We start from the raw sequence: 116937 nt of genomic DNA on the forward strand, positions 1-116937 counted from the left end.
CTCTCGAGTTGGTGCTTTTTTATAATGTGGAATGTAGCAGTTTTCCGAAATTTCAGCGAGACAGTACAAAGTACTGAATCTCACCAAAATTTCGGTTGAGATATTCGAGTTAGTGCATATTTTGTGTCTCGTATGTACACTCGTCTCGAGCAGCTCGAGTTCGGCTAGTTTTAGAACTATGGGTGTGACTTCTATTTTGAAAATGCCAGTAGCATAGCTTACGCTCCATGTCAAGAATTTTCAGCCCATTGGAATATCTAGAAATATACGATGGTTGATGATTAATTCTCAAGGCCAGAAGACAACAATGATTATCAACTGTTGCAACTATGACTTTATTACTTCCTCCAGTCAGTTTGTACTTGAATATCATCTTTGTTCCGTCTTCATTTCATATGAACATTCAAAAATATTTGCACAATTTCTTGTAGATTGCAGTAACTTAAAGTTCATTGTGGATTCCCATCCAGTGAGGGTTTTTTCTTTCCATCAATGTGCAAGTTCTCAAGAAGCAGTGTGCAATCTTAGATGCAAACGGTCTGTGGATCCTCTTCACAACCTCTTTGACTCCACTCGGAGATGCTTCTCTCTCTTGAAGGGATAGATTTACAGCTTTATTCTGAGAAATTGCATTGTCATGGTGGGTTAGACCTTCTCACTTCTGGTTTTCCTTTATGAAACCTTTTGTTGCTCGTTGGTGGTCGGATATTGATGATGTTCTTCAATTGCAGATTGAGGTTTTATCCAGGAATTCTCGTATTAAGTTCTCTGCAGGAGGGCATTGTTCAACTATGATGGATCCTATAAATATTACTTCTTCAGATAGTGAAGATGAAGTTACTGTAGAAAAGAAAACCTCACTTGCTGTGGGACCTCCTGCTTCACAAACTCTACGGAAGCTTCCTTCATGGGCTTCAACCTCCAGCCCGAATTCAACAAGTATTAATATAATATAGATAATATTTCATAACTGCGAAGTTTTGTTTTTTTTATTCGCTGAATGGTTCCTTAAATTTGCAGGTTATAATGGTTCACATCAAATGCCTTTGTTGCCTGGAAGAACATCACTTTCTAACAAAAGGTCTGCAAACCATGATTCCTATTCACAGTCTGAACTCCAAATGAATCCAAATGGTGTTAAGGGCAAAGCTTTGAATCAGGAGAGTGCGCTGACAGATTATTCTAAATACTCCAGAGAAAATGGATATACAGATGAGCCAATGAATTTTGTTGACGTTGAAAATCTGGGAATGGAAATTGATTCTAGAATTAATGAGATGCTTGGTACGGCTTCTGGAAAGGTTTTATACCAACAAGATGCAAAGAGGATCCTTCCAACATCTCTTCATCCGTGTTCATCAAGTACTAAATCGAAAACTTTTGTGGAAAATGGGGCTAGCAGTAGCATTCCAGATACTAATGGCAAATCCTATCATTTTAGTGGTGCAAATGCAACCGATCATAAGTTTTATATGAAAGACCATTTAGTCAAAGGGAATGATAACGATGTTATTATGTATGAAAATAGAGGAAGTAGGCTCCTACCACCATCTTTGACACAAGCTAAGTCTACCAGTTTGCAGTACGGTAGTTCAAGTGATCCTGCATTTCATCCTCATCTGGGAGAAGAAAGGTCTGCAGAGAATGATGAGAGAGTAATTTTTCAAGCCGCTCTGCAGGTATTTTTTTCATGACCTTTGTTAATTTATCATTTCCATGACTAGGGTAACATTACTATGGGATGTTCAATTGTGGATCTTCCCCACGCTCTAGTTATGTGTGTATTATGTGCATATTTAACATTAAACCTGTTGAATTTAATTATTTTGTTTGTTTTTATTGTTTCTGAACAAAGGGTGACTGCTTCGGATCTATTCGTTATTTCGTTTTCCATTTTACTGAAAATGAAAAGAAAAGAAAATTATTTCATTGAGACAATTAGAAAGAATCCTAGTGGAATGCAAATGAGTCTAGTTCACCATAACTGGTGGGTTCAATTGTCAAGAAGGTACTTGTGAGTAACCTTCTAATTAACCTCTTAATTTATAGGGCAATCTCCACAATTCTTGTTGGCATGTGGGAATGGGGAATTGGGGATCCATACAGATGTTTCTTTGTTTTTTTGTTCCATAAAGAAGTTAATGAGTTAATCACAAGATTGATAAACAATGCACTGGCATAATGAATGGTCATTCTGCTTAGGCAGTCATATGGGTGGCGTACTGAGGAATCTATTGGTTTGACAAGTCAAGTAGCTAAACCATGTGAGCAAGCCTCCAAATTAATACTTCCTAGACAAATAATATTTTTTTTGTGTGTCTGAGTATGATAATTAGTACTGCCTAGACAGGTTGGAAAGGTGGAGTTGGGGTAAATCTGTTTCCAGGCTTGAATTTGCTGCAGTGGACTTGGTGCCTAACTCAGATCCATAGATGTGGATCCAAATCTGACATCTGATCCAAAATCCACAAGGATATACTGAATATGGACTTATTCATTTTTAAAATAAATTTATATTGTGCACATTATCCACAACTTTTGCATGATCTGAATAAGATCTGGCATGCCCAACCTAGAAAATCGGTACTGCTTTTAAGGTCTATATTCTATATATATATACCCAGTTAAATAGATGCAGTTGGACTGGATCTTGAATCCAGTAATGCCATGCAAACTCCCCCCTCCCCTTTTGAAGCTTGATCATAAGAAGCAAGCATTGACCTTGAGAAAGTTCACAAGATAGTATGATCTTTCTTCCTATCTCTCTATTTCTTCTTCTTCCTGCTTCTCCTGTACAAGTACTAATCCCACCTTGTGATACTGTCACATGGTATCAGAGCAGGTTTGATCAGTACCTGTGCAATCTTTTTTTCTGTTTTATGAGGTCTTTCAATTTTTTTCTCTTCCTTGGTTCGCAGCATCCTATGCTGCACTTTTATTCTTAAACCCTAGTGAAGAATCATGAAGAAATAGGGTTAATATGCTGTGGTTACTCTCTTCTCTCCTGCTGGTTGGTTGAAGCTTCTCTCTACTGGTTTACTGCTATTGGATGCTGTCGGATTATCTCTAGCCATTGATTGCATATAAAATTCTGGGGTTACAATCCAGTTGTTGAACCTATCCATCAACCAGAATTTGGCCCTAATCAGATCTATGATTTGGCTGTTCTTGATAGTTCTTCAAATTCTGGAATTTTTAGGTTATATTTCTGAAGTTAATCCCGCAATACCCTATCCAACCAGTGGATTAGTATCAGATTTTGGGGATTCCATGTGATCAAATCCTACATTTGACCTGAAATTTAGCCAGATCTGAAGAGTGGATTTGCTGCTATACTATTTCTCTCAATTCTGGCCATATTGTAGCCTGTGGCACCCCTGTTTTGTGGCTATTTTTGTACACCTGGATATTGGAGTTATCTTGTAATCCAACCGTTGGATCAGCAAGATCTTTTGGGGTTTATCTCACCTCCGTAGCTGCAGTTGTATAACACTATTTGGTCTCCTCCTTATTACTATTCAATGTTGTGCTGGTACCTAAATTTATCTGCTGTGATGGGTGATTCTAAACCTCCTGTGGACAATGTTAATGTCCAAATTACTTCCATTAAGCTCAGTGGAGCTTCTAATTTCTTGTTATGGGCCCAGGCTATTAAGGTCTATATTAATGCTAAAGGCAATCTCAAATATCATTTATCTGCACCTCCACCTTCTGTTCAAAAGAGTGTGATGAATGAATGCATGAAAATGACACTTTCTTAGTATGGTTGTGGAATAGTATGGAGCCTTTAGTTGAAGCAAATGTTATATTTCACACCACTGATAAGGGGATGTGGAATGATTTGAAGGAGAGCTTTTCTCAAGACAAGAATATGTCTCGGCTGATATTATCTATATGAAAGTATTTTTAACTTTCAGTAGGGAGAAAAATCTGTTGGTGAATATTAAAGTGACCTTAAAGGGATGTGGGAGGAACTCAATGTCTATCAATCTCTCACTAGTCACCTCTGATCTAGAATTATCAAAGACATAGAGGGCTTAGTTTCAGGTGCTAAATTCCAAGGTTTGCATAGATGGGTGTCTGTATACCAAGATTTCCCACTGAGATCTCGAGATCTGGCACTCATATAAAAGAGTTTGGGTCGAGATCTAGATCGAGATCTCGACGAGATATTGCATTTTCTCGTTTCGTATGCCATCTCGTCTGGGAAAAACCGAGATCTTGCGAGTTTTAGTACTATGCTAAATTCTTGTCTGGGTTAAACTCTGATCTACAATCTGTTAAAGGTCTGTTTCTTGTTGGGGAAAATTTGCCTTTTATGAATGAGGCCTTTTTCCATCTCCAATGTGTTTTCTTCCTCTCTCATACCAAAGTATCTGTTAGCAGAACAGATTAAGGCTGTAATGCTTGAATGATCTATGTGACCAGCCAAGCTCTTTATTTATAATAAAATCACGGAAGGACCCAAAGGGTTGCTCCTTTCTTTGCCAGAGCATCCACATCAGAGTTTCCTCCTCTAAAGCAATGAGAAATCTTCCAAGCAATTGTTGACAAAAAAGGCTTGAAGAAGAGCTATTGCTGCATGAACTTCCTGATGGACTGATTTTCAATACTCATTACCACTGCCTTCGAGTCAAATCTATCCATAAGTTATGAACTCCTTTTTCTTTAGCAAATTTTAACCCAATGAAGAAAGCGCTAAATTCAGCAAAATAATTAGTTTGAACGCCCAAGTACTTAGCAAAACATCCTTCAGGGGTACCATCAGTATTCCTGAAAATTCCCTCCAATTGAAGCATGCCCTGGGTTCCCCAAACTGCTATTTCTTCCTTTTATTCTTTTATAATGAAATAAAAACTTAATTTGATGCTTCTATTAAAATTCTCCGTTCTAGTAATGCTTTGGAATTTATTCAAACTGCTATTTCTTCCTTTTGTTATGAGCATGGTATGATACATCAAACTAGTTGCATCTATACCCCACAGCAGAATGGTGTTGCTGAACGAAAGAATAGACACTTATTAGAAGATGCTCGTTCTTCATTATTTCAAATGAATGTTCCAAAGAATTTTTTATTTTTTTTTGGGGTGGGGGGGATGCCATTTATTTTTTGGTGAATAAAAAATTCATTATTAAAACCTCAAAGGCAGGGAGAGAAGAACAAGGGGGGGGGAATACACAGAGGAAAAGGAGGGGGGAGGTAATGTAGTCCTAGATAGGTAGGAGACCTACTAGGAGCCAGATAACAGAATAAATAGCAAAAGGGGCTGCTGGTTCACATGGACAGCCTAGGTTTTAGGTTAATTCTAGGGTTTAGGATGGGAATTTGGGAATGCGTCTTATATGGTTTTAATATGCAGGTTTAGGGGATTATTTTGGTATAAAGAAAATAGGATTTGGTTAGGTTTTAAAATTCTGCAGATTTAGGGTTAGCGTTTCGGGTTTTAGGGTTAAGGGAAACTACCAAAACTAGGGTTTCAAGTGGGCTGGGCTTGGGATTGAATGTAGGGGACTGTGAGAGGAGGATTCGACCAGGATATGGTCCAATTCTGATGGTCAGAATGGGCTGTGGGAAAATTAGGGCTTATGGGGCTGTTATGGAGAAGAAGGATTTAGGGTTTTGGGTGATGGATATGGGCAGCAGTTGGGATCGAGTGTAAACCATGGTGAGGGGAGGCTATGGCTTAAGTTTGAGAGGATTCCAATGGAGAACAGATCTGGACAGAATTGAGATCCTCCTAGGGTTTATGAAAATAAAACAGAAAATTAAAATTCAAACTCACACTGGAATCCACCAGTAGTAGCTTGAATGTTTGAAGGATGAAACCACCTTCGAAGAGAGATCCTCCCAGCCGTTGCGGCGTAAAGAGTCGCAGGAATCCACCCACCCTTCCACCTTGAAGTTCACAAGGATGCACACTCACACAGGGGAGCAAGGAACAGCAGCAATGGCAGCCACGAAATCTGTTTTTTTAAATTCAAATAATCTGTGGGGGAGCCCTCCACGATCTACTTTATTTATAATAAAGGCCTAAGCCAAGTCCTAGTACAACTTAATGTCTCTTCCTTCTAAAATCGTGGAAGGGAGAGTTCTAATCTAACTTAATTAAATTAAAACAGTAAATGTCCTAACTTCCCCTACTAACTTAAAATAAAAGAATCTAACTTAAAAACAACTAATTTAAAGTAGATTCCATATTAGCCAATAGGATATAAGAACCTATTAACCAATAGGAACACTTCACTTAAATTAGACCCATTGAACCAATTGGATGCAACCAATTCTAAATCGGTTCAATCTAAAAACAAGAAAATAAACTAAGTATGGAAAATAATAAATCCTAATCTATGGCTCCCTATTCAAACCCTAAGTTCAGGGGCTCTTCTTCTTCTTCTTCCTTCTTGGAGCTGCATCAGGAGGACTATACAAAACGAAAGCCACAGACTAGGGGGCCTGTCTAGGAGAGCAAAAGAGAGAAGAATTTAAATCGCAGATAACAACAATGTGCTTGTTCCTTGGGGAGTCTAAAAGAGATTTATGGGGAAGCACATGAAGCCTAGAGCTGACATAAAAAAAGATGGCTTTCCAAATCATGTCAATAGACCAGGAGTTGGAAGTCCATCTATGAAGATTCTGCTCCATCTAGATGTGAGAGATAGCAGCCCCGAACACAAACTTGCCAACAGTGTCACAAATAGAGCTACCAAAAAAGGACATATCGAGCTAAAGCCACTCCCGAGCGTGGCTGCATGTTATTTGATTAACCACATGCCTTCATCTATTTTAAATAATAAATCTCCTGTTGGTGTTGGTTTTCCTAACCCACCCTTATTTTTCTTACCACTTTGTAGTTTTGGGTGTATTTGTTTTGTTCATGTTTTATGAGTGGGTGCTGATAAATTATCTCCTCGTGCATTAAAATATATTTTCAAAATGGTTATCATTGTTTTAACCCTGCTACCCACCAACAATTTGAGTGTTTATGTTACTTTCTTTGAAAACACACCATAACATATTTCTGAGGGTAAAGATTTTGCAACGGACATTTTTCAGTCCCTTCCTATTCCTATATTAATTCCTCTCGTTGACACTCCGACTACTTCTCAGCAAACACCACTATAATTGTATCAGCTCCGACAGAAACCTTGATTGCTAGCTGCAGGCGGCAGCTCCTTCTCTTCCATCCTCTACGTGGTATAAGGGTCTCAATTTGGAACCGAAACTGAAACCGACTGTTTAAAACTGTATTCTCTTCCATCCTCTACATGGTATAAGGGTCTCAATTTGGAACCGAAACTGAAACCGACTGTTTAAAACTGTACCAAACCATACCAAAGAAGATTTGTATGAAAAAATGATATCTTTCTCGGTTCGGTATGGTATTGGTTTCTAAGATAAAACCATACTGAATTACAGATACCGTACCGTATTATGTGTTTTTGTACCGAACCGAGGCTATATGTGTTTTTGTGTTTACATTTATATGATATATGTATATAATGTTAAGTGTAAAGACAAAGTGTATAACCCGTAAAAGTCAAAACCCTAAACCGACTAACCATTCTGAATTTTCTAATCCAAATTTCTCTATAACTCAGGTTTTGGCTTTGTGCAGTGATGTGCTTCTGTTTCTCTACTTTCTCTAATCTCCTCCTCAAGGCTCAAGACCTCAGCAAGCCTTGAACCTCCTGCTTCACTGCTTCTCCTCCTCAACAAACCTTGGACCTCCTGCTTCAATGCTTCCTTGCTGCCTTGATACTGAATAAGATACCATATTTTATATTGAATCGGAAACCGTTTTTTGATACCGAATAAAAATTGAATAAAAACCGTACTGAGTTAGTATGATGTCGGTATTGAAAAATGCAGTTTATATTCGGTACAGTACGGTTTTGGTATCTACTTTCTGCCTTCTGTACCGAACCAAAACCATACCGATTGACACCCTTAACATGGTATGATTCTGTGCTTGATGCTGCTCGTTCCTCATCCTCCCCTCTGAACTTACACTGTCACTTTGCAAAGGTATTAGCTCTTGTACTCAAAAGTCTATGGTGGCATATCCCATTGACAAATTTGTCTCCATTTGTCACTTTCCATCTTCTTTACATAGTTTGCCATATCTTTGTCAACTCATACCACTCCTAACACTTATCATGAGGCATTGTCTCATCCTGGGTGGTAGTCAACTATGGATGTGGAGATGGATGCCTTAATTTTTCGCTACTCGCCAGACATGGTCCCTGGTAGATTTACCTCTAGGTAAGGATCAACTGAAGTGTCATTAAGTGTATACTATTAAGTATAACATTGATGGCGCTGTTGAAAGGCTCAAGGCCCGTTTGGTTCTTAAAGGGTATGCTCAGACCTATGGTGTTGCTAGTTGCTCATTTGGATTCTACTCGGGTGCTCATTTCTTTTGCAGTTAATTTTGATTGGTTGTTATATCAGTTAGATATTAAAAATGCCTTTTTATATGGTCATTTGCATGAGGAGGTGTGCATGGAGCAACCTCCTAGGTATGTTGCTCAGGGTGAGAATGCTGGGAAAGTCTACAAGTTATGTAAAACGATTTATTGGTTGAAACAATCTCCCAGAGCCTAGTTTGATTTGTTCAGTTCTATTGTTACCTGATGTGAATTCATACTGTGTTATTTTGACCATTCAGTTTTGTTCGTTGTTGGGACTCGAAGGTTGTTGTGTTAATTGTGTACGTTGTTGATATTATTATATTTGATAATGACTTATTTGGATCTGGTATTGCGGAGCATTTTCAAATGAAAGTCTTAGGTGCCCTTAGACACTTTCTTGAGATTGAAGCATGGTACTAAATCTCGTTTCGTTTCGGTGTTTCGGTCTGACCGAAATTTCCGAGATACCGAAATTTCGTCGAAATCTCGGTCGAAATATGGTATTTTTCTGTGGGTGTAAAATGCCAAAAATGTCCGAGATTTCCGAAATTTTCGAAACGAGATGACTGAAATTACCGAGATTTTCGAAAATTTTGAAATATTCGAAATATTGCATTTTTTCATTTCGGACTTGCATTTCGTTTTGGACAGGTCGAGATACTCGAAATATTCGATATCTCGACCGAAATTTCGCGAGTTTTAGTACTATGGATTGAAGTGCTTCAGAGTAGGAAGGGTATTAGCTTTCTCAGAGGAAAATTGTGTTGGATCTTTTGTCTGAGACTGATATGTCACATCCAAGCCTATTGATACGCCTATGGACCCACATTAAAAGTTTGGGGCAGATGGTGAGGAACTTGCAAATAAGTATCAATACAGTTTACTTGTGGTTAAACTCATTTATCTTACTGTTATCCGACCTGTCACATCTTTTGTTGTTGGCCTCATAAGTCAGTTCATAGAATCACCTAAGAGGGTTCACTGGAAGGCTGCTGTTCGGATTTTGAGTTACCTTACGGATGCTCCAAGGAAGGGTCTTATTTATAGAGCTAATAATCATGCTGATTTGGTTGGATACTCTAATGCAGATTAGGCTGGTGCTGAATAGAAGATCTACCACAGGTTATTGTACATTTATTAGTGGTAACACGTACATGAAGAAATAAAAAACAAATTACTGTAGTGAAGTCCAGTGTCGAGGCTAAGTATAGAGCCATGGCGCATACAACTAATGTGGTTGAAATCACTTCTTCAGGAGCTTGGGTTTCCAGTTACTAAACCCATAAATATGTTTTGTGATAATCAAGAGAGCATCTACATTGCTAGCAATCCAGTATTTGATGAGAGGACTAAGCATATTGAGGTCAACTATCACTTTGTTTTGGATGCAATAATGAGGAAACTGATTTCTACTCCATTTGTGTCTCATGTGAATCAGCTTGGTGATATGTTTACTAAAGCATTGTGTCGCCCAATTTTTCTTGCAAGTTGTTCCAAGTAGGGCATGTGTGATATCTATGCTCCAGCTTGAGCGGAGTGTGATGACATTAATTATGTGTGTGGTGACATTTAGTACATATGGTGACACTTCACAATATTTGATGCAAATTCATCACAAAAATAGGTCTAGGGCTGGGTTATATACATGTTGGGCCTTTGATCCTATGGGTTTTCTATGTAATAGGTCACTTTTATGGACCTAAAGTATTGGCAGCAAGGTTGCATATGGGATTAACTAGTTTATACTTAGTTTAAATTGAACCGGATCCAAACTGGTTGAACTAGTGGTTCAATTTAAATGACTTAAGTCACCTTTCTTTTATTTGTTTTTTATTATAATTTTGGGTCCACACCACTCCACGAATTTGAGAGGGGCTATGATTTGTAATCGAGTCGGCTAGGGGCTTCTTAGTCTCCAATAGGAATTTGGCTTTAGGCCTTTAATAAAAGCCATTCGTGAGGCTCCTCTTTTCCCCCATTGAATGTTTAAAAAAAATTAACTCTTGAAGTTGCTCTGCAACTTTGTCATCTTCCTTTGAAGATTGTCTCGTGTTTGATCAAGGCTGGTGGGATTGGTGTTTAATCCAATCGACACCTCGTGGTGTGAAGCCCAGGTGGTTCTTTTAAAGCTTTATTTTGGTGTTCATCGTGCGAGATTCAATTTTTATTCAAGTTTCTCCATTCAAACAAGCAGCTGCCAAGGATTTTCTGCAACAACAGTTAGTTGAAGCATTCCCCTCCCCTACAATTCTTCTTCTAATCCTCTCACGGCCGAACCCTAATTTCCCCCTTTTTGTTTTCAATTCCCCACAACCCTACTTTTCTGCGCAGCCCATTCTAGCCATTAGAAACCCACCAAAATCTGACCGAATGCTTCATACCCCTTAGGAGAACTCGATCATGGATTGGTCCCATTCTGACCATCTAAGCCCTAGAAATCCCACTCACTCCATTCAAAAAATCCAAACCCTAAGCTACATATGGTGATACTTTACAATATTTGGTGAAGTTTAGTATCCTTGGTGAAGTGTAAGGAGTAAATATTAATAGTCTTGTAGTCATATTCTGTTATGACCCAAAGAGTCATAACTAATAACCTTATTAATAAAGTGTCTGCCCTACCCAAGATAGAACATACAAGCAAGTCGTGGGCTGGGTTTGTGTTTCCTACAGCTCTATCTCTTCTTATTCTTCTTCTCTTATTCTCTTCCTTCTTCATCCTTCTTCTCCTGTACCGGTATTGATCTCACCATGTTTGTTACCATCACAATTATCATATTAGTTTGTTAGAGGACCTATTTCATCTGAGGGCAAAAGCATTGCATAACTGATTCGTGCTAACTCTAGCCCAATTCCCCTTGGTTTTAGGCCTCTGGAGGGATGACATGGTGAATCTGACCTGTAAGTATTCCCTAGATTTCCAAATTCGACCATACAGCCCACCTTGTATAGGGCTTTCCAGTGTATTTGCTATTTTCAACCATTAGTACTGTCTTGTCCCGTTTCAGACTTTTCAACTATTTTTGGAAAATTCTTCTGTGACATAGCAAGCGCTATTTGGCTTGAAATGATAGTGAATAAAGAATGGTGGCGCCTACCTGTGCACCAAAGTTTTGGTGACTGGCAAGATGTCACAAATTTTTTTTTTGTGAGTAAAAAATTTACTAGTCAAGAAAAGAGAGATACCATACAAGAAGAGGGGTCAAAGCTCACAGCTAAACAGCCATTATCAACATAATAATACAACAAGGACCAACAACCTAAACCAACAACTTCCGTGACAACAGATCATCATCCCCAACCACAATATGAGGCCCCTTACAACCCCTCGTCTAGCCAACTCATCTGCCATGGAGCTAACTGATCCAAGTTTCGGTTGGAAAGACACTTGAGCTGAACAGTTAAGGAGGCAAATGTGTCTTAACAAGATGAGAAATCTTCTAGGGGGATCAATGCCATTTCTATACCACTCTATGACAGCAGCAGAATCACCTCCAACCACAACGTTACTATAGCCATACCTGATAGAAGTGTTTAAGGTGGTGGGTAAAGAAAGAAGCTCAGCTCTGACAGTTATCCTCCCCTGTGGGAACCGAGTACACTAAGGTGATAGCACCTGGTAGTTATAGGTGGGTTTGTGTGCTAGCTAGCACAATGGGCATTGCACCATCACTTTCCCTTGTTTGAATATTGAAAGGGAATGAATTTTGGACCTATATGTTGCATCTTTTAAATGAAAATGATATTTGAATAGAGTTTTGGTGATCGTCAGTTCTTCAATAATGAACTGTTTGATCCTTTTGCTCATTGTTTGTTGCAGGATCTTTCACAGCCAAAAGTAGAAGCTACTTTACCTGATGGCCTTTTGGCGGTGCCTCTATTAAGGCACCAGGTGTGTTAGTTTATCTGTCTGTAGTCTCTAGCTCCACGATAATTAATTGCTCCATTCTTTGTTGAATTTGATGATGTTAAGTTATCCCATCTTACAGAAAATTGCGCTGGCATGGATGCTGCAGAAGGAGACACTTAGTACACATTGTTTAGGTGGAATTCTGGCTGATGATCAGGTTATTTGTCCATAGTTCAGCTGATCTCTCAGATGTAGTCTATTTATGATAGATTTCTTGGGTCTTCGTTAAACATTTTTCCCAGGCTCATTCTGCTGTTATCTCACAGGGCCTTGGTAAGACTGTATCGATGATTGCCCTTGTACAAATGCAGATGCCTTTGCAGTCAAGGTACACTTCAGATGATCAATGCAGGTTGAAACCTGAACCCTTGAGTTTGGATGATGATGATGATGGTGGTGGTGGTGATTCTGATTCTGTAAAGTTAAAGCATGATGGAGAATCGAGCGATGGTAAAAGGATTTCAAAGTTAGCTACAGCTATTCCTACATTCTATAAGGGTAAGCCAGCGGCAGGTACTTTGGTTGTCTGCCCAGCAAGTGTACTTCGTCAGTGGGCCGGGGAACTGAATGACAAAGTAACAGAAAGCGCTAAACTGAAAGTTTTGGTCTATCATGGAGGCACTAGGACAAAGGATCCTGCTGAACTGGCAAAATATGATGTGGTTCTCACAACATATTCTATTGTAACTAATGAAGTTCCAAAGCAACCTTTAGTTGATGAGGATGATGGTGATCAAAGAAATGGGGAAAAATATGGATTATCTTCAGAATTTTCAACCAGTACGAAAAAGAAAAAGACATCCAATGCCAATAAGAAAGGAAAGAAGAAGAGTAGAAAGGGAACTGATGGTTCATCTATCGATTTTGGTTGTGGTGCACTTGCTAGAGTTGTTTGGTTTAGGGTGGTATTGGATGAAGCTCAAACCATAAAAAACCACAGAACTCAAGTGGCTAGAGCTTGCTGTGGTCTTCGAGCAAAAAAAAGGTGGTGCTTATCTGGGACTCCTATACAAAATACAATTGATGATCTGTACAGTTACTTCAGATTTCTGAAGTACGATCCATATGCTGTCTATAAAAATTTCTGTCTACAGATAAAATACCTAATAACCAGAAATGCATCCAGTGGGTACAAGAAACTTCAAGCAGTTCTGAAGACTATAATGCTGCGCCGTACAAAAGGTGACCTTTCTTAGTTCCTTTCTTCGATGAATAAATTATTTTTCATGAAGAAAATTACTGGTGCCCCAGAAGATCTTGGGTATTTTCTAATCTAGGAGTCCAGTATAATTTTTTTTTCAGGAACCACTAGGTCTATTTACTTGAGTGTTGCCAAAAGATACCAACAAAATAACTTGAAAATTGTCAAACCTTTCAAGCAGCATTCTTGCTTAAAACCTCGATTGCAAAATCCTAGATGAGATAAATAAAGTCCATTTTATCATCCCTAAAGATTGCTCTGTCCAGATCAAACTTAGATTGTAAAAGGAATTTACATTGAAGCTAAGTTGCTTTTCCCTTGTCCGGCTTCTTCAAAGATATTTGTACCACACATCTTAACTTTCCATGTCCTACAATCACTTTGTCATTATTTGTAGAACTTACTGGTATGGTATAAACCATCTCAAATGGGACTTTTGACTTGAAATTGGATGACAATGGCTCCTATAAATTGAAGGAGAGGCCACATAATGAAATAATGAATGTATCAGATAGAAATAGGAGATTTGAGATTGAGTTTCACTAGGGAAAAACTATCAAATGAAGCTTTAACTGACTGAAATAATAAAGGAATACAATGGGACAAGTTCGGAGAAATCAGATTGCTCTCTCAATTTGAAGGGCCGATGTGTGTGTCTCTGTGAGATGGTTTTCTTAATGAATACTCAGTTCCTGATGACACAAACTGATTGGAAAGAAAGAGAAGGGAGAGACAGAAATTAATTGATGGTAAATTTCCGAATAAATAGGAACTCAAATAAGGTATTGGTGATGGGTGTCATTTAAAAAAAGGTCTTTGTAAATTTTCGAAAATGATAATAGAGATTTAATAATTGAACCAAAAATACTAGCGAAGGATTTAATAAAAATAACCAAACAGATTTTTTATGACACCCTGATACTTTTGGGTTCTATTTTCCATTAGTAAGACTTCATTAAAGCAGATCAGAAATAAAGCACAGTTACGTGGGTACAACCACATTGGGCATACTAATACAACGACAAGAACAATGGAGTGAAGATATACCCAAAAGTGAACAAACTACGTAATTGAGTATGGCCTTATCCCTTGAGGCACCCTCCCTTGCCAGCTCATTTGCTATGAAATTGCCAGATCTAGACTTCCACCAGAAAGAAACATTCTTTTCTTGGGGAGATAAAATTTGATTTATTAGATGTGAATATCTTTAAGATATTAACTAATCAAGTGTAAATAGTATGGCTGCTGGTTGTAAATTGTAATATTAGTAAACACATCAAGAACCTGATGATCTAGATGTAAGCAACCTGGATCTATACCCAAGGATCGAGGTCTCGGTTTTGGACCTGGTTCCGGTCGGGCCCCAAACCGAGACATGCCGGATCTCGTTTCAAGGTTTCAACATTGGGTTTTGATCCTGGGCCTCCCTGGGCGAAACCTAGGGTCGAAACATGGGTTTCGACCAGGTCCAAAACCAAGACATCTCGGAGATTTCAGTCAGTTTCGACCGAGATTTAGTTCCATGTCTATACCCAGCTTCGCAATTCAACCAACCAAAAAAAAGAAAGGGGCGTACCCAGTGCATGAGGCTCCCACCACTGTGGGGTCTGGGAGGGTCATAATTTACGCAGCCTTACCCCTGCTTTCGCAGAGAGGCTTTTTCCAGACTCGAATCCATGACCCCTTGGTCACAATGGAGCAACCTTTACCATTGCACCAAAGCCTGCATTGGGTATAAGACTAGTTACAGCTAGTACCGTAGGTATCTGACCATCAGATACCGACAGTCGTCTTCTAACAATACCGACCTTAAAATGTCGGGTTTTCATAAATTTCACATAACATAAAAAGCTCTTTTCATCATCAGAAACAACCTGATATCTGACTAGAAAGCTTCTCCAGGAACTTATATGCACTTTTTATTTGGTATTTTAATTCCTATTTCTGTTTAGCATGTACTTTTGGGTCATGCTCATGGCTTGTTGTACTGACTAGTGATTGTTGACCACCTTGGTATAGGCACACTAATCGATGGGGATCCTATTATTAGATTACCACCTAAATCAGTATACTTGAAGAAGGTGGAATTCTCTGCTGAGGAGCGGGCCTTCTATTTAAACCTAGAAGCAGATTCACGTTCGCAGTTCAAGGTATTGATCATACTCACTATTTGTTTTCTATTTCATTATCCACATCTGACTAAGCTGTATTATAGTCTTCATGGCTGGTATAGCATGTGCTGCTGTGTATTTAGCAAATTGTGTTGTTTGTATTGGCCACTTAATTATTAAGTATTGATTTTCGGGGACTACTTACCTCAAAAGCTTAATGCCTACTGAATTGAGCACACATTTGGGCTGGTTCTTGATATCTTGACCTGCAACCACTTGAGAGTATGATGTTTTTATGCTGACCCATTTATTATTGGCCTTCTTGAGAACTTAGAAACTGGTGGCATAGGATCACATAACAATGCGATATGCATACCAGATATTCGTATCTATTTGATGATTAAGTACGTATTTAAATTTCAAGGATGGAATTTTTATGAGGAGGGGTTGTAATGCCTTGCATTTCCATTTTAATGTTTTAATATTGATTTAAAATAATTGTTATTATTTTAATGTCTTTTGATTTATTTTATTTGCTTATGATGAATAGTGCAAGCACGAGGTGGCATGCTTATATTAATCTTAGTGATTAAATATTAATTAGTAAAAAGGCGTACCCAGTGCACGAGGCTCCCGCTACTGCGGGGTCTGGGAAGGGTCATAATGTACGAGCCTTACCCCCGCTTTGCAGAGAGGCTGTTTCCAGACTCGAACCTGTGACCACTTGGTCACAATGGAGCAACCTTACCGTTGCACCAAGGTCCACCCTCATTAAATATTGATTATTATGATTAATTAAGTTAATCCTATTTATTAGGGGATTAATGAGGGATTAAAGGTGGCTTAGCATGATTGGACCATGTGTCCTACTTAAGGGGCTGCAACCATGTTTATGGCCAAGGTGATGGTTGCAATGAACCCAGCCACATAGCAAAGCAAGGAGGAGATGGCTATGAGGTAGCATTAAGTTGGTAATTGGTGGTTAATTAAGCTGAGTTTGTCCATGTTAATGATGGTTAGTTAATTTAGTAATTAGCAATTAAGTTAGTTATTATTTTCATTTGAGCAAGACTATCATACAATTAGATCACTGCTGGTTTTGCTCTGCTGAGTTAGAGAAAAGAAAGGATGTGAGGGGAATATGGTTATGAATTGATGTATAATTACTATGTGAATGATTTGAATGAATGCAAGGAATGAACATGAATAAGTGAAATGATAAGAATGTAACACGATATGTCTGTATGAAATGAAATAAGAATGACAAAGAAATGAGGATCGTATAGTAGTACTATGAAGTATGATGTATTGATTATGTGAGGGAATATATACTGTAATGTATAGGCTGGTTGATTGTATGTTGATATGTGTTAACTGTACAGTGGCATAAGTATAACTGTTATGTGTTTAGCGATAGAAATGATTCAAGTTCAGATAATCTGATTCATATATTATGTAATAGGACATGATGCTTTCGTATGGAAATGAATATGTATATGAATGAAATGGGAAATGATTAAATGGATGCAAAGTATGGACATGTACAAAGGAAATGAATGTGATGTGAAAGAAATGAAAGTAATAAAGAGATGAACGTAGAACCCTTTGTGAATGCCATCCTTTTCTAGTAGGGGAATAGGTAATGGATGAGGGAAGATGAATACATAATACGTGATACGACTGGTTATAATCCTCCCTAGTGCTTCAGTGACTGGAATAAGGAGTAGACCAATAACCATAGACAAAAACAATAACTTATACAGGTGATTTATTAGTGAATGGTCCGCCCTAGTGCTTCAGTGACTGGAACAAGGGAGTAGGTCGTGTATCTGGGGGAATCATCAATCACATTCACATCGTTCCTCCCCACTGCTTTGGCAACTGGAATCAGGAGTAGAATAGATGATTTTGGATGGCCGGCAAAACCTCAGATTATTGTGCACATTGGCAGGACACCAAGATGACCAGACTTAGGTTTTACTTCAGAAATGATGTTTATAACTGTTGAAGTATATAGAATATCCTTATAAGCATGATTCTCCTCACTGGGCTTTTAGCTCACCCCATTTTATATGTTGATTTTATAGATGAGAAGGTAGGAGAGTGTGTATATACTGAATCAGATACAAATGGATGTTTGTGGATCATGTGTATAAACTTGAGAGATAGGACTGAGTAGCCGATGAGGGTTGCTAATATACTTTTGTGTTTGTAAGAATGTATAGGATATTTTCAAGAAATAAAAGAAATGTAATAACTTTTGGATACTGAATGCAATTATCTGCCACCAGTGTTACTATTTGTTTGTAAATACTCTTTAGAACTATGAAGTATATTTAACTCCAATTAGTAAGTCTTCCGCGCTGTATGTTATGTTATATGGGAGTTGTGATAATAAATCGAGGTATATAGAAGATAACTTGATCAGTGCCCGTGAGGGCTGTACCTGTTACCCTGTCTGGGGTCGGGTTGTTACACATATTGCAGTCAAAGGAAGGCCATGTATGATGGAACATCACTTCAAAAACTCACCATGATCTGATGCTGGATAAAACAATAACAGTACCTTCACTACTGCAGGCCAGAAAACTCAGAAATAGAAACCACCAACATTCTGTTAGCAGGAATCTCAGATGTAAGAACAGCATGCAACCAACAGTTTAAATCATCGATGACCTTCTAAAACAGCAACACAACCAAGTCACGACAAATGCCACTGCAAAGGTTGTTCGGAACTGAAGGTTAGAAGAGAAAAGAACAGGATAACATACTGCAAGAGCTTCCCACCTGGGCCATGCTAGCATACCAGCACCACTAACACCACACTAGGGTGGTTCTGTTGCTCACAGATTTCATGCATCACACATGAAAGAATTTCAGAAAAGCCAGAGTTTTTTGGTCTAAAAAATCATAGGTTGAGTGTGGCAGCCTCCTCATTTATTGATAAGCAGCATTAGATTTCTCCCCTTGCATGGTGTAGATCCTGCAAAATTAGTAGCCAATTAAAATGGACACTAGTCCTAGAATAAGATCTAACTTCTAGAGACGTCACAAAATAGAAACAACTACTAATAAGCAACCACTACTATATAAAAGGGGATCTAAGCAAAATAGAAACTATTAAAGAATCCCCCACGCATGGACTACATAATATGTATTGTTGGGCCAAAGTCTGGTGTGGGTGGTTCTCGGCGCAACGGTAAGGTTGCTCCATTGCGACCTAGTGGTTGCGGGTTCAAGTTGGGAAACAGCCTCTCCGTGTAGCGGGGGTAAGGCATCATACATTATGAACCTCCCTAGAGCCCGTAGTGGCGGGAGCCTCGTGCACTGGGTATTCCCTTTTTGTTGGGCTTATGCTGGCTGGCCAGAATGGCTGCTTGCCTCGTTGAGCTGGCTGTATGCTGGCTGATAGTCCTCCTCTTGCTCAGATAGTGCTTAACAAACCTTAGATCTACATCATCAACCTAAAGAAGGAATAGGAACGAATACCCAGCCCCTTTGTCGATAGCTGTATAATAGCTTTACATTCCCTTCATTGCTAGCTGTAGTTTGCAGTTGAGTATGATGGAGCCATTTGGGTGATAGGGAAAATTCGTCTTTTCTAGGCATAATTTGTGTCCATGCGCTTCATATTCGCCTGGAGTTTATTACCAGAAATATAGCCATCCCTGCCCCTCACACCAATCCCGCGAGCCTCTGATACAAATAGTATGTATTGTGATAAGTATGGTATAACAAGGTAGTATGTGTCAAAAATATAATTCAATTACAATTTCAATGACTGAAAAAGTGATATGAGTTTGTTTAATATTGTTTGGAAACTGTAGTTGAGTTAAATTTCTGTAGTACTTTTCACTTAAAACCCCAGATTAAGTTCCTGCTTTGTGTTCTCTTCATTCTATGACTTCTGTCTAGAGTAGTCATAAATCTGCATACATGAGTCAACTATAATTTTGCCAAGTTTCGTGCCTTATGCCTTTATGTTTCTTGTGGGTGAACTGTTGATAATTGATACATTCACATGAAAATTTTATAGTCATCATATGGCATCTCAATTTCAAATTTATATTATATGTTCTGGCTAGTATCTTATGAATCTTAAATTCTTGGCAAACTTCACTTATCAAAGGTTGGTTTCAATGAGAAATGAACATGTATTTGATGAGCATTTATCAGTTTTATGCTCACATTCTTTCTAGTCAGTTTATGAATTTGAAAATATAATTTTGCAGAAATATGCTGCCGCTGGCACGGTGAATCAAAACTACGCAAACATTCTATTAATGCTTTTGCGTCTCCGCCAAGCTTGTGACCATCCTCTTCTTGTGAAAGAATATCGTTCAGATCCTGTTGGAAAAGCTTCCCTAGAGATGGCAAGGAAACTCCCTAGGGATATGCTGTTCAATTTATTAAGTCACTTGGAAGCTTCTTTGGCAATTTGTGGTGTGTGCAGTGTAAGTTCTATTTATTTGTTTAAAATCTTTATTTAAAATGTTGAATTATCTCTGGAGTTTAATGCTTATGAGTGCTGATATGGCCATTTGCCTCTGCTATATGTGCATATGCAAGATGTGAAAGTGGGTACCCTCTGTTGCTCTGGAAATTTTTAGTGCATGTACATGTTGACTAGTTTTCAAGGGAAGAACTTCTGACCTCCTCCATGGAGATTTTGTCTCGAGTTTTTGTGCTTTATGTAAATAAGTGTTAACGGATGAATTTCTGACCTGCTCGCAACAGATTTTTGAATAATTTGGACTGTTATTGGAACCAAGGTTCAAGAACTTGGTTTCGGTACAGGTTTTGCCCTGGCCAAAAACCGAGTTTGGGTAATTTTTTTTTTTTTGGAACTCGATGGCTGGTTTCGGTGGGTTTTAGACCTATTTTGGGCCTGAAACTTGGTACTCAGCCTATTTTAGGCCATTTAAACACAATGACACTATCAGATTTTGCAAAAACAAAGTCCAAGTAGGAGTTTCACTTCGGACCCTAGGTTGGATCTGTTTTCCTTTCAAAATCAAACATGCCTGCATTAGTATTTACTATTTAGTATTTAGTACACAGTACAATAAATTAATTAATTACATTCTTTTACTTACTACCAAGTCCCATACTCTCAGCTCATCATTTGCCTCAGCTTGTATCGATGCATTTGGTTCCAACTTCTCAATAACATTTTGAACTGCCTCCAACAATTCTGTGTTTAGCCCAATATTATGTTGGTAGTGATACTTTGGATTGAGATAGTATGCTTGTAAAGTGGTAATGACAAATATAACTTGTTAGTGACTTAATGCTTTTAATTATGTAAATGTAAAAACTCATGTAAAGTGTAAAGTATGTTGAACTCACCAACTTTATGCAATGGATAACTGATGTGCTTCTCCCATCGATCATCAATGATCTTAGTGTATGCCTTTGCACTCTGGGGTATCGCAACTCTGACCAAAGTACTAAAACTCGGGTCTCGGTACCAACTCGGACCTTGGAAAAACCGAGTCGAGTCGAGATTTCGCCAAGTTGGTGCATTTTTTTTTTCGACTCGAAGCCTCAACTTGGTGGGTTTTAGACTTAGTCTGGGTCTGAAACTTGGTATTCCGCCTGTTTGGCCATGTAAACACAATGTCACTATCAGATTTTGCAAAAACAAAGTCCAAATATGAGTTTCAATTCAGACCATAGGTCGGTAGGCGATGACGTACTAAAATACCCTACGCTACACATAATTTAGTAATAGAAAGCAAGTAAAACATTCAATTAATAACTAAACAACTTAAATAAGAATTAGAAATGTTAAAGTGATACATCAAACTGTTTAATAGTGTTACAACTATCATCACATAAAATGACTTTGAATCAAGTATTCAGTCCCTGCTAGTGTCACATAGTCTTCCCATGACATAGTGTTGCTGTAATGTTGCATATAATGCTCCACAACAAGCATATAGGAGTTCTGTCGAGGTAGGTAAGTAAATACATAGTAGATGAGTCATTTCCATGGGTCAACCCGAGATCTTGTCGAGATATGTCGAGTTCTATCGAGTTAGGTAAGTAAATATATAGTAGAAGGGTAATTTCCATGGGTCAACCCCAAGTATGAGGAATGGCCGAAAGCGCCCTGTGCCCTATTGGCTCTCTAGTAGAGCAAGACCACAGCTAGGAAGATGGCACATCTACACTTCGTACCGAGGGAAGACCCCCTATAGGCCTGTTCGTGCCTTGGAACGAAGATAAAATCCCTGAGATCTCGGTGAAATATTGCACTTTTATGTATCGTATGCCATCTCGTCTCGGTTTCTTGAGAAACCGAGATCTCGCCGAGTCGAGACGAGTTTTAGAACTATGACTCTGACCATTTCCCTAATCTTCTGAAGGCCAGCGTAAATGTGGGTCAAGGTAGGCTTCTTCTCTGTATCCACCATACTTAGTACTACTACCACTGGCTCTAATAGAGCAAGAACTTTATTCAAGTCACGCCAGAATAAGTCACTTGCAATGGTCTTTTGTGCTGCCCTCCCTTCTTCTGAAATCGACCCCTACCAACCAAATTACTGTTCACTGGCAAACATAGATCTCAGATCGACCACCTTCGTCTGAAAGCTCTTCAATGCAATGTAATTGGTGGCAAATCGAGTGACACCAAGCCTCACTAAATCACCATTTCATCTGTCCCTCAACATGGCTAATGCATAACTGTTAAGAGATCAGAATTAGGCTGAATGCTTGGATGATTAATTATCATCCCAAGCACATCTATTTATATTCATAATGAGGTATGGAAAATAATTACATAAGCAATGTGGGACTAAACCACAGATACAAGACATAATAAAAAGGAGAAAAAGTCCAGAATACCCCCACGGTATTCTGGCCCATATAATCTAACACTCCCCCCAAGTTGGAGCACAGATATCATGCATGCCCAACTTGACTAAGATAGGAAGAAACAGCTTACCACTTAGTCCCTTAGTGAACACATCAGCCAGTTGGTCAGTAGACTTCACAAAGGGAACACAAATAAGTCCGGCTTCAAGCTTCTCCTTGATGAAATGTCGGTCAACCTCCACGTGCTTAGTACAATCATGCTGGACAGGGTTATGAGCAATGCTAATGGCGGCTTTATTGTGACGCTTTATTGTGACAATAAAGCAACATAGGAAGATGGACAACAACACCGATATCCTGCAATAATCCTCTAAGCCATAGAAGTTCACAAATTCCTTGGGCCATAGCACGAAACTCGGCTTCAGCACTGGACCTAGCCACAACATTCTGCTTTTTGCTACGCCATGTGACAAGGTTCCCACCCACAAAGGAACAATAGCTAGAGATAGATTTTCTGTCAGTAGAACCAGCCCAATCAGCATCAACATAAGCTTCAATCTTCAGGTGACCATTAGGAGAGAGAAGAATTCCCTTTCCTGGAGCAGACTTCAAATACTGCAAAATACGATGGACTGCATCCATATGTGAGGAATAGGGGTCATGCATAAACTGGCTCACCAAACTTACAGCAACAGCTATGTCAGGTCGTGTGTGAGAGAGGTAGATTAGTTTGCCCACTAATCGCTGATAACAACCCTTGTCAACAGGTTCACCCTCTTTCTCCTTAAGTTTTGTAGTAGCTTCCATAGGAGTATCTGAAGGATGACAACCTAGCAGCCCAGTCTCAGTCAATAGATCAAGGATATATTTTCTTTGAGAAAGAAAGATGCCCTTCGAAGATCGAGCAACTTCTATCCCTAGAAAATATTTTAGAGGGCCAAGATCTTTGACTTTAAACTCACGGCCAAGGAAGAGCTTTAAATTCTTGATAGCATCACCATCATTACCAGTGATCACAATATCATCCACATAGACTTTGAGAAGAGTTACCTTGTCACCAACTCGTCTGATAAACAAAGTGTGATCATCATTGCTCTGCTTATAACCTGCTGAAATCATAGCCTTGTGAAATTTGCCAAACCAGGCCCTAGGTGACTGCTTCAACCCATATAGTACACGCTTCAATTTACAGACCCTGCCCTTGGTCTTGTCATTAGAGAAGCCTGGTGGAATGTCCATATATACCTCCTCCTCAAGCTCCCCATGGAGGAAGGCATTTTTTACATCTAACTGCTGAAGATCCCACCCAAGATTTACAGCACAAGATAATAACACCCTGACAGTGTTGAGCTTTGCCACCGGTGCAAAGGTCTCCTGATAATCAACTCCATAAGTTTGAGTGAACCCCTTTGCAACCAAACGTGTCTTATATCGATCCACAGAACCATCAGCCTTCTGTTTGACTACAAAGACCCATTTACATCCAACTAGTTTTTCCCCTGGAGGAAGAGCCACAAGATCCGATGTATTATTTTTATGTAGTGCTCTCATTTCTTCCAACATTGTTGCCTTCCACTTTCCATCTGTAGATGCTTCCTGCCAATTTTTAGGAATCGAAACAGAAGAAAGAGAAGATACAAAAGCACGAAAAGAGGGAGAAAGAGAACTATAAGAAACAACACGAGATATGGGATGTAAAGTGCAAGTCCTAGTACCTTTGTGATGAGCAATAGGTAGGTCGAAAGAAGAGGGATTACCAGGAGATAGAGAATCTGGATCTGGATCCGGCAATTGGATGGGTATTGGTGCTAAAGTGGATTGCAGCTGTCCTCTGTTGGTTCTGCCCCTTGTATGGGTGAGTATGTTGGAGTTGTCAATTCTCTTCTGAAATTCACCAATAGTTCTCTGGACTGGAGTCAGCTCCCCCTGAATAGGGACATTAACAACACTATTTTCTATGGTCTCTCCCTGTAAAGGATTCCCGTTAGGTGAGGGAGGAACAGCCAGAGGAGGTTGGGCATTGATTAAAGTAGGATGGGCAGCAGTCAAAGGAGGCTGGGCAGCAGCCGTGGGTGATGGTAAAAGAGGCTGGGCAGTAGCCAGAGAAACTTACATCTTCACTATAACTCTCCCCCTGAAGAAGTGGTGAAGAATAATAAGAAAGGGTCTCATGGAAAACAACATCCATACTAACCAAGGTACGGCGGGAAGGGGGATGGTAACACTTATAACCTTTCTGGGTTGGAGAATAACCCAAGAAAATACAGCGGAGCCCCCTAGGTTCAAGTTTGCCTGGAGATGTGGTATCTCTAGCATAACACACACACCCAAATATTTTGGGAGGCACAATAAAGGAGGAATGACCCAGTAAAACATCATAGGGGCTACGGGAGTTAAGAACCCGAGAAGGTAACCTATTGATGAGATAGGCTGCAGTTAGAACCGCATCCCCCCAATATTGAGATGGGACATTCTGTGCAAACATCAAAGCCCTGGCCATTTTCAATAAGTGGTGATTTTTCCTTTCTGCCACACCATTCTGGGCAGGGGTATCAACACAACTAGTTTGGTGAATAATTCCATGATCAGCCAAATATTTTTTAAATTAGGATTCAGTATACTCGGTTCCATTATCACTTCTCAATATTTTGAGAGTAGCTTGGAACATAGTTTGGATCATTTTATGAAAATGCTAAAAACATGAAAAAACCTGATTTTTTGTGTGCAAAAGATACACCCAGGTGTTCCTAGAATGACAATCAATGAAAGATACAAACCAACGATGACCAGAAAGAGAAGTTCTACGACTAGGACCCCAAACATCAGAATGCACCAATTGAAAACAAGAAGAACTCCTTTTATTTGAAAGTGGATAAGTTGAACGTGTCTGTTTGGCCAGAACACAAGCCTCACAAAAAAAGTCATCCTTAGTACGTAGGGTGACCAAACTAGGAAATAAATGAGCTAAAATTCCTAAAGGGGGGTGACCTAACTGAGAATGCCACTGATAGAGTTCAGAAGAGACTAAAGAGTTTTGGTGTAGCGGAGAAGGTAATGGTGGTGGAGAGAAGCGACCGTCATCAAGCAGGTACAACCCACCGTGCACTTTACCCAATCCAATCGTCTTCCCAGATTCCAGATCCTGAAACACACAATGAGAAGGAAAAAAAGTGACTTTGCAGTTAAGATCACGAGTGATACTACTAATGGAAAAAAGATTAGTAGTAAAATTAGGAATATGCAAAACAGAAGACAAGGGAAGAGATGAAGTGCAGTTGATGATTCCTTTTCTAGATATGGAAGAAAGGGAACCATCAGCCACTCTGACCTTGTCTTTCCCAGAAGTGGGAGACTATCTATGAAATAGACCAGAGGAACAGGTCATGTGATCTGTAGCTCCAAAATCTATGATCCAAGGATGGGAAGCTACAGAAGCACAATGACCTCCAAAAGGGATACCTGACCAGGCAAAGTGTGAACCTGAAGGAGCAGAAGAATTGGCAGTAGCTAATGTAGTAGAGGCAGTAGCAATGGAAGACCTCAGCATACGTAGGAGTGCCTGTAGTCTGTAGATCATCCTGGGATAGACCAGTGTCAGTAGCAGGGGCTGCAGTAACAGTCTCAGTCTGATGGGCCTTGGTCTTTGTCTTTATCTTTGTCTTGGCAGCCCTTTTAGCTTCAAAATCAGCCGGTTTCCCATCAAGTTTCCAGCACTTCTCTTTGATGTGGTAGGGTTTGTGACGGTGCTCACAAACAACAGTCCCTGTAGTAGAATCACCAAGAGAAGCAGTGCCACTAGGTGCAAGAGGGGCCGGGGCAGCAGCCTTGAGAGCTGATCTGTCAGTAATAGAAGGGTGCAACATGGCAGCCCTACGGTTTTCTTCAGAGGAGACCAGGGCATAGGACTATTCAAGTGTGGGAAAAGGCTTGTGTCCCAACACTTGAACCCGAATCTGATCATACTCCACTTTCAACCCAGCCAAAAAATCATAAACCCTGATCTTGTCCACATGTTTCTTGTATGAGGTAATATCAGCAGCTGTACTTGGGTGAAAGTCAGAAAAGTGATCCTTTGCTGCCAAAGGCTACGCAAAGTAGCATAATATTTGGAGACTGTCAAATCTCCTTGAGTAATGTGAAGGACCTTCTTCCTGAGTTCATATACCTAGGCATCATTGCCAAGCTGCCCGTAGGTCTCCTTGCAAGCAACCCAAATCTCCAAGGCTGTGTCAAGGAGAAGAAAATTAAGCTGCAGATCGGAAGTCATAGAGCCAATGAGGTAGGACATGAGAGCTCCATTGTTGGCCAGCCACCTGTCATGAGCAGCCCCAATCTCAGTTGGCATAACACTGGTGCCAGTAACATGACCAGTAAGGCCACGACCAGCAATGGCAAAGGAAGCAGACCTAGACCAAAGCAAGTAATTAGTGCCATCCAACTTGATTGGATTAGGAGGAAAGGTATGATAATCTGTTTTACTGTGTCCATCACCAACAGAAGTAGCAGTCAAATCCACTGAGTCACCCATTAGAACGGTAGAGAAGCCCAAATCACAGAGAGGGGCTGTTGTGAAGAGAAACCTAAGAAATCCTTCAAGTTAAGGGCTGAAAATTGGATGAGAGCCCTCTGGTAATGGTAGAATAATGGTCTCCAAAAATCAGCAACAACAGCCAAGGAAATCCCTGAGATCGATTTTTACAGGGTTTTGAAAAAAACCTGAAATTGCTGAAATCGATGTAGGGAAGAAGGAGAGCAAAAGCATTGCAGATGGAGCTGAAAATAGGATCGAATGGTCCTCTAGTAATGCTGAATCACCCTGCCAAATATCAGCCGCAACAGAAACATGCAACCCCTAGATCGATATTGATCAGGGTTTTGAAGAAAACCCTGAATTGCTGAAATCGATGAAGGATAGAGGATGCCCAAAAACTGAAGTGTTGCAGCCCCAATCAAGGTCGAGTGTCCCTTTATAAGTAGAGAGCTAGCCTTCAAAAAATCAGAACCAATAGAAGTCACCAGCCCCTAGATCGATAGGTGTCAGGGTTTTGAAAAAAAACCTGTTTTTGGTGAAAAATCGATCTTAGGGGGTCTTGAACAGAACTGAAGATAGGAACAGATGTAAAGAAGATGGCCTACTGCAGTTCTTGGTCTTCAAATAGGAGGAGTGGTCCCTTGTAGCAGAGATGGAAGCAGCCCCCAAAAAACTGAAGATTCCAAATATCGCAGACAGGTAGTGGTGTCCCTATCGAGCAGAAAATTGCACCATGGAAAAGAGGTAATGGAGGGCAGCAACTAGATCTTGTAGATCACCTCATTAGTGCTGCCCTAGTGGGAGAATGAAGAGCAAGAGAAGAGAAGGAAGAAACCGAGAATGAAAAAAAGGAAAGAAGGAACTGAAATCGAGAATGGAAGAGAGGGGGGTCCCTAATTTGAGATCTGCTCTGATACCATGTTAAGAGATCAGAATTAGGCTGAATACTTGGATGATTAATTATCATCCCAAGCACATCTATTTATATTCATAATGAGGTATGGAAAATAATTACATAAGCAATGTGGGACTAAACCACACATACAAGACATAATTAAAAGGAGAAAAAGTCTAGAATACCCCCACGGTATTTTGGCCCATATAATCTAACACCATGGTTATATACAAATGTGGTTACTTGTCTTGCCCTTCTGACCAGACTTGCCACCAAAGTTTTTTTGAGTCCAAAAGAGGTGGATCCTCTTGCTTTTCTTATTCATCAACTTCTTTCCAGTCTTTTTAAAGTTAGGTCCATTATTCGTCACAATTTAGATAACGTTCTTTGGTCCTACTTCCTCCACCACTTTCTTCAGTTCCTTATACAAATATGATGCATCCAAAGACTTCAAGAATATTGTCTTTTCATTACAACTCACCATGAAATTGATAATGGATTGTCTAGTAGGTCCAATCCAACTATCAGCCATAATGATACTCCATACGTCTCCCACCTTGGCTTCAGAGTCTCAATTTAGTCTTCCAACTCCTTCTCCTTAGGCAAGTAGACATTCATCAACTCATATGGTGTGGGTCCCTTCAATCCTGGGCTAGCCCTCCCTACGACGTCAAGGAATGCATGATAGTATGTTCCCTGTGCTACATTAGTTGAGATTCTATTATAGAACATGAACTTGCTAAAGGCATCCCGTGCTTCATCGTGTTTACTACCATACATTTATGGGATGGTTGGCTGGTAGGCATCTTGTGGCCTGAATATGGTGGGATCCTGTTGAAGAACGGGATCTGGGGAATGTACTCATGTTCGGGTTGGGGGCCGTAGGGGTTCCCTCACATTCTATCTTTTCCTTCTCTCCTCTCATCTTGTAGCACTGCCTCTGGTGTAGCTGAGCCTGATCCACCAGCTCCTCTTGCCTACTCATTTGCTCTCATATTCTCAAAATGCAAACTTTGTTTACTAGCTGCCAAAGTCTATTGGTAGATTCTCCACTCACCCTCTGATTGGAAATCATCTGGAGGAGGCCTATATTCAGTATCATCTACAATGACCTCTACATCAGGCCTCTCTAACGCTGCCTCATCAAACTCTCTTTATTACCTTTCCCTTTCAGTTTTCCTTTTTCTTCCTCCTTTTAAGTGCTTTGCTATAGCCTGCTGCACCTCATAAGGAACATTGGTGCATTTCCCTTTCAGTTTTCCTTTCTCTTCATCCTCTTAAGTGCTTTGCTATGGACTGCTAGTTGCTGCACCCCATAAGGAACATTGGTGCCTATATTCAGTATCATCTTCAATGACCTCTACACTAGACCTCTCTAGTACTGCCTCATCAAACTCTCTTTGTTGTCTTTCCCTTTTAGCTTTCCTTTCTCTTCCTCCTCTTAAGTGCTTTGCTATGGCCTGTTGCACCTCATAAGGAACATTGGTGCATTTCTCTTTGTTGCCTTTCCTTTTCAGCTTTCCTTTCTCTTCCTCCTCTTAAGTGTTTTGCTATCGCCTACATTCTTGGTGGGACAAATGTTGGGGACTATGACAACTCATTTGCACAACGGCTGCGTTGGAGCAAGATTTGTGTAAGATTCAAACATAGAGGTATATCTTTTTACTCAAAGGTTTCAAGCCTTCCCAGAACTTTGATAGAATAGAATGGCCAAGGTGTCTTCCATTATTTGTGATAGTTCTTGGCTTCTTGGTTCTAGTAATTCTCATAACTCATTGAGGTTTGAAGTAAACTTCCTAGCATTAGGTTGAGACCTAGAGGTAGTGGGGATATTGTTCATTGGCTTGCTTATTCTTCCAAGAACTTCTCTTCTTTTGCTTGGAATTTGGTGAGATCTAAAGCCCCTAGAGTTCTCTGGTGTAGGATGGTTTTGTTTAGCTCCAATATCCCTAGACATTGTTTTACTGTTTGGCTAGCTACGACCAATTCGCTTCTTACACAAGAGTTCTTTCTCCAGAGAAATTTAACAATCCCTAACTGTTGTCTGTGTTGGAATTCCTTGAAAAGTGTGGATCACCTATTCTTCTCCTATCCTTTCTCCAATTTTATTTGGAAGGGTATTCTTAGAAAGTGTTGGCTTCATTCTAGAGTTATCCTTCCTTTCGGTAGAAAATGGAGGTGGATCTTGAAAAAATTGATTGGTCATATCTACAAACTTAATAGAAAAGCAATAAAATAGAATAGATAAGAGGCTTGTGGGATTGACGTGGGGGGGGGGGGGGCAGGGATGGCTATATTGCTGGGAGCGAACTCCAGAGAAATGCTAACACAATACCCCAATTAGATCGTAGATAAAGATCCTAAGAACTTGGAAATCTGGATCCACAAGCTACCAATGGGCCCCACAAGACTGCTATTTATATTAATACTATCCTATGCTATTAGGACCATATTATTTCATTTCTTCACCTAATAAAATTCAGATCTAAGACCCAACTTGAAGGATCATGCCATAGTTGCCATGATATCTAGGGTGATCCAAGGCGTTGGATGGGGCTTTGGACGCAAGGCGGCCAAGGCGACACCTTGACAACTATGGATCAAGCCATCTCAAAGTGTTGTGATCATCCTTCTGCATTAATAAGATTTTAAGATGCATATCAGATAATCAGAATGGGCATTAAGGTTTTGGGCTTAGATGGGGAATGGGAAATTTGCTTATAACTCTTTTCTTTTTGAGTTGTATTCCTCCCCTAAGGGAGGAAAGAGAGCATTGATCACATCCTCCTTTTCCTTTTCCACCTATTATTTTTGTAAAGTTCAGGCTTCACCAAAGTATAAGATCTTGTTGTTGGCGGTGGATACCAATGATAGGTTGCAAAGAAGACAATAAATAACTCCCTATTACCTCAGATGTATCAATTGCGCTCTAAAGACGAGGAGTATGTGAGTTATTTTTTTTTCTTCATTTTGACTTTTTAAAGGAATCAAGGCATCACATCCTGGGGCTGTTTGATGTTTGCTGCATAGTTGTCACGGCGTCTAGGGGACCTAAGGCGTTAGAGGGGGCCTAATTGTAAGGCGGCGCTTAGGCGACCAAGGTGCTTGTACACCTAGGCATCGCCTTGACAAATATGGTTTGCTGGACTTTTCCTTTAGATATTTCAGTTTTGGCTGATTTCTGGAGTTCTATACCTTTTGGTTCTAGAGGAAAGATCCTATGAAGTTATACCTTGTTGGAAATCCTTTAGAGTAAGTGGTAGGAGAAATAACAAAATTTTCGAGTTTAGAGGAGATCTACAAGCAAGATCTTTTGTAGGACTGTATAGGCAACCCAAGAGGGGGGGTGAATTGGGAAGTGCGGAATAAAATCCTAACTTCTAACTTTCTTTTGAAACCCTCTGTAGTAAGCTATCTCAAATCTCCAAATTTTTGTTTTCAGTTAAACACGATAAAATAAACAAAGGAGATGAAAAGGCAAAGAGACAACACACACAAGATTTATATTGGTTTGGTACGGCCTCAATATCGTCCTACGCCCACTCCCAAAGACCTCTTATGCTTGGAATTCCACTAGCACAATCTCCTTGCAGGACAGGAGAAACATCCGCACACAAATCTCCCCGAGATCAATCTCCTCATAAAAGTGGGAGCATCACCTAAACACTCTCCTAGCAGAGTAGGAGAAACACTCAATACACTCTTCTTATAGAGTAGGAGAAACACTCAAACAAGGATCAGGGCCTCAATACCCTTAACCAACACAATCACTCAAAAGTAATTCACAATGGCTCAAAGTCCAAAACACAAGTTACCTGTTTACAGGCATATTCGCAGGTTTTAGCACATGTGTTGATCAGTTGATCCCCTTTGCTTAGTTGCTCATGTCAATGGCTGATTAGATTTGCAAGTTGAAGCACTTAGGCGGTGGAATATTTCATGATGTTGGCCCGACACTATTTATAGACCATATTCCAACAATTAAAAACTAGCTGTTATGATTTCAAACACATCTATGTTTTTTTTTTTTGACTCCGGTCGACCGCTTCTAGAGCCGGGCGGCCGCCACCATGTATACTGCGAAGAATACCTCTTGGACATTGTCCAGACGATATGTTATTCAATCGACCTTGCATCCGTCTGCATAACGGTGCTCTCGGTAACCAACGGATCATGTATCAGTCTTCAGTTCTGAAGCACATTGATCGCCCGCTCTACTCAAAGTCGGTCGGCCACCAGTGCAGTAAATGACCTACGTTTTAAAGTACATCACTTGGACATATTTCCCATTCCCAGTAAGTTATCACTCCTTGCCAAGTTTACCAAAATAAGGTCCATTCAAGTTACCATAGGGCTAAGTCCAGATTCATGATAGATGTTAATTATTTAGGTCTAATTTGACTTAGTCAGTCTACAATATGGGCCACATATCTTAGGTTTTCTAGATACTTGAGATCATTACATCCTAGGATCATCTAGATATTATAAGGTGAAATAAAATACCTAGGATGCATTCAAGCAAACAAAAATAAGTCTTCCATTTCTGGCTCGAGTTGCTTGAATGCTCATGGATGGCTTGACTTAATCTTCCAATTTGAAGTCTACCAATCCATGACACAATCTCTTGAGCATCTTGAAACCTTCCAGTTTAATGCTTGGGCTCAAGGACATGCTTCTCAATGCTTGTAACCTGTATACTCATTAAAGTACTAGGAAGGGCATTATAGATTTTTCGTACACAAATAGAATGTAATCACTAAAACATGAAAACCAATAATGTCCAAAGATTGTACATATGACATCCTTTGCCTCAACAATCTCTCCCTTTTTGGTGATGACAACACAAGATATGTACCATTTAATCATGTAGCTCTCCCTCAAATAATGCACAACTATCCAAGCATGGAAGAAATAATGTATGCCAACATGTATTCAATTATATATACCAATTAAGCACATTTCCCATTCTTTGATCTTGACAAAGGCAATCATAGCGTACATATATATGAGACACATTCAATTTAAATACTTGGAGGTTTGGACATTTGATTTGGAGAGCCAGATCACACTGCAACAAAGAGAACATTTCATTCTCTTGGAGACCCAGAGATGCAAACTCCTTAGCAAATGCCCTAGCTCGTGAAGGGGTTGGGCAAGAGTTTTTATATATCAGGTTGTATCCAATTCTGCAGTGATGGTTTTTGGGTTTTTGGAACTATGGGGCAGTATCTTTGTAAGATGTACAGATTTGTAAAATCTTTGTATATCCCATTACTAGAGTACAGATTTTCATTGGCTATATGCCCAATAAATTTGTTTGTTATTTCATTAAAACAAAGTGCACACCACAATCATGAGAATAAAACTATAGAACCATGTTTTGCACATACCATCTGAAGAAATTTTTAGTTATTATTATCTGTAGATAATAAATACTCACTTAAAAATTAAAAAATAAAATGGGTAAAATAGAATAGTTACTGTATTTTATTATAGCGCCATATTATTTATTTCTTGCAATCTAATGAGAAAAATACTGTTGTTTCAAAAAAAAAAAAAGGGTGGGGGGGAATGATACATTATCCAACTACAATGTTATTCTATCTTTTTAATACTTAAATTTCATTCCTTACTTCTTCCAGGGAGCAAAAGCCCCAAACTCTCTTCATTTGGATGTTTCAGCAGAAATCTTACTAATTTTTCAACTGAAATATTTTTTCAATTTCAGTCAAAACATTGTACTACTTTCATTTGACTTGTATTTCAATTTCTACCTTTTCTCTCGTTGGACATCATTTGGATGCCTACCTTTAGGCAAAGAGACATATGTCGCCTAATTTCCCCTATTTTGGTGGAAATTTAGAACACTGCTTGATAGTTGAAATCCTATGGTTGCCTGAACACTTAATGATGAGCCTCATCCATTTCACACCTGCTTTTGACACTTTGTTTAAGCCAATAAGAATGGCAGAAATGGAATGTTTGCCGGATCCAAGTTGTATACTTGTATATCCTTTGCGGTTTCTGGGTAACATAGCTGAAATCTTGGGTGTAAACTGAACATGGTGCCCCTCTTCAAAAAAAAATATTAATAATAAAAAAGAAAGAAAGAATAGAAAAGAAAAAGTTTCTGGTTCTACCGCTGCATGCTTCTGAGATACCTTAAATAAGCCTGCAGCTGAGGCCACCCAATTATAAATACAAAAATCATATCTATAACTTATAAACTCATTAAAGAAAAACGCAGCTCATCAGATTCTGTGAACATGGTTAATAAAAAAAGAAGGTTTTAACAGAAACACTTGGATAAAGGAGAGAACTTGACAGTATTGTCTTTGACACTAATGGACTAGATCTGACCATGCAAAACTATACATAGACGACTGCCTCAAAGCTTAACAGCTTCTAATCATTATCTGTTATCCAAAATAATCCTCAGAACCATGGTGTATTATAGCTATATATAGAGATATAAACCTAGACATAGTGAATCCCAATCTTGATAGGACTAGTACGAAGAATAAATTAAAACACACCTTTTAAAGAACATAGAAATAAAAACGAGTAGGACTCTTATCCTTTCGCATGACTAAACAAGAACTTGACTACTTAAAACAAGTCCTCCTGAGCTAGCGACTTATTCTGATCCACTAAGCTACTGGTAGACCTCACACGGTGATGCAGGAGCAATTACTTGAACCGGCCCAAACCTGTTGTGGGATCCATATGAAGATGAATCGGGTCCAATTGGGTTTTTGGGTTCAGTAGGAAATTTAATTAATTTATGTGATAAAGAACGCTAGCTGGCCGTGCGCAAAGTGTGGCGACCACGCCCAGACACAAAAAGTGCCTTGGGTGCCTGGAAATTTGTGACCTTTTCTCTCTCTTACTCTCTCTCCTTCCAGCGATACTTCTCTCTTCTCCTTCCTTCCCTTGTTCCAGTTATTCCTTTCACTGCTCTGTTTGGGCCAACTTAACAGCTTCACTCAGAGTGATTTATCTCCTTCAAGGTCAACCCAATCAATCTGAAAATTTGGGCGAAGGGTATACTCACTTAGAAAATTAAAAACCCTAGAACAATGGGTGCTGAATTCCTTCCTATTGAGAAGACCAAGCTTCTAATCATGGCTGGACCTGCAACTACCACCTGGTAGTTCTTGCAGAGCATGGTTTGATCTTCTTGCCATCGTCTTTGAATGATTATTATTGTGTGCAGTCGGTAGGCCTCCTCCCTAGTTACCTTCCTCTATAGTTTCAAGTCAGTTGGAGTCCCCTCTAGATAGATCCATCACCTGCAAGTTTTCTCTTCTACCGCTGGGTTTCTGGTTTTGTATGTGGCTGAAGGTTGAAGACGACGATTTCCCTTTCCTTCCCCATGAGATGGTTGCCTTGTTTGGAGTTAATTTACCTTAATACTCGCTTAGTTCCCGTCGTATCTAGCCTTCCACTCTTGGCCATAATTACTTATATCTTTGTTATCGAATTTACCCCTCCTTCTCTCCATTATTACCCCTAGGCTTTACCTTATATTTGCTTCCAAGTATGTCCTTACAAAAACAAAATTTAATCCCTATTAGGTCCTCTCATTCTTTCCCTACCAATTAAAACCTTAGAAAATTCTGGTTATTACAAGATTGCCATTGCCCTTCTAGTGCTTAGACTTTTGTTCAATCAGGTGGGCCCATAAGCAATCCGAGTCGGGTTTTGGAACCTCGGATCCACGTCACAGTCTTTATATAAAATGACTCCTTACAATTAGACTGTCTTTAAAATTTTGAAAGTAATCCTATGCTACTGGCCATGGTATTTGCCATGATTTAAAATCAAGATACACCCACTGCTTATGATGATGCTGCATCAAACATTCTGTTAGAAGAGAAAATTTTGGGTCTGGGTAACCAGACCATTCTACTTGTCTGGGGTGCTCCTGACATGCCATGTGTTCAATTTTGAGAGTATCAGGACCCACTTGATGGTAGTTCCCATCTAAGAGATTAGATGGAAAACAGAAAAAATTTAGCATGATAAATGATTTAAATTTGTGTATTTTTTGTTATTCAGTTGGAAGGTTAAGAAATATTTAAATATGATTCCAAAATGATCATAATAGTAGTTCTTAGATCAGATGATTACTAATCATCTGATCACACTATTTTTTTATCCACATAATCTCCAAGGTGGGACCTACTCAAATGTAAGTCCTGATCATTTCAAAGTTTGACATCTAGCACATTATGGCTCCACAGTGCTAAGACCTTCCCCTGTTAGAGAAGACTCATTGTCAATTCTTAAATTGGGGCATTATCAACACCATATAACCAACTTGAGCCTCCCATTTGAATAATTCTTGAAAATTTTAAGGAAGAGGGCCCACAATCTAAGATTCCTTCTGAGAAATTATGCATCATTTTGACTGTTGATGTTCCATTCTGTTGGAATATGTAATCCAGAATACCGTGGGGGTATTCTGGTCCTTTTGGGATAGATTTATTCTTATGTTATTAAGATTAAGTTGCTACTCTTATAGTCAGCTAGTTAGGGGCAATTCTGTCTATTTCAGTCCCTTTGTAACTTTCCCCTCTATTATAAATAGAGGGGCTTACCGATCAATGAATCTAACACATTCTATTCTCTAATTCTCTCTTTCTAACCCATGGTTCTGCTAACACATTCTTTTTCTTATTATTACTGGTTGCAAGCACCTGTAGCGAGTGTAGCATTAGAAATTTCCGAATGAGAACAATGATTGGCTGATTCCATCACATGATGACCCACAAAAGTTTCTGTTCACGAACTGCTTTTTTTTTTGGATGGGTTTGTGCAGGAAATCCTGTTAGGTGTGTTGACCTTAGTTTCTCTTCTTGTTTTGGAGATTGATAATGTCATGTCTCTGGAAGTGAATCTGTTGTGTTGTTGCCATCTCTGTGGACTGTTCTGGGGACTTTTTTGCTGAATAGTTCACATTATGCAAAATGGAAGTAGTAGATCATATTACTTGCTCTCTGATTCTTCTAGCATTTGATACTTTACAGGACCCACCTGAAGATGCTGTTGTGACAATGTGTGGCCATGTCTTCTGCCATCAGTGTGTATCTGAATATTTAACTGGTGATGACAATCAGTGTCCTGCACCTGAATGCACAGAATCACTAGGTTCTGATATTGTATTTTCTGGGGCTACTCTAAGAAGTTGTATTGTAGATGAGCTTGATGGTTCTACCAATTCTTATGAGGTTGCTGAGAGATCTGTAGCTCCATTGAATGTGTACAGTTCTTCCAAAATTAGAGCTGCAATTGAAATTCTGCAGTCTCTTGGTAAGCCATACAATCCAAGTTCAGAACTTGGTTCTCAGGGCTATGGTGCAATTTCTTCAACTTCGGCTGCTGCAGGCTCAGATGGGCCATGTGTTCATTCAAGCACTCAAACAGAAGGACCTGTAAAGGCTATTGTTTTCTCCCAGTGGACTAGTATGCTGGACTTAGTTGAGAGTGCACTGAATGACTCTTTTCTACAGTATAGGAGACTTGATGGTACAATGTCCCTGGCTTTAAGAGACAAGGCTGTCAAAGATTTCAACAGTGATCCAGAGGTTTGAGTCCTACCTAACAGAATTGTCAAAAAGTTATAGTTGATCTTGTTTCTATTTGTTTAATTCTTTTCAGGTTTAAACCTTGGGTTTTGGATGGTTGTTTAAGCGAAGGGGAAAAGGAAAGAGAGAAATATTTCTCAAAAGTTCTATGTTGTTTTATTGTCCTAGTAGAGGAAAAGAACTAACAAGTTGCTTCCTTGCACTTTTTTGTTCCCTTGTTCTAGTTTTTACCCTCCATTTACATTGTCCCTTTTGTCATCCAATGGGTGCAACAAAGTTGGCATAACTTTGTTTATTGTTTGAAGATCTTCCTACTTTTCTCTTATTCTTCAACCAAATTTGTGGATGGTCCTTTTCTCAAACTTTTTTTCTTGTTGCCTGAGGGGATGTAACCAACATAGGTTCACGTGGGCAATATGGGATTTGACCAACATGAGTTTTTATTTTTTTAAGTAAATTCTAAAATATGTAACTGGGCCACTGGGGAATCAAAGCCCATTTAGTCCAATCGAGTGACATCATGACTCCTTTCAATAAGTGCTTGCTTAATCTAGTGCAATGACTCCATTAGTTGTCAATGTCCTGCTGTCCTTGGAATGCATGTTGGACGGGATGACAGGTTCAGGAAATGATGAAGGAAAACAGAAACTGCTAGTGAACACAAAATGTGGGATGTGAACTGTATTTAAAACTGTAAGGGACTGGACATGCCTGGGTAGACTGAGGGGACAAGAGAGCATTGTGTTAGTAGGCATTTCCTTGGTAATTCTAGACTTTTTTGCTTTATGTATTCTTCCTGTGTTTAGTGTGCACATTTCATTTCTGGCCTACTGCAGTGTTTGGTAAATTACTATGAAGGTTTTGTATATTTAACAATACTGATCTAGTTGCAGATTTAAAATTGTTAAACTTTATTATTTTATTACAGGTGACTGTTATGCTGATGTCACTAAAAGCAGGAAATCTTGGTCTTAACATGGTTGCTGCTTGTCATGTTATTCTACTTGATCTCTGGTGGAATCCAACAAGCGAAGATCAGGCTATTGATAGAGCACATAGAATTGGGCAGACTCGTCCTGTAACTGTTTCTCGTATGACTGTCAAAGATACAGTGGAAGATCGGATTTTAGCTCTCCAGGTTTATTCAATTTTCTTTCCCCTTTTTTTTCTTGCTCACAGGCTTCCAGTTATGTTTTTTCAGTTTCTGAGGAGGCTTCAAATGTGTCCAACTTTTAGATCATTTAAGATGCAAAGGAAAAAAAAAGGTGCACCAACTCGCCGGGGCGAGATCTAGGTCCAACTCGGTTTTAGGCCTGAGCAAAACGAGGTCTGAAACCGAGTTCTCAAACCATGGACGTGGTCCATGCGTCCCACGCTGGGAACTTTTCTCCATATATATATATAATTTTCTAGTTTCAAAAAATGGATTTTCTTAAAACAAAAAATGTGAAAATTTTAGGGTTACTATCAACTGGATGGGAGTATTGTGTTCTTTAAATCTTATCTTATCTTATCTTACCCTAGAACACATCAGGTGGTCCTTCAAGGGCTAGCAAGTTCAACAACTGAGCTATTGGGGAAAAGGACTTTCCTGCTGGATGGATGTCCTCAAGCTCATTGGGAAAAGCTCCGCCTGCCGATGTCTACTTGTTAGGACTTTGGAATTGCATATTTGTTCTGTTGCCCATTATCCTTAACGATGAATGTTTGCTATCCTATTTACATAATGCTTCAGATTGTTATATTTTGACCAAAAAAAAAAAATTCCATTGTTATTGTGACATTTACAAATCCTCTTTGGCATTCAGGTGTTTTTGATTTGTGCATTGATTTGCCACATTGATTTGCAGGAGGAGAAGAGGAAGATGGTTGCATCTGCTTTTGGAGAAGATCAAGCAGGAGGTTCGGCAACTCGGCTTACAGTGGAAGATCTGAGATATCTGTTCATGGTCTGAAATACTATTCTTCTTTGTTCTCAGAGTTGCCAGGTACTCCTTGTATACTGTTTTTGAAGGAAAGCCCAAGGACCCAAACCTGAATTTGATTGGTTGAGATGGAAGAGAAGCTGTGGCTGTGCCTTGTGCTGCTCAGCTATCACTCAAGCTTGAGTGATGTATAACTTACTATTTTGGTCTAACATAACTATGCTTAAGAGTCAGTTTTGTTTATTTACAATGCAGATGTAGTAAAGTGAACAGAATGTAAATATCTAATTATACATGCACAATTTTACATAAATGAGAATGGCTTCGTACAGTTTAATAATAGACTTGCCTGGAGAGATTGTACAACAACAACAACTCAGCTTTATCCCAACTAAATGGGGTCGACTACATGGATCCTTGCCCTCCAACAAGCTTTATTCGAGGCATGGTTCTAAATCACTGTTTCGAACCGGTTTCGGTCAGGCCCGAAACCGAGACAATTCAATCTCATTTCGACCTTTCAACACTGGTTTTTGACCCTTGGCCTCCCTGGGTTTCGTTTTGGCCAGGCCCGAAACCGATCAGTTTCAACCGGATTTAGTTCCATGATTCGAGGTCATACTTGATAGAAGGCCTAAACTATGCATTTTGTTCCTCACCACTTCTCCTAGGTGTGCATCTAGCTCTTTTAGTTCCTTCAATCTGAATCAAATCACTCCTCCGTACTGGAGAATCCAAAGGCCCCCGTTTAACATGTCCATGCCACCTCAAACGACTTTCTCATAGCTTATCATGTACCTGAAGAGATTGTACTGATATTATTTAAAAAAAAAAAAAAAAAACTTAAACTCCTTAGTCTATACTTACACTTAAATATTCAAAAAAGTTAACATTTACACTTCAAATATTCAAAAAAGTTAACAAGAACGATTAGAAGAGAAATCAAAACATACCTGTGGTATAAAATATGGTTGTAGCGACTTAGGTGTCACTTGTACCTGATTACATGACAGATCTAACCCAATTAGTAGAGTGAGCCCTTTTTTGAACCAGACCAATACATTGATATCTGTTTATCCCTCCTTAACACACTACTCAGTACCAGACAAGTATGGATAGATGCATTTTGATTAACATGTATATTTAGGGAAACAACTATGTTAATCTTTTCATGTCATTTAAGGAAAAAAAGAAAGAACCACACACAAGTTTGTAGCTTCTCTATGGGCAGTGAAACCAATGAGGTATCACTTTGCTGGTCCAGTTCTGAACCATTTGTTGGACACTCAGACCTGGACCCAATTAATATAGAAGGGTAGAAGCCTTTGATACCACTGGGAAACAGCTGCAGTGCTGGACTGGGCAACTATTTCAAAGGGCAGTCATTTATATGAGCCTAATTTAATGTTAACTCTTTATCCTTAAACAGCATAACTCATAAGAATTATATGGTAATGTGCCATACTACTGAGTGAAAATGTTGTTCTTCCCTCATATAATCATGGTTGTGGTTGACAATGTGTTTCCAAGGCGATAAGGCATGCATTGATTGCCCAGATGACTAGTTACCTGAAGACTGATGACTGATTTTATATCAAATATTTTATACAGATAGGGCCTTATAATAGACTAAATTGGTGGAGCAAAATTTGTGCCACACCCTCGTAAAAAAGAGGGAGGAGGGGGGGGGGGAGATTCATGTCAGGTTCTGCTTTTCTTACTTTTCTTCCTCAAGTGAAAAGTATGAAACATCTTTTTTTTTTTTTGGGTCAGAAAAAGTATGAAACATCATACCATATGATATGTGATAAAGCAAAAGTGTAAAGATGCAGAGAGGCCTAGCATTGTGATGCAAACTGAGACTTGAAGTTACTCAATGATGAAATTCAGGTGAAGTTTTTATATTTTTGAGTCAACATAGTGTTTAGTCCTTATTTTCTTGGTTCTGTTTGAGTTCCTGGACCTGGGCTTGTTTTGGAAATGAGAAATGACTCACATTGTTTTTAAGATAATATTGATATTAGAAAATTTTCAAGAGAAAATATTAAGCTATGGAGCTTTGGCAAAATTCAGTTTTCAATGGAGAATAGAGTTTTGGTTGGTTTTAAGTCCTTGTTAGGACTATTTTCCTAGTGGGAATATGATAGTTTAGCTGTTGGGTCTGAGATGAATTAATTGATACTATATTTGATTTGAAATCAATTAAACTAGAGTTGTTGCTCTTCCTGTTTGTATTGTTGAAAACCTAGGCTCTAATTTTAATTAGTTTTTGAAAGAAAGATTATTTGATAGAAAGTACTTCTGTCCTCTTCTTTACTTACTTTCTTCTGCAAGATCATAAGAAGGATATTTATCTGTTTGTCTCTTGGAAAGTTGTTTGTGATTTTCTGCAGAAGGCGACAATTGGATCATTCTTAGACTGTCATTGTTTTTTCCATTTCAGTTACTTAACCTTATAATTATCAGCAGCATTACCAACCATCTTGACAGGATTCTTATTTCTGTTTGATATTTTTCGGGTTGCTTAGATATCTAAGAGTGTTAATGTCTCATAAATTTTAGAGCAGGTTGATTCTCCTTTTCTAAGTTCTTAAAGAGGGGAGGTCTGTTTTCAGGACAATTTTGAAGGAACAGCCTGTTTGAGTTGAGAAGTTGGTTCTTTTATTGTTTCTCCTCTAAACCTGTATAGATCTCTGTACATTGAAGTCTATTACTTTCCCATCAAGTACCATTAAGAAACCTTGACTTATTGAAGTCTCTGGACTGGGTAAATTTTAGACTTTGTCTACTGGAGGTTACTTAGTTACTTTGGAATTGATCTGTTGAGCAGGGCCCTGCTTGTCCCATTTCAAACCATATATAGTAGCTGATTAGTTAGCCTTTATACTTAGTATAACCTTTTAATTTGATCATGTAGCATAGTTATGATACAAGCAAGACATGATTAACATGAGTATGAATAATTACTTTTTGGCCCCTTAATTCGTCATAAAGTTTTGAGTGTTGTTTGCATCCCTTTCCAAACAGCTAGATAAATTTCATATTTGGCAATGAATGGAACGATATAATAATAATATATCTATGTTGACCTCTGATTTAATGTGGATTTCTAAATCAACTCTTGGAGGTGGAGAGTTATATAATATATATACTCATTTTTAAATTTCACCATAAAAACTGAGGTATCTTTATAAAAAAGGATGTATCTTAAAATTTCTCTGGTTTAATTGTGATTTATTTTTTGGCTTCTTATAAAAGGTCAATTTAATATTCCTTTATTCTCTCCTTTTCACCCTCTTATTACATTATTAAAACTATCAATTTTTGTATCTTTTCAAATTTTAAAGGTGATTTACATTGTTCTCTAGTGTAATTGAAAAGAAAAGCATGTGTCCTCGATCTTATGTGATTCTGTGTGTTTCTCAATTATGGTAATTTTTCTTTCACATGTTTGGGCATATTTATATAACAGAAAAGAGTGACAATATAGCAGAAATGAAGGAATAGTTTTGATGCAGGGACCATTATCACCACCAATGGATGTAGTTTGATTTTTTTTTTTTTTTTTTGTTTTTTTTGTTTTGTTTTAGGCCTTTGATTTGTACTTAGTATCTTGCTTGAATTGTAATAATGTAGGCTTATATTGGATAGCTTTTAAATTTGTTGAGTCTTTTCTTTATAAGCGGTGTTAGAGTATTTTATTTAGCTGGGGCCAATTGATGATGAGAGAATGAGGTGTGGATCAGCCTTAGGGACGATGGGAGGAGGTTGGGATCAGCCTGCCCAAGAATGGGAGAAGGGGTTTGAATGCAGAATGGGATGATAGATAGCTAAGGTCCATTTTCTGTCCATTTTCTGTTTGCCTTTAGATAAAGAGTTTACAAATTCATTAAAAGATCTTATGAGAAAGAGTTTATTCTAATAGGGCATTAAAGATGGATTGGTAAGAAGATTGAGAGGAAGGTAGAGGACATACGGGAAGAGAAGCTTGTGAGTTAAGAAACTCACCAATGAGATCCAGATGGGACTGGGCTTCCAATAGAATTTTTTAGAATAAACTCTTAACTTCATTTTGTTATCTATTGTTTTTTTTTTGTTTTTTAAATTATTTAAATCAAACAACATTCCCAAAGTGATAAAACCCTATTTCTCTCTGTGGTATCAATTACCTCTTATTCCCTTTGATTTGCTAGAAATAAATTGATTTTTCTATACCATTTTACTGACCCATAAGATATTTTGAAGCTCATCACCTCTTGGGAGCATGATCTTTCCATTTAAACACTGATTTTCTAATGTAGGAATTGAGTTTTCATCAGTGACCCTCATCTAGTTATCTGAGAGGAAGTCAAACATTCATTGAGACTGATCTTAAAGTTGAAATGCATCCCCATTCCTTTCAAGAGGACCCTGTAGACGATGAGAAGAAGCATAAAATATAGGGAATTTGGTGTAGAAAAACGTAAATCTAAAACAATGCACGAAAGAATGGCAATCGCTAACAAACAATCACACAATCAAACACAAGGATTTACGTGGTTTGGCAAGATTGCGTACGTCTACAGTGAGATGAGATCTAATTCATTATCACTATCAATGAATAATACGGTTATAGTTGTTTGTCCTCACATTTTTCTCAGATTGATTACATAGAAAGAACCCACTCTACAAATTTATAGCAAAACTCTATATAAGAAATTAATTGAAATACCGACATGGAAACGTTAGTTTGTTAAGGTCCCACCAATAACATAAATTAGCTTGCAAAGTGGACTGATTCCTCCGGGCCTTGAGGCTTCTAGCCTCTTAACGGTCCTTGTAATCAGCCCACTTGTGCAAGCGTTAGAATCCAAGACATCGTACCCACAACATTCTAGAAGTACATAAAGGCTGTTTTATTATGAATCAGTGCCTTTGTGGTCAGGGACCTTAGGGTAGACTTGCACACACCTCTTCAATGCATGGGAGAATATAGTGGCATGGAGAATCTATGCCGCACATCTCATTGCATGGTGCACAAATGGTCTCAAGCAGTTTGATGGTGTTGCGTGTGGAAATCTCCGACGCTGGGTTCGCCCACGGATGAGCCTGCAAGGACCAAGTGATGAGCACAAGAGGGCCGGTGTGGTTCTGGCCTAGGACTCTCCGATGCTCAAGTTAGATCACCAGTGCAACAGCGTAATAGCTAGTAAAAAGCGAGATGAGCAATAGAGCTCCATACCTTAGTATTTATAGAGGGAGATGAGGCGGTTGGAGGAGTCCTAGTATGGTAAGAGTCCTTGTTTGGTAAGGCTCTTCCGGCGGAGCAGAGTGGAGTGGAGAATTTCCTTTGGGGTCGGACTCTTGTTCAGGTAAGAGTCCTAATGGGAGTGTCATTCGGTATCGCGATGAGATCGTGACTCGATTCTTATCCAGTGATTCTCGGGTGGTGCTTATGTGGCGCCGTGATCTCCAGTGGGGTGCCATGGTAGCCTTCGTGGAGAGCTCGGTGTTGGAGCTCGGCCACAGAGGTCGGCCTCGACCCGTATGATCTGAGGGTCACCATTAGTTGTGTGGGCTTTGTCGCGCTGTGGTGCTCCAATCGAGGCCGAGCTGCGTAGGCCCGAACCACGGGGTAGGCGGGCTTGCAGCTCAGCCGTGATGGGGATCTTTGGGTGAGTACTGATCTGTCGGGCCGTGTGGCAAGAGATCGGTAGAAGAGCTCGACCTACTAGGTCGGCCTCGTCGGACCCGTACCAGTTCGGCTCAGCATCCGGTTGACTTGGATGTCTGACGACCTCGGCCAAGCAGTAGGGTTTATCCAGATTGGGTCGGCCTGGTCTTCCGCTTAGCTCGATTTGGTTCTTGGCATGATCTCGACTCGGCCATGTGGCCGCTTCTGATTGGTGGGGTGTTTTATGCCTCATCACAGGCCCCCCCACTCATTAGGGGTCAACTCGGCACTTAATGAGTGAAGTTTCCAGATCTGCTTGTCTGAAAGATTTTTGCAGTCGAGCCGAGCTTATTTTGCCGGGGATTTGACGTTGTACGGTCTGACGGTTGGGCGTCAATGCCACGTCAGCAGAGTCATTATGGTAGGCTCGGGAATTCGAAACGTCTTTTGATCTGGACCGTTGAATTATGCTGAGCTCTCCTCAGCCGTTGGATCAATTCATCCCAAAAGTTATAAATAGGCAACTCCTAACTGTTCATTCTTCACTGTTCCAAGTTATTGACTTCTCGGCAAGCTCAGATTTCTCAGTTCTGCAGCGCTCGGTGCTTTCCGGTTCGTGATCAGCTCGGCTTTTGCTTCGTTCGTGTTCGGCTCGTCTTCAGCTCTTCTTCAACCAGTAAGTCCTCTCCGCTCCATATATCAGTTGGTAGTAGTTACATGGGTGAGCTGCTCGCCGGGGTGGCAGAGGGCGCGAGTCCGAGCCGAGAGCTCCCCGCTCGTTCTCCCACCGTAGACTTGTTGGGCTCGACTTTCGACGAGCCTGATGTAGTGGAGCCTCGTCAGGCCGAGGTTACCGAGCCTCCTTTGCCCCTGGAGTCCGACCTCGTGGCCCAACCAATTGTCGGGGACCGAGCCGAGAACTCTGGATCGTCCTCGTCCAATGATAAGGAGTCAAGTGAGGGCGACTCTTCAGACGTGGGGGTTGGTTCGGTCAGCTCGTCTGCTGACGCCCTTGAGCTCGAAGAAGGGAGTGTCGGCACCGTCCCGAGCACGATCACAGATGCCGACCTCGACTATCTGAGGAGGACCTATGCCATCCCCGAGAACATCCAGCTCCGAGCTCCCAACCCTGGGGAGATGGCCTGCTTTATCACGCCCAGCAAGGTGGCTTTGTACGAGCTGCCTTTCAAGTACGCGTTCCGGCTCCCCGTCCTCGGCCTGGTGGACCAGATTTTGGACCACTTCCACCTGTCCCCAGGTCAGCTGGTGTCGAACTCTTGGCTGGCTGTGTACGGCTTCTTCGCCCTGTTCTGCGAGATGGGCCGAGGTGCAAGCGTGGCGCTTTTCTCTCGGCTTTTTTTCTTGAAGAAGTCTCCTAAGAAGGGGTGGTACTATTTCAGCCGTCGATCTGGGAAGAGTGCGGCCCTGGGCGGCCACAAGTTTTTGGTCGGTACGCCGAGCTTCAATAAGTATTGGAAGCCCCATTTTTTCTTTGCTTCCATTCCAAACAGCCCTCTCCGAACCGAGTGGAAGGAGATCAACTTGAACTACGTTAACAGGGTATTGCCCCTGACCGAGAACGAGCTGACCTTGCTTGACTTGATCCTCCAGCGTCCGCCCTTCGATGTCCTTCAGCTTCAGGACGAGGGGTTTCTTCAAAGGTGGCATATGACCCCTGCTAGGAGCCCGAGCTGAGCCCGTTTCTGTCGCCCGAGCTGACCCCTCCACTTAGTCTTCTTTTTTTTTTTAATTTGTTTATGACGTTTGGTTTCTCTTGTAGTGGTCGGCCATATTCCCCCTATGGATACAGCTCGGCTAAGGGCTGAGACCTTTACGGATCGGAGGAAGAAAAATGCTGAGAAGAAGTCTCGGGGCAAGTCCTCCAAGGCCCCCAAGGGCAAGGCCGTGTTGCCGAGCCCGCCAGACGCTGTGGTCGGCCTTGAGGCCGAGAAGAGTACGGGCCTAGTGGGGTCTTCGAGGAAAGGGAAGGGCCGGAAAGGCGAGAGGAGCCCGCCAAAAGATACCAAGCGTCAAAAGCTCTCGAAAAATCTGACGAGTGGTGGTCTTCCGCCCGTGGCTTCACCCCCCAACATCTCCTGATATGTCTTGGGGAGGGCCTCGGCCAGCAACGGTCCGGTGAGGCCGACCTGGCACCTCTTCCCAGGGGACTCGGCATTGACGTCGGCCGTACATGCTAAGGAATGGCTGGATGCAGGTCGGCTCCCGACTGACAGGGAGAAGCTCGAGGCGCTGTCTGACCCCGAGCTCCTCCCCACCCTGTTTCAGGATTTCAACATGGTGAATTTCCTGTTCGGCTCTTGTGATTAGGTCCGACCTGTGTAACCTGACCTGACTTTTATTCTAATGCTTTCTTGCAGGGCTTCGCCAAGGTAGTGGAGACCATGCTTCATTTTGAGCGGCTCTTGATCGAGAACCACTCCTTGGGCGTCCAGTGCAAAAAAGCCTACCAGGATGCCTAGGATGCCGTTCAGAGGCGTCGGGAGACTCAAGAGAAGCTTACTGCCGTCGAGGCCGAAGTGGAGAGCTCTAAGGCCGAGGTGATCAGGCAGAAGGAGAAGGTCCGGGCTCTACAGGCTCAGCTCATCGAGGTGAGGGAGAAGGCCAAGGAGGATCTGGCCCTGGCTCGGGACGAGGCGATCAGCGACTACCTCCAATCGAAGGAGTACGCTGATGTGTGCCATGAGATCAGGAAGCCTCCTTACGCCGAGGGTTTTGAGGCAGGCTGGGCTGATCTCTTGGCCGAGATCAAGGCGGCCTACCCCGATCTCAATCTCTCACATTTTGACGACGATGCGACTACTTTTGCCGAGGAGTTGGGAGATGAGGAGGGAGCTGAGGTCACCCAGGCTCTGCCCATTGAGGAACCTATGCAGGCCGAACTCTTCGCCCTTGACGCTGAGCCCCAAGACCTCCTTGCCGAGCATACCGTCGTGGATGTTACCGAGGTCGCCTCCAAGTCTACTGCCGAGGAGATTCAGATGTAAAATTATTTTTTTTTATTTTTTATTTTTTATTTTTGGGGGCCGAACTGCCCACCTTGTAACCATGCCGAGCAGTCGGCCTATACTGAATGAAAAATCTATTTTTGTCAGAATTTGTCCAAGTGTTTTAGCTCGGCATTCTTAGCCTCCTTTTTCTTGTGTATGTTGTTCCATTTGAGGTTGTGGCCGAACTGACGACCCGTTCCGCTAGCCGAGCTTAGGGACTTGGCTGTTTTTTACGCATGCTTCACGGGGTCGTCGGTTCGGCCATGCTATATCTGAGGTCAGGATGATTTTCGCCTTAGTTAATTAATTCGCCGTTCCCATCGGTCAGATCAGACCGGCTACCATATAAGAGGATGCGTGGCCGAGCGTAATGCCTTAGCTTAGTTTCAAACTTTGTTATGCTCGGCCAAGGGGTGAGTTTGCTCTTATTGGTTCAGACGTTGTCCAGTCTTTGTGGCCTGGTCTTGTGACTTGATTGCCGACCTATGAGGGTCGGTCCTTGAGGTCGGCCAGGTCTATAAGGACCGATCTTACGCCTTGGTTGTCGACCTATGAGGGTCAGTCTTTGAGGTCGGTTAGGTCTATGAGGATCGATCTTACGACTTGGTTGCCGACCTATGAGGGTCGGTCTTTGAGGTCGGCCAGGTCAATGAGGACTGGTCTTACGACTTGGTTGCCGACCTATGAGGGTCGGTCTTCGAGGTCGGCCAGGTCAATGAGGACCGGTCTTACGACTTGATTTTGGAGCTTGAAAATACGACAAGTGGTGGAGAAGGACTTTGTTTTATTGAATCAAATGTCGGGGTCGAAACCAAATACAAATATGCTCGTCATAGACCGTGCCGAGCAGAATACTTAAGGAAATTATTGAAAAAAACTCTTCAAATTTTTCGAGTTCCAAGGTCTCGGTACCTTCCTGCCCCCCGGAGTCTGCAAGCGATACGTCCCTGGGCGAATCTGCTTGGAGACTATGTACGGGCCTTCCCAATTTGGTGCTAACTTTCCTTGCTGTCTTGGCTGGGACGCGCTGAGCTTTCTAAGGACGAGGTCCCCTTGGCGGAAGTGTCGCTCCTTTACTCTTGAGTCGTAGTACTTTGCCGTCCTCTGTTGGTATGTCGTGTTCCGGAGTAGGGCATTTTCTCGAACTTCGTCGAGGAAGCCAATGTTGGCTCTCAGCCCATCTTCGTAGGTCTTCTCATCGAAGTTGAGCACTCGGTACGACGATGCCATAATTTCGACCGGGGCGAGGACTTTGATCCCATAAGCGAGGCAAAAAGGGCTCTCCTCGGTTAGTGTTCTTACCGTCGTCCTAGACGCCCATAGGACACTTGGGAGCTCTTCCACCCATCTTCCCTTGGCCTCATCTAACCTTCTCTTAATCCCGGCGAGTAATGTTCGGTTGGATACTTCTACTTATCCATTTGCTTGTGGATGAGCTACTGAGATGGGTCGAAAGTCAATGTAGAAGTGTTCGCATAACTCTCGGAAGGCCGGGTTATTGAATTACATGCCATTATCTGTGATGAGCACTTTCGGTAGTTTGAACCGGTAGATGACCTTATCTCGAAAGAATTTCTCCATGTTCTTCTTGGTGATGGTTGCAAGGGGCTCGGCCTCGACCCATTTAGTGAAGTAATCGATCGCCACTACCACGTACTTCCTGTTTCCCGATGCCGGGGTGAAATCTCTGAGAATATCCACTCCCTACATAGCGAAAGGGATTGGGCTCAGCATTGAGGTCAGCTTTGTTGCTGGTCGGCTGGGGATTGGTGCAAACAGCTGGCACTTCTCGCACGTCTTCACATACCTCATGGCCTTTTCTTGCATTCTTGGCCAATAGAATCCTTGCCGAAGTATCTTGTATGCAAGAGCTCGGCCACCCATGTGACTCCTGCATATTCCCTCATGCACCTCGGCCAAGGCGTACTCGGCTCCCTTCGGTCCAAGGCATCGGAGAAGAGGGGCCCAGATTGCTCTTTTGTAGAGCACTCCGCCGATCATGGTGTACTTGGCAGCTCGGATCTTGACCTTTCTTGCTTCGTCTCGGTTCTCCGGGAGCAGGTCATTCTCCAAGTAGTTGACAATGGGGTCCAACCAGGTCGGCCCGTCCTCTTCAATGTGCTTTACGCTTTCTTCTTGTAAGGATGGCTTCTCCAATATCTCTATGTATACTGATCGGCTCAGATATTGGAGGTCGGTCTCGGCCAACTTTGATAAGGAGTCAGTCACGGCGTTCTCTTTTCTCGGTATTCGAGTCATCTCAAAGTGCTCGAGTTGGGAAATCAGATCTCGTGCTCGGCTCAGGTAAGCTATCATCCTTTCGTCTTTCGCCTCATAGTCTCCATTGACCTGGTTGACCACGAGTTGGGAGTCTCCTCGCACCTTCAACCGCTTTATGCCCATTGCCTTGCTGACTTGAAGTCCGGCTAGGAGAGCTTCATACTCGGCCTCATTGTTCGAGGAGGGGAACTTGAACCTCAGGGCATATTGGATCAGAAACCCCTCGGGGCTCACCAGGATCAGGCCGGCCCCGTTTCCTTCGGAGTTGCTTGAGTAGTCGACATTCATGGTCCAGGTCGGGTTGGCCGTAGCCCCAGCCTCTTCTGCTGTCTTTTGTTCCCCGACTTCGAGGTTGGGCCCTGTGCATTCGGCGATGAAGTCGGCAAGGGCTTGTCCTTTTATTGTCGTCCTTGGACGGTAGCTTATATCGTACTCACTCAGCTCAACTGCCCAGGTGATCAGCCATCCCGAAACATCGGGTTTGTGTAATATCTTCTTGAGTGGCTGGTCGGTCAGTACCGCGATCAGATGAGCTTGGAAGTACGGCCTTAGTTTCCTTGCGGCCGTAACAAGAGCGAATGCTACTTTCTCGAACCCGGAGTATCTTGTCTTGGCGTCGACAAGAACGTGGCTGATGTAGTATATGGGTTTTTGAGTTCGACTTTCTTCCCTAACCAATACCGCGCTGACCGCTACCGGGGTAGCGGCTAAGTAAACTTGAAGCTCCTCTTTTGGCTCGGGTCGGTTGAGAAGAGGCGGGTTCTCCAAGTATTTCTTCAGTTCTTCAAAAGCTTGCTGGCATTCGTCCGACCAGACAAAGTCCTTCGGGTTCCGGATGTTCTTGAGGGCCTTAAAGAACGACAGACACTTGTCGCCCGACCTTGACATGAATCGTGCCAACGCCGCCACTCGCCTGTTCAGCCTTTGTACTTCTCGGATCGTCCTTGGAGGGCTCATCTCATGGATGGCCCTGATTTTTTCCGGATTGGCTTCGATGCCTTTGACAGAGACCATGAAGCCGAGGAACGTTCCCGAGGTCATGCCGAATGCACACTTGGCAGGGTTCAGCTTCATTTGGTTCTTCCTCAATACACCAAAGGCTTCTTCTAGGTCGGCCAAGTGGTGTTCGGCCTTCAAGCTCTTCACTAACATGTCGTCCACATAGACTTCCATGTTTCTTCGGATCTGCTCGCAGAATATATAGTTCACGAGGCTCTGGTATGTCGCTCCGGCGTTTTTCAATCCGAACGGCATGACCTTGTAGCAAAAATTTTCTTGGTCAGTTCGGAATGTCGTGTATGGCTCGTCCTCCTCATGCATCATGATTTGGTTGTAGCCGGAATATGCGTCCATGAAACTCAGCATCTCGTGACCTACTGTGGCGTCGATCAAAAGGTCGAGCCGAGGTAGCGGGTACTCATCTTTTGGACAAGCCTTATTGAGGTTGGTGTAGTCGACACACATTGTTCACTTCCCGTTTGGCTTGGGGACCATTACCACGTTAGCCAGCCAGGTCGGGAATTTTTCTTCTCGGATGAACCCTGATCGGCGGAGCTTCTCCACCTCTTCTTTGATCGCGGTTTGCCGATCAAGAGCGTAGTTCCTTCTCTTTTGTCGGATTGGTTTTCGAGTCGGATCTATGTGGAGTCGGTGCTCAGCTATATGCCTTGGTATGCCCGACATGTCGGCAGTCGACCAGGCAAAGACATCGGCGTTCGCCCTTAAGAAAGTTCCAAGCTGATTCCTTTGATTTTCATTCAGCAATGATCCGAGCTGGACCACCTTTGCTGGGTCCTCTTCGCTGAGGGGGAATGGGGTCAGGTCCTCCACAGGTCGTCCTCTCCTTTTGATGAGCTCATCCCGCTGATCCTCGGGGAGGTGCTTGACGTACATCGCCATTCCTCGGACATTGCCTTTGTTTTGCTTGATAAAAGTAGCATAGCACTCCCGTGCCTTCTTTTGGTAGCCTCGGACTTCGCCGATACCATTCTCGGTGGAGAACTTCATCTTCAAGTGTGTCGGGGAGATGATGGCTTGGAGAGCGGTCAATGATGGGCGGCCGAGTATGGCGTTGAAAGCCACTACCGATCGTACTACCATGAATTTGACCTGGATCGTCGCCTGGCATCGAGCTTGCCCGATCGTGACCAGTAGGTCGATTAAGCCCTTGATGGTTGTGGCAGCTCCCGAGAACCCATGAAGTGAGGTGCCTTCCGGCTTGAGCGCTTCGTCACCAAAGCCAAATTGTCGGTACGCGTCTAGCGACATAAGGTCCACGGATGCGCCAGTATCGACCAATACTCGATGGACGGGTCTCTTTGCAATTTCTACCTGTACCACTAAAGCATCATCATGAAGCAAACTTATACCTTCGAGGTCGGCCTTGGTGAAGGAGATCGTTGTCGCTGGCTTGAGCTTCTTAGTGGGCATCTCGGCGACTCCGACGAACCGTGCGTTTGCATTGGCCTTTCGAGTAGTCTCTTGTCCGGGCCCTCCGAGGATAGTGTATATGGGAGCTCCCTTGTCACTGCTCGGCCCAGACCCGTCCTCTTTCTTCTTAGCTCGGGCTTTATCTTCGTCTCGCTCGATTCGCCTATTTTCAGGCCTCGACTCGGCTCTTCTTTAATCGCGATCCTCAAGTCACCCACCCCCACGCTCTTCACGGCCTCCTTTGACGTATCGCTTCAAGTGGCCCGCTTTTATCAGCTCTTCGATTTCTCTTTTCAGCTGATAACAATCCTCGGTGTCGTGATCGGTGTCCTTGTGGAATTGACAATACTTGTTGGGATTCTGAGATGACCCCGCTTGCATCGGTCGGGGCTGGCGGATGTACCCACCGTCTTGTATTTGCATCAAAATTTCCTTGCGCAAGGTATTCAGCGGGGTGTAATCGGGGCTCCGAGCTCCGAGCTCGATCCGTCCTGGGCCGTTTGTCTTCCCTGCGGTCATCGATTGTCAGCCTTTTCTTATCGGCTCGGCCTTCGTTTCCCTTCCGGGCCTGGAGAACCTCGACCATATTTGCAAATTCATTACACCTCTCCAAGAGCTCGGCAAGGTTTCTGGTCGGCTTCTGGGCCAAGTCCTTGATGAGGTCCATGTCGGCGAGCCCGTTGCTCATAGCCGTATGGGCCGTGGCCTCATCCAAATCCTTGATGTCTAAGAATTCCTTGTTGAAGCGGGAGACGAATGCTCGGATCGACTCGTCGGACCTTTGCTTCACGCTGAGGAGGTTGACCGTTGTCTTCTTGTGTTTCATACTACTCTGAAAGCGTGTGACGAAGGCTCGATAGAGTTGAGCGAAGCTTGTAATGGAGTTCGGCGGCAACTAGGAGAACCATGAGGTCGTCGCGCCCTTGAGGGATGCAGGGAAAGCCCGACAAGAAACAATCTCGGTTCCCCCGTACATGGTCATCATCGCATTAAAGTAGTTGATGTGATCCGTCGGGTCGGTCGTCCCGTCATAGCGGTCGAAGGGAGGAGGTTTGAACCCGGTCGACAGTGGCGCGGTCATGATCTCAGGAGGATAAGGGTGACGCCCGACTAGCAAATAGGCGTCCGGGGTCGCCTATTTTTTCAATCCCTCCACTTGCTCCGCCAACTCTCGTAGCCTCCTCTCCAGCTCGATTTCAGGTGCTCGGCCGCTCGCCTCATCCACCCGGTACAAATTGTTTTGCTCGCTCGGCCTAGGTCGACCATTTGGCTCCTCAGCCCGAGGTCGGTAGGCTCGGTCGTCCCGTTGTGGTCGGCCGTTTTAGTCAGCTCGGTCAGCACCATCCCTCCTTGTTCTTTTTTCCACCTGGAAGTTGGACCCACTGGGGCTCCCCTGTTGTTCTTCTCAGGGAGGCGAGCTTTGACGCCGGGGGTTATGACGAGATCCTTCTCCTTGTCTCGCAACACGTCTCCCATTTGGCTCGTTCCCCTGTTCTCGGACTCCCCTCGGCTGCCCGTCCTCTCCGAGCCGTCCAAAAAATACCGACCTCCTCGCTACCGAGCCTGCTGGTTTGATTTCCTGCCCTGTTCCCAGGCTTCGATGATGCTCTTGCTCATCCCGTCGAGCGCCTTTGCTAAGGCGCGAAGGAGGAGTCTTCTGACAAGACGAGTGTGAGGACGCGGCTCGGCTAGGCTCGGCCCTACGCCGACCACCATTTTGCTGTAAGTTTCTCTCTGCGTGGACCGGGGCTGGAGGTGGCGCGACTAGTGGTTGGCCCATCAGCCCGCCCCGGGCCATCTGGTTCATGAAGGTATGCAGCATCTTGTTGGTGTGGAGCATCTGCAGCTGCAAGTCCATAACTTGTCGATTATTTGCCGGGGCTTCGGGGTCCAAACTCTCCGGTAAGGGCGGCGGCGCTGGTAGGCCCAGCCCGCTCAAGTTTGGCTCGGCCTGTACCCGGTCAGCCGCGGCTGTGGCTAGCACACCTCCCCCATTCCCACCCTCTGGTGGGGGAATGGGATGGATCGTGGTGCCCGTGATGGGCTGCGCACCCCCTACCCGAGGGGGTCTTCCGTTCACACCCTACCGCGAGGCTTCAGGGGCCGGTGATCGCCTCGCCTACACAACGGGCCGTGGCTCGTCCGCACGGGAAGTTGAGCCATGCTGCCCTAATCTCGTGTGCACCATTATTGTTGCTCTTGAAGTTGGTAGAAACGACGATGACCTACTGGTGTCGTTCCCACAGACGGCGGCAAATCTGTTGGGTGTGAAAATCTCCGACGCTGGGTTCACCCATGGATGAGCCTGCAAGGACCAAGTGATGAGCACAAGAGGGCCGGTGTGGCTCCGGCTTAGGACTCTCCGAGGCTCAAGTTAGATCACCAGCGCAACAGCGTAACAGCTAGTAAAAAGCGAGATGAGCAATAGAGCTCCATACCTTAGTATTTATAGAGGGAGATGAGGCGGTTGGAGGAGTCCTAGTATGGTAAGAGTCCTTGTTTGGTAAGGCTCTTCCCGCGGAGCAAAGTGGAGTGGAGAATTTCCTTCGGGGTCGGACTCTTGTTCAGGTAAGAGTCCTAATGGGAGTGTCATTCGGTATCGCGATGAGATCGTGACTCAATTCTTATCCCGTGATTCTCGGGTGGTGCTTACGTGGCGTCGTGATCTCCGGTGGGGTGCCATGGTAGCCTTCGTGGAGAGCTCGGCGTCGGAGCTGGGCCACAGAGGTCGGCCTAAGAGCTCGGCCTCGACCCGTATGATCTGAGGGTCATCATTAGTTGTGTGGGCTTTGCCGCACTGTGGTGCTCCAATCGAGGCCGAGCTACGTAGGCCCGGACCACGGGGTCGGCGGGCGTGCAGCTCAGCCGTGATGGGGATCTTTGGGTGAGTACTGATCTGCTGGGCCGTGTGGTAAGAGATCGGTAGAAGAGCTCGGCCTACTAGGTCGGCCTCGTCGGACCAGTACCAGTTCGGCTCTGCGTCCGGTTGACTTGGATGTCTGACGACCTTGGCCAAGTATTAGGGTTTATCCAGATCGGGTCGGCCTGGTTTTCCACTTAGCTCGATTTGGTTCTTGGCATGATCTCGGCTCAGCCATGTGGCCGCTTCTGATTGGTGGGGTGTTTTATGCCTCATCAGATGGTATGAATTGTCATGGGTCTTGAGTACATGTTAAGAAACCATGTATTAAGTAGTTCTGATTTGGAGCTCTAACCATTAAAGTTGGTGTCCAGAGACATTCAATACCAATCAGATGGTTGTGTTGTTATTGTCATCTCATGTGAGAGGATAACCACAGAGAGAATTTTCTGATTTCCAAATAGCTGAGAGGAGAGGATGTGGTCCATCATCCGTCCCTTCCAGCCTTTGGCGGTGACATATGTCCTTTTTCAGCAATCTGAAGTCGTTTCGAGGCCGAAACGGTTCTCCCAAGATCTCAACTGCACTTTTTTTGGACCGAAATCAGGCTTCACCAATAACACATATCGTCAAAATGTGATATGACATGGAAAAGCTTACCCACATAGCATGTGTGGGGATCATTTTCCATAAATTAAATAGATGAGAAAAAATAACAATTATAGTCTCATACACACTCTCCAGTTAGTTTTTAATAGTTTGCCTTTTGAATTAGCCAATCTTCCAGCTCTATAAGATTCATATGAATATGAGCAAGTTTTCAATTGTCTAAGTTCTCAAAACAGCAATACAACAAAGGGAAATAGTTTCTAATCTCATCCATCAAATGCATCAAAATTCAAGTTGTTTACTCCGTCCAAGAAATCTTAAAAAACCATTATCTTTTTAGATTCAGATCTCTTTCCAGTTCAAGTGCTAATTGGATTCCCTTCAATTTGGCTTTAAGTATGCACCTACCCAACTCAAGCATTGACTTGAGCTAAACCTTGAAAAAGAAGAAATGCACACCATCCAAATGAACCAGTTGATGTGTAAATACCATAAGAGACAATGATATAGGCATAATTAGAAAGGGTTCCACTTCTGTTGAAGCATATGAGTAAATGATATTCTTTCCAGTTGATAAAATCCAAATTTTTATCACCCTTCATCAAGGTGAGAGACATTATAAAGTAGCCCATAGGCTCTTAAAGAAAGGATTGGACATGATGGCATGCCATAAGACTTGGCTAGGAATTGCATTGAGGACATAGTGAATGGATGTCCTTAATGGCCTTCTGTAGGATTATCCATTTAGGAAGGATATCATGCAAATATCTTCATAGAAATGAAATAAATTTTGAATGTAATGGAAGTTTCAAAATAAACCCTAATTGGAAATCATCAACAAATGTGTCTTGAGTTTGACCACCTATCAACAAACTTGCTTAGTGACTAATACACATGTTTTGGTGATAGTAAAAAATAATTTATATGGCATCAAAACTAACAAGGATTTTGATTTGGATAATTGCCCAAGTAATAGCTATATAATAAACAAAGACCTTATAAGGGGGATGTACCAAGCCTTATTATGATCAATTTATAAACATATAATTTTGTCACCTTGAAGTTGTGCACAACAATGATGATGATTGGATGTGGATAGTATGTGCGGTCTATTTTATAGGTGTGGAGGTCTTGTGTAGTTCCTACCTAATATCGCTAGGAAGTTTGACCGGGTCAAAAAGATGGTCAAGCGATCTTGAAATCGGTCCAAACATTGTAATTAAGTATGTTACATCATTAAAATCTTTGTATTCGAAATTTTTTTAATGGATTTCATATGACCATTATTTATACATAAATTCTAATTTTAACCTCATACGATTCACTTTTAAATGAAATTTCTAACATGTTTTTCGCTAAAATGTTTTCTTTTTTTTCTCATACCATTAGATAGTACTCGAAACAATATTTCCAACGGATGCATTGATCATAAAACTTGGACAAGATATGAAAATCGAAACAAATATATATACCCTTTCCACATTTTATGTTATAAAAAACAGAGTAGAAGACACCATATCTTCAAAAAGGCATATTTACAAGCTTGTTGCTGCAAGTTGTTGATACTCTAGCCTGAATTGTGCAAGCTCTTATTACTTCCTTAATAGGTTTCTTTAACGATTTGTAAGTCTATTTTAAAATTTTTTTTTTCACTTGATTTTGGTCAAGTATTTCTCAAATTAGTGTCCTGAAAGTGCAGGCATATCATTGGTATCCCAAGCTGGGCAGTGACGATATGCCATTGTTTTCATGAAATTTTGGGCTTGTTTCATGGGTCTTTTTACATTTTTAAATACTTTAGATCCTGATATTAAATCCTTAATTTATATTTTTCATATTTATTACCGAATTTTCTACTTAGGATTTGTATATTCTATATTTTTATTTTTATTCTATATTTGCTGTTTCATGTGGGTTTTTGCATTATTTTGATTGTAAATCGATAAGATAATTAGGTTTCTATATTTTTTACATAGTGCTCATGTTTCTCATATTTTGTGCTTTTTTACATTAATCATGTCAAAATAAGTTAATTCTTCATTTCTGAATAATTTTTCTTAATTTTATTTTGTGTATGTACTAGATATGGCATGTAGGGTATTTTGGTCATTTACATTAATTTATCCAAAATTATTAAATTTATTTGTATTCTATTTTCATGATTTTAAGATAGAATCATGTACATTTAGGGTTGTTTTTACATTTAAATAACTTGTATATCGCATTCATATCTTAGGATTAGTTTATTTTCTCTTATTAATATATTAGGGTTTTATTAATATAAAATAGCATTATTGTAAATATTGTATGCTTGTAATTTTGGAGGTTTTTTTTTTTTTTTTTTAAAACCCGAATATTACTTGGGACCCGGGCTGGCCCCTACAGTTTTATTAAAAACTAGTAAAGTAATAAAGAATACAGGAGGGGACATACCGCCTTACCCCAGCCCATCACAAATAGAGTACTCACCACTCGAAAAATAACTATCCCTCCCCTACAAAGAAAGAAAGAAGAAAATTAATTCCTTAAAACTTGTAATTTTGGAGGTTTATTTTCTGCTTTTGGAGAAACAATAACTTAAATTAGCTTTCATATGTGGTATATTATTTCATGTATACTAACACTGTTTTGTAGCGCATGCGTCTAATAACTTCTTTCTGTACTTTATTTTCATTTCTTGTTTCTATAATTTCCAACATAATGTACTAATTTCTTTCTGTACTTTATTTTCTTCTCTTGTTTTGTATTAATTAATAAATAGGAACACCACCATTGTTATAAGTTAGGATTATTTTAAGGTATGTTCTTAAATTAACATTCCAAATGGATCTTTAAATTTACGGTCAAATCTTTGGTAAAATTGTACATGAGATAAATGTTACCAGCCAAAATTGAAATATCAAAAAACAAAAAAATAAAGGGTTTGACTTTAGCTCTCATGACCTTGAGTCCTAAAAATTATATAATATATACAAGGTTATGATGTGAATTTGTTTTGATTCTACCGGTTCCATCGGTTCCTAATTGGTAGATCAGGAACCGGACCAATAAACTATTGGGTGGATCAGTTCTGGTTTTTAGCGGTCCGGTTCCGATCCGGTTATCGATTCTAGTCCAAAATTGATACCCTTAATTATCGCACACAGGAGGTGTGCCTATCCCTGTCCCCAAAAAAAGGTGAATCATAGACAACCATCTCGGGGTACTTGGAATTGAACCTAGCTCATATGAGAAGCACTTTGGATAGTATTCGAAGAGAAGAATCCGAATCTCTCAATTTTTTTTTAACGTACTTGGAGAGAACGCATTATATCAAAAGTGTGTTTTTTTTGGTATGGCACTATATCAAAAGTATGAATATACTACATGAGTAGTTTAAAGATATTTATTTCCTAATACGAATCCATAAAAATACCAAATACATGGAAAGGCTGGTTTAAGTGGTTGGATTTGGATGCCGAACTCCTTCCCTGGTTTACAACTTATCTTGAACCAAATCGATTCGAATAGAATCATCTATGTTTGATGTGGGTCATAAACCCTAATCTAAGTGGCAACTTCGTATTCTTTCACTCCAAGCGGATATCCCTCGAGGACAGATCACTATACCCATACAATCAGATATCTGACCTTCTGCACACATGATCTACAATTTATACAAAATGGAACTATGAAATGTTGTAAAGATTGGAATCCACAAGTCCTTCGAAATATTAACTTTAACTCATGTATCTATAATCCAACAAACCCAGTTACACAATAATAAGTTTAATACTTTCAAGGCACCTCCACATAGACACCAGCCAAGATGCAGATTTAGGCTTTTTAGCCTAAAAAAATTGAAAAAGATGGAATTGGGAGGGCTATGTTTGGGTCAGAATTTGTTCAACCCCAACCCCAAACCCAACACCCCCCCCCCCCCCATGACTGACAAGTTGGATTGAGGGTGTACTCAATAATCACAAACTTTCTAAACAACATAAGAATCCTGGCACTGTTTGGAATCATCTTTTACACTATTTGGCAAACCATGAAAGAAGTCCAAGAGTTGAGTAGAGATCCTTCATCCATTGTCAAACAACTCAGATTACATTTCTCAAGAAGTTAATCTGTATGATACTTCATGTACATAGAGATCAACCAAGAAACCCTTTATTGGGTCAGAAACACTTCACACTTAAAGTGCAATGGCTCTCACTGAACAGTTGCAACGTAGTTACTACAAGCTTGGGTTAATCAGGAACAATAATCACTCTTTTATCTCTACAGGGTCTAAGTTTTATGAGATCAGCTCCTGAATACAAAAGCTATCTCAACATCTATATCAACTAGAGCCTCATTTGTTTGACGGACAAAAATAGGTGGAAAAGGAGAAGTTATGAGCCCCACATGTAATGGGATTAATGAACAGGAAAAAGAAGAAAAAAATAACTATCGGAAACAATGAAATTTCATAATATTTTATTCCAATGTCTAGTGAAGTTATAAACCCCACATATAATAACGTCACCCCTTTCAAATGGGATGTGATAAATGACTTGTCATATAGACAGATATGTTTCCCTAATTCATAGATGGTTGTCCGCTTAGTTTCCAACCGAGGCAACCAAAGACCTACCTTTTTTTGAAAACCCTACAATTATTGCACCACTTTATTCCCACCCCACTATTTTCCATCAAATAAATAAGACCATTGTCACTTGAGGCATTACAAATCAAGCAATGCTGTGAAGACTCTCCCTCACGGCAATCTCTGCTTCCTCACCCCTATATGGAATCAAAGGCAACCTAAAGAAACTTCAGAGCTGACCTGACACTGAGGGCAGGGAGTGGCATTATCCATAATAAACACTCTCTCACCACAAGTTGTAGCTGATTTTAAGACCCACAAATAAATGGAGAAGACATCAAAAGAAAATAAATACAACAAATTAAAAAAGCAGCAATAAACCACAGCCACTCAGTGCATAACACAGCCTTCTTCCCTACCAAAACACTAAAGATACAATGGAATTGCATATGTAACTACCGAGATCACCAAGGATTAAAAAAAATATTAAATGCATAATTGACAGAAATATCTCTAGTAATTTTAAGCTGAATCCTTTTCTGTCAAACTCCTCAGTAGACATGATTTGATCAAATAATTCAAGATCATTTGGGACATGTTGTCTGGAAGATGTATACCAGGGATTATCATCACATAATTATAGAACCAGATTGAAAATCAATCAGCTTGATTTGATGACTGTCTTGCCACAGGATTGACATATAAGCCTAAGCTCAACTTGAGGGTGAGTTTTTGAAGGAAAAAAAAAACACACACACACATGAATTCTCCATTCCCTTCAAACCTGTGGAAGTGTGGTTAGCTGATATCTATAACAAACAGTGAAAGGTGAGTTAGAGCTCCACTATCGAGGCATGGAGTGAAGAAAAGCTGAAACCCAATGGTGAGCTGCGAAAACTGCTCTCCGGGATCTGGTTGAGCAAGAAATCCAACACAGTTCATAACAGTCATGCCATGTAAGATCCAAGCCAGCTTGGCTTCAGAGGTGCCACAGGGAAATAGTGACAGGGGAACCTTCAATAGGATCACCGCATAACTGACTCTTTCACGAAAGCTCTACCTCCAGAACTGTGAGTATCGTTCAAAGTGAGGAAACAATGTGAAGCTAGTACAGAATCATGCAAAACTTTGCACTTTTGGAGAAAAAATAAGCATTGTACATACGCATATTCAAGGTGAATATTCATGAATCGTGGGTTTTCTTTGCTTTGTGACAGTGTTATGGAGCCTTCAATTACTTGGTCCTGCTGCACCTCTATTGGGTCGTAAAAGTAGAGCAATGTCTGCAAAATATTTTGTTACTGTGATATGAAATTGGCAAACTACTTTCACACAAATACAATATCTTGCTTCAAATAATTTGTTCAAAAGATACATGGGGGGTGGGGGCGCTAGCCATCCAATGGATCATATCTATGCTACAATTATAACCATCACCAACACCTTCACGAACTTTCATACTACTTTTAACATTGAGATCATATGATTGTCAGTTTTTGGACATCATCTCCTAACCAGATTAACCAAAATGTGATCACCCCCCCCCCCTCTGAGATAAATCATGTCAAGATCAAACATGCACATTTCAGAAGTAGGGACCACATAAACAGGCCGGAATAGTTTTCTTTGTTTAAATTAATAACTAGAGGTTCATAACAGGGGGAAATGTCCTTGATATCAAGGTTCCAAAGGAGCAACAGCCCAATTGAGCCATGTAGGCTCAACTGTCAAGGTGGCTGTGAAACATTTTGAAGGGTGGGGATGGGAGGAAGCATCATAACAGTATACCTGTTGCCAATGTGTTGGAAGGTCCTCAGGAGCAGTTGACAGCACAAGTGCCTCATTGGGTTTTTGTCGTTTTTTCCTCTGACTATCTGATGGCTGGATGTCGGAAGATGTTAACTGCGGAGATTGGACTTGGTTATTGGTAGGGAAAATTGCAGGTCCACTGAATTCAACATCAAACCAGAATGCAAAACCATGAAGGGGAGCTGGAGAGAAAGAAAAACACAAGACAGCCAAAGAAATAAAAATCAAGAGAGAGGGTGTTTCATCATACAACCAAAATTGCAAAATAGAATAAAAAAGATAAACTTGCAATTTTCATCAGAATGAAAATGAAACCAAAAAATCCTTTCGGACTTTCTTGCAAAGATTGAAACGACCCCAATTGTATGGTGGCACACCGACTAAATAATATTCAGAATGAAACAACATTATCAACATAAACCGTGAGATCAAGGAACAGGTCAGAGATGATAAGAATTCCATTAAGGACGAGAGGAAAGGCATAAGAGAAGAAGAGAGGTAAAAGAATTTACCAGCCATCATTGATGTAAATCTATATCTTGCTGTTATAGACTCAAGTTCCTGAATTGTGACTGTATAGCAATCCACATGCTTAACCTATTCATCAAGACCATACATAGAATAAGTTTCTAGCACCATTCCAAATATTCCACACAGGATATATGGAGGGGTTATTAGATCAATTTTAACCTGGATTAGGGGTTTTGCATGTGTCCACGGTTGGGTTGCTCCATTCAAGAAAATAAGACATAACCCCTTTTTGAACAACAATCAAAGACTTAATGGCTTCCTCTAGTGTGCGTCAAATAAAGCATTGTTCATTATTCTTTAAATTTGTCAGGCTGTGGAGCTTAGGCTTTGCAATCTTACATACTAGTTATGTGTTCAAGAACTTAAGGTTTGTATTTGTTGCGTATAATTTATGTTTTGTTCTTTACTGGTAAATCTGTATAGTTGAGTAATGATATTGCATACTGTGTTAGTTATCACATGTTACTTCATACTGTTTTTATCATTTGGGAGCCCCCGATCTTTTTAATTTCTTGATTTGCCTCATGGTAAACTCAGATTGGTCTGAAACTTGACATGCGAGCAGCAGATATCCAGATTCACCTGTCCACAAATTTCCAGCCCCATCTGTTCAGCCACGTGACAGTTATAAAAGGTGTGTCAATCTGTTATAAGGTCAGGGGATCCTAAGTGATTTAATATTAATATTTATATTTATTTTTCAAATTGTGCCTCACACCAATCAGGCATGTACTGTGCTTCAGGTGCTAGGAGGCCTTAGCTCCTTGCTTATGCCTCACACTTCTAAAACATAGGCTCAAATTAACTGGAAATGTTATCCACACCATAATCTAGTCAAGGTTATTAATTTTCAGGGAAATCCAACTTCACCACATGTCAATTTAATGAATTTGACCTTGGACTGTTGAAGAAACAAGAGGAAGAACCCCGTACATGACAAGCAATACAGTTAAGAAGGGCCACCAAATTTGACAAGAGGCCTATCCAGAAAATTCCCCATCTATCCAACTGTAGATTCATCAAATCATCCCTCAAGGCAGAAGCAGCTGCACCAGAAAGTCAGAAACCAATATGGCACTTTTGGTGCCAAAACCTTCAACTATATGTTGCCCAACTTTCTTCCAGGCAATGATTTGGGCTCCCTCCAATATTTATAATTGGGACATCCCTCCTAATTAAAAAACTATTCCTAAGCTGAGAGAGAGAGAGAAGGCACACTGATTAGTTTGTTAGGGGTGTCTCTACATATTCACTCACAGTTGTCAGGGTATCGCCTAGGCGTCTGGGCAGGTTTTCAAGGGCTGGACAGGCGCCTTGGGAGCGCCTTGGGACACCTAGGTCCCTGGGCAGTCTATATATTTTTTTTACATACGTTTTTTTCCCCTCTAACTAATGTTGTTTCTAACATTTTTATTGGCTTGTGCACAAGTTGGTGTACAAGTGAGAAGCCTGGGATCATTTACTACCCAAAAAAATTTAATTAAAAAAGGAAAAAAGGGATCGAACTTCACTAGTTCACTTCTCTTATTTACTTAATTTTTTTTTCAACTAGATAATATTGTTTCTAACATAATGTTGTTGCTATAATGCTGTAATGATGTTGCTAGATATAGTGGCAAATTAGTGCATAGATTCAATCTGTATTGTTGTTAATGTAATGTTGTAAGCATAATTATATTATTGTTACACTAGATATAATGGATACATAAATAAATAAAAAAAATACTAGGCACCTTGTCGCATATGCGCTTAAGTGGCCCACCAATGCCTTGGGTTGCCTAGGTGCCTTGACAACTATGTATTGACTACTGGCCTACTGGGGCATCATGATTATCATAGATGGACGTACACCATAAGGCCGATGGTTTCTTTGTCATGAACTACAATGTGTTAAATATGATTTGCATTTTAATTTATGGCAAAAATTTTATGGATGGCAGTTTCCTCCATATGGACCATAGTTATCAAGGCGGGAAAGCGACCATGGCGTTTTAGAGGGGCAAAATTCAAGGCAACACCGCCATGGCGCCCAAGGCGTCCAAGGCGACCAAGGAGCATGGACGCCATGATGGCGACGCCTTGATAACTATGATATGGACTGATGTGGAAAGTCTGATCACTGGATATCTAAGGAATAGTGTGGATAGGCCATGTGTCAAATAGCAGACACAAATTCAATCATATATCATCCCTCCCGTATATACGGGTACCCTCGCATGTACATCCATGCACCCTATTGGTAGTCCAGGATTTTTCAGTTTCGTTTGCCATTTGGCCAACCCCCCGATTGAACTGAACCTTGACATGTGAGCAGGGGACCGTGGGGTCTACCTGTCCTCAAAATTTCAGCCCCCATCTGAGCTGCCAAATAGCAGAACTAGGTGCCCATCCACAAAAACCACTCCATTAAATTATTTCCAAGAACTTGCATGGAGGTATTTTAAAGTGGTGGTGCCCAATGCCCTCCACCTCAAGAACCAAGTATCTAAGGTTTTCTGAAACTGGAAAAGAAAATCCAGAAGAGAATAGACTAGAAACAAAATATATTTGAAACTCTTGGTATAAAGAAAGAGACTCACCACAAATGGCCACGTCAAAACATTCTCACCCGATATTGTCTCCACACATGGCTCCTCAAATGCACACTGTTTTGCAAGCGGCACCATAGCAGACACTGTATATGGAAACAATTAAAAAATTAACTTTGACTCTAATTATCAGTGAAATGATTAATGGAGATGATGCAGGAAGCAAAGCAGCGTATGCTTGAGTTAGCAAGTCAAAAACAACACACCCTTTAAAAAAACCCTCGATTGGGAGCATTAAGGTTATTGACAAGTAATATCGGTTTTCAATCAAAAATTGCCCAAACCACTTGATCTTGGTGTCATTAGATAGATGATTCAATAACTTATCTAACAAACCCAAGATAACACGTTTTAATCACTGTTCAAGAATGCTATGGCCGAAACAAAGAAACCATGAATGTGCATGTGAATGGGATCTTTTAGGCTAAAGTTTCCTCCACAGCCCCTTCAGATATGCCAAGTGGCATGTTAGTTGGAGCTCAAATTTTACGGACATGTTGTCCACATCTAACTTGTAATTTTCAGCCCAAATGTATCTTCCCACTAGAAAAAATAACAAACTAGAAAAGGTTGGCACACCAACTTTGGCAATTTTATCAAAATGGGAAGCAGGTTTGTCTCCTGCAAATTTTGTCTCTCGGATTCAGCATGAATCATAGTTGTCAAGGCATCAACGTTGTGGAGGGGCGCCTAGGCGCTTACACCATAAGGCGCACGGGTACATAGTTAGAAAAAGTCAACCTCAATCATAGTTTCATACAACAGTGCAAACTGCAAATCAAGATTGTCAGAACTTGAAACCAAGTAACCATTAATCAACATCCAGGGAGGATGGCCGCATCACACAACAGTATCTGAATCTCACAGAAAATAATAGGCAAAAAGCCAGCTTCATTCAATGCCCTAACATTGTTTTATAGAAACAGCGAAGGCTGACTCATACAGTCATACTTTCCCCAGGAAATCCAGCATCCAGTAGGAAACAACCTCCTCGAAACAGGAAATAAAAAAATATATAAACCAGATCAGTATTCCTCCTCTTGCGTGAGCAAGAATAGGAATTTCTGAATCAAACAATAACAAGGCTGGCTATAATAAAGAACATTCCAGCCTTACAAAGGAATGAAATAACCAAATAATAGTCCTAACTAGGACCCCACAACCTGGTTTTTCAGGTGAACCAGAAACCTGAACCATAGACCAGTAAAAAGTGGTTCAAAGTGATTCAGTTAAACCTTTGATCTGCATCACTGCATCGCCTTCATCTATAAATAAATTTTCTGTTACTGTTGAAATCCTTGAATAATGGCTTGTGAACAATGTGCCCACAGCCTCTTTATTTATAATTAGAGATCATTACAATAAAGGAAACAAAATCCTAGTCAAATCACATGTGCAACATGTGCATAATGAACCTGAACACTTTAATGTATCTGGGTCCAGGTCACGGATCAACGGGTAATCCGTGAATATTCAACACTCCCCCTCAAGTTGGTGCATACATGTCAAACATGCCCAACTTGCTAACAATAGAACAAAATAATTTACCACCAATTCCCTTAGTAAGAATATCAGCCACTTGATCACTAGACTGAACAAACGGAACATAGATGACCCCTTGCTCCAGCTTTTCCTTGATAAAGTGCCGATCAATCTCAACATGTTTGGTGCGATTATGTTGGACTGGATTATGGGCAATGCTGATTGCGGACTTGCTGTCGCAATAGAGTCTCATAGGAAGGTCAACTGACAATCCAAGATCTTGGAGAAGTCCTTTGAGCCAAAGAAGTTTGCAAATGCCTTGTGCCATGGCTCTAAACTCAGCTTCAGCACTTGACCGAGCAACCACTGCCTGCTTCTTGCTTCTCCAAGTAGTCAAATTTCCTCCAACATAGGTGTAATATCCAAAGGTGGACCTTCTATCATCAGGGCTGCCTGCCCAATCCGCATCAGTATAAGCTTCTACCCGGAGATGACTATGTGAGGAATATAGGACTCCTTTACCAGGAGAGGACTTTAGGTACCTTAGGATTCGGTATGCTACCTCCAAGTGAGAAGAGTGAGGAGCATGCATAAACTGGCTGACTACACTTACTGCAAACGCAATATCTGGTCGGGTATGAGACAAGTATATCACTCTCCCAACCAACCTTCGATAACTGCCCTTATCAATAGGGTCACCATCCTTACACTTCAAGTGTGTGTTAGGTTCCAGAGGTGTATCAGCAGGTTTACACCCAAGCATCCCAGTGTCCTTCAATAAATCGAGAATATACTTTCTCTAAGAAAGAGATATACCTTTAGCAGAGTAGGCAATCTCTATTCCCAAGAAATACCGCAACCTACCCAGGTCCTTGACCTCAAACTCGGTACCCAAATAGGTCTTCAACCGTTGAATTTCTTGTTTATCACTTGATAAATACTGAAGAAAAAGAAGAAGAAAATTAAGAAGAAGAAGAAGAAGAGAAGCCGAGAGAGAGGAGGCGAGATTCAGCAGAACTGGGAGAGTTCCACGATATGTGTAACTCTCCTCTCAATCTTCATTATATCAATCACTTAAAGGGTAAAATAGTAAACACCTAAATAAAATAAAATAAACACCCTACCAACATATTAGACTGAAATACCCTTCTCATTATGATCTGGGTATTAGCTCTCTACGCTAATACCCAGATCACGATAACACTCCCCCTCAAGCTGGAGCATGGATGTCAATCATGCCCAGCTTGTTACAAATATAATCCACTTTTGTACTTCCCAATGACTTTGTGAACACGCTGCATGAGTTGTTCTCTGTCTACGGACATGGCTAGGAGAAATCAAACCTTGTTGTAACTTTTCTCGAATGAAATGATAATCAACTTCAATGTGTTTCGTCCTCTCATGAAACACCGGATTTGAAGCAATATGGACAACAGCTTGATTATCACACAGTTTCATTGGAGCACCATCAACAAAGCCAAGTTCAGTCATTAATTGCTTTAACCACATCAACTCACAAGTAACATGTGTCATAGCCCTGTCTTATGACTCTGCACTGGAGCGGGCAACAACTGTCTGTTTCTTACTCTTCCAGGACACCAAATTTCCACCAACGAAGACACAGTAACTGTAGTAGATCGTTTATCAACTAGAGATCCTGCTCAGTTAGCATCTGAAAAACCTACTATCCGCCCATGACCATGATCACTGTAGAGAAGACCACGTCCAAGAGCCTTTTTAAGATAGCGTAAAATATGCACAACAGCCTCCCAATGAGTTGTCCGAGGAGCAGACAGAAACTGACTCACCATACTAACCGGAAAATCTATATCAGGCCTAGTCACTGTGAGATAATTCAATTTACCAACAAGCCTCCGATACTTTTCTGGATCACCTAAAATCTCACCATCCTCTGCAACAAGTTTTAAGTTAGGATCCATAGGAGTATCTAGAGGCTTAGAACCTAGCATTCCTGTCTCTGACAAAAGATCAAAAACATATTTCCGCTGTGAGAGCAAGATCCCTTTCTTTGATTGAGCAACTTCCACATCCAAAAAATATTTCAGCTTTCCCAAGTCCTTGGTCTGAAATTTCTGCTGCAAGTGTGCCTTCAAACCATCAATTCTAGAAACATCATCTCCTATGATGACTATATCATCAACATAAACCACAAGAAACAGTTTTCCACCTCCAGAACAGCGGAAAAATACAGAATGATCACTATCACACCGTGTCAGCCCAAACTCTAACACAACTTCAATAAACCTGCCGAACCAAGCTCTAGGGGACTGTTTCAGCCCATAAAGAGATTTTTTCAATTTACACACCAAGCCAGACTCCCCCTGAGCAACAAACCCAGGAGGTTGCTCCATATAAATCTCTTCATGCAACCCACCATGCAAGAATGCATTCTTGACATCAAGCTGATATAAGAGCCAATGATAAGTAGCAGCAAGAGATATCAAAATACGAACAGAAGTAAGCTTTGCCACGGGTGAAAAGGTATCCAAGTAATCCACACCATATACTTGGGCATACCCCTTAGCAACCAAACGGGCTTTCAAGCGAGCCAAGGACCCATCAGGATTCACCTTCACCACATACACCCAGCGACAACCAATAGCAATCTTCCCCGAAGGTAAGGGAACAAGATCCCAAGTCTGATTTTCTTCCAATGCCGATAATTCCTCACCCATAGCAGCCCTCCAACCAGGACTAGACAATGCCTCTGCGACAGACTTAGGAACAGGATGATGCTCAACAGTATGTAAACAAGAATGAAAGGTGGAAGACAAACTATCAAAAGAAACAAAGTTAGAAATGGGGTGTTGAGTACAAGCCCTAACCCCTTTACGACGAGCAATTGGAATATCAAGATCAGAAGAAGGGTCCAAAGGAGGAGGATCATTACCTATCACAGGATCTGCCGGCAAAGTAGGAGATGGCGTAGAAGTCGATGTAGCAGGGGTCCAAGGACATACTTTCCATTTGTGAAGTTGATACACACTAGGTTGAGGTGCCGGTAATGAGGCAGCCTGCGGAGCATAGTGAACAGTAGACCGAACAACAGTAACAGGAATATCATCATCCAAGTCAGACACAGTACTAGAAGAATGAACGAACGGTGTAGACTCAAAGAAAGAAACATCAGCGGTAACAAAATATTTTCGCAAGTCAAAAGAATAACAACGATAACCCTTTTGAGTGCGAGAATAACCAACAAACATGCACTTGAGAGCCTTGGGATCCAACTTGGAAACTCCTGAACGATGATCACAAATAAAGCAAACACACGTGGTGGCAAAACAAACAGTGGCTCAGAAAGAAACAACAAAGAAAAAGGAATACCACCACGTAAAACCGAAGAAGGCATACGATTAATGAGATAACACGAGGTTAAAACAGCATCTGCCCAAAAGGATTTAGGCACTTTCATCTCAAACAAGAGACAACGAGTAACCTCCATCAAATGTCTATTTTTCCTCTCAGCCACACCATTTTGCTGAGGGGTGTAGGCACAAGAGGACTGATGAATAATACCACGCTAAGTCATAAAATCAGCAAAAGGAACAGAGAAATATTCCTTAGCATTATCAGTACGAAGAACACACAAAGAGTGTGAAAACTGATTATTCACTTCATTCACAAATGCACAGAATATAGAAAATAACTCGGAACGATTTTTCATTAAATAGATCCAGGTAACCCTGGAATAATCATCAACAAAAGTTACAAAGTAACGAAAACCCAAAGTGGAAACGACAGGACATGGACCCCAAACATCCGAATGAACTAAAGACAGTGGTTGGTCAGACTGTTTATTGACTCTAGGTAGATAACTCGCATGGTGGAGTTTCCCAAACTGACACAACTCACAATTAAAACTAGAAATAGACCGAAAACGACCATCAAGAAGCTTCAAACTCTCCAACGAAGGATGACCCAAACGGCAATGAATCTGGTCCCACCACACCGGCACACGCCATAGATGAAGTGTCCTTAAGTATGTAAAGTCCCCCTGATGCATGACCTCTACCAATCATCCTCTTCGACGAAAGATCCTAAAATACATAAGAGTCAGAAGAAAATGTTACAGAACAGTTATGGGATTTAATAAACCGACTAACAGAGAAAAGGTTAAACGAAAAATCAGGAACATAAAGAACGGAAGACAAAGAAAGAGAAAGTGTAATATGGACAGTACCAGTACCAGTCACCTTAGCCAAGGAACCATTAGCTAAAGTGACACTCGAAGAGGATTGCTGAAAAGAAGAAAGTATACCTGAAACACCAGTCATGTGCTCGAAGGCCCCTGAATCAATGATCCAGGGACGGGAAGAGACAGTCGAAAGGCATGCAGTGGCATTACCTGTCTGAACAAAGGTCGCAGTTGGAGGTTGGGCTGGTTGAGAAATCTGAAACTATGTATAACGGGCATATTCATCATCAGACATCTTCACAGTCTTACCCTCAGTCCGTGGAGAAACAGGAGAATCAGCTGTAGCAGAATTGGCAAACTGTTGCTGAGTTGGTTTGCCATGTAGTTTCCAACAGAAACGTTGGATATGTCCTGGACGACCACAATGATGACAAGTGCGCACGGAACCACCAGAAACATCAGAGGTACCCTGAGTACCTAAGGTAGGTGCCTTACTAGAAACACCAGCCCCACCACCACGACCACGGCCACCACCACCACCACCATCAGCCCCACTGTTGGGCACACAGTTGGATGGAAAAGAAGCCAGGGCTGAAGTATCACCATCATTATTGTGTTCCCGAGAGACACGAAGAACCCTGGAAAAGGTTTCAGACAAAGTGGCTACTTTGTCACCACCAAGAATTTGGGAACGAACAGAGTCAAACTCCTTCCCAAGACCTCCCAAAAAACCTATAACAGCAAGTTGTTCCCGCTGGTTCTGCATCTGTTCCACATTGGCAGTGATAGGAAGTAAGGAATTAAGCTCTTCATACATTCTCTTAAAATCAGCAAAGTACTGGGTCAAAGTACGACCCTTCCTATCAGCCCTGTAGAACTTTTGGGACAAGTCATAAATACGGGACAGATTATTTTGTCCAGAATACAAGATATTAAGATACTCCCACAACTCCTTCACTGTGTCAATGTGTGTCACTAGGTCCACAAATTGGTGATCCATAGAATTCAGCATCTGTCCCAATATTCGAGAATCAACTGTCTCCCATGAAGAGTCATTCTCAGACTTGGTTTTGAACAGATGTTTATGCTGATCACAGCCAGTTAACACTAGGCGAACAATTTTCTTCCACTGCAAAAAATTGGTAACCCCTTCCAACTTCTTCTCGGTAATACGATTTGAAGAGGAAGAAAAAATTTCTGTTGTGAATGACTTTGAACCCTCAACAGGTTTCGGCTCATCATCCATGATTTACTTGATGAAGTGAAGACAAAAGAGACTGAAAAATACTGCAAACAGGGACAGAAGTCGATCAAGACTGAAGAAACTTGATAGAAATCAATAAGGACAGCAAATAACTCCCTCAGATAAAACCTTGAAAAATCTGAAACCAACAGTAGAGACAGCAATCGATCTTCTCAACAAAATCCTGACAAAATCTTCACTTCATCTAATAACTCCTTCGAATAATCCTTAAACAAAAAAGGGAGAGACCTAGTTCTTAATTCATTTCATGAACTAGTCTCTAAACCAATCCAGAAAACAGCATAGGGTGTTGCACCCCTTCAAACAGAAAATAGGAGAAGCCGCAAGTGCTGCAAATCTTCAAAAAAAAAATATTTCTTCAATCGAATGCTGTAAAGAAGGGAACCAATGATCCACGAAGTATGTAACAACCCTTACAGCTCTGATACCATGATAAATACTGAAGAAAAAGAAGAAGAAAAGCCGAGAGAGAGAAGGAGTCGAGATTCAGCAGAACTGGGAGAGTTCCACGATATGTGTAACTCTCCTCTCAATTTTCATTATATCAATCACTTGAAGGGTAAAATTGTAAACACTAAAATAAAATAAAAGAAACACCCTACCAACATATTAGACTGAAATACCCTTCTCATTATGATCTCGGTATTAGCTCTCTGCGCTAATACCCAGATCACGATAATATCACTTCCAGTGATCACTATATCATCTATATAGAGAATCAAAATAGTGATATGATGTCCCACCCTTTTAACAAATAGCGTGTGGTCAGCATTGCTTTGTTGATATCCATTAGCAACCATAGCTCTATGGAAACGACCGAACCAAGCCCGGGGAGACTGTTTTAAGCCATACAAGCTTTCTTCAATTTGCACACCTTTCCCTGAGTGTTTGGTGAGGCAAAACCCGGAGTTATCTCCATGTAGACATCTTCTTCCAACTCTCCAAGTAAGAAGGCATTTTTCACATCAAGTTGTTGAAGATCCCAACCTTGATTCACAGCACAGGAAATGATGACTCTCACTGTATTCATCTTTGCCACAGGAGCAAAGGTTTCTTAATAGTCGATTCCTTAGGTTTATACCTTTCAACCGAACCATCAGATTTATGCTTCACAACAGATACCCATTTACAGCCAACAGGTCTTTCCTGATGGAGGAATTACCAAATCCCAGGTCTGATTTTTCTCTAAGGCACGCATTTCTTTATGCATCGCATCCTTCCATTTTTGCTCTGCTATTGCTTCTTGCCAATTGTTAGGAATAATAACGGAGGATAATGAAGACGCAAAGGCATGGAAAGAAGGAGTAAGGGAGTTGTAAGATACAAAATTAGAAATTGGATGTTGAGTACAACCCCGCTTTGGCTTGTGAACAGCAATAGGTAAATCCATACTGGGATCATAAGGAGGCTTACAAGGAGAATGAGTGGGAGAACTCGGAACAGGTGCTGATTGAGAAGGTAGTGTGGTAGTGGTCTCTTTGTACAATGGTCCATGAGGAGGAAAAAACGTCCCCTGAGAATAATTCTTCAAATCTTTCTCCCCCTGAACTGGTTGCTGCTCAATCTATCCCATTTCTTGTTCTTGACTTGTAATTCCATCCTCCAATTCCACAAAAGAATCCTCTATAACAGGTATATGAACATCCAGAGGAACAATCAGTGGGACCTCTGAATCTACACTTATGACCTCCCCCTGCTGACGTTCCGGTGAGGAAAAGTAGGCCTTGGATTCACGAAACACAACATCCATGGTAACAAATATTTTTCTGATTGGAGGATGGTAGCATTTGTAGCCCTTCCGAGTAGCCGAGTAGCCAAGAAAAATGCACCGAAGTCCCTTTGGGTCGAACTTGCCATGAACATGTTGGTTTCGGGCAATCACCACACAACCAAAATTTTTGTGGTACAACAAAAGTCGAGGAGCTCAATAAAACATCCAACGGGCAGCGTCCTCCTAAGATTCTTGAGGGAAGCCTATTAATAAGATAAGTGGCTGTGAGGACCGCATCACCCCAGAAACGAGGGGGAACAGCCATATCAAACATCAGAGATCGAGCCATCTCAAGTAAGTGCCTGTTCTTGCGTTCAGGAGCCCCATTCTGAGCAGGTGTATCCACACAAGAGGTCTGATGGATAATCCCATGAGTTTCCAAGTATGACTGAAAGGCACCATCCATGTATTCTTTGCCATTGTCAGACCGGAGAATTCTTACCTTCGTATCGAACTGGGTCTGAACCATCTTATGAAATAGGGTAAAACAGCGGAAAACTTCACTCTTATTGTGCATCAAGTAGACCCAAGTGGTTCGACTACAACAATCAATGAAGGTGACCAACCACCGAAAGCCAGAAGTAGAAACATACCGGGCAAGGCCCCAAACGTCAAAATGAATCAAATTAAAAGGTGATAAACTTCTACTATCAGAAATAGGATAAACCGTCCGAGTTTACTTGGCTAAAATGCAAGCATCACAAGAAAGATTAAATTTATTACATCGTTTAACCAAACTGGGAAAAAGATCAGATAAAACCCCTATAGGGGGATGGCCCAAACGTTTATGCCAATTATTCAACTCCAAAATTGCCGAATTAAATTCAGTAGAGGAAGACTGAGATGTCAAGGCTGCCGGCGCACCATCAAGTACATAAAGACCACCAACCACTTTACCACATGCAATCATACGACCCATCTCCAAGTCCTGAAACAAGCAATGGTTGGGAAAAAAAGTCACTTTGCAATTTAAATCTCTGGTTATACTACTAATTGAAAGTAATTTAGTAGAGAATTTTGGAACATGCAAGATAGAGGAAAGGCAAAGAGAAGATGTGCACTGTACAGATCCCTTTCCTGAGATAGAAGAAAGAGATCCGTCAGCAACACAGACTTTAGTATGACCAGATAAAGGAGAATACTTAAAAAAAAGAGATGAAGAACCTGTCATATGGTTGGTTGCTCCAGAGTCAATCACCCAAGAATCGGGAATGACAGAGGAGCAGTTCCCACCAAATGAAATACCTGGAGAAGGAGTGGTAGGAGTAGTAGAAGGCACAAAAACAGCAGAGGCAGCCAATGAAGAGGATGTAGATGCCGAAGAAGACGTGTCCAAACAAGTCACCATATCCCTGAGATGATTGAGTTCAGCCATAACTTGAGAAAGAGACTGCGCAGGTTGTTCTTCAGTGGATGCCTGATTTGCACGTGTGCCAGTAAACCGATTGGAACCACCCCTACCCCGCCCCCGAATATCTGCAAGGCGACCATGTAGCTTCCAACAACGATCCTTTGTGTGTCACTCCTTTCCACAATGATCACATTTAATAGGAGGACGATCCTCAGATGGTCGATCACTAGGAACAGAACGGGAAGTATTGCCAGGGGCAGAAGACTGTGAACCAAAAATAAGAGTCGATCGTTCCTGAGGGACAGGATTAACCATGGCTATACGTCGACTGTCCTCGGCAAAAAGAATTACATATGCCTGCTCAAGAGTAGGTAGAGGATCACGATTCAGAATATTAGACCGGATCAGATCAAATTCAATATTGAGCCCGGCCAAAAAATCAAGTCTTCCCATTTTTTGTAAGCCGTTGCATCAGCAACACTAGATGCAATAAAGGTGCCAAAAAAATCCAACTGTTGCCACAGAGTACACATGGTGTAATAATATTGTGAAAGGGACAACTCTAACTGCTTGGTAGAGTGAATCTTTTGACGAAGTTCATAAGACTGAGCGGCATTCCCAACTTGAGAATACGTGTCCTTGGCTGTTTTCCATATCTTGGCCGCCGAATCGAGAAGAAGATAATGGCAATCTCTTGCTCCATGGAATTCACCAAATAGGACATAACCAGAAAATTAAAATTCTCCCACCGATCATGGGCAGAACCAGTTTCAGCAAGCCTGACAAAGGTTCCAGAGACGTAGCCAGAGAGACCACGGGAACCAATTGCAAACAAGCATGAACGAGACCACAAGAGGTAATTGGCCCCATTTAACTTTATAGGACTGGCTGGAAAAGGAACAAAGTCATGCTGCGATGTGCTGTCAGGGCTAGAGGAAGCAAACATAACATCAGAGTTGTCAGGCATGGTGACTGGTAAAAAAAAAAATAATAATGGAAAAAAAATCGCAGTTTTGTTTACTGCACAGGGGAAAAAATTTTAGGGGAAAAAAGAGCCCTTGGTGGGAGACAACTCACCACCAAGGGAGGGTCTAAAAGGATCGCAAGGAAGCGGGAAGTCCTCCCTCGAGAAAAAGAGAGAGAGAGAGAGAGTAGCGGGAGGGAGGCGGTGGTGTGAAAAAAAGGTGGGTAAAGGCTGCCGGAGGGCTGGCGGAAGACTGGTGGAGGTGCTGCTGGCGGTGGTACTGCTGCTAGGGTGACTTCACGATGGAGAGAAGAGAGAAAAAAACAAAAAACAGGAAAGAAATTTTTGGATCCCATATTCTCGGATTGGCTCTGACCATGTTGAAATCCTTGAATAATGGCTTGTGAACAATGTGCCCACAGCCTCTTTATTTATAATCAGAGATCATTACAATAAAGGAAATAAAATTCTAGTCAAATCACATGTGCAACATGTGCATAATGTACCTGGACACTTTAATGTATCCGGGTCACGGATCAACGGGTAATCCGTGAACATTCAACAGTTACTAATCCCAAAAAAATAATAAGGCAACTTTGGTTCGGTGGATGAAAATTTAAGTATATATGTTTGATGCATGGGCTATGTACAATTGCGAGAGGACCCAAAATTTGAACATAGCTAGTCCAAGGGGTATATTAGCCTTTCAACAGTCCATGACAAACTTTAAAACGGCTTATCTGATTGAGAGTCTATAAAGGAGTCATCAGTAAATATATATCCTTATTAAGAAGAGACTGGAAGAAAACTATAATACACCTGCTACTTAGAATTAACAAATCTTGAAAACTCAAGTTGCAACCTTTTCTCACCTTTAGAATTCTATCAATTAGGACCATAGATATTGATGATGTCCCCTTTTTTTCCCAAATAGAAAGGGAGAATTTATTTGTTTCTGATAAGCATAACTACATAATGTAGGAGTGGCAATATCCATTACATCTGTCATGTCAAGGATGGATGCCAAAGCTCATGCTCACTTAATTAAATGAGTTAAACTCCACAGACCCCAATGTTTAGGTATCATCCACCCCAATCATGACCTTGACACCCCAAGAACTCGCAGCCTCAGTAAATTAAACCCTGGTTCAGCCTGCAATCCAAACATGACCGCATACAGCTGCACCACAGTAGAGTGTTGATTACACAAAGGCCCGAGTACACACCAAGAATAGATCCATCAGTAATGCTAAAATATAAAGCCCCACATACAAATCCTCCCTAAAAAGCCCTCCCCTGGCAAAGCACATCAACTAAAGAATAAGCTGACACAAGCGCCAAGTAAAAGAAAAGCTACCATGAGAGCAAAGCAGCTTAGCTATTCACAAGATGGTGAAGGCATCATCAAGGAGCACCACTATGATGACCAAGCCACCAAATAACAAGCTTTGAGTCACCCTCGATGTTGGTGTTTAGTCAGCCTCTAGAAATAGAAACTCCTGAGCACCCACCCAAAAACCATGGGGGGGGGGGGGTGCCACTCATGCTGAATCTACAGAGGCAAAACTACAGAACTCCTCACTGGGACCATTGTCTAATGAAATTGTCGGTTGATATGTCTCGGAAAGCATCCAAAATGATAGCCCATCTAGCAGTTCTAAGAGTAATCAACACAATCACCTGCAGGGAATATCTGCTCCATCCTACAAACATCCTATTATTCCTTACCCAAATAGTCCAAATACCAACCAAGAAAACATAAAACCCCATCAGCTTGCCCATATTCCACAGAGATACTGATTACCAAAACAACGTAAGGTCTTATATTCCCTGAGGAATACAGGCTAAACCAAACAAAGTAAAGAAATGGGCCCAAGTATCCCACATTCCACATTCCAAATTTGATCATGGAGAGGGAACAAAGAAGATGATGCTTCCAAGCCCAAGCATTCCCACCCTCAATATGTCATCCCGTTATCCCAAATGTGGAGGGGAGAGGATTAGAGGAAAGTACCAATCTGTCAAGCAGACATAAAAAAAGAAAAGGGAGAGGGGGGAGAGCAGCCAGAGTGCATGACCACAGTCATCAGATAGATTTAGTACATTCTGACAAATTTAAATTTATAATATGATTTGGAGAATCACTGAACTCTCAACTAAACCTTAGCTCAGGTCCATGGGAAAGGCTACACAAAACCAGTTTTACCATTTCACACTGGAGCGTAGCATAATACTGAAACAGAGAATTTCTCGTTCCAATGCAGAAATGTCCAATAAGGATGGGTCAGGGATTTATGGCTGGCCCACAGAGTAGCCCACCAATTGAATGGAGAAGCTGATTTTTTGCATCCAGCACATCACCAAGACCACCACCCAAAAAAAAAAAAAAAAAAAGAACACACGCACACACACACACACACAGAGTTGAAGATCATTTGATTAATCATATGTACTCACTATCAATCCCATAAACATTGCGCCAGAAATCAATGCTTTCACTATATCTTTCAGGATGCGTAACAGGTGCCATGTACAACTGCAGAAGATGCAGAGCACATATTAGCAAGAGGAGGTTTAATACTTTCCTCTGATAATGACCGGTTTGATAAATACAAGAGATAATTTTTAAAAAATCAAATTACGTTTTCCTCACATGGCTAATACTATTGAATTATCAAGAGTGCTCTAGGTTATAGCAAGCTACCTTTTTGGACAAATTCATACAAATAGGGAGCAGCTCCAAAAAATAAAGTACTGAATTTATTATAGGAAAAAAAAAGGTGGAATAGAAGTGTATGAGATACTGATTTTCTGATTAGGTTACCGTAGCATGAGAAGGAAGAATAAGTCCTCCGGGCTTCAACCAACGATCCCTGGCTGTAATTACACTCCCAAGCATGCTCTACAGGGAAAAGCATGAATATTTAAAATAATATAGAAGATAGATAAAGGATTAAGTTTCAAAATGAGCCAATAACAATTTGATGCTTATATAAGAGCATTGAAATAACAGAAGCACTCAAACCCCAAGAATCAAAGCGCTGCAAATTCATCTTAGTTAAATACTAAACTAATATGTGCAATTCAACCATGAAAAACTAGATCACATCAATCACCTCATACAAGAGCATGTAGCCCATCCACTCTGAAATTATAACATCAACCTCCTCCTCAATTTCAACATCCTGCAAAGATCAGCATCAGCATGAGTGCCTAAATCAATTTAGAGACAGCTGTAGGTCGAGACCCATCAGCTTTATTGACCTCCAGACAAAATCTATCACATTCATAAGTTTACCTTGTAATGTTTATCCATATAAAGAATAAATTATAAAAGTTTCTGGTTCTTCAGGGGTAAAGATCAGTTCTGAAAGAGGCCAGCAGGCTCGTTAAACTGGGTTGCAGAGGAACCGGAAGACAGAGTGGTCATTCTCAAAGAAGAACTACATGTTTGAAGAACCAGTGGAAAGAGGGGGAAAAAGCAGCAAGTTTTCGTAAAAATCAGCCAAATGAATGATGCATTGCTTTTTCATCATACTGCTCAAACTGGGCTGAACCATGGTATGAAACAGCCCTCTGAAGACTCAAGTTGAATAGCAAGTCAGTTTAGGAGCCATTGGAAACAAAAAATACAATTCTTGAGATCAAATGATCTGTTTCCAAAATTTAACACATTTATTGTTCAATTACCTTCTTTATGATGTAGACCAAGAGAGTTTCCAGCAGAAGTATTCACACCGGAACAAGCCAAATCCTAGTATAATGGGTTAAATAAGTAGCCTACTGGGTTATATGGGTCATGGGCTGGGAATTTTTATGGTTTATATTATAATGGGCCTATTTTAAAAGCTCATATATGAGGGATGAGTGGCCCATACGTATTTAACTAGTTAGTTGTGTCTAGTACTCTAAAGTTGTAAAGTCTTGGGGATGTTAATAGGTTAGTTTCATTGTTAGTTGAGAAAGACCTTGAAAATGTAAAGTTCATTAAGTATCTTGAAAAGGTCCTAATGTAAGTCTTTGGAAATATATAGGCCATTAAGTCTAGGAGGAAGTTCCAATGAGGGTCTAGAACTGATGCAATGGCTCTCGAGTGGTTTTTCACTAATATGACCGGATTTGGAAACCGAAAACCAAAGCAACTTAGGATTTTGGTCTAATAAGTACTGGTAATGATTATTTGTTTTGGGGTTCATCTTGTAATTTTCATTTCACTTTATTTTCTTTTCTTTTGTTCGGGATTTGGTTATGTATGATATAGGAGATAGAGTTTGAGTGGAAGATGAATTCAGTTTTACAATCAGTCTAGGAGTCTTTTTTTTCCCCCCCCTCTTTATATGTTGGGATGTACTCATCGACTACACAAAGATTAATGGACAATTGAGTTTTTCCTCGAGTAGACTATGTGGCTTTGTGGTTAGTGCTTTCTTCTTCCTTCTCCCTTCCAGGTATTCTTATCCTGGTTTCTTGTTTCTGCTCCTTCCTTCCTTTTTGATGCAGATAAGTCACCTAGATGGCTTATTTTATTGGAAATAAGCTTTGTGTTGGGTTATGTATGTGTTAGGCCTTTGATCCCATGTGTTTTCATTGTAATGGGTCACTTTAATGGGTCTAAAATATGGGTAGAAAGTAGGAAAACGGGATTTTTTTTCTTAGTTTAGTTAGAGTCCTGTTTTGAGTCAGTTTTATTCATTATTTAGTTTCCTAGTCGGTTTATTTTACCTTATTAGTTAAGGATTGGGTTAGGCCTTTCCTTTATAGTTTATGAGTCTTCTATATAAATTTGTAAGGGGCTACAGCCATGGTTCAAAATCTCATCGAAATTTCGGATATTTCAATGGGTCCGAGACGAGATGGTAGGTAGAAATAAAAAATGCAATATTTCGAAAATTTCAGACATTTCGGAAATTTCGGTCTAAAAATGCATTGTTTCGTCGAAATTTCAGTTATTTTGGTAATTTTGTTTCAGTATTTCGCTCATTTCGGCAATTTGCACCCCAAAATGGCCAAGCAAAACTCATAGAAAAAATACAATGTTTCAGCGAAATTTCGTCGAAATTTTGGTCTGGCTGAAATGGACTTCCGAGACAAGATTTCTATGGCTACAGCCTTGTACACGAATTTGATTAATGAGATTGAGAAGATGAAACATAGATTTGTGCTTTGCTCCATGAGAGAGGATGGTGAGATGCCATTGGTGAGAGACCAAAATACGGTGGGAGGTCATGGGTGAGAGACCCAAGTCTAAGAGAGACTACCCTATCTTCTTCTTCCCTTCTTCAATTTCTATTTTTTATTTCCTGCATCGAAGCATTTACTGTTGCTGGACCTGAAGTTTGTGATCCTCTTATGGAATGGTTACCACTTGTGATTGGTCTACATTACTTTTCCTCTTCTTTTCTCTCTTTTTTCCCTTTACCCCCTGTTCCTTCTCCCTTTTATTGGTATACTCTGTTTCTGCGGTAAAACTGGTCAACAATAGAGAGAGCCAATCTCTCTTGATACTCTTCTGTTTTGTCTCATCTTTTGGGTGTGAACTGATATATCCTAGGCGACTCTAGTTGATGCAGTTAAATTACCTACTTGGGCTTATTTTATTAGAAATAAGATTTGGGTTGGTGATGTAGATCCATGGTACAAAATTTCGCAATATATTGCCGAAATTTCGGTAAATTTCGGTAATTTCGACACTACCGAGATGAGATGGGCTTCCGAAATGAAAAAAGTTCAAATTTCGTAGAAATTTCGGTATATTTCGGTATATTTCGTAGCAATACTGTGTATTGAGCAGTAAATTTCGGTACATTTCGGTATATTTCAGTAAATTTCGTAGAAATACTGTGTATTGAGTATTGAACTATTGACTATTATGAAGTTTATGAGTTATGACTTATGCACTTATGACTTTATGAGTTTACACTTTAAAGTTTAAACTTTAAAGTTTAAACTAAAGGCTACATTTGACTTTATTTTTGTTTCATTACTTTGTTTAAATTTCTTATTATGTCTTTTAGTACTTAAACAATATGTATTTAACTATTTTATACATCAGGGTCTGACCGTATACAGTCAATCAAGGGTGCAAACCCAAAACACCACTTTGAGTTCATTTTTTTTTTGCAATATGAAGGTTTAAATGTGTTTATTTAGCTTAAATAAGGGTGTACATGAAGTATCAGGCCTTAATATGGCCAAAACCCCATCGAGATGGAGTGCCGAAATATGGCAGAAAAAATACCATATTTCGGCGAAATTTCGGTATATTTCGGATATCTCGGTAGGCCCAAGATACCGATATATCGCAAGATATTGAACTATGTGTAGATCACAGATTCCAGCATAGGTGTAACCACAGGAACAAAGCCCAAAAACCAGGTCAAGATCGGGTTTGCCTGGTCTGATGTGGCCTGGTTCTTGGTTGGTTCGATGGAGGACATTCTAGGGAAGCCGGATTACTAATTGTGTGGAGCATATCATAAAGTATCAGACTGATTGTGTGGAGTATCTTCAAGAAGATTTGAGCTGTCAATGAGAAGATTTCATCTAGTTGCCATTTTGCTTACTTTCTATTTTAATTTCTTTGGTCAATGACAAAATTAGATTTTAGTTTCTATTTTTTAGTATCCATTTTTGTTTTAGAAGGCTAGATTCTATAAAGCTTTACTAGTTTCTATTTTTAAGGGGTTTCCATTTCTAAGAGTTCAAAGTTGTAACGGGAGTATGTTAGGCCACACAAGGAAGGTTTTATTTACTGTATTGATTAAAGTTTACAAATAAAAAAGAAGGGGCACTACTACAGTGACGATTGGACAAACTATTTTGAATGGCTCTATCCTGTTGTAACTGTGAGAGGCAGGCCTGTGGGATGCAGAAACCCTAGTGAGAGTCTAAGTGGGTTAGTGGGATTCTAACCTAAGCTTGGGTGGGAGGCTCAGGTCATTTTATTTTCTGTTTTGTTTCTTCTATCGGTTCCTGCAATTTCAAACCTTGTGGTTCCCCTGTATTTGTGACATATTGCTGCAACTAAGAATCAGCCATATCTCAAAATCTGACCATTGTGTTTCAAAGATATTCTGAGGCATGTTTCTATTGATAAATAACAATTACCGACCAAAACTTGGTCCTGATCTGTTCAGCAGATCGGTAGTTGCTGGTAGTTCCTAATTTTTGAAAATCAAAGTTTCTATTTCTGAACTGCCTTTATACCAACCCTTATCCAACCATAGCATTACTGCCAAATTTTGGGGTTTTGAACTTCTATCTTAGCCATACACTCAACCAGTGTTTGGACCTGATCTGAGTCCTGGATTTGGAATTATAAAAATTCTCACATTCTAGTGTTTTAACACCCTGAGATCCTACCTGTTGGAAGGATTCTGAAATTTGCTGTTAAGCTGAGCTGGGATCCATTAGTTGGGTTATGTCTATGTTGGGCCTTTGATCCAATGTGTTTCAATATAATAGGCCACTGTAATGGACCTATAATATAGGTAGAGGCTAGGCATATGGGATTAGTCAAGTGCCTTTATTTCTTTTTCTTTTTTTTTTTTTTGTGGATAAAAAAATATATTACCAAAGCAAGGAGAAGAGAGGGGGGGAATATACAAGGGGAAAACTGAAGGGGGGGGGGGGAGAAAAGGCCCAAACCAAACTAAGAATGGGAATGAGGCCGTAAAAGAGCACTGTCTAATTCCCAGGAAACAACAATATGCCTGTTCCTTAGGGAATCACAAAAGGGCTTTTTGGGGAGAACAGTCAACTTAGAGGAAACATCCAAAGAGATGGCTTTCCAAATCTGATCAAAGAACCGGGAATTGGAGGTCCATCTCCTAAAGTTCCTCTCCATCCAGATGTGGTACAGGGCTGTGCCAAACACCAGCTTACCGACAGTGTCGCAGATAGAACATCCATGGAAGGTCATATCCATCCAGAGCCATTCTTTAGCGAAGGGGAGAGGTCTCCTGCAGTGAGGGCAAATAGAAGAAAGGGCTTTCTGCCAGATAGTAGAGGAGAAAGGGCAAGCGAAGAAGAGGTGGTCAGTGTCTTCAGAACCATTCCGACAGAAGATGCAAGGAGGGGAGAGAGGGATTCTACGGTGAAGGAGGAAGATGCAGCGAGGCCTTTATTTCTTTATTTTAATTGTTACTAAGTGGTTTAGTTAGGCTGGATTAGGATAATATAAGTCCAGTCCTGTTTTGAGTCAGTTTCCTTTATTATTTTAGTTTCCTAGTCAGTTTATGTTACCTTTCGTTAAGGATTGGGTTAGGCCTTTCTTTTTTGTGTTTGAGTCTGTTTTTGAGTCTTCCATATAAGTTTGTAAGGAGCTACAGCCTGGCACGAATTTGATTAATGAGATTTTGGCTTGAGCCTGTTCTTTAATGGCTGGTGGAACTTATGCGGTGGGATACCTTTAATGGCTGGTGGGACTTCTTCTTCTTCTTCTTACTTCTTCTCCATCAATATTCAAAATAAGTACTCCATTTGCAGTCTTTTACTGTCCCCTTCCATTTAAGGACGACTTGAGTTAGGTCCTCTCCCCCCCCCCCCCTTTTTTGTTCCCCCCTCTCTCTCTCCCCTCTCCTTGTACATCCCCCCCCCTTTTTTTTTCCTTCCTGCCCCCTCCTGGGGTTTGGTAATATATACTTATTCACCAAAAAAATAGTAAGTACTCTATTGTTTTCTACAACTCCATATCCTGTCTAATGATTTTAATACATTCAGGTGCTATTTTGCGACTTGGAGATCGATATTGTTCTTTTTCCTGAATCGATTTATTGGAGGCTATCTATTTTGCTGGCTGGTTTTTTTTTTTTTTTTTTGACAATTACAGAATTTCTCGTGGTTGATTGAAGATCGCATCTCCTTGCTAGTTCATCAGAACTTTTCGTGGTTGATTGCAACTTGGAGATTTAACTGAGAATGGGTGACATAAAGACAATTGTGACTGAACTGTCATCATCTTCTCATCGCATTACTGAAAGAAAACTCAAAGGAATCCATAACTTTCAGCAATGGAAGAAGGTGGTTCGATTGGGCTTGACTGGGCGTGATCAACAGGATCACTTGACAAAATCAAAGCCTGAAGGTGACACAACATGGGACACTGTGGATGTAAGGATATTGAGTCAGATGTTGAACTCAATGGATAACCAGATTGCAGACCTGGTTACTCATATTGACACGGTAAAGGATTTATGGGAGTATTTAAATGTCCTTTACTCTGGGAAGGACAACTTGTCTCGAATTTATGTTCTGTCCCAAGCTTTTTATAAAGTAGATCAGAAGACCCTGACTGTTACTCAATATTTTGCTGAATTCAAGCGCTTGTAGGAGGAGCTGAATTCCATTCTTCCTCTCTCTTTGGATGTGCAAGAGATGCAGCGCCAGCGAGAGCAGCTGGCTGTTATGGTATTTTTGGGTGGACTTCGAAAAGAATTTGAGCCAGTAAGGTTTCAAATCTCCGGTGGGGATAGGGTAACCACACTCCCTAAGGCATTTTCTCGTGTTTTACAAGTTTCCTGCGAGAGCAGCCAAGATTCCACCCATGGTGGTGATAGTTCGGCACTTGCAGCCTTTCCTGACCGTGGGTCCAGTGGTGGGATAGGTAATGGTGGTAGTGGTCGTGGGTCAGGGAATAGTAAAGCCCCCACGTCTAGTAGTTCGGAGACTTTAGGATAGGTGCGCACTTGTCATCATTGTGGCAAAACTGGTCACATTCAACGGTTTTGCTGGAAGCTTCATGGTAAACCACCTCAGTTTGCAAATTCAACCAACAGTGATCCGGTGGTTCCCACTCCTTCCAAGCCTGAGGGTAAAACAGTGACCATGTCTGATGAAGATTATGAGCGATTCACTCAATTTCAGAATTCTAAGTCATCTTAGTTCTCCATTGCTACACTAGTTCAGCCAGGTAATGCTATTGCATGCCTTTCGTCTACTTTTCGTCCCTGGATCATTGATTCAGGAGCTTCGGACCATATGACTGGAGCATCAGGTATTTTCTCTTCATTTCGTGAGTCTTCCTCTAATGTTGTGTTAGCTGATGGATCTCTTGCTAAAGTTCGGGGTACAGGCACTGTGCATGTTACCCCTTCTTTGTCGTTGTCCTCTGATTCTTATTTGCCCAAATTTCCTTCTAATTTATTGTCCGTTTGAAAATTCACCAAAGCTAACAATTGTTCTGTTACATATTTTCCTGATTATTGTGAGTTTTAGGATCTCAAGTCAAGGAAGAAGATTTGTAGAGGTCGAGTATTTGGGGAACTATATATTCTTGAAGACGCATCCACTGTGGCATGTTCGAGTGTGGCAATTCCTCATCAAATCCATCGTCGTTTGGGTCATCCTTCGTTGCAGAGTTTGAAAATTTTAGATAGTAGGTTTCAGTTATTGTCAAGTTTGCATTGTGAGTCTTGTTAGTTTGGGAAACTTCACTGTGTAAGTTATCCCCCTCGAGTCAATAAATGGGCTGTTAAACCCTTTTCTTTGGTTCATTCAGATGTGTGGGGCCATATCCCTTTACTTCTATGTTGGGTTTTCGTTACTTTGTCACTTTTGTAGATGATTTTTCCAGAGTAACCTGGATTTATTTAATGAGAGATCGTTCTGAGTTATTTTCCATTTTCTGTACATTTGTGCTTGAAATTCATAATCAATTTACTACAGCATTAAAAATTCTTCGTAGTGATAATGCAAAAGAGTATTTCTCTACTCCGTTTAATGAGTTTATGATTCAACATGGGATCATTCCTCAGTCCTCCTGTGCGGATACACCTCAACAAAATGGTGTAGCCGAAAGGAAGAATAGACATTTGATGGAAGTCACTCGATCTCTTTTATTTGAGATGAAAGTGGTTAAAGTATTTTGGGCCTATGCTGTCTTGATTGCGTGTTAACTTATTAACTGCATGCCTTCTTCAATTTTGAGTGGTGGTATTCCATATTCTTTGTTGTTCCCTTCTTACCCCTTGTTTGTCTTACCACCACGGGTGTTTGTTTTATTTGGGATCATCGTCCTAGTCGCTCTAAGTTGGATCCTAGAGCTCTTAAATGTCTTTTTTGTGGGGTATTCTAAAACCCAGAAGGGTTACCGTTGTTATTCGTTTGATTTAAGGAAATATTTTGTTACCGCCGATATATCTTTCTTTGAATCTACTCCGTTTGTTGCATCCTCCCTGCCAATTTCAGAATCGGACGATGACCTGCCCCTTTATGTTGTCGACACTTCTTCTTCTTTGCAGGATCCTTCACCAACAGTGCCACCTCCTACTAAGCCACCTGTTGTGTTTCACCGTTGCTCCTCTGACGAGCCAATAACTTGTATTACAGCTTATGAAAAATATAGCACTCGGTTAGCTACCTCTACCTGGTCTTCTTCGCCTCCAGATTCGGATCCTTCGATAGGTAATTCCTCTTCACCTCCCATTCCTGTTATTTCTGATTTAGATGTTCCTATTGTTGTTCGTAAAGTTGTTCGGAGTTGTACCCAACATCCTATCTCTAACTTTGTATCCTATTTTGGTTTGTCCTCTAAGTTTGTTGCTTGTTTATCCGCTTTTGAGAGTCATCCTATTCCTAAGTCTGTTATAGAAGCCTTGTCTGACCATGGGTGGAGGGTTGCTATGACTAAGGAATTATCTGTACTGAAGGAAAATCAGACATGGGACCTTGTTTCTTTACCCTCTGGTAAGTCTGTGGAGTTGTCAAGGCGTCGCCTAGGTGGCGCCTTGGCAATGCCTAGGCGAGCGCCTGGACGCCTTGTTCACCTGGTTAGTTTCGCCTTGACTTTTGGACTTCCCCACCGCCTTGGGTCGCCTCACCGCCGTGACAACTATGAGTCTGCCATTGGTTGCCGATGGATTTTTGTAGTGAAAGTTAATCCTGATGGGTCTGTGGCTCAGTTGAAGGCTCGTCTTGTTGCTAAGGGATATGCTTAGGTCTATGGTGTAGGCTACCTAGATACTTTTTCTCCTGTTGCGAAACTTGCTTCTGTTTGTATTTTTATTTCTTTGGCTGCTACACACCATTGGCCCTTATTTCAGTTGGACGTCAAGAATGCTTTCTTGCATGGTGATCTCCATGAGGAAGTGTATATGGAGCAACCTCTTGGTTTTGTTGCTCAGGGGGAGTCTGGTAAGGTGTGTAGGCTGAAGAAATCATTGTATGGTGGCTGAAACAGTCCCCAAGGGCGTGGTTTGGCCAATTTACAAATGTTGTGTTGACGTTTGGACTGACTCGATCTGAGAGTGGTCATTCGTATTTTTTCCGGCATTCTGATGCAGGGAGGATATTTTTGGTAGTTTATGTAGATGACATTGTTATCACAAAAGATGATTCTTCAGGTATTGAGAGCTTAAAGACGCATTTGGGACAACAGTTTCAGACTAAGGATCTGGGACGCCTGAAGTATTTCTTGGGTATTGAGGTAGCTCAATCACGGAAAGGGATTTCGCTCTCACAGCGAAAGTATGTTCTTGACTTGCTTTCAGAGGCAGGGTTACTGGGATCTAAACCTTTGGATATCCCTATGGATCCTAATTTGAAACTGATGACAGATGATGGTGATATCTTTGATGATCCAGAGAAGTATCGGAGGCTGGTAGGGAAACTCAACTATTTGACTGTGACTAGACCTGACATCTCCTTTCCTGTTAGTGTACTGAGTTAGTTTATGTCCTCTCCTCGGACGTCTCATTGGGATGTAGTTATAAGTGTTTTGCGCTATATCAATAAAGCTCCGGGCCGTGGTCTTCTATACTCTAATCATGGTCATGGGAGGATTGAAAGCTTTACTGATGCTGAATGGGAAGGATCTCCAGTTGATCGAAGGTCTACTTCAGGTTACTATGTATTTGTTGGAGGAAATCTTGTTTCATGGAAGAGCAAGAAACAGACCATTGTAGCTCGGTCCAGTGCAGAGTCGGAGTATCGTGCTATGGCACATGGCACTTGTGAGCTGATGTGGATTAAACTATTGATGGCAGAGCTTGGGTTTGGTGACGATTCTCCTATGTTACTATGGTGTGATAATCAGGCTGCCATTCATATTTCTACCAATCCTGTGTTTCATGAGAGAACGAAACACATTGAGATTGACTGTCATTTTGTTCGTGAAAAGCTGCAACAAGGAGTTATCTTTCCTCGTCATGTTCGAACCGGAGAGCAACTTGCTGATTTGTTTACAAAGTCTTTGGGGAGTATGAGGGTAGATTATATTTGTAACAAGCTAGGCATGATTAACATCTATGCTCCAGCTTGAGGGGGAGTGTTAGAACCTGTCGTATAAGGGGGGAGGGAGTCGTGAATTAGCGCCAGCACTAATTCTCGATTCCCTCTTAGGGCTATTTTGGTCTTTGTGTTTTACCCTATTGAACTTATTAATATTGAATGGTTTGGGGGCAGTCTGATTTACAGCTGTGACTCCTATCTTGCACAGCAGATCTTCTTCCTCTTTCTCTCTTCTTCTTCTTCTCCTCTCTACTTCTCTTGATAATTGTTACAAAATTCAAGCAATTTAATGCATGGATGTGATGATGATCCTAAAACATGTTAAAAAACGACGACAAAAACCCTAAAAAGAGCCAAAGATAATAAACTGGAAATTTAAAAAAATCAGATTAAAGTAGCCTAGAAAAGCATACCTGTGATAATGTGAGTAAGCTCTAAAACATATATAATGTAAACTATCCATGCATCTTTACTGATTGGGTTAAACGAGGAGTAAGAGCAAAAAAAAATCACTGAAATCTTTGATGGCCAAGCCTGAAAATATCCAAAACCTGCTCGGATTGGGTGGGACTCGGGTTGATGCCCCCAGTAACCAAGACCTGCTCGAGCCCAACCCTAAAAAATCCACATAGAACTCATGCTTTTGTCAAGGCAGAGCTAGATGGCCGGGGGGGATTACTAGGGGTGTCAAAAAAACCCGGCCAGCCCGAAACCGCCCTGAGCCCAAATAGGGCCGGGCTGGCTTTAGTGTTTTACTGGCCTTGGCAGGGCCGGGATGGGCCTGGGTTGAGGCCTCGACCCTGGCAGGGCCAGCGCGACCCTGTATTATATACTATATATTTCAAAAATATACAAAGAGCAGCCATTGGTACAACAGTTAAAATTCTTTTACTGTTACCAATTGGTCGAAGGTTCAAGTCTAGTAACAACCTGTGTTCGAAAAATTGTGTTTTTTAATATCTTGGGCTTTGTTAAGTGGGTAGACTAAGTGGGCTTTGTTAATTCCACAAGCTGGGCAAAGATATTCAGGGCCAACAGGGCCGGGCCGGGCTTGGGAAAACCCTGCCAGGGTCGGGCTGGGTTGAGGGTATGCTTGGCCCTGACAGGGCCAGGCTGGGGTTGGGTTTAGGTTAAGCCTGCTAGGGTTGGGCTAGGGTTCAGTGCAAGCCCGGCCCAGCCCGGCCCATTGACACCCCTAGGGATTACCCACTCTAACTTTTCCTATTCTATCATTTATAAACATAGTGGGCCAAGGTGAGGACCGTGTAGTTTATGATTTTGGTGCTACATATATTTATTGCCCCCTCTAATTTCCCATATGATTTTTTTTTGTTAAATCTACCTCAAATATACAATTAGTGTATATAGTCCAATGTGGATATATATGTACATTTTTATGAATAATAATATTCTTTTAGAGGTCAGACCTCGGTGCAATGGTAAGGTTGCTCCATTGTGACCTAGTGGTCGTGGGTTCAAGTAGGGAAATAGCCTCTCCGCGAAGCGGGGGTTAAGGATGCATACATTATGACCCTCCCCAGACCCCACAGTGGCAGGAGCCTTGTGCACTGGGTACACCCTTTTTTTTATCTTTTTTTAATCTTATTCTTTTACAGCTCTCTACTTCAATTCGAGGAAAATGAAGGATAGAGGGGCAACATGATCAATTCAAATGTTCTATTAGATAGGAGACATTTTGCATTGCTCACAATCTAGTTTCTTAATCTACCTTCAATGTCCCTCACCATTAAGTAGCATTTTCATTATACTTCATGCCCCCCCCCACCCCTCCAAAAAAAAAAAACAAAAAACGAGAGAGAATTTCAAGAAAATCTAAAATATGGTACCTATTTTTCTAGATGGTGTAGCATTTGCAGTAAGTTTCACTATGGGATGATGATCTTGTGGCTATATAGAAGGAGCTTTTATGGGTCAAAGGTGCATGGGTATCCAATAAAAGCTAGCCAAGCCACCCGCTCTTCTCACAGTGTAAATTAGTAAGAAATATTGCATGTTCTAAAGATTTTTTTTTTTTTTTTGGGGGGGTGGGGTGGGAGTAGGAGATTAGGATTAGGGTTGAGTTTGATTTTAGCCATATCTGACCCAAATCCCCATTACCCTCCTAATTCTTCGTTGACCTTCTAAAGGAAAGTTCTGGCTCGACCCTTTGTATGTGTACTTATATACATATATATATATACAAGTATACAACATACATGTGTTACATAATGACAGTAAGTTATTACCATAGATTTTGTACATGCCAATGGTGGAGTTTATTAGTTTAGATTTATTAATTCCTGAGAAAATGGTGAAATTATTTTTTCTTTAGGATTTATATGTCGAATGATGGTATTCATATGATCATATCAATATAAATGGGCCTCTCTTACTACCAAAATCTACATTTAGTTTATAAGAATTGACAAACCTGCCAAACCTCACTGAATTGAAGGTTAAATAATTATGTCTCACTCTACAATCTTAATTAAGGGAAAAAAAGATTCTACTGTTATTACTCTGATTATGGGTCATTATGACTTAAAGTTAAAAAGCTGTTTGGCTTTTACAATTTTCTAAAACCTCTCTTCTGCTTTATTCTGAGTACAATTCTACTTTTTCAGGTGAAAAACGTGGGACTCTCAACTGGAAACAAAGGTTTAACATAATTGTTGGCATGGCAAGGGGTCTTGCCTATCTACATGAAGAGTTCCATGTATGTATCATACATCGAGACATAAAATCTAGTAATATACTATTGGATGATGATTTCCAGCCAAAAATTGCGGATTTTGGGCTTGCAAGATTTCGGCCAGGGGATCGGAGTCATTTAAGCACTGGATTTGCTGGAACCCTGTAAGTCCGAGTAAAAAACAATCACTCTATACTCTATCTCTTTCTTTCTCTTTTGATGTGTGTCATGTTCATTTGATAGATCTGGGAGCTCAAAACTAACTTGGACATATTGTGTTTATATTACTTTGAGATTCAAAAATTAAGTTAATACTTTTCACATTATTTGTATTTCCTTTCGACTTATTCACAGTCTTGTCTCCCACCTATTATAAATGATTGCTTTACTTTAATTCAATTTTTTTGGTTTCTTCCCTTTTCTCTCTCTCTTGTGCTTATGTTTTTTCTTGAAATGTCTAGTTCTACATTTCTGATCGAGAAGAGTTAACTCAGCTTATATTTAGAGGTGGTTCCTGTCTCTTGAATCATGGCTTTGGGGAGACTCTTCTAGTCAGAACATGCACATGGAGAGATGTGTTGGGATGCCTAGCTCCAAGTCCAATCTTCTCTTTAGGTTGTGGAAATTTTGAGAGTTTCTTTCGATTTCTCCATGTCGGATCCATCTCCACCTTTGGTTTTTGGTTTCTAATCCTCCACTGTGATTTTGTGGTTATTTGATCAGTTCCCTGCTCCCATAACCTGGTAATTTCTGACAATTTCTAGTCATCATCTTGATATAACAAATGATGGATTGTGGTTCATGCTTTGAATTTGTGGAGAAGGGGGGTGAAATAGGTGTTTAATTCAGTGAGCCTCATCAATGTACTCAACATTACATCTAAAACAAAGTGCATCGAGGGTCTTAGTTGAGAGGTCAGTCTGATGGACCAAGCTATAAAGGGTGCTAGTTAAATGGTCCTGACGACCTGAAAGAGGCACTATTGTAAAGGGCCACAACCTGGTGGAGGGCCCGCTTTCCTAGGGTCCCAATAAGCGTGGATTGTAGACAGTCCTAACCTTTGGAATTTTAATTGAAGTTATTGCCAAAGGCTATACTGGATGTTTGAAAAAAAAAAAAGAGCATCCCAGTGCATGAGGTTCCCACTACTGCTGGGTCTGGGAGGGGCAAATGTACGCAGTCTTACCCCCGCTTCGCGGAGAGGCTGTTTCCGTGTTTTTAACCCGCAACCTGATGGTTGCAATAGTTCAACTTAACCATTGCGCAAGGCTCACCAGCTAAAGGCATAACTGGATATGATTAATACAATATGTTATATATGCAATCAAGTGGGTGAGCCTTGCGCAACAGTTAAGTTGCGCGTTTTGGAAACAACCTCTCCTGTGAAGCAGGGGGTAAGACGGCGTACATTTTCTCCTCCCAGACCCTGCAGTAGTGGGAGCCTCGTGCACTGGGACGCTCTTTTTTTTTTTTAATATATATGTAATTAGAAAATTCATCTGATCCTCTAAGGTACTTCTATGATTGTATCAATTGCTATAGCACACTTCTACCAAAAAAAAAAATTGCTATAGCACACTGTTTTAATTAGTTCATTCAACAATCCTAAGAAGATTATGATGTTCATTTGCACTGATCAATATGCTATTGTACTCTCATGCTTCAGGGGTTACACATCACCTGAGTATGCGCTTCATGGGCATCTGTCCGAGAAGGTCGACACTTACAGTTATGGTGTGGTTGTCCTTGAAATCATAAGTGGTCGAAAGAGCAATGACTTTCAGCTTGAGCCTGCAACTCAATACCTCCTTGAAGGGGTAAATTTTTCTCGACCATTATTTTTTTTGTTCTACCTTCTACCATCAACAAATGTGACTCATCAGTAGGACATCTGGGTTTATGTAACTAATCTTAACAGAAATCCAATCTGCATGACTGAATTTCTCAATTCTGGATCTAACCAATGGGTCTGGTAATTCAACGGCCATTTCATAATTGCCTAGACTGTATAACGATTGCCATGGGAATCACATAATTATTTCTTTTAATATTGACTAATGATTCTTCTGAGATGGACTTTTTCAAGAAAGCACAGAAAAGTATGGTAAATCTTGAAATTTAAAAACTGAAGGTCACTTGGGTGTTCTTTTTCTGCATAACTAAGTTTATTTCAGGTTGGAGATACGTACATTACATTATGAAAGATTACAACTTGTATTTCATTGTAGATGTTTTCCTTTAATGGAAAGTATATATTTTTGTTGTAAAACATACATCCATATACAGACACTTCCCTTGATGTTTGCTAAAGGTAGGGCAAGAAAGTTTTCATCTATGTATTTGTACATCTAGACTGTGTTACATCAAGAGATGCATGTTTATATCTATGCATCTCAATCTTTGAAAAGTATAGTGTGACGATGTAGGTTTGAACCTAAGGGTGACCACTTTGTGCAGGAAATGCGGAAGGTTAGAACAAAACCAAATCCCCCCTGGTGACCCTGTGAAAGAGGGTCTTGTACCAGGTTATGGCCCTCCAGTTTTTGAGAAGGATAGGTGTATATTTTGTCATAAACACGACAAAAATCGTATATAAGCACGGGTTTGTTATTCCAATTTATACGAATTTTGTAAAACCTCTGCATATACATGCTTTGAACTATCGTAGAAAATATCCTAGGACTAAATGACTATTTAATGTAGCTCTAGATAGGCAAAGGACCTACTAGAGGCCAGATATCCAGGATCTAACAATAAAGGAACCAAGGGACTGCTGGTTCTGCAATTGCAATAGGACAGAATTGTAGTTTTAGGTCAAAACTAGGGTTAGGCTTGGGAAATAGGGAAATTATGGAATGAGGGTTTAGAGGTGGAGTTAGGGCAAGGGCTTTAGGTCGAGTGTGGGTAGGGTGGAGGGGAATATATGCTGAAAGTTACAGCTAAATCAGATGGTTAAATCTGAAGTTATGGAGGTTTCCTAGTAGAGGTAGGAGAGAGGGGTAAAAATGTAATTTCAGATAATTGGCTGTTTGGATGGTGCTGAAATTTGAATAGAGTCTCTCTTAGAGTTTGAGGAAGATTCGATCAAATTTTTAGCAGGTTCTAACGGTTAGATTTGGCTGTGCAGAATTCTCACGAAAATCACTTTGCATGTGACCTTCTAGAAAGGGAGAAGAATAGTTGCAGGTTTTAGGTTTTTAATGATGGATAACTGAGAACTAATATAGGACAGATGTGAGAAAACTAAAATAAAACAAAGAGGATCGATGGGGGTTGGGATTGGAGGGATAGAAGAAGAAATTTGTAAACAAGTTGCAGCAGAAATCCACGGACAGCGACTTGGACAGAAGTGAAAGATAGAACCACCTTCGAATTGGGATCCTCCCGACCGTCACGGCGCAAGGAGACGATTGGATTCCACCAATCCCTTTCCACCTTGATAGAACCACAAGGATGCACACTCGCAAGGAGCAAAAGGAGCAGCAACAATGGCAGCCAACAAGCAAAAGCTTTTTCATTAATCAAATTCGTATTCAAGGCTTTGCCCCCTTACAACTTTATATAAAAGACTCAAAATAGACTTTTACTCTAAAAAGAAAAGGCCTAACCCAATCCTTAACTTACTAGGAAACTGAAATACTAAAGGAAATAGACTCAAAACATGGCTGGACTTATAGAGTCCTAATTCAACTCAACTTAAATGCTTAAAAGGAGACTACTAAAATCACTTAAATTGAACCATGGTTTGAACCGGTTCAATTTAAAACACCAAATAAAAAGCTAAGTATGGAAATAAAACTAAGTATGGGAGCAAATCCCGTGTGCAACCTATTTACCCAAATTTTAGGCCCATAAAAGTAGCCTATTACATTAGAAACCCATGGGGTCAAAGGCCCAACATGTATGTAACCCAACCCTAGACTTATTCCCAATGAAACAAGCCCTATTTGGTGATGAATCTGCATCAACTCTCCCCAGCTTGAAAAAATTTGTCCTCAAATTTTGCAGTGATGAGGAGGAAAAAACATGTGAGTAGCAACTTTGACCACTCCAAAACAGAACTTTGGTGAGGCAAGAATAGTAGGAATAAAGTCTTCAAGGCGTGGAGCTTTCTCTTCAGAGAACCATAGTGGCATAACAAACTCTATATGCTCGACCTCTTCAAGAATAGCATCTTGGATGTCGATGATTTCTTGTGGAGTGTTCTCAACCACCACTTCATCTTCCATGTCCTCAGCCATGTCTACTTTGCTCTCTTCAGTGGACCTCTTCAGTAGTTTCTTATACCAACTTAAATGCTTAAAAGGAAACTATTAAAATCACTTAAATTAAACCATGGGTTGAACCGGTTCAATTTAAAACATCAAATAAAAAGTTAAGTATGGAAATAAAACTAAGTATGGGAGCTAATCTCGTATGCAACCTATTTACCCATATTTTAGGCCCATAAAAATGGCCTATTACATTAGAAACCTATGGGATCAAAGGCCCAACATGTATGTAACCCAACCCTAGACTTATTCCCAATGAAACAAGCCCTATTTGGTGATGAATCTGCATCACTATTCTAAACATGATGCTTTTGTCTGTTTATTTGTTTATATATTTGTTTACATTTGCTCCCATAGAATACTTGACTTGCAGTTTGGACTAATAAGACTTGGCTACCTGTAACATTCAAATGCATCTATTTGAAATTTGATGTATTTAATACATAAGAACATAAGTCAATATTGTATTGAACTCCATAAAGTCCTATCCTATAGCCAATTTCGCAACTCATATATGTATATTTTTTTGGATGAATTGCAACCCATATTTTGAAATGCTATGCTATGGATTATAGCTATATCTATTCCACCTAACTGACTAAGTGCTTGCTTCATAAATACTACATCTATCTTCCTTTCATTGGACCATACCCCGGCTAATAGACTAGTCATTGAGTGGTTTGGGCTATTCTTTAATAAGACTTCGAATGTAAAGATTCTGGTGATCATATTACAACCGACCACATATAGCTGAATGTTTACAGTAAAGAAAAGAAATTGAAAATGTAAATAGGATGCACCGAATTTGAAAGGAACTCTGAATTTTAGCCCCAGGGGTGTCCTTTTTAGTTTTTGGTCTTCCCCCCTGGTGATCACATGATCATTGGTGAAAGAAAGGACAGGGACTTAAAAAGGGGAATGATTTCTTCTGAAGCTATGCATCTGCTAGACGTGACTTGAATTGTGTTTGCTTGGTACTTGATCCTCTTAAGAAATTCCAACATACGGAGTGACCTTCATGGCACATCTTTATTTTTTATATTCTGGTCTATACTCCAATCTCTTCTATTTCCCATCAGCCCTTTTTTCTTGTGGCTTTGCAGGCATGGAGGCTGTACGAGGATGACAAATTGATGAATTTGGTGGATGAAAGCTTAAGCCCTGAAGAATATGATGCAAATGAGGTAAAGAGAATTATAGAGATAGCTCTCCAATGCACCCAGTCCTCAGTTGCATCAAGACCTGCAATGTCGGAAGTTGTTGTCATGATGTTAAGCAAGGAACAAGCAGAGGTCAGGCCAACCAGACCTACATTCATTGATGCTACTACTAGTAGGGTTCGTGGAGATACATCCACTTCTACTGGGTCATCTGCATCAAATGCCACAGTTTCAACCACTCCAGTGTCGGGTCGTTAAAATGCAAGCCAAAGTTTGGAGTAGATATGAAGACATTGCAATGGATTTGCTTGAAATGCATAACTTGGTCATTCTATTCTCGACAAGCCAAAACTGCCTTGTTTACTGGTGCCAATCCAGGGAATTCAGTTCAGCATTTTATTATGAGACTTGGGTGCTGTAATTTTTCTTTCCTCTTCTCATGGTTGTCATAATATACATAATAAATCAGGTAAAGTTGTGTCTTCTTCCCCCTTGTACATAACATGTTTAGTTTAATAGCAATAGTGCAATACACTACTGAATTATAACAGGTAATGAATTACTTCTTTTAGGACCCAATTTGGAGACTTAATGCTCACTTGGCCTCTTCACTTATATCTTCTGGTAAACATATCCCTATCCTAACTGTTTTCTCTTTCCACTTCTGGCTCTCCTGTCCTTATCACCTTGTAGACAATCGAAGTACCTAAAGATCGCTAGATGTCTCCTTATAGCCTTCATTGGTCTCAAAGACAGAGTTAGTCCATTAGAATGGAGGAAATGGAATTCGTTTCTGGGACAAAGTTTTTCTCCACCGGCCAGTGAACATTTAGACATCATCCTAGATTTCACAAACCCCTATAGGGTTTTAGTATGTTCTAGTATGTTCTCCAAAATACCCTCTCCTGACACCCCTGTGCACATTTGAACCCCCCTAAGGGAATGGATTCCCCCATTCACCGTGGTAAACTCAGGTCTCCTATGAATATAAGCAAAGCAGAACTGAGTTTAGATTGGGATTTAAATTGAGATAGTACCAGAACCCAAAACCAACCCAGAATGATGGTGAGGTGTGGTGGAATGATGCCAATTCTATGGAACTCGGTTTAATGTGTAATTACTTTGCCCCTATTGGGCAAAGGTCCGAAATGCCTTTCACCATTCCCAAAGTCCTATTTGACAGCCAAAAAAGGGATTGATGAAGAGATTCTCTCTTCACTATCGGTGAAGAGAAATTGGAACCCAAGCCAATGGGCTCTAAACCTGAGGGCTGCTTCCCCACTTTTTAACCATGAGATGTAAGATTTTTGTTGCCATAGAATCTCCTCTCGAGCCAATTCTTCTGCAAGCAATTTATAAATTTCAGATTCTCTCTTGGGAATAGATAGATGATGGAGGGGGATCTCTCACGCCACACTAATGATAGGAGAAATGATATCGTGTAGGTGGCACATGATCAAAAGATAGAAAATAGCAAACACAAAATAGAAAACCCATGTGAGAGGGGAATTGAGCTCGTCTCCCAGGAGGCGTGCGAGTAGGGAGGCGCCAGGGGGCATCCAGCGGCTGAGCTATGCTGTATGCATCTCGGCACATGCCTAGAGATGTGTGCAACACAACCCAATAGCTGTGCGTGCCCTGGTGTCTCCCTACTCTCGGGAGACGATCCTGATCCGGGAGAGGGAGGGAGGGGAGAGAGGGGTGCCTTTTTGGCACAATATGCAATTCATCATTGTCGATCCCATGACTTTCAGGGGGCATGTCGGTAATGCCACCAACCAACCGAGCTAAAGACAAAAAAAAACAGATAAAATTATTTTTTTTAATAAAAAAACAAAAATAGTGACGATTCAAATGATTGATTTATTTGTCTATTTCTCTTTTTAAATTCAAAATGGTTTTTAAAATTTTTTTTTTCCTTAGCTTCCAAACATAGCCTTATAATTCATTGACTGATTTGTTTTTGCTTTTGGGTAAGAATATTCATTGGCTTGATTGACTCTGTGACTCCACTTATTTTGTCTGTTTCCACACCGAAGAAAACGTGAGCGTGCGCCTACCCCTTTCTCAGTTTCTCTTGCTTTTATAGGTTTCTTCCGATACTTTCTCTCTTAAAACGCTGATTCTCTCTTTTTCTCTCTCTCTCCTTTCCTGCAAATCCCCAACGATGGCATCAATTCCTCGTCACTTCTTCATCGCTTCCATCTTTCTGGGTCTCCTATTCATTCGAGCCAACGCAAGACCAGGCGTTCACTTTCACCCATGCAAAACCATATTCATCTCCTACACGATCTCTTCCATCAAATCCCCACTCTCAGAAAACCCTAACGACCCTAACCCTTCTGGTTTCTTCACTATCTTCAGTGAAATCAGGGAATTCAATCCGCGAATCATCCTCCCCTCCGTGGAGCTCATAGGCGATGATGGTCGCCCCGATCTCCGCCATCCGATTCGACATTTCCATGGCGAGGATGTCGTCAAGTCTGACATCGTTCGTCCTCCATACCCTTTTGGTTTTGGTTCTATTCGTGAGCGAACCAAGGACATTCTCAGCGTTGTGGTTGCCTTGCTCTTCGGTGTCGGCTGTGGTGCTTTGACTTCTGCTACTATGTATTTGGCTTGGTCTCTCATCACCAACAGGTTTGAATTCAATGATTCTGAACGTGAAGGTGAGGATGGTGACGATAGTGATGGTTTCGGTGACTATGATGTCAAGAAGTTGGGCTACGTCAAGATCCCTGATGATACAGTTGCTGTTGCTGCTCCGGTTAAACAAGTGGTATGAGGAGTGGAGGAATTAGGGCTTTATGTGGGTTTATGAAAATTGTTATATATTGATGTTTGTATTTGACCTTTCGTATGTGTAATTGTGGATTATTACTCTTAAGCTGTCCATGGCTGTGGATTTCTGATTTCTCATGATGCAGTACCTTATGTGAATCTATGTGTTGACTTGGCCACGCTCTTTATGTTTTGTTGATTCTGATGTTATAATGTTAAATGTAGCAAATGGGTTTTCATGGTTTTGCTGTGGATGAATGTTGTGTACTTCATTTAAGATGATAGATGTCAATTACTGTAGACAGGCTGTATACATATGGTGGGCCTGTATAAGTAATGCCAATCACTGAGAACTAGTGTTATACAAAGGTGTTTTTATGCGTTTTCATGACAGAATGGGTTTAGCATCCAAGTGTTGGATGCTCTTCTCTGACATTTGAGAATGGTTTTGGGGTTTTGCTTGTTTTGGCAAAGTCGTATTGAGCTATCTGTATCTGTGTGGAATTTTCTCTTCTTGATTGCAGTTCTATGAGGAAATCTAGTATGTAGTATGGTCACATGAATGATTGTAATCCAGTGCCTTTAGAATTAATTTAATGTGAATGTAAAACAGCATGGCTTATCAATTTTCATTGAATATACCTCCAGTCTAAAAGCAGTTAGTGGACTTTTTAATTTTTGGCAATGAGTGAATTTGTTGCTACAGCAATTGATAACTGCTAAGAAATTTAACTTTGTGGATACGTGAGGCATTATTGTCCTGAATAAATCATTGTTACTCTAATTTGGAGAATCTTTGGAACTGCTTGTGTAACTGTGCAAGGATAGTATCATTGTATGAGAGACAATGCTAATCTATGCGAATCAGTTTTGCTTGGGAATAAATTATATATTATGATAATAAAATCTTTCTTAAAGTACAAGAATTGCTGAGAGGAAGCTGAGTGGTGTAGTTGCTGCACGCTTGAATGTTGACTGGCTTTCTCTTAGTTCGTATCATTAGAGTGAACTAGGAATTACCATAATTTGAATTGATATATTTTTTTAGTGGCTACTAGATAAGCAGTTTGGTTTGAGGCTTTATGATGATGAGTTTTATTTGGTGGTAAAGATTTATTGTTCTAAAGCTAATTTATTTCCTCTCATATTGAGGCTATGTTACCCAGATTTGGTTTCCCATCCTTTCAATCGTGTGTCCATACATGGGGGCATGGATAGAGCCATTGGTGCGTCTGGGACTTGCCTTCTGTTCCTTGAAAGAAAAAAATGAAGAGGAAGAGCAGAAGAGGGAGGGTAACAGGATGAGAAGAAGAGAGAGGAGGTAGGATTAGAGAATATTGAGCCAGGGAGAAAAGGAGGGGGCATTCGGGTTGAAAGGGTCAGGAGAGAAGAGGAGGGAGCACTGGGGTTGGCTGTAACAGACAGGGGAGGAGAAGGTGGCTGGGAGCATACCTGTTTTTGTCATCTGTCCTTAACTAATCGTTGTTGTCTCTCTCTCTCTCTCTCTTTCAAGTTTAAAAGAACAAACTTTGCCCTCTCTCTCTCTTCTTCCCTTATATCACTTCTTATCTCTGTGACATTTTAGACCCGGAATCCATAGCCAATCTGTTGACCTTAACTACAAGCCACCGCTTGGTAACATAATATACCTCTTTACAAACCATTGTTTTGGAAATAAGAGTTGATATATAATATTTTATTTTGGGCGTATTTTTTTTTATTTTTTTATTTTATTTTATTTTTATATTTTTATATTTTTAACATTTAAAGTTGATATGTTTGATAACATTTTATAATATTAAGATGACTAATAATAAGTATAAAAATATTTAAAAAGTTCTGTATACCCCTAGTCCTAAAATCATGTATGTTTTTTTGGGGATTTTCTGAATCTGACACCCACACATGCATGCTATGAGGTGATCTCTTGTTATTGATAATATGTTATTACAGGACCTAGAAGAATTCCTGATGTTTGTTGGAGACCCAAAGGCTATGTTGGGTTGCTTGTGTCTAGGGACAGGATTTATTTAGGGACTAAGATTTTCCTTGTCACCCACCTATATTTTAAGGTGTGCAAAACTCCAGTGGTTCAAAAGTTGTGTCCGACCAACAGCCTGGGCTACTGCCATCTTTCCTCTCATTGCCTTAACTGTATTTGTAGATGAGAGAGACAGAGAGAGACCCTTCCCTTGGCAATATGCTGGTAGACAACCAAACATGACAAGGAGAATTGAGGATTTTCTTTATTTCACTTCACTTTTCCTAACAGATGGAGCCTTCATATGCCTTAAATTTCACTTGCTGGGAAGCTAAACATAGCTAGAGGATTGTATGCTAAAGAGTAAAAACCAAGGAATTTGGCATGCAGGTTCTTTGAGACCAGGTTCCTTACTTGTGGATCTGGTTAGTAGGTTACTTAAGTTTTCTTTAGGGCTGGAAGTGTCTTCAAAATGGGCTAAAAGGGTTCCCTTTGATAGAAAATATTAGAAAGGTCAAGGATTTGTTTCTTAAGGGGTATTAATGGAACCCTGAGTTCCAAAATCCTGATTATGTGTTGCTATTGGCCCACCCAAGTGCTAAACTGTTCCGAATTTAAAGGTAGTGGCAATTGCATAATTAGTTGGAAATTCCAAGTTCTTGAATAAGAAGAAGACATAATCTTGGTATAATGGTAAATAAATCTGTGGAGGAGGGACATTGATGCAGTTAAATGTAGGATATAGGAATTTATTTCTTTGGGTAATTTGGTAATTTCATTTATTATTTTATTAATGTTGATAGAATCATAGAGTTAGTGTTTGAATAGATTTTGCTTCCAGTTTTAGAAACCATTTAGGATTTCTTTTCTTTATTTTCCTTATGTATGTAACCAGTTATGGAGACATGAAATTGATTGGAATTTGAATCAAGTTTTATGGCTTAATGTGCTGCTGAGAGCTACTGTCATGCTATTCATGGTAGCCAATTGCTTCTCTTTCCCTCTCTTCTCACGTTACATCATTACAGGTGTTTCATCCTCCTTTCCCTTATTCTTCTTCATTATTCCTCCTCTTCTATTCTATGTTTCATTACTGTTCTTTCTCCTTGTTATTTGCTTTATCGTGGGTTGGAAAATAGGTTGAGATAGCTGCCTGGTTACCAGTTCTATCGACCTGAAAACTTGGGAGATCGCTTCTCTAAAGTGTCCCAAAATCTAGAGTTCAATCGCCATCAAACCTTCCTACTATAAGATATCAACCTGAACTAACCTTGGCTCTGTAACTTCCACCAGTTCTGGTTTCAGTGATTTTTTATTTGTTTCTGATTGTCAATTTGGGCTATGATTGGTTGGGATAGAGGTCCGTGGTTTAGGAGTTACTTCCTGAAATTTTAGATTGAAAGATGTCCAAATGGGAGAGATTTCCCATCTGAATCAAATTCGGTTCTCTTGCCTTACCATAGGAATTGTGAGGTTGAAGAAGGTGCTAATCGACTAAAACTTCAAGTTCCTATTGTTTAAGATTATGCAGGGATTGAGATCTTGGTTTCGGACCTGGTGTCGGTCAGCCCGAAACTGAGACGTGCCAGATCTTGTTTTGAGGTTTTGACACTTGGTTTCGACCTTGGGCCTCCCTGGGTTGAAACCCAGAGTCGAAACTTGGGTTTCAACCATGGGTTTTGTTTCGGTCTGGCCCGAAACCGAGACAACTTGTAGACTTTGGTCAGTTTCGACTGAGATTTAGTTCCATGCGATTAAGCGATTATTACAGAAATACCCCTTTCGTGTTTTCTTCCATTTAAGCCCATAACTTTCTTTCTCTTCTCTTGTTGGACTGAACACCCTTATAGCTACAGGATTGCTTCCAAATTATAATTTTAAGCTATCTCTATGGTTCATGTTGGCCCATAGCAAACCCATAATCAAGGAAATTGAATCTGAGATACCATCAGACTTATTTGGAATTTAGAATAAAGGGAATAGCTCCGATTCATGATAAACTTAAGAGAGAGTCGTTTGAGGTGGCATGGCCATGTTCAACGGAGGCCTATGGATGCCCCAGTTTGAAGGAACGACCTGATTCAAATTGAGGGAACCAAAAGAGCTAGAGGCAGGCCTAAGATAACCATAGGAGAAGTGGTGAAGAAAGACATGCTTAGCTTAGGCCTTGCTCCTGGTATGGCTTCAAATAGAGCTGATTGGAGCGAAGATCCATGTGGTCAGCCCCATTTAGTTGGGCTTTGATTGTTGTGACGCTGTTGTTGTGATACACTCCATTCTTGAGGTCTGGGGCTCATTATTGAGCAGTTAAGATGCGGTTCGTAGCTAAGTTGGGTCGATGCCCTAGAGTTTGTGTCATTGTTGTGTGTTCCTTCCCTTTACTTTTATAATATTAATATGGGCAAGAGATCTCTACTAGGTCGCATGGTCTCCACACAAGCATCTGGGCCAATGGGTGAGCACACCTGGGTATCTAACCCAAGGGGCAGGGGCTTCATCTCACGATACCCTGTGAGAGGGCGTAGGAAACACCACCAAGTAGAGATCTTTTTCCCTATTAATATTATGTTTCTTCATTGGATCCATGTAACCGACCCCATTTAGTTGGGATAAGGCTGAGTTGTTGTTGTTGTTGTATACCATTAGACTTATTTGGAATTTAGAATACTGGGAGAAAGGACAGAAATAACTTAAAACAATAAAGGCTCTTGTGATCCACACAAATTTGGCCTTATTTGTTATTAAGAAGTTCTGTCTTCTTCAACCCATAATAAAATAACACGGCGGAGGGAATCAGATTGCGATTGCAACAGACCTTTACCCATGGCTTCAATTCAATCATGGATTTAGGGTTAAGATCGCAACTCCCAACTCTCTTGAACACAACCAGTAACAGAACCAAAAAAAGGGTCTATAAAAATTAATAAAATTCTCTCAAGTCAGGATGGGTGGTAGTTGCAGGGACAGATTTGACTTTAGGGATATTTCACACAGTAGATTTAGGATTACTAAATGAGACACTATGATTAGAGTTATTTAAAGAGGCTCACACCCAAAATCCTGGGAAGAAAGGTAAGAGATGAGGGTGATCGACACCAGTATTTGTAGACCGCTGGTACCTTTAAAATAGGAAAAGAGGAAGAAGAGAAGAACAGATAAACGAGGAGGGAAGATAGGAATCATCGGGGGAGACAACTCTGATTCGAGCCAGGGATAATGAAAGAGAGAGGAGAGGGAAGGAGACACTCAGCCAGCAGGCTGCTTTCAGGCTACATAGGCACACTCAAAACAAAATACTCAATTTCAATATTCAATCTGTCGATTACATTGGGTTGCTTACAAACCAAGGAAATTGCAAAACTGGAATTTCTTATGTATCTAACTCCTATCTAAATAAAACAAAACAACAACAACAAACTCAGCCTTATCCCAACTTAATGGGGTCGGTTACATGGATCCACAAAAAAAAAAAAAAAAAAAAAAAAGACAACAGATGAAAGGTGGCAAATGCAAAGACAAAAAGAAAGATAGGAGTAAGAGGAACTATGCACAACCCAACAATTCAGGAGAATCTCAGCTAAATCGGATCTGTTACATGGATTCTTGCCCTCCAATAGGCTCTATCCGAAGTCATACTTGGCACAAGACCTAGAAACAAAAGAATACAAAATAAAATAAAACATCACAATATCAACCCAAATTCATGCATAAATATCCTACTGGGCCAAAACCAGATTTAGACATGGTTCGTCTTGGTCTGTGTCTCCTGATGGGTTCATGCTGGTCCAAGAAAGCATTATTGCATCAATTCCCCCCAATATTGAGAAAAACTTGCCCTTATATGGCTCATCCATGGGTGTCTCTTCGTTGATAATCAGAGTCACTTCGTCTTCCATCATTGGTGACTTGTTTTCTTGTTCTTCCACCCATTGTTCAACGATTGAGATCAGCTTGTTGAAAAATGCATTCAGTCATTAGTGCTTCTGATTCACTTAAAATTCTTGTAAGGAAATAAACATCTTGTAGGGATCCATAGTACAACCATGTTTAGGTTTGATACCAATTTATGTAAACTTGGGTTCCAAAATCCTGATTATGTGTCGCCATATATCGCTAAATCCAAATTTAGAGGTAGTGGCAATTCTGTAATTAGTTGGAAGTTCAAGGTTCTTGTATAAGAAGAAAACAATCTTGGTATCATGGTAAATAAATCTGAGGGACTTGAATGAAATTTTGAAAACAGATCTGAAACTATGGTTCAACTAAGCTAACAATGGCCAATGCGAATAGGTTGCAGCAGGGATTAATTTAAGCAAGACTAATAACTCATCTGAAATCCGAAATGAAATTAAACAAGAGAAATAGAAATCCCAGGTAAAGAAAAAGGAGTTAGATCTGACTTGATTTGATAGAAAGGTAGATAAGAAGAAGGGAAGGATATGTTTTCGGGAATCAGACTTGAAACACTATCTTAGAATAACTAGCAGGATCTTACTGAATTACTACAAGAGGGTGGTCTGAATCACCACATAACCAATGGTGCAAAAGCCAACTTTCATTACTCAAATCCTGGGGAGGGCTATGAACAGTACGGCGATTAAATGGGATTAAATGGGATCGAAAGGAAAGAAAACATAATTTAGAAATAAGTCGAGCTTCTCTATCCGGATGCTATGTTGTAGTGGCCTAGACCAACTAAAATAAAGAAAGTAAGTTAAAAGGAACTCTGTCTAAGTGAACAACTTATTAACAATAAAATAAAAGAAATAATCACCCAACTACTAACCCACGATTAGACTCCTGATTTCATACAACCACTAGCCCTCTTTCTCTTCTTCCTACTGGCCTCTGAAATCTGCATCAAATCACCACCACCATTCTCCATTTTCGAGTTTCTGGACTCATTTCTAAGCTACATTAGGTTGTCATTGATTAGTTGACCATACAATCCAACTGATACTCATCTTGTATGGATATGCTAATTCTAGAGTGTGTGATTCTATTCATGAGCTTCTTATCTTGAGTTGATAATAATCAGCTGCATAAGCATTTCCCTATTGTGTCTATTGGTCATTTATTGTAGTCTTGTACATCCTATAGGTATAGACGAGTACAAGGGAGCACTCTCTCCCCCCCCCCCCACCCCCAAATGTCCATTGTGAGAGAGGGATCAGTGAGTAGGTGTTTCCATCTTATGGTGAGTAAAACAGCCTGTGAATTTAATGAAAGAGGCCATCTTATGTAATCTGTGCTGTGTTAATATATTTTCTATTTCATTCTTGGTCCAAAATTCTGAACTGCAGAAACAGAATTCAAAACTTGGGTGTAGAAGTTAGAGTTGTAAGAAAAATTTCTGGGTAAATAGGGAATCAAATGACGGTTATAACTATGATTGTAAATAGATTTTTATTGAATAGCTATGGTTGTTGAAACCTGTTGCAGTTAGTCATGTCTGATCCACTAATTTCCAAAAAAGAAGAGAAAATACTCTTCGGCCTTAAGTAACTTTTTCTCTCTCTGAATCAGGAGTTCAAGGATTTAATTAAGTCATAGTACAGATGCATTCAGTGTACAGCATACATTACCACCATTTACTGTTCACTAATACGAACATATCTTTATCTATTTGAGAAAGAAAACCCATCTCAGTCCTGTACCAGTACCATTGATATCATTGCTTATTTACTGTCACTCATTTTGCTGTTGCCCAAAGGCTTTTTTATGCAACCTAGGGTTTAATAACCCCGATTACCGGTCAATATAGGCCTACCCAAATGATAAATGGCTCAAAATTTTAAGGCAATGGCAATTCTGTATTTTTCTTTAACAGTTTACTGCCCTAATTGTAAATTAAGCAAGTGAAGATCCAAAGGGTAAATAGAATTTGAAAATTTATGGGTTTTTGGTATTTAAATAGAAGGGAAAATAAAACAGACTAAGGCTATGTTTGGTGCGCATTCTTGGCATTACCAGTGCACTAGGCTCCCATCACGACGGGGGGTTTGGGGAAGGTCATAATGTACGTAGCCTTACCCCTGTTTTCGCAGAGGCTGTTTCCAGACTCAAACCCGTGACCTCTTCTTAGTCACAATGGAGCAACCTTTGCCATTGCACCAAGGCCCGCCTAGTAACTATTAGTCCAAATGCTTCAAAAAATTGGACATAGGCCAAAATTGTAATTAACTCGAATAGTTATTATTGGGTTATAACCGAGATATCAATATTTTCTCTACACTTTCTCATGTATCATTAGGGAGCGCCCCACCTTATGTCTGCAATAGATTGCTCCCTGAGCTTGACGGAGAAGAGGGAAGGGAGGGGAGGTAGTGGCCGGAGAGGGATATGGAAGAGAAGCCAAAGTCGTTACTTCCTCGTAGACCTCACTCTTCTTCCATCCTTGAAGCAGAAACTCAAACTTGTCATGATGATTGATGAGTTCTACGAGCTCATGTTTGAGAAATAATAGGTGAGACTTAAGCTCCGAGATTGAATATTATTGAAGAGAATGAATGTCCCGAGATTTGCTACGTAGATCTTTGAATTGAATTTTTCTTGAGAAATTCCATCTCGCTGTCTCCATGAGTCGAGGGTTGAGCAAGAGCGAGAACGTGGAATGGGCTTTTAACACATTCAAGAACAAGCCATGATCTTGATCTATTCTTGGAATTTAGAAATGGGAACGTGTACCAAATAGTACTTTTGTAGTTACAGAATGCATTCTAGACCTAGAATGAATGCGTTCTAAGAATGCACATCAAACACAGCCTTAGAGTAATAGGTTTCTTGGTTGTTAAAAAGAACTTATTATTAAAACTACGTGGTGAAGGTTCATTACACCATCTTAGGATTCACAAACCATTATAGGGTTTTATTATGTTTCTTAAAATATGCCCCGAATACCCTATCACGCACATCTGAAACCCCGCGGTTAAAGGATTCTCATTCAAAGTGGCTTAAGAAAAACTCGATCCAAATAAAAATAAATTTCATTGAGACAATAGACCCCATTCTTAAGAAGAATATCCTTGGCTTTTATTTTATTTTTTTTAAATGTGATGTTATTTCTTAATCTCATAAGTAGTTGCATACGTTTTTGGGGTTTGGGAAGACTGTTTAGGTTAAGGCCTTCAGTAATCTGAAACCCGCTCAAGCCCATGCCCAAATGTGTTATGTTATGATTTATTATTCTAGATCCTATACATGCCAATGGTGGTAGAGGGTTATTAATTTAGATTTATAAGAAATTGCTAAATTATTTCCCAACCTGTGAAAACCCTACCTTGGCTATGGGCTTATGTAATTTTGATTGGTTTGGTTTTGTTTTGGCTATTGGTTTTGTTTGGCCTCCTTAATTTTGGTAGGAATATGGCCTCCCTTTCAGCCCACCCAACCGGACGAAATTCCGTTGATTGCTATATAATTTTTAAGGGGCGCTGTTTTCTGTGCCGCAGCACAGGCTACGCCCAGGCACATGGGGGTGGGCACAATGACAGTGGAATATGGCTACAGTTCAGTTCGACCAAAAAAAAAAAAAAAACAGCCACAGTTCAGGCATCCCAAGAAGAAATCTGCTAATCAGCAAACAATAGTGAGTGTAGCGTCAGTACTTGACAACAAATGGAAACAATATAACTAATAATTACTCTAGGTAAAACAAGTTAAAACACTCTATATCACAGATCCATTATATGGAAAGAAGGATCGTGATCCTCTGCTATCGAGCAACCGTCCGGCCTCACACAAGTAAGGGTGAAATGACTGCCCCACCCACTGCCCGAGAACTCTGCCCAGGTAGGGTTGATGCCCTGGCTGTGCAACAGTGTAAGGCCACATGCCAGCCGCACGGCTGCCCGGCAGCAGAGGATCCAAATTGTTGGAAAGAAAACTTAACTTATAGGTATTTATCAACAAAAAAAAAAGAAAAAAAAAAAGCTTAGCTTATAGACATAATAAAATGTTGATACTTTGCACCACAAAAATAGAGTTTAAAGGCCTCATATTGGGTAGTAAGGATATGATAAGTCATCAAGAATGCAAAATTTTCAATCCATTTCCAGAAGAAGAGTTCAGACTCTTACAATATGCTCCCTCTGGTAACTGGGTTCATGAATTATGTTCAACAAACAGTACGAGCTGAAAGGTACAGAGTTTTGATCTTTAAACTCTCGACCTCTGTAACAACTAAAAAGGCCTACTAGGTTCCATGATTCAGGTTTAACTTGACAGGTTTTTCTTCTTCAAAACAATACAAAATAAGAAGCAGCAACCATTTTCTGGGACCTCATCTTGACTTCAAAATGTAGAAACTGAAACATATCAACGATGTAGAAAACAGAACGAAACAAAAGGAAAGAACAATCAAACAACTATAACACAAGGATATACGAGGTTCGGCAAGTTGCCTACATCCACAGTGAGATGAGAGTGTCTTCACTATCTAAGCAACGGAGAATATGGTTACAAGCTCTCTTCCTCATGCCTCTCTATTTACAAACAATTTCCTCTTAACCCTTATGAACCCCCATCAGGCCATCACTACCAATTTAAAGGAAAAATCATAGAAATACAATCCTCAACACAAATTGATGTTGTGATCTAATGAAGAAGAAAGCAGATTAATCACATATCCAAGTGAGGAAAGAGGCAAACTGTTGCAAATGGATCAGTAGAGTGATAAACTCAAATTCTCCAAAACTTCAGGGTCAGAATGACAAAGAATCTCTAGCAACAAATAAGATTATTGTGAGAACATTCATTGCACATCCATGACACTTGCTAATGTGCTTGATGCATCTAGATTCAGGAATTCAACAAGATCGCCATCCATCGTAAAGCTTGACGACGTTCAACAACTGTAAAACATCAATAATAGTGGATAAGAAAGTGGATTCTCAGGTCAAGTAAAGTAATTTTGAAAACTAAGCAGTATTTATCATTAACAACTTAAATGAACACAAATATATTGCCATAAGACAAATATGAAATCTATGAAGATCGAATATTTTAGAGGCTCGATCTTAGGACAATGCTTTTAAGGTGATTTGAAAGTCAAATGACTCTAAATAGCATTATTTGATTTTTTTTTTTTTAAAAAATAATAAATAAATAGAATGTCAAAAAGAAAATGGAAAATGTTTATGTAGAAACCATTATATAATTGTTATTTCTATTTTTCATATGAAAAACTTAAATTTTCCTATTGATTGTTTGGATGGGAAAATGACAATGCATGCATCATAAGTAATGGACTAATTGTTTCAATAATTATGGCTCCTTGCACATGTCTCTTATGCAAATTAAAAGCAAAAGGCAAAGAAGAAATAGAAGGGGAAAAAAAAAGGAGGAGAGAGAGAGAGAGAGAGAGAGACAACTGACCATAGGAGAAGACAAATGCGTGCTATCATAAGGTATAAAATCCTCAGGAAGAGACAGATTAGGACATCTTGAAATATGTAGAACACCACGCGATGCGAGCCCATCAGGTAATGCTGTCAAATGTGGACAGTCATAAATTTTCAGTCTAATTAGTGAGGTGAGGTGAGGTGACGAATCCCTTGTGGCAGAGACGTTAAATTGGAGCAATCCTCAATCTTAATCACTTTAAGCGATGAGAGACTCCCCAAGCCATCTGGTAATGTCTTCAGACCTGAACATTTCGAAATTCTCAGCGTTCGTAGTGAAGTGAGGTGCCGAATCCCTTCTGGCAGAGACGTTAAATTGGAGCAATTGCCAATCTCAAGCTTTTCAAGTGATGAGAGACTTCCCAAGACATGCGGTAATGCTGTCAAGCCTGGACACGTTTCAATGTCTAGCCGTTTCAGTGCATTGAGATGTCGAATCCCATCCGATAGATATGTCAACCCCTCGCTACATTTTGAAATTCTAAACTCGGAAAGTAACTTGAGATGATCAAAGAAGCAGTTTGGCAATCTCACCAAACTTGAACAGTGTTCGATGTGCAGCTCTTCTAGTGTTGCAGGAGCGGGGCAATCAGGCAAAGACACCAATCTTTCAAGAGAATTGATTTTCAATTTTCGGAGAGAGGTGAGATGTTGTATTCCCCAGTACTCCGAAAGCATTAATGGCAGTGTCGTCAGCATATTGCAATGACTTAATTCCAAGTTGGTGAGACGTGGAAATATCCGTGAAGACAGCAAATGATGCTGATGCTGATGATGTGTTGTTGCTGCTGCTTCTGCTTCTGCTTCTGCTTCCTCCTCTGTTAATACTTCTGAGATTGTCCACCTCTCCAGATTTGGTACAAGCCAGAGCTGAAGTTCTTCTAACGATGGAAATAGTACCAATGGTTTTTCTCCTCCTCTTCCTGGCCCCTTATTATTATTATTATTATTATTATTAGTAGTAGTAGTAGTTGTATTGTCCCTCCTCATAGTCACCACCATTATATTACATATGAACTCCAGGGCTTCCAAAGAAAATAGCCAGAGACGCCTAAGGCAAGGGAATTCACCAATCAGTGGCAAACGTTTGACATTCTTACAACGAGTTATATGAAGTTCCACTAGATTTGGGAGCAGGGAAGAAGAGTGTATCATCCAATGTGGCATCTTCAAGCCTTCCTAATATTCAATTCTCAACTCCTTAAGATTTGGGTGTGGCTGGAGATTTCCCAATACTACAACTTCTCCTTCTACTATTGATGGTACCATCCCATGTCTACGCTCTACATACCAACTCAATTTCAAAGATTGAAGCTCCAACTTGTCCTTCAAATTTGCTTCCTCGGCATCTCTGGTATCATCATCTCTCACATTTGCGAGCCCTGTGATGATTAATTCCCCTCGAAGCAGGTTTAGGTCATGTAACTCCCCAACCCCACCAACCATCATCTTCTTTTCCTTTCTTTATCTTCTTCTTCTTCTTCCGTCCATGTCCATGTTTAGGACTGAAGGATCTCCATAATAATTCCCTGAAATTCTCATAACCGGCCAACGTCTTCTAACGACCTTCCGTGACATCCTCCTCCTCCTCTAGAAGATGATGATGATGATGATGGTGATGGTGGTGGTGGTGGTGGTTGGATGAACCCATGTGCCATCCATTGATGGATCAAATCATCAACATCTATTAGATGATCTTGTGGGAACATAGAACAATAGGCAAAACATGGCTTTAAATGGGATGGCAGGTGGTTGTAGCTTATCCTTAAAGCAGGTAGTACTTCTTATTCACCTAGTTCCCAAATTTCTGTGACTAGGACTTGTAACCAATCCTCTCTGTTTCTTTTAAGGCGCAACAAACTTCCTAGTGCCTTTGCAGCCAAAGGCACTCCTCCACATTTTTTCACTATTTCCTTCCCTATCACCACTAGCTCAGGATGGTTTGCCTCTTTTCCTTTCCCAAATGCACGGTTCATTGAATAATGATTCACAATCATTTTCACTTAACCCTTCCAAAGTGTAGAAAGATTTAATCGGGTGCATGATTGACGCAACCATTTGACTACGTGTGGTAACCAAGATCATACTTCCACTTGCCCCACCTATTAACAGTTTTCTTAAATTCTCCCATTTACCAGCATGTTCGTTCCAGACATCATCTAGGACAAGCAAAAACCTCTTTTCAGAGAGTTCTTTTCTTAAGTTCTGACTTTGTTTGGGTTCCCCCCAACTCATAGCATTTTTTTTCGCCTAGAGATTCTAGAATTTTCTTAGCAAGGTGCACAACATCAAAATCAAACGAGACACACGCCCACATTCGCAACTCAAAATGCTTCTTAATGACAATTTCATCATTATACACATACTGAGCAAGTGTTGTCTTCCCTAAACCCCCAATCCCAATTATGGGAATCACCATGACATTCTCTTCACTCCCACCTGAAGTTAAAAATGTTAACTAGATTTGCTTTATCTTTTTCTCTACCCAACACTTCAGATTCATTCACAAAAGGGTCAACATGTCTCCTATCATCATCATCATCATCATCATTGATGTCCTTGTCTACAATTTTCAAAGTTTGAAATGTAGAGTAGACAGCATCCTTTTGGATATTATCTAACCTCTCTATAATACCCTTTATACTATGAGCCATTTTCAAACGAAATACACAAGGATTTGAACCCGAAAAGAATCTGCGTACCTGTTTCATAAGTACAACATTGTTGTTTTGAAGCTCCACGTTCTGTCGCAACACTTGCGTTGAAAATTCATCCACCAGATCTTCAGCATCGTAAGCTACATCTTTGAGCTTTCTCAACCAATCTTTGATCTCATTGGTCATTGCACCCTTTTCTTCTGCATCCAATAATATGGCTTTGGTTTTGGATAAAGAGCCCTTCAGCTTCGCCAGTTCCTTTTTTACTCCAAATACTAGTCCAACCTCTTGGACTAGGAGAGAGCCCAATCCCTCTATGATTTGGCCGACAAGCTCAGAAAGTATTGCTTCTGCCATCGATAATAAAGAGACTAAGAGAGAGAGAGAGAGAGAAGAGAAAATCAGAGCTGCTTGCACGATGAGAATGAGAAGAAGGATTCACAATGCGCATGGACAGATAGGGCTCACAATGGCCAAATTTATAATGAGAGATGATCGATAGGAATTAACAACATACACATATCCTTTCGAATTCTCTCCTTTATGCTTTGCACTAAACAAAAGCAAAGTATATCACAATCTTGCATCCGGATAGGAACTCCTTCCATCACACTTTTTCTGACCCTCAAGGCAAAGAAGCTCACAGTGAGAAGTAAAGAAGTTTGGTTCCATTATTCTTATCAAATGGGGCCAACCTTCTTAGATATTTTCTAAATTCTATTCTTGTATGCTTTCTAGCTAAGACTAGGCGTAAGAGCTGGTTTGAAAAGAAGGCATATTTTCTGAAGCAAGGACCAAACTACAAGGCAAGAAATTGACAGAGAGGAAAAGAATTTTGTGCCAAACTCCTTTATTCCATTCATTGAAGTGAAGAAATGAAGGAAACAATGGTTACTCTTTAGCAATTCGACTCCTCTACTTCCGCCTGCCCCGACTGACGTGTGCATCCCACACACAAGCAAGGCGGAATGTACCACTTTACCCCTGCTCAAGCGCCTTGCCCGAGCAACGTAGGTAAGGTGATACTTTCCACCGCGCTTATGTGTGGGGGCGCACGGCAGTGCCGAGCAACAAAAAGAAAGAGAACACAGTGTTTTAATTTCTAGGAAGACGTGTAGGAGCTGGTTTGAACAAAGGCATGTTTTCTCAAGGGCAAATTAAATTGCAAAGCAAGAAACTGACCTAAAGAAGAAACCTAAAGAAGAAAAAGAATTTTGTGCTAACTGCTTTATTCCATTCATTGAAGTGAAGAAATGAAACAATGGTCATTCTTGGTTTGATGTGGTATAATTACAACTGTTGAGGAGAGGGAATTGTTGGGATTAGCCACATCTAAAGTTTAAGAGACTAATTAAATCAGATACTCTCTTACCTATTGGTATATATGCATCTCCATAAATATTCGTGCACAAGTACACTTAGGGGTGTAAGTTTCGCCCTGTTGGCCTTGGCCTGCCCTAAGCCCGAACAAGGCCGGGGCTGAGATAACTGGCCCTAAGGGCAGGTTAGGGCTGGAAAATTTTGGCCTTGCATCAGGGTTGGGTCGGGCTAGGGTTGAGGCATCGGGCTGAGCCTGGCCCGGCACGGTCCAACCCAACCCTGTTTTAAGTTATATTGTAAGTTATATTTTGATATACTATATATATTATAAACTTTAAGGGGCATTGTTCTCTGTGCCGCAGCGCAGGCTGCACCCAAGCACATGGGGGTGGGCGCAATGACCACCCTACCCCCCTGAGTGCCAGGCCTATGTGCTTGGGTGCAGCCTGCGCTGCGGCACAAAGAACATTCTCCCAAACTTTAAATATCACACATATTTTGTTATATCCGACCCAGCCCAACTCAGTCCAGTTCATGCAACTCTCCCTTCCCCACTCCATGATCAGGGCCAATTAGGGTCAGCCTATCCCGACCATGAGGGTGGGTCAGGGTTGGATTTTCCAGGCCCTGTTCGGGTCGGGTCGGGTCGGGTCTGGGCCCAGCTAAGGGGATTCAGGGTTGGGCTGGGGTTTTAAAAAACCTGACCTTATTGCAGCACTAC

General features: G+C 40.7%; 2 protein-coding genes and 1 pseudogene across 2 annotated transcripts; 2 read left to right on the forward strand and 1 right to left on the reverse strand.

The window, feature by feature from the left end:
* The first annotated feature begins 292 nt into the window (after window positions 1–292).
* Window positions 293–39506, forward strand: LOC122645992 (annotated as a pseudogene).
* A 21951-nt stretch (window positions 39507–61457) lies between these two features.
* LOC122644615 (probable protein arginine N-methyltransferase 6) lies at window positions 61458–79950 on the reverse strand. Its single transcript, XM_043837995.1, has 8 exons — window positions 79843–79950; window positions 79551–79628; window positions 79184–79262; window positions 65727–65821; window positions 63129–63213; window positions 62596–62798; window positions 61972–62090; window positions 61458–61875 (listed from the first exon to the last, which is right to left on the reverse strand). The coding sequence occupies exons 1-8, from the start codon at window positions 79864–79866 to the stop codon at window positions 61833–61835; spliced, it is 726 nt and encodes a 241-aa protein (XP_043693930.1). The 5' UTR covers window positions 79867–79950; the 3' UTR covers window positions 61458–61832.
* A 20242-nt stretch (window positions 79951–100192) lies between these two features.
* On the forward strand, window positions 100193–101036 carry LOC122646122. Its single transcript, XM_043839611.1, has one exon. The coding sequence runs from the start codon at window positions 100244–100246 to the stop codon at window positions 100859–100861; it is 618 nt and encodes a 205-aa protein (XP_043695546.1). The 5' UTR covers window positions 100193–100243; the 3' UTR covers window positions 100862–101036.
* The last annotated feature ends 15901 nt before the right edge of the window (window positions 101037–116937 follow it).

The sequence above is a fragment of the Telopea speciosissima genome, chromosome 11, assembly GCF_018873765.1.
Source record: "Telopea speciosissima isolate NSW1024214 ecotype Mountain lineage chromosome 11, Tspe_v1, whole genome shotgun sequence".
NCBI classification, from domain to species: Eukaryota; Viridiplantae; Streptophyta; class Magnoliopsida; order Proteales; family Proteaceae; genus Telopea; species Telopea speciosissima.

What these genes read in the sequence shown, in the direction of transcription:
- LOC122646122 (XM_043839611.1), top strand. Translation starts at nt 100,244, where the DNA reads ATGGCATCAATTCCTCGTCACTTCTTCATCGCTTCCATCTTTCTGGGT.
- LOC122644615 (XM_043837995.1), bottom strand. Translation starts at nt 79,866, where the DNA reads ATGGGCTACATGCTCTTGTATGAG. An exon ending in TTCTTCCTTCTCATGCTACG is followed by an intron (nt 79,263 to 79,550) that starts GTAACCTAATCA and finishes CATCTTCTGCAG; the next exon opens with TTGTACATGGCACCTGTTAC. An exon ending in TTCCAACACATTGGCAACAG is followed by an intron (nt 62,091 to 62,595) that starts GTATACTGTTAT and finishes AATATTTTGCAG; the next exon opens with ACATTGCTCTACTTTTACGA.